At 34.3% G+C, this 118529-nt stretch overlaps 4 protein-coding genes across 10 annotated transcripts in view; 2 read left to right on the forward strand and 2 right to left on the reverse strand.

Annotated features, from left to right (window-relative positions):
• The window catches only part of LOC111061496 (transcription elongation factor B polypeptide 3), a 20462-nt gene extending 16134 nt beyond the window's left edge, over positions 1-4328 (reverse strand). Inside the window, exons 1-3 of the mRNA XM_039422235.1 lie at positions 3603-4328; positions 811-2257; positions 1-4 (exon numbers count right to left, since the gene is read on the reverse strand). The exon at positions 1-4 is cut by the window's left edge and continues 223 nt beyond it. Of these exons, the coding sequence (XP_039278169.1) occupies positions 1-4; positions 811-2257; positions 3603-3680 (1529 nt within the window). The 5' untranslated portion in view covers positions 3681-4328. The remainder of the gene's footprint in view (positions 5-810; positions 2258-3602) is intronic.
• Positions 4329-6540: 2212 nt separating this feature from the next.
• On the forward strand, positions 6541-43029 carry LOC111059422 (protein phtf). The gene is made up of 18 exons (XM_039434867.1): positions 6541-6677; positions 21688-21774; positions 22808-22947; positions 23810-24027; positions 25872-26052; positions 27129-27222; positions 28332-28445; positions 29282-29797; positions 29938-29959; positions 31895-32212; positions 33913-34081; positions 35314-35512; positions 37559-37787; positions 38416-38511; positions 39378-39521; positions 40635-40730; positions 41565-41715; positions 42827-43029. Exons 2-17 carry the CDS (start codon positions 21743-21745, stop codon positions 41712-41714), a joined length of 2718 nt encoding a protein of 905 aa, XP_039290801.1. The 5' UTR covers positions 6541-6677; positions 21688-21742; the 3' UTR covers position 41715; positions 42827-43029.
• Positions 43030-44038: 1009 nt separating this feature from the next.
• On the reverse strand, positions 44039-55751 carry LOC111059421 (J domain-containing protein). The gene is made up of 4 exons (XM_039422245.1): positions 55511-55751; positions 49111-49212; positions 48135-48251; positions 44039-46977 (listed from the first exon to the last, which is right to left on the reverse strand). Exons 1-4 carry the CDS (start codon positions 55595-55597, stop codon positions 46759-46761), a joined length of 525 nt encoding a protein of 174 aa, XP_039278179.1. The 5' UTR covers positions 55598-55751; the 3' UTR covers positions 44039-46758.
• A 3017-nt stretch (positions 55752-58768) lies between these two features.
• Positions 58769-117561, forward strand: LOC111062515 (phosphoinositide 3-kinase adapter protein 1). 7 transcript variants are annotated; one of them, XM_039422253.1, is made up of 18 exons: positions 58769-59055; positions 60911-61131; positions 63659-64147; positions 97959-98097; positions 99209-99441; positions 102151-102338; positions 103828-103972; positions 104555-104706; positions 105588-105708; positions 107494-107684; positions 109238-109301; positions 109932-110243; positions 111510-111632; positions 112134-112351; positions 112832-112952; positions 113629-113757; positions 114384-114487; positions 115623-117561. In XM_039422253.1, the coding sequence occupies exons 2-18, from the start codon at positions 61110-61112 to the stop codon at positions 116592-116594; spliced, it is 3723 nt and encodes a 1240-aa protein (XP_039278187.1). In that variant the 5' UTR covers positions 58769-59055; positions 60911-61109; the 3' UTR covers positions 116595-117561. The 7 variants fall into 7 exon arrangements, with proteins under 7 accessions (XP_039278187.1, XP_039278191.1, XP_039278198.1 ...); XM_039422257.1 differs by having other exon boundaries at positions 58774-59120; XM_039422264.1 differs by having other exon boundaries at positions 58774-59055; positions 60983-61131.
• Positions 117562-118529: the final 968 nt, after the last annotated feature.

The raw sequence follows: 118529 nt of genomic DNA on the forward strand, positions 1-118529 counted from the left end.
GCACCTGTAAGAAAAACATTATATATTTAATTTCGTTCATTCAAATCATATTTCAAAAGATGGTCAATTCCAACGTTAGTTTGTCTACTAACTTTGGGTCAATTCGATAACTTCATTATCAATAAATATTCTTAGAAGAATAATAATTTGGAACATAATATTCACAATTTTTAAGTGATTACAATACATCCAAAACTCAAGTTTAACAACATCTAGGACTTTTCCATAATGGAAAAACAACTACTATATTTTTGTAGATTTGAATAACTAATTTTTTCTGGAAATATAGTACGACCATCAAAATAGCATGACGTCAGTTTTATGAAAGTGAGTTACATTTGTGCAACACATTTTAGTACGTGATAAAATATAGTTTTCATTTTATTAAGAAACCTTTCAAAGCTAATTCATTAAAAATCTTTTGTTTAGAATGTAACGATTTTTATTTAAAAAAGAGACTTTCATATAAAATAAAAAGCAGAAACCCCATTCAATACCGAAAACAATAAGATTTTATACAAATGATATTCATGCAGATATAGCCTAATATTCTAGAAAAACATGAATTAAATTCTACGATATGCCTACTTCACTCTACAAACAATTAGAATAACTTATTTCAAATTGTAAAATGAAATAGAAAAAATTGAATTACTGAATGAAGCTTATAAAATGACCTTCATCATTTAATGAAATTAATTCTAACATAATAAACAGAGTTTTCAAGTCATCATTTGAACAACAAAATGATAGTGACTCCATAATAAGTCATGCAATATGATTGGTATCAATTCAAAAACAGTAACACACCTGATCCACTGTGGATTCCTTCCTCCTCAGACGGCTTTTCAACTTTTATTTTCACTTTGGATTCAACAATTTCCTCTTTTACTTTTACTTCATTTAATGAGTTGAAAGATTTTCTAGATGAGTCAATATGCGAGTCTTTTCGTGGAGATCGTTCACTATGATCCTCCGAAATCTTCTCTTTCTTCACCTTGACTTGGTCATCAGCTGCCTTTGAAGAACTGCTCGATCTATGATTGCTGCTTGATCTCGAACTCGAAGTTCTCTCCTTAGATGACGAATGTCGACTTTTGTTGTCTGTATCCTTGATTCCGTTTTTTTCTACTCTACCTTCGCGGCTCTTACTTCTATCGCTTGAAGAATTAGCACTGGAACTTTTATTATCAGACTTTGGTTTGGTATGGTCTTTGCCATTCTTACTACTCGTGTGACTAGAATGCGAACTACCGTTTTCTCTGCGATCCCTATCTCTAACCCTACTATCACTATGATTACTACTGCTACTTTTTTCCGAATGATGACTTCTAGATGACGAATGTTTACGATCATCACCCTTTGAATGGTGTCTACTACTATTACTATGTTTATCACCTTGAGAACTGATCTTTGATTCATCATCTGAATCATCTGACTTGGGTTCTTCCTTGATTTTGATAGTTTCTTCTTCGCTGCTTTCTTCCTCCTCAGCTCCAGATGCCTCTCTGTCACTGTTATTTGGAGATGATCCCCTCTCAGATTCCGCCGCAGCCGAACTTCTTGACCCTTGTTCATCTTCAGAGTTATTATCATCACAGTCTTCAGCTGCACTTTCTTCATCATCTGATGTCTCTGGTTCAGTTTTGACGATTGATGTGTCAAATCCAGACGAGCTTCTCTTGCTAGCTTTTGTCTCCTCCTCACTAGAGTTGGACTCCTTGTCAGATGTGGGCGAATATGACGATTTACGTCTTCTTTTCTTGGAACTTACAGCCCTATCATCATTTTCAGAGTTGGAATCTTTCCTCCTTTTACCACTAGAGGAATTTTCTCTTGATCTTTCAGATTTACTAGAGCTACGATAACCATGTTTCTCTCTTCTATCATCCTCTCGACTACTTTTATTTTGATCTTTCCTCTTTCTATCCCTGTCGATTGAGTCAGAAAGAGGCTTTCGTTCACTATTCTGCGATGATTCATCCCGACGATTTGTGTCTTCTTTTCTTGACGAATTTTCCTTTTTGTTTTTGTCTGTATGATTGGAGTTATTCTCTCCATCGGAAGCATCATCACTTTGGCCATTATTTTCTTCCGCGATGACCATTAATTTCCATTTATGAACTAGAAATTTTGCTGCTTCAGCAACCTCTCCGCCATACTTTCTCAATGCGTTGACAGACTTTCCAATGCCAGTTTCCTGTAGATGCTGAACAGTCACCGGAAGTGCATGCAGTCTTTGAATGCAGCGCTTCATCTGAAACACAATTTTGTTGTAAAATATACAATTTTTTAAATTATGCTACATTGAACTTTAATAGACGTGACACCAAATGGTCATGAACCAATGTGTCACAAATAACATAGTGCCTTTTTATTATGAATTCTATTCTAATTCCAAATTCCAAGATATAGTCCTAGGCTAAATAGACTAATAGTAGCCTAGACTATTTGAAAAATCAGTAGTATTGTCTTGGTAGTTGATTAATGAATGAGTAGGCCTACATAACATAATTGGAAGCCCCTAGCATTGCAACAATTTGTATTCTGTGTTTCAAAAATAACTCAAAACTCATTAATTGCTGGTTTATGTTTTTCCAAAAACTTTATAACGTTTACGGTAGGGTAAACATTTAATAAAAATATTGATAGGTAAATAAATACATTTTAAAATAGACCTATTACTTCTTCATCTCAATCTAAGGTAAACTTATCAACTCACAGAATGAATAACAAGGTACCGTAGGTGAATGGTTAGCCATAATTCAATAATAATAATACAAAGCGTACTCATCTGAGCATCGGATTTTAACAATATAAATAGCCTACGGATAAGGTACCATAAATTATAGCACATAAAGACCTCCAGCATCAACAATATTGAATAATGTGATAATATCGCTGCAATGTAAGAAAAATATAAAAATAGGTATATTAAAAATTTACACTACTTAATTATATAGATACAGATGAACTTACTTGAATGATTAATTTTCTAAAATATTATAAAGCCATTGAAGAAATTTAGATACCTACACAGATTTAGTATTATGTGTCACAATCAATTGTTTTTATAGTTTTAATCAACAAGGTTCTTCACAATAATTGTTTCAATATGTTTTCAAGTTAGGTAATACGTTATTCTGTTCAATGTTAATATTAAATAGGTCAAAAAAACTTATACTGGTAATTTCCAAAGATATTGATTAATAATTTAATTACATGGTAAATTGGATTAACACCTATACAATTTTAATTAGGGATATTGTAACAAGTTAATAATGACTTGCCAAAAATGGTAAGTATTACACTAGAAAAGTGACATTGATGTGCAACTGTATTGTAGGAAAGAAAAAAGTATCATCCACTAGGTAAAGTAAGTTTCTTAAATTCATAAATTAGGTAAAAATTAAATTTAATTCAACTTGCAATTACTTTCACCTAGATGAAACTGCCACCTTGGCAACGTAAGAAGTTATTTTTTAGGGTGCATCAACACTAAATTTAAGGATGCCTGTATTAAAGCTTATTTTTAAACAGAAGAAAAAGAGAATAGTTTTCTTTTGCTACGAAGAATGAGGAAATAAATTATAATTACTTACCCGTGCTGCATTTTCCGGGCATCTGTCAATGTCTCTCTGATAGTGAAGAATATTTTCTGTAATGCTTTTACTTGACATTTTGACAATTTTCTGAAAACAGAGTGATCACCAATCTTATTTTTACAGGTACAATGACACAATAACTAAATATTAATAAAATGTAAGATCCATCACACTAACTCCGAACCAACATGTTGGCATACGATATCAAGCTTGAAGTCTTGAACTGAGGATACATCGTCATATGGTGTGGTCTGTCGTGCGGTACAAGTTTCAATTCCCCATTCAAGACATCCAATTTCAGACTATTATAGGCTCTTACTCGTTCTTTGTCATTTCTCTCTCTACCATCACGATATAGCACTATACACTGTCCAGTTGTCGATATATTTATCGATATTATTTAATAAACAATAGTTTATTGTAAATAATGTATTAGTATTTATAATGTAAACATTTTTGGTTAAATGTTCTACCTTCTATCTTGTTTAGAAATTCCTATAGCCTACTTGACTGAATCTTTAGTAAATTTCTAGCTTTAGGTTGTTTTGGAGTTTAGAATGATTTTAAAAGGTTGTGCTATCGAACGAATAATATCGATATCACAAGATAACTTTAGGATTTACCCTACAACCACTATATTTATATATAATCTCAGTCTCACCAGCACACATCACATCACAGTCACAACCAACACCACCACCACCACGGATACGGTGTAGTGTATTGGTGATTGGAGTAGGGGTTACAGTACAAAAATCAAAATATCGCATCCGAGAAAACCATAAGAGATCTAACACTCGAACTATATGAGTATAAACATAACCCAAAGAACATAATAAAACCTGATGATTTGTAAAGTGAAAAGTAGGTTAGGAATTAAGTTTCTGTCTTCAAATGGAAATAATGATGGTATTAGTTGAATTATTCGATAATTTGAAAGCAGAAAGCTTGCATCTCAGGAAATTTTTGAATTACATAGTCTGATTACACGCCACCGTATAGTTTTCAGGGATGCGATATTTTGTCCACCATACTTTTCAGCTGCAGAATGCACGTAGGAGAAATCAACTGATTTACATTGTTCGCAGACAACTGGATAAGAAGCACTTTTTTCTGAAATTGGAATTGCTCGATGAAAAATGACAGTTCTTAGATTATCCGATAATTGCTCCAAACGTTACTGCAGACGGGCATATGGCTGCAGTAGAATCTGCTTGTTGAATTGAATTTACTACAAAATTGATACTATTTAATTGGAATTACTTGAACAATTGAAATTCGGATATGGAAACATCAACCTCAATAATCGCTATAAATTGGAGGACCAAAGAAGTAAAAAATTAAATCTAGTTCTCCTGGAAAAGTTTCAGCGTAATTGATTTTAGAGAAAAAAATACTTTTCAGAATTCGGTTGAAATTGAAAAATTGTAAAATATGTTTTTCTTTTGAATATCACTTAGAATCGAGGAATAAGTGATATACTAATTGAAAATAACAGGAAAACTCCTTTACATTGATTTTTTAATATCTTCAAATGTTTTTTTTTAAATTGAGTAATGCATTTAAATACTGTATTGGATACTGTACTGAAGATGATTTTGTTCATGATACAAAATTCAAAAGCCTACATGAAATTCTTTACTTACTAAAAATGTCCCTGACTCGAAATATGAGTGGTTGGAAAAAGAGAGAAAACTGTTGAAAAATGATTTAAATAATCTACAAATGACGCAAAATTCGAAAAACTGAATTTGGTCTTTTTTTAATGTTGAAATGAATGACTTTGTCTATGCAATATAATATACTGAATTATAATTATGTTGATTACTGTTGCACAAGATTATGTTATCTGGATCGAATATTTGATCTGCAAAAACCCATTGCTATAGAAGAACCAGTTTTCTACACTTTATTTGCTTCACTGAAATTTCAGTTTCTTCGGAAAAGATACAATTTTAAGCAAGTTTGTTGCTCTGGCAACATCTTAGAGTTAGAAAAGGAACGATTTCCGTCAGACAGATAAGAATAGCAAAACATTGTTAAGCAGATCCTGTCTTCATAAGGTGAATCTCACTATGATGGAGAGGTACACTTTTCACTGTATTCAATTTTTACATTTACAGGTCAGCTATAAAGGCATTCCACAGTGTCCGTACTTTGCCTACCAGGGGTGATGTGCATGATCATGGCACCAGAGGCAGGCTGAGGCTGGACCTGCCATATTGTAGATTGGGGAGGACCCAGAGCAGCCTCATCTACCAGCCAGCTAAAATTTTGAACAAGCTGCCAGTTTCAGCCAGGACTCTGCCAGAGATAGTCTTGAAGAGGAGACTGAGGGCTTACCTTCAGGAGAACCCCTTTTATTCAATGAGGGAGTTATATGACTATGATTGTGAAATACTTCTTGCATTTGTAGTCTTGCTGCTTTTTGAGTTTGATGTGTATTTTTGTTCTTGACCTGTCCTATGACAGTTTTTTATGTTCTTGACTTGTTCACTTGTGGCCATACTTATGACCACGCCATGAACAGAAACTCATTATTATTATTATTATAGTGGTGTAAGTGAAGAAAATAGACTACGCAAACACGTTGAAGAACACATTCAGATAAATGGAAGTTTGTCAACTTTCTTGACGTGAAATCGCTCAACCACATAGCAAGGCATTTAGTGTATCCGTTCATGGAATAAAAACTAAATTTTCTTCAGTACGAATAATGGAATAGTTGATACCGAATTATCAGTATCTCTGAGAAAATTCCAATTACGGTCTGAATTGAATAAAGTAAATCGGGGGTTTGTTTTGACTAATAATTATTCGCTGTTGATCAATCAAAGATACTGAAAATTTTTTCAAAATATTTTAAATATCAAATTAATATTTTTCTATGAATTTTCAGTTTGGATTTTAGTGGATTATTGGTAGAAAGTTGAAATATCCATAGAAATTACTTCGACTTGACTTGTTTTTGATTTTCATCCTTCGGAAATCAGCTGTGTGTCAGTGTGTTTCGTGTCGTCGTATTGTGTCTTTGTCCCGTCTGTTCTGTATACAACGCGAGAACTTTGCCAGGTAACCTAATATTATTTTGTTTATTTTTCCAATATATTTTATCCTTAATTATGGTAAATAGGATAAGGAAAATATGTTTTCTTGAAATATGTTTTGTTTTGTCCTAGTTTTGTGTATCAGCTGTACTAAATTGAAGAAAGTTTGCCTTGACCGTGAATCTGAACTCTTCCTGATCGATAATCAACAGATACTATTATTGTTTGGTACCGTATTTCAAAAACGTTAATGCAAACCAATTTTATTTAATCCTGTTAAAACATAAATTTTGAAAGATTGTGATATAGACTTCTTGAAAATAAAAATAACCAATTTATTCATTCTATTTTTTTACAGATTGTTTGGTTCTAGAATTGTCAACATTAATATTTTTCAAATTTGCCGACATGCAGGTTCTTGTTGTTTGAAAGTTATCGCACTTGAAGAAGATCAAGTAGTTTTTGTCACTAACATTTTTAATTTTTGCTAAAAAATAACAACCATAAAAAATCTATGTTAGCAATAGAGAAATAAGAGATACGGCAAGTAAAAAAAGAATAGATTATTCTCTTTCAATTTTTTTTATTATATTACTTAGTTGACTTCAGAACTAAGTAGATTTGCATATTATTCTATCAACTTTGAGACCAGGCATTAGACGCTGTAATCAAACTCCTAGAATCTCTTGAAAGTTTTTGTTTTTTTAGAAAAACTGATCAGGTACTCACATTGTTTTGAAGAGTTAAAATTTTAAAGTATCATGAGATCTGTTATGAAATGATAAGAACATTTCAGTTAAACTTCAAATTAAGAAAAGTTGATCTTCCAATAATTGATCCAACTCTTCCTAAAGTAATTCAATTTTCTTTAAAATACTCTAAGAAACAGGATGCAGAAAAAATTAGATGTTTATTAGGAGAAAAATGTTGTCTCAAAACGCTGGCTGATTGATGTGGAAGATTATTTTTGCCAAGCTTATAGGTGAGGATCTGGCAAGTCAAGTGTTTGACTGAAGACTGAACTCATCAGCATTTGTTCATTAACATTAATACTAAAAGCCTAGCACTGTTATGGTTTTTTTTAATGCAGTCTAAAAATATAGGCCTATTGTCACTTGTTGTCTACTTCATAGTTAAGGCCTTGCAAAGGCTAAAAATAAACTTTCTACTCGTGATATTTTTCCAAGTTTTTCGATTTGTATATCATCACGCTATCAAAATGAAAAAGTTTTCTCAGGAAAACATTTTTTTCCGATCATTACTTTTTCAGATATGAGCGACTGAAGTTTGAATTTTTGGGACAGAAAATTTCCAATTCGGTACGATATAAATCCATGATTTACAGGATGGATTCTTCATGATAATGTTGATCTGGTAAAACAAAACTTTTCTGAAAATATAAATTTTTGGAAAAGCTATTAAATTTACCAAAAATAACTCAACTAAGAGTTATATTTAGTAAATTGAATAACTATCTTAAAATTGATATTTTCAGAAAATTGTTGTTTTACTAGATCAAAAATACCATGAAGAATGAATCTATCCTCTAAATCTTATGGGTTTATCTTTTACCGAATTTGAAATGTTTTGTCCTAAAAATTTAAACTTTAGGCGCTCATATCTCAAAAAGTAATGTTTTTCTGAGAAAACTTTTTCATTTTGATAGCTTGATGATATACACATCAAAAAACGTGAAAAATATCACGAGTAAAAATTTTATTTTTAGCCTTTGCACAGCTTTAGGGAATCAGGACAGCCAGGACACTTGCACAGCCTTAGGGAATTGCAACCAGGGAATCGTCCAGTTTACTTCCCATCTTTTGGGGATTCATGTTGGCAGATTCCTATTTTGTATGTATGGTCATCTATATACTCTGCCACGGTTTAATAGGGCCTTGTTGTGAGGTAGTATTCAAGTATCCTTGTAAAAACTCCGTCGTCCTGCGTTGCTTTTAGTTCCTTAGGCAGTAGCATGAAGAGGCGGGCCACGAAAATAAGCTGGCGAGTTACTAAATATCTTGAACCTGTGTTGCTGGAGATCGATATCGTTATTGTTTCGCGTATTATGGTTGTGTTTGTCACTCCTCAGGATTGGGGTTGTCTTCCTGGCCAGGATAGTGGCTTCTTGGATATATTTATAAGGAGATCACTGTGAGTATCCTGTACTGGGTGAAGAGTGTCCTGAAGTGCTCCGTCATGTCCTTCCTAAGTATTGTCCTTAGTACTCTCTCCTAGATATGCAGAACTAAATCAAGTCTGTTATGTCATCATGCCTTGAGGAGTTATACGATTTGAGATTTCTGAATAGCTGATTAATTTGTCTTGCGAATTGATTTTAATTTTAAACTGTACACCTGTGCACCTCTTCCTTCACACATAGAATTCGGAGTGTCTTCTGATGCTGTCTCCGTGGGGGGTTGTGTCAAGGTTGCATTCAGAAGGTTGTGTACATGGTAGGGTTCGACTATCATTTTATTTCTTCTGTTGAGTTCCAGATCATTTAACTTTCCAAGCTTCTATTTCTTTCCCTGTTCACTAGCCTTCATAGTTTCTCTGCGTAATATTTGAATTGAAAATCGTATGGCTTTTGTTGGTGGGGAGTCCCTCTCGGGAAGGTCCTACCGCCTGAATATATAATTCAAGCCGTCAATGGACCTTACGACTGTCATTCTTCAGCCGTTTTACGTGCCCATCCGATAACACGGGAGTGATCTGGTTAAAAACTTTTGGTAATGAGAGGGTTCGAACCCGGGATCTCTATGCTGCCACGCAAACACTCTATCCACTAGACCACGGATCACTCTTCATAGTATCATAGCCTTCATAGTATCTCTGCGTAATAGTTGAATTAAAAAAACTTGTGACTTTGAGGGATTTGCGGAGCAGAGAAATGTAGGAACACAGTGTCCGCCATGTTGTCGTGCTAGAGCGGAAGGCTTTCTGTAGTGTTGCACACCTCATGATACGCATACCCAGGTTCCTCTCTGAAAGCACTGCCTCGACTGAGCCTGTTTTGCAAACTTGGCAACCAAGTCTCTATGACTATTTATCACTCTAATTGGCTAAACTAGTTCTCCATCTCTTAGCTCCGCTTATCCCGTATCGTTACTTCTAATAGTCTTTCAAGACTGTTAAACTATTAAGGCTGTTCAGCATACTTTTTTTTATTTAAATTGGATAATCTTTTTCAATGTAATTGTTAAGATCATTGTAAGAGTGAGAAAAAGTGGCAACTGAAATTTTTAAGTGGTCTAATAAGCCAGTTATGGGTTGTTGAAAGTGCTAACTCCGTTTTCTTTCCAGATCATAAACGGTTTCGAATTTTCCAGTGGAGTTTTTTAATACATTCAGTATATCATTGGCTTTGTTCCAATATGCGTTTTTTTCGCGGTTTATGCCAAAATAAAAAAGTTATCGAATTTACAAAAATGTTACTTTTTATTTATGAACGATATGGGGAATAAAATGTTTCAGTTTGGAAAGATACATTTTTTTGAATTTTTAAGAGAAGTTCTGTTAATTTAGTCGAAACCGTTTTTATCTGGAAAGAAAACGGAGTTGGTAGTACTTTAGTAACGACCCATAACTCGCTTATTAGACTACTTAAAAATTTCAGTTGCCACTTTTTCTCACTCTTAACAATTAACAATTATATTGAAAAAGATTATCCAATTAAAATAGAAAAAAAGTGTACCGAACAGCCCTAAACACTGATTATTATCCAACACAAAGTGCTGGTTGCACAAAAGCCGGTTAAATTTTAACCGTGATTAATTTCACGAGAACCAATCAGAGAAGGCCTTTCAGAAAAGACGGCTTCTCTGATTTGTTACCGTGAAATTAATCACGGTTAAAATTTAATTTAAAATTAAATTTTTGTGCAACCGGGCCAAAGACTTTCAAATACAACCTCTTGTCATGTAGCATCATGTTTTCCTTTGAAACATACTAAGATATTGGCTTTTTTACTTATTAATGTATTATATGACGATTGTCAAAGAGGCAGATTGAGCCACCCTTTTTATTGAAATGGAGAATGAATGTATGAATGAATGTATATTCTGAGATAAAAATTATGAGGTCCTACACAATTATAAGGCCATCGAAAAATGTTAAGACTAGTGGACACTGTCAATCATGCTCACATTAATTTAATTGTAGTAGCAATAAGTATTATGTTTAATAGAGTCTTTGATTCCTGAATTGTAAAATGAAAAAACCTCGACCATGTGCAGAAACATTTTGTCGGGATGTTATGAACGGACTGCGTTACTAACTAGAAAAAATTGGAAATGCGTCTTCCAACTTATCCCTGTTGTTTTCTGTCTGCGTCTGTAACCTTTATCTTGAAGTTTTCTACTAGCGGTTTTTGTCTGTGCAAAGTCTTACAACCGACTGGAATCTGACTGAATACGGCGAGGCGCCTCATGTGACGTAGTATGTTCTGCTTCAAATGGGGGTTACCATTAACGGCACTATAAAGGTAGTGATAAATTGCTAAACACACTGAAGCAGAAGCTGAACGACAGGCCACTCTACTCATTTGCTAAGCTTGAGGATGAGTCCCTTTTTTGAAGCAATTCTACTTCAACGACTTGCCAAAATGGCTACCAACCAACATTGTTTGTGGCACTGTCTATCTGGAATCCCTATTCTTCGACAACAACAACAACATTAAGTATCAAGTGTATATCCTTCTTCAAAAATCAGGAACCTCTCGTTGAATAATGCCCTGATACTGGGCTCGGCGTGATACAGCGTTTTGTTCAATTACGCTGCACACAAGGACAATAGTGACTCCCGTTAGCTGTTGTGGGAACGCGGCATCGGAAATATCTGGAACTCAAATGTACATGATATTTTCATAACTAGTGGATACATAGAAGCTACTTTTGTCTTGGTGTGCAACGTGCTTAAGGCTGTGCAAAGGCTAAAAATAAACTTTCTACTCGTGATTTTTCTAAAGTTTTTTGATTTGTATATCATCAAGCTATCAAAATGAAAGAGTTTTCTCAGGAAAAAGTTTTTTTCCGATCATTACTTCTTGAGATATGAGCGCCTAAAGATTAAATTTTTGGGACAGAACATTTCAAATTCTGTAAGCGATAAAACCATGAGATTAAGAGGATAGATGATTATGGTATTGTTGATCTAGTAAAACGAACATTTTTCTAGAAAAACAATTTTTCCTGAGAAAACTTTTTTATTTTGATAGCTTGATGATATACAAATCGTAAAACTTTGAAAAATATCACGAGTAAAAAGTTTATTTTTAGCCTTTGCACAGCCTTAAGACAAATCGCTGCCCCCATGCCGTGTCCAGTTTCGGAATTCTCATATGCCGATCACACTGAAATAAAGTCTAAATGATTAGTAAATTATCATCTAGTTATTTAAATGATCTAATTAGTGGCGATTCTTTGAAATCTTCAATATATACTTCATACTTTCTTCCTTCGTCATGACCTGAGATCTGGATTGACAGTGACTGACAATTATTCAGGTTTTTTAACTTATTCAAACATTTTTTTATATTTCATTCTTTAACTTTCATCAAGATGTCCTTGTCTGTAAAAGTATAACATTTATCATATTATTATCTCTCATGTATTATTCCTGAATAATAATGTCATTCCAAATTTACAATAATTGTTGAGGGTCAAGCTATAATTCAATATTATTTCAGTGCATTCTGTACTCATGGATTGATCGATATCACATAACACTGTGTCATCTGTTAGCTTTTCTAATAAATTTGAGATGTGCTTGACTTGTTAGCGTTGCCTTCTAAAGAATTGGGACGTGGGGAAACGTCACAAAATACAATAATTATTGACTTTTCTCTTCTGCTCAGCTTTCAATATGTGATGTTTGCTCATCACATCAATTTTTCCATTGATACCAACAATTGAAAATTTATGCTATGTCTTTTTTGGTTGCTTATAACCAGAAATAAAATTTTAAATAAAACTGAACAGTTATAATATTCAATTCATAATACATATTATATATTTTATAAGTACATAACTCATACGTAAACATCCTTCATTCCAAGAAAACCATCACATTCAATTTGAGAAGTCATTTCATGTCAATGCATGAACATTTGTTCTAATTAAAACAGCTTCTTTGATCGACATCAATTATATTAATTTATCAAATAATAGTTGTCTCTTGTCAGGAGCCTATAGGCACTTTTATTTATACTTAAAATTAATGCATTGAACTCAATGTTGAAAAGATGCATCGGTCTCTTGAGAATTTGATGCATTAATGTAGTTACGATAAATATTTTCTTGAACGAATTTATGTAGCGTTGACACAGGGTTTGAAAACTAGATAGAACCAGCTAAAACTCAGTTGTTAAAAAATGTTGTCATCTACATTATCATTAATGGTTGTTGAGAAGTAAAATCGTAACTCGTTTATTTCTGTTTAAGTAATTTCTGGATTGAGCCTACTCAGTAAAATAAAATATAGAACATGTCATAACAGGGAATGCTGTAGGAATCTTCAATCTACAGCAATTGTATTTATTATCGTAGTTATCTCAATCATAGAAAAGCCAGCAGTATTAAAGATCGGTGACAGTGGAATAATTATAATTGATATTGCAGGAATGTGAAGAGTTGTAGCGAAATCTCATTGCTAGGCGTGTGAACCGGGAACATTGGATTTTCAGTGATAAGAGATGGTTCAAAATAGTTTATTTCGTTTTCTCTGATAAGAACGGCATGTTGACATTCATTTTTAAAGCGTAGTTGTCAGTTGAGCGATTCAGTTTTGTCCTAGAAATTTTAACTTGTATGCAGACGCAGTCGCATAGTTTTTCAGCTAATTTTTTAGTAGGTCAACTTCAGTTGTGTAATTAGGATTCAAGTTTGGACTTAATTCTATTGTTAATTCTAATTTGTTTGGTGATTTGAAATCGAATTATCCTGCTGGAACTGGAAGATTGGACTGCTCCATTGTCGTTTATCAGGATTCAACTCCTCAGATAGCTTATGACATGAAGTAAGAAGTCGTCAACTTTGAATGAATAATGCATTATGTCTATTTTTTTCTATGTTCACTGTCGGATTTATTGATGACAATGATCTTGGACAGGTTCAATAAACCTTTGCTAGACTTCGGTCTTTGTCTTCATCATAAATTAGAATTGAATTTGAATTCTGAACGGACGAATTAGAATTCAATGCGTTATGTAGCTGTTCAGAAGTTGAAGGCTGAGATTTATTTCAAGAGGAAGGTGACTGCTTTTTGATCTGATCTCCTGTTGAATTTCAATCACGTCTTTAGATGTTATCTGGAGATTCGTACCGTATTTTTAATTGTTTCACTCTTAAGTAGCTGATGGAGACCCCTAAACGAGTAGAGATTACAGTTGATATTATTAATGTGAATACTGTCCAAAAATTTCAATTTTCAAAAAAATCTTTCTCAAAAATGCAGATCTTTGGTGGGGTTGATATTTTATAAACTCAGTCCTATCCTACCTATTAAACTTAGCCTACATCTATCTGAAGATCACCTGCATTCATTGATTATGAATTTTAATTCGCACTCCATCTCTAAATATTATTAGAAAATGATCTCATAAAATATGGTGATCGATGCAATAATCAACACAAATTTGTTATTCTTTGTGAGAGAATGAGTAATCGTGTCTTGACGTTCAAATAAAATTAGAATGAAACTACTGAACCAAATTAGAATGGAATACTTGAATTTTTACTCTTTTTGAACAATAATAATTACGACTAAAATACAGATTTTTTTGTATGATTTTCGAAAGTGCTTTAGATCAATAGTTATTTGCTATTTTTCAAGAGCTTTAAAATCGCGAATTTGGACAGCCTAACCACCATCAAGAAGGGCCATGTTATTGTCTGATAAAGTTGAAGCCTCTATTTCAACAACATCCTTGATTTATTATTGGCTTATCGGTTGAATTGCGTTGTAGTATTTTATAGTACTTGAATTGCAAGTTTTGCTTTCAACCGGGTCATTTTGGTCATAGTGTATTTGAGTTTCTAGTCATATCAATGGATTGATACATTATTGGTTTATTAGTGTGATAATGCTTCACTGAAAGTAACTCAAATAATTATGGTGACTTTTGGAAATCCTAGTTCTGACTCGAATATATTGCTTTGAATGTGAAATGATCTCTTTATTATAATCTTTAAAAAAAAATTTAGTAACTTTCTATTCCTTAATTCAATGAAACATTCTGTGTTTTTGATAAAGAATTTCATTTACTGAGTAGCCTATGAAATAATCCATATAAATTAATAATGCCATATTAAAAATAATAACACTTCATTCTTGTTAAAATCATAGGTACACATTTTATCTTGCAACGCAATGTTAGGTGATGTTAGAAATGTTAGAAACAGTAGAAACAGTTACAATGTTAGAAACAGTATTATACAACTTTCCTACAACAAAATGAAGTTATTAAAAACAATATAAAACTATTAAGTACCTTTTTATTTAAACATTTTGAACTTTGAAACATTTCAAATGTTTCATATAAAAGGGTACTTCATGTTTTTATATTGTTTTAAATAATATTTTATTAAAGTAGCCCATACAATTGAAGTGATTTTAACAAAATGAAGATATATATTTCCACATAGTCTTTATCCTCTTATCAAAATACCGTGAATCCTTCTATTACTACTGGTTTATTGTACTGGTTCTGGTCTATTAGAAATATTGAAATATCTCATCTTTTCTGGAGTTTATGTGATTTAGTACAATAATGTTCTTCTACAATTTGTGCGTTGCAGTATATGAGTTGATATGCATTTTAGAAGTTCTCCAATGCTTAAAGTATTAATTTTTAACGGATTTTTGTACTGGGTGGCGTCGTAGCTGATTATCTTTGCATTTGTATTCTACTTATTTGCAGCAGGCATCTGTTTTAGAAGATATGTTTATATTTTTGATCATTCTCGTAAGTCTTGAAAGTTTCAGTATATAATTTCAAATTGGACATTGCATAATATTTGCGTGAAATCTGGAATTATATTTCAATATATCCTTATGAAAAATTAGGTGATACATAAAGTAAATATTTTGTATTTGAGAAACAAATGTCTAAACAGTTGAAGTGATGTGTGTAGTAAACTTGTTTGATGCGTTTGGGCGTATCGTACTAGTTCTTGTTTAAGCAAGCTGTTTTTATCTGAGAATAGCCAGGCATTTCAATGCTCTCCAGGCTAAAAATAGTATCTTCCTCCAATAAGGCCTGTGCTCTGCGCCTTCTCTCCAAGTAATAAACAAGCTAATGCGGGCGCATCACATCTTACAGATAAGACGGAAGTCATTTTCTCCAGGAATGAATTGAGCTATTAACCGTTCAACCCATATAAATTTGGAGCTTATGTAATAAGTCATCTGCCTTTTGTTGATAGCACATTTCACATATTTGTTTTTATTATCTGTCTTATTAATCAAATTAATGGCAGAAATTAAATAGTGCTAACTGATAAGGTTTTCTATTATTAAAATCGCTTTTATTAACTCTATCTTGAATGAGTTTCATTCATGCGCTTGGAATAAAATTAACCGAAAACATCGAAAACATCAATGTGTGATTATGAAAATGTGGTACGCATGAGAGTAAACGAGTAAACCAACGGAATTAATCAAATTTTAAACTCAGTTGTAAGGGAGTATGGTAACTAATCTATAATCTTTTTTATCTATCTATTATCCTTTAATCTATAATCCTCATGTTTATCCTACTTTATCGATTACACAGTGGAACATGCATCTTTTATGGGTTAGAATAAATCCAGTTCCTAACGAAGATTACAGACAGAGATGTCGTATATAACAACAAAAGAATCTGTTCAAACCGAAATAGCTCTCCCTTGAGATTTGTATTGATCGATTTCACCGGCGCTCTCATTGTTGTTGGCTGTCAGTTCTTCTCATCACATTTTCTTTCAGATACTATTTCACACAAAATCCAAGTTTTTGTGCTATTGCCCTCGGTTTCGGGTTGAGACGAATTGTAAATTATGAAGATGGTCTAGTTCCAGATGCCGTTCATTGAAATTCATTTCGAAATTCGGTCAGATTGACATAATTTGATAATGTTCTCTTCTAGAAAAACTCCACAATCAGAATAACTTATTTCATCATTCCTATAATGTCTTGTCATATTCTTACAAATTAAATCAATCATGTCAGAACTAAAATTTTACAAATTATTGCCATTCATCATGAAAAATCTCAGGATTATCACTGAATAGGATCACTCACAGTTATGCAGTTGACCATCAAATGAAAATTTCATATTGCTCGCCCTTATGAGATGAATAACTGGGATAAGATCTGCTTTACAAAGAGTTCTTTGTCCCAATTGTTATCATTTCCTATGTAGGTTAATAATGTAATACAGGTATTATCCACTCATCAGATTGGATATTCGTACTTGAATCTCATTTCAATCCGGTTATAGAAGAACTACCTACCTGTACGTTCCACAATAATTAACAAGCTCAAATTTGCTTCCTCTTCTATCACCGAAATATTTCCTCCAAAATCGGCTCAACATTTTTGTGAGCTATTCAGAGGTGATTCCAACTCGCAACTTTCACCTTCCGACAAGCAGACGCCTGCCAACAAAAATTGCGGCTTGAATATTTTCTGGCAACTGCCTCACATATTTATGTCAGCTTCACAAATCGATAGGTGAAGATTGCTGTTGACGAGCGAGCTCTTTTTCATTTTCAACCTATCGCCCTTATCACCTCCGGCTTCCAAATCGATTGAACTGTGTGAGACTTTGATACAGAGTTCGTATTAAAACGCAATTCTTCCACAAAAAAGTCTTATAAATTAGATAGAGTTGTTGCAATGAAACCCTACTCTCGATTATTCAATTGGTGCTATTGTCCATTATTTTCAAAAATTAATTCATTGTTACAACGAAAATATTCAAGATTTTAAATGGATAAATATTAAATGTTTCCTCAACACCATTCGAGTTCTTCACAAAACGTTCATGCATTACATTGATAACTGATGATCTCTGTGTTTTTCAATAGACACTGAGCAAGAAACTGTTAGCTTTCTTGTGTCTTTTCTGGTATTATTGGCTGGAGCTTCACAGTATTAGTAAACATTTCTGGATATTAAAAATTCTGGAGTAATGTAAAATGTGTTCAAGACCTATTGTTTCTCACTGGTCTTGTATACTTTCTGTAAGAAACTGTTAAAAATAATAATGCATACAGCTCTAAAACTGCATACCATTCGCGAATATTACCCCACAGTAATATTCGAAAAAGTTCGTGTTTTGTATTCCTACCTACCCAAAATGCTCTAATTTGAAGGAACGGGATAATATCACACTTAATCCAATTGTTTGTGGGGTTTAACCAGTTGTTATCATATCCTTTTCAGTTTATTGATGGCTTACGTCATTAGGAAAATAGCTGCAGCAATGTGTCCCATACTTCCTTTTGGATAAAACCAGCATTTCCGTATTCAATGTGTTTCCTCTTGAATCTGGTGATTTGTAATCACATTTTGCATCATTTAGTAGAACACCAGCTTAGTAGAACATCACTCAGTTTTGCATCAGTTTAGTAGAACTCTTGGACAGTGCACATTGATTGTCACATTATACTCTTTCTCACGTAACACTCTTTCTCTTTCTCACAGTGGATTTTGTCTTGTGAGTGCAAGTAGGCTATTCTAGTAATTAGTAAATTCATAAGAAATTCGGACAACTACTCAAATGACAGTCCATTTGTTGCTTGAAGTAATTTATAGAAGCTGCCTGTTTACGTTTTAAAGGACCTATATTGTCGACTCTGTCTGTACGGATTATAATAATGCTTTCTAATCAAGGATAAATTAGAAAGGATACTAGGTTATCCACTTTGTATAGCACCAGCACCACCCCACCCCACCTCAAACTCCTGCCTTCTGTCAACGATGACGAATATCGTTCATTTTTCAACGTCATGAGAATTTCCTTTGCTCTCACCACTCCAGGGCCTTATTGATTCTCTCTAAAAACTAATCATAGATTTCGATGAATTGATTATATCGATTACCTCGAACTTTAGAGACGTTCATGTAAAGCCATTCAAGGGGCCTGCTCTTTAATACGCAAACCTTCTCTGTTGTTCTGTCTCAAAATTCTAAAACCGTGTTCATGACTTCTTGAAACAACATTAATCAGAAATTCTTTTTTCTAGTCCAGCATTGGTGCATAGACAAGTTTGATAATCTATTTAGAGTTTATTTTTTAAACTTTGACTTTGAGCGATATTTACCCACTTTGTTGATTCCAATCAATTTTTTATGCAGCACACTCAGTTCAGTATAGGCCTAATTCTTGTCCAATATAAGCTTGTCCTAGTTCTGAAGATTTAATTTTAGCCTTTATCGCACTTTCAAAACATGTTTTGTGTACTTGTGATTGTTGGCCTGTTGCTTTTTGTAAGAATTTTCGTTGCACCATTCTATTCAATAATAATAGTCGACAATTTTTTTCATTGATTTTTTCCCATTCAAAATGAAATTGAAGTAAAAAAAAAAAAATACTGACCACCTAGTAACTTATAGTAACAGTTTCCCACTTCTCTATTTCCGTGTAAAATTAATAATTTTGTTCAAGAATAATTCAGTATTTGCAAATATTCAAGTATTATTTCTTATTTCAGTAACTTATAGTAACAGTAACAAACGTAGTAGTTTACTACTTTTCTAGTTTCGTGTAAAATTAATAATTTCATTCAAGAATAATCTCAGTATTTACAAATTCTCTGCAAATATTCAAGGATTCAATGTATTTTCTTATTTCCTATCTATCTTGCTGATTTTGAAAATGAAGGAGGTAGAAATGAAGGTAGAATAAAGCAACAAGCATTTTAGTTGTTGAAAGGACTGCTCCAATTGAAAGGAAGGGGCGACTTTCACGTCACGGTCCTTCTATTCCTTTCAACCTGGACTCGTTGATTTTGAGCTGGCAGTCAGCAGCAGTTTGCTAATCGATATTAGACGGGTTCATTATTACAATTGCATTCGCATGGCAAGTGCTGGCGCACACCAAATGTACTGCTCGCTACATATTCATGTTTATCAACTGCAGGATTTATTTTCTTTGTTGCGACTCTTATAACGTTTCTATATAAAGCGTGTTTATTGAGTATATTGCTAAAAACTTGAGAAACCAAATGTCAAAGAGAATTACGTTGTATGTGTATCGAAAGAATGAAAAAGATTGTATTCACATATGCCAGAGACCAAAATAATTATATTTAACTCACCACAAGTTAAACTAATATGAAATACAAGTTCATAACCAATACTAAGAAACTCAGAATAAGGTTTCATCATAAATTATTATATTCACTTTCCCACTACATAATTTCAAATTGATATTTATTATATTACTTCATCAAATAGGTACTGAATAGTAAACAATATAGCCAAATAGCTATAATTTTCCGCCTGGTAACAGTGTCTAACGAAATGTTTTCATATTATAAATCCAAAATATCAAATAACCGCTCCTCACAGTAATTCAGTTTGGCGTTGCACTGTATGAATATTATGAATTCAGTACAACAAAACAATATTATATCTAATTTATACTAATACTTTCCAGCATCAAAGTTGTATTCACTCTGAATGAGGTTTTAGGTAATGAAGTCGGAGCACTTGAAAACCGATCAAAGTCACCAAAGGTTTTGGCTCGATTGAATTATATTATTTTAATTTGTCACTCAATAATCTCAGACATCATTCTCTTGAATTTTGAGTTCAGACTTTAATAACAATTCCTTCATTCTCTTCCCTGATCGCTTCCTTACCCTCATCACTTGAGCTGGTCTTTTGCTTCAAGTAAGCAAATACTGAGATTATACATTCCCTCTTCATTTTTGAAGTCGTTAGTAACTGAGAAGTAAATTAGCATGAAGTGGTCGACGCTCTTGTAACTGGCAGTGACCTCTGTTTGGAAGTACTTCAACAATTATCACGCTCTTGGCGAAAGCTGGGGAAGCAGCCCTCTTTCTCCATCATTTTCTGTCCTTTTTGATGTTGTGTAACCCTGCTGTTTTTCAACTTGCGTGTTTCCCATTGAACGAAATGCTTTTCATGAAATCGTCCTCACAACTTCATTATTTAAGATTGTGGATCGATAGCGTTCGAGCCCTTGGTTTTTAAAGTGAGGCCTTAACTGTCAACGTTGTGGCTGAATAGAATGATGAATTAAGTTTTACTCTCTTTGAAGATTTACTGATCAGGTTTAATCTTGCTTTTCAATTTTTCCAATATTATTCAATAAGATCAGAGACATATGATTACTCTAAGTAAAAAAATGGTATCTTTACTCTATGATAATATTTCAAATGTAATATTAAATTTTCTATTGAATAAAGGAAATATAATATAGTTTAGTATTGGAGCTTCGTTTCTTGTTTGTCATGATATTGATAATAACATGATTTAGACTTTTAGAGTAAGCATTCATGGTATGTAGCGTGATCCTGAGATACTCTAGAATTACGAATAGCTCTTTTAGTATAAAGAGTTTAGTATAAATCTGTATAGCCTCCAAATTTCAGCAACCTAATTTCAAGATCAATTTCCTCATCACTTAGAAGTAACTTCTACTTTTCCTGCTGTCTATCCTGCTAAAACAAGAGATTCCAAGAACGTTATTCTCCAATTCGGCTAAGATTGATTTTATTTCACGTTTTCGTCTCCATATCCGTTTTAATAAGTGACGAGATTCTAAGGATTGCTCATTACATCATGTTCTATCAACGTGTTATTCTTGACCGTGTTTTGAACAAGTTTTTGTTAAAGTTCATTATTAAGTTGATTTTTTCTCTTATTTGTCCAACTTTCTCGATAATTATTGCAGTTGTAGAATTATAGCTTTCACCCATATTATGCAAAAGAAGTGAGTATATGAGTTGATAACTTAATTGTATGAACTTAACTTTTTTTGATATTTGTAATAATCCTCTTCCATTTTTGGATTTGCTTTTTAGGTTGCGTGTTGGAATGTAGGCAAGAGGAGTTTTCAAGACCGAACAGAATCAGACTATGGGCGATTGCACACAAGATATCCTATCCTGGTAAGAATAAACTTTACTCTTTAATTGAGCATCGAAGTAAGAAATAAATTACGATGTATTTAATATAAGATATTTTTGTCTTTAATTTATTTTATCAAAATATTCAATCATAACAATCAAAAGTGCCACTTCTGAATGAATTCAAAGTGTAACTTGAATGAATTAATTAAGAAACACGTAGCAAATAATTATAATATTTCATTTCAAATCACATGAGTTACTGATTCATGTTTTATCCACGTCGTCTTTTTTATAAATCTCAAGACCAATTCACTTCTTCAAAACCCCCCACTTTCAATACTACCTACTATCTGCTCTCAATACTCATCAGCAGTTCCGGAAACTCTGTTCAAAGTTAATTTATTCATTGAAAAAATTTTCATCGGCAAAGTGCCAATTTTATTTTTTACTCACTATTTGTTTTCATTTATAATAATATACAGAGATATTATAGTATACCTATCATGCTTTCACGGTACATTATCGAGTGATATCAATTTTTTTTAGTTGTGTAAATTCTAGATGTTTAAAATCTACTTCATTTGCACTAGGAGCCCTTTGAACGTTGAATGTTTTGGATTATCGATTTGTGTGATGCAATTTTTACCATTTCTAGATTATTGATCTGTTGAACTCTCTCAAAACGTAAAACGCTACCAAAAGCTCTAATAGTCCTTGAACGAACAGCACTTGAATGAATTCCCATTCATAATCAACTTGACTAAAACTTTAAACTCATTCAATACATGGATACTTTATATAACTATGATAAATATTTGTAATAAACATGTTATAAATTGTAGACATTAACTGTATTAATATTGATTAATTTTTAGGGATACCTATACGTTTTTTGATTGAATAAACTTTTAGGTACAGATTTATGTTTCTTTTTTGTTTTTTGTTCAAGACACTTCTAGTTTCGGCTAATTAAGTCATTTTTAACAAATCAAGTGTATACATTATGTATGATTAATTTTGAATATTTCTTTATTATTAATCTCTGTTTTCAACTAACTTTATTTGATTGAAGGTATCAAAAGAAAATTGGAACTTATGATAAGCAGCAATGGGAGAGGACTGTGGAGCAGCGCATTCTCAGTGGATTCACACATGTTCCAAAGAAAACTGCAAAATTAAAACCAGAACTTATCGATGTAGATTTAGTAAGAGGTGAGTTTTCTATCTTCTAATATTATTATTCATTTATCTATCTATTCATGACATTCCACAATATAGAAGATTTAATGTTCATATAAAATAATCAAATGAAAAAACCGTAGAATAAAATGTATGTTATAAAACAGAGAAGTCACTAAATACTTTCTAATGTGTTTACACTGATTTTGAATCTTCCAAGATAAATATAGTACCTATTCAATTTTTGAGAAGGTGATAACGGCTTTTTTTATTTATCTGTTGATAGTATTAATTCTACGTTTAAAATAGGGAGTAAATTGTTTCAGTCTTATTCGATAAGATGATAATTACATTTAAATCTTTATAAAGATATAATCAGATTATTCCTACAGACAATTGAATTATTTACCCCATAAAATTCGATGTAGGTACCTACTGTCAGAATATTTCATTAAACTTTATGTAAGTGCCATAAAATAAACATGTGATATGATCGGCTTTGAATAATGTTTTCAAATGTGTCTTATATAAGTACTATACCTACATTTCTCGTAATTCAAAAACTTTTCCATATTCTCTAATTTTACATAACTCTCATGCTCTGATATTTTCTATTATAAATGCACCTTTCCGGAAATGTAAAAACATGAACAATTAAACTACAAATGAATTAATAATTTCTACTTGCTGGTCCTTTATTTGTAGATACATAGAAACATTTCTATGTTTTATATATGTGCTATATTAATATAAGCAATAGACGATTTTTACCACATTATTTATTTAGAATAAATAAGGACATTATTCCTGACTTCCCTCGTTGAATGTTTCTTATTTATTCCAACGTTTTACGTCTTCAACTGGATAATAATTTGGTATCTATTGTGTTTTACAGGTTCAGCTTTCACAAAGGCAAAGCCAAAACATGGCCTGGTTAAAGTTACGAGGCTAGCCATATGCAGACTTGTCTTTCTACCTCTGTACTCACGCTGGTGGGCTCAGCAAACATCTCCTAAAATATTTGGTTTCCTATTAGTTCTATACTTCCTCCAGTTATTCAACACTGGACTTTATTTATACATAACATCAGGTCATGATGAAGATACTATTGAGGTAAGCGGATAATTAATTTTCAAATTGATATTTAAATTAATGTTCAAATAACTGATTACTTTATCGCTCGAACAAAATATAATATTATATTGAGTTTATTAATATAATCATGTAATTTCATAGAGTTTGTCAATTTTATTAATCTTCAATTACGATAAACCTAATTATAATTCGCTCTTTCTCAAATAATTAATTTTTCTAAGTTGATCAACCAGGATTACATTGTATGAAGAGAGGCTTACAAAAACTAGTAGAGTTGTTGGCTTAACTGCTTATAATTGGAAAACGTCGATGAAAAATGAAAAAATATAATTGTCAGTTATCCGATAGACGTATTCAATAAGCCTGATCCAAATCTGACAAAAGCCATCGTTCAACCTACACACTTGGTCAAACAAAACATGAAAAGTTGAAAACATGTTGCTACAACATAGCTCATGATCTCATTGATAAGCTAACGTGGTATCTGCTTCATCAAGATTCTTGAGTAGAATTTACTGTTATTCATTGAAACTTTAACAAAATTGAGCTTCAAACCACTAAGATGTCCCTATAAGTGTTATTTAATTCACATTTCCATGATTAGATGCAACATGCTTCACTGGGAAAATAATTTAAATCTATAACAAGTTTTTCGAATACTATAGATCTTATTCCTGCATGGAATAATTCAAATTTAATAGGAATCGATATAAATAATCCTAATAAAATGTAGATAACTCTCTTGCTTGGATAGAGTAATAAAATATAGATACCGTAACTCTCTTAAATCGTCTGTATAGAGCTACTCAAATCACGGTGCAGTTTCACAAATTATGTATTATAAACAACTTTACTGAACACTGAGGTATCATGGAACGAAAGATTAAACCACTCACTACAAAATGATAGACTAGTCAATAAATAATAATAAAATTCAATATTGAATTTATTTATCCCATTCATACCATTTTATCCCATTTATTAAGTCACAAATCATACAATAATTTGATCGGGAGAAAATAACAGGCAAAGCTCAACTCTGTCTTTCTCCTAAATTTTGATGAATAAATGTTATCAGATAAATATTTTTATTTTAACGTCCCTTGGATAATTATATATACTAGTAGTTCTGTGAACAGTAGACCTCACGCAGTATTCTCATCCACAAGTACCTGATTGAAACTATAGACCTTATGGAAATACAGCAATAGACTGGCTTCTCCACACATTTGTGTAATCACTTGTCAGCTGATTTATGATGAATAATTTTATAGTCTGATTTTTACTCTAATATTGGCGAATGAAGGAGGCTCCTTTTTCCTTTCATATTATCCTTGAAATGCAAAATTTCCAAAAACCTTACATATACGTCGACGCGCAATTAAAAAAGGAACATACCTGTCAAATTTCATGGAAATTCATTACCGCGTTTCGCCGTAAATGCGCAACATATAAACATTTTAACATTAAGAGAAATGCCAAACCGTCAACTTGAATCTTAGACCTCACTTCGCTCGGTCAATAATAAATATAATTATATATTTAATTGGATAATTAAAAATATATTAGTAACCTTGGATAATTATACTTCTACCATCATTATTTTAACTTGACATTTCCATCACGAACCAATCCATTGAATCTATTCTCAATAGTGAATTTGAAACAATAGTATTTTGAAACAATTATTGAATCTATAGTATTCCAAAGCGTGTTTGAATGGTTCCTGCATAATCTTATACAATTGCCTTTTTCGTCATGGAAATCAAAGAAATAACAACTAAACAATTTTACATAATATGAGATTAGAAGATGATTAGTTGTGGTGAGAATGAGAATGCAATGCTATTCTTGTTTTGCAGATGATAACTGTGGCCGAAGTATTAGTTCCAGCTGCTATGATGCTGGTCCTGTGCGTGATTCACTCTCAGATAGTTTCGCCCTACAGCTCTGTCTCGTCCGGTTCAAGTCCCGGCAAGACCCGGCGCATAAGAAGAACCAAGCGCAGACATCCTACTCTTTCAAGATCTCGCAATCTAGTCGGTACGTATCCATTCTGCAACACAGCAAACCCACTTATCAACTCTATTCTTGTTGAGGACCTCATTGCAGCACCTAACAATTTACTTACTAGGTTTTTTGAAATATTAATGAATCATTGAACATTCATTCACAATTGATCTTGACAAATCAAATGAGAATCACTTTCTTTATACGTTGCTCTAATTATTAATGAATGATTAGTAAGTAAAGAAGTAGGAAGAAACATAACTTTATTTCGATATAAACATGAAGGGAATTTTGTAGGAGATGTAATAAATCCACGATTTGTATGCTAGCAACCAGAAGAACCACCAATGAAAATTCTATTTATTTTTGCAGAAGACATGTGTGTAGTGCTATATTTGATGTGGTAATAGTGTTATGCCTGAAGCTACTCACAGAATACTGATAATGTTTGATAAATTAATATAGAGTACTGTACAAACATTCTTTACAATATTTATCAAATGTACAAATGAAAAAATATTAAATTACTCCTCAACATGAGTGCAACATGTTAAATCTGTTGTATATTCGTTAAAAATTGAATTAGACTAATACTACAAATACTTGAATACTACTTATACATACTACTTGAATAATTATGAATTTTGTATTTAATTATTTTAGTTTTCTTTTCCTATATGATAGATTTGTTGTATTGAATGAAGCTCAATCTGAGATATAGGGTTTAAATAAATGTACAACCAAATTTACAACATGTTTTCTTTTCAAAGTGAACAGAATTTACATTTCAATTCAATGTTCAAATTTTACATATCATAATTAGTGGAATTAATTCAAAGTCATTCTCCATCCAGATAACTTGGATTCAAAACATTTAATTGAATTTCTCTGTTGAGAGACACACTATTGAAACTTGAAGTGAAGCATAGTTAAATTTTTACTTGAATTGTGCAGGCTATAATATTTTTAAATTTGCAACTGAAACTAAATTAATTTTTCTTTAATTATTTTTTGTAAACAATATCTGTGCTTGGTAAATTTTCTTCTTATTACGAATATTGACAATGTAAAGCGTCAGTTATACAATTATTGATTTTTGTTTTTGCCAGGTTCTGACTCGAAATCATCGCCAGACACTTGCTCTGAAGTGAACATTCGTTCAGAATCTGTAGTTAAACTTAGTAAACGTGTTAGATTACGCAAGTAAGTATAATTCTTTTTCCAAGTCTATTAGGAATAGTATTCCAATATATCTATTAGGAATAGTATTCCAATAATAAATTACTCTTTTTCGATTTTGTATAGTTCATTTCAGTACAATCATTGAAAATTTTATTCACCTTCCAACAGCTAATTACACATCGTTCTCTAGTTGATTGTTGAAAATGCATATTTTTTATTTTATTCATTCATCCTAACACTTCTCAAAATAGTTTTAAATTGTCTTTCTAGATCATACTTATTACTGACAAAATCAGCTTGGTTGTATTACAAAATCATTTGGTTTGTATCATAAGATGTATACTGATCATATCAAATTAAATTGAAAAGTAATAGTTTTCACGACTCTGATAAATAAATTTGAGAAGAAAGGTGTACATTACATTTATCGTGAAAGGAATACTGTAATTACAATTATTGTGTACATGATTTAGTCATTGTTCTTACTTACTCCTTGGCGCTACAGCTCATTCAGAGCCTTGACCTCCTTCAAAAATCCTCTCCATTCGTCTCTATCGGCAGCCTTACATCTCCATCCCCTGACACCCAGCTTCCTAATGTCGTCCTCCACATCCTCCAACTAACGCTTTCTCGGACGTCCTCTCAGCCTTCTCCCTCCTGGGTTGTTCCTGAAGACCTTTTTTACAACTCTTGAGTCACTCATCCTCTCAACGTGTCCCAGCCAATTCATTGGGTTAGTCATTATAAACAAAATGGTCATTTAGAAATAATAATCCTTATAAAGATTTCTCTTTTGAGGCCAGGCTCAAACTTAACGCAATTTTCACCTGTAACCAAAATCTAGATTGTGTATTTATATGGATGGTTGAGAAATATTCAAATTGTGATTCCTGATGTGAAAATAAAATTTAAAATCTGGAATCACTATCTTAATATCGCTCATCTCTTACTGTTTCTAAGCAATCTCATCGGTTAAACGATAAGGTTGTGCATCTGGATAGGTCCATTCCAAGCATGAATATTCGAATTTCAAGTATCCTTTCGAGTATAATCAAGGAAACGTGGAGCGTTTCTATACAAGTGCAGTATCCAATTTTCGCAGTAGTGAATAGGTTTCATCAATTTTTCAGATCATCCAAAGAAGACATCACTCAAACAGCTCATGACAGGCATCAGGGAGCTGCTCTGGCAATTGTCAAGCCTTTGGGAAGTGAGGAATTACAACCTGGCAAGTCTATTTTGAGGTGAGCAACTTTTCACAGCTCTTCTCCAGACGACATTAAAAAAGTTTTTTTTTTCAAATCAATAATTCTAGCAAATTTGCTTTGCAAATGTAAAAAATTATCATCCAACGATTTCTGCCAATTTGTCTCTTGTGGGGTTGGGCAATCAGTACTCAGTCTTATCACATGGTGATATTTTCAATAATTTAATAGGTTTTGAATTATTTCACTTTATATAACTTATGATATATTAGATCATTCTATTGTTACAAATTCATATCACATTTTTATTCAATAATTCATTCATCCTATTTGCTTGTCAGCTTTATAAATGAATTTGATTTCTAAGTAATTACTGCTCGCAATACATTTTGATGCAAGTTGCAAAACACTGATTCTATTGTCAATTCACTCTATTAATCTACTCTCAGGACTGTCATTTCGTATGGAAGCCAACGCTTCTTCAGCACGATATAAGTTGATTAACTTCAGTCCTATAAGTTGATTAATTAAGTGGAATTGACTAGAGAATCAGTATTTTTCAATTAAGGAGAAGTTCCACAGTGTCAATGTATTTTAATGCTAATATTTCAAATGTTCAACATCTTGAAATATTTCTTCTTATTTTTTTTTTGTTAGGGCTACTCTTGAATAGAAATAAAAATTAAAAATCCAAGTACCCTTTTTTAAATTGTAAAATTTTAAAACAATTTTAAAAAAGGGTACTTGGATTTTTAATTTTTATATATTATTTTTACCTTGAATCTTAATAACCAATGATATCAATATCACTAAGAACGATGGTTGTGTTTCTGTTGATGAGATCAGTCATGTTCACAAACAAATGTCTGTTTCAGGGAAGTTGCAATTCAGGAAGAGGTCCACGAAGTGATAGCTGTGGACGACGATGGGTTCGAAAGTCTCAATGGAGGAACAACGTCCAGTGATAATAACGAGGAGATGAAAATGAAGAATGCCGACGAAATGTCCAACGATGAATTGAATGAGCCGATTGAGAACGTTGATAGATTGAGTGGGCCAGATGTTGATGTTGATGTTGATGGGGATAGCCGATGTGACCACAAATGTATGTGCTTGAAGAACAATGATAGTGTAGCTTCGACATTTAGTTGTAGTATTAGCGGTCATTATAATGTTGAAATAAATACAAACAATGTGATAAACGACAAATACATTCATATTAATTGCATTAGTGATGAAAATTGCAGCCCGACACAAGCAAATGAAAACGGTTTACAGCAACGGTATACAGCTGCTGCCTTGGAACCACTGGAAGACAAGTTCCGTAATGAGTGGGTCATCAACCAAGCAGACTCCAGACTTTCTGGTCAGATTTCCTACAAATTATTATAGCTATGCCTTCTCTCTTAACATTTCCTCTATTAATATTGCTTGGCCTACTTTGTAATCGATTGTATATCTCAAGTAGATTGAATAGTAGCAGTATTTTCAATGTAAAAATTCTTCAAAAATTGTTTTGCTATTTGAGGAGTAGGGTTAAATATTTGTACGGGGTAAAAGTTGTGAGCTTTCTAGTTCTTTATCAAAAGTCACGCTAAGACTATGAAAGTCTTCTCTTCGCTTTATACCTTCACCTATACAGTTCACCTATTGGACAATTGTAATTAACTCTAGGGATGAATGCTGTGTAATTTTCTCTAGAATTGTTGTTCATCAATATTAAATTAAACTGAAGTAAAGCAAACTTGAATTTCCAGATCTTGTGGATGGCAAGGTGAATTATACACATCCTGAAACAATCCACGGGAGAACAATGTTCATGACTAGTGTTGAAACAAGTTTTCATGACATGTGAACACCGAATGCGAGCACATTTTCACAATGTCATCTTGAAAAGTAAAGAGGCAGTCTTCGACATTTGATGGTAGAATAGTATATTTCGCACCTAGGGCCGAAAATGAGACTTTTCCGGCTCGAAATCGGTTTTCAAGTCCGAGGCCGTAGGCCGAGGACTAGAAGAGATTGAGAGCCGGAAAAACATTTTTGCCCGTTGTGCGAACGCTATTTTTCGCCACACACAAAAATATACAATATATATATATGAGAATAATTATTGTTCATTAAGCACTTCCGAAAGCAAAACAGGAAGGTCATAGCTCTACCAAATCTGGTTTAATCTGAATATCAGGAAATAGTCCAAGTATTTTTATTTCTTATCATGATTTGTCTAAATAACCTAAACGATTAAGTTCAATTATGTAAGAGGTTGAGTTTATAGTTTTTATTCTTCCAGATAACAATAAGATGATATTGTTATAAATGTTTTGATTCTTGAATAATAAACACAAATAATGAAAAGTTTTTTGATCACCTGTTTTAGCATACTTGAAATTTGGTCAATCTGAATGTCAACGTCAACAATGCTTGTTGTCGTTGACTTCGAAGTTTAGGTTAGAAGCTCTATCCTACTCTGAAAATCGAATTTGAATAGTTTATAATATATATCTTATCTGTATTTTATTCATCCAAATAAAATAATAGTATCTTATTGCAGAATACTTATTCAATTCTAGAAGCATAAACTGATTCCGTTTCATAAACCATTTTGTAAACACGTTCACATCAAATCAGAATCAGCTGACTTCAAGGTTATTTTACAGCCCTAGGGCCGTAAAACCTTTACCGGCCTGGTCAGAAAACAATCATTTTCGGCCTCCATATGACGCACGAAAACCAGCTCATTACATCCAAGTGGGGCGAAAACACTAGTTTCACTACGTTTCATTAATAATTCATTAGTTTTATGAATTAATCATTATTTCAGAATTTCCTGTTTCCCTGCCCCACATTATTCACTTGATTCGGAAGTGAAAGAAGGTTTAGGTTAGCCTGCTTTCTCTCTCCCCATCACTTCATTAAGTGTTAGTACAAATTAATAAATAAATAAGTTATGATTTCAAGGCAACATCTTCACGATTTATCTTGTAATAATGCTATAAAGTTGTATTTATTAGTGGGCATTAAATTCAATTGATCACATATACCCTTATTTTTATTTTACTTTATAAAAAATAAGGACACTATAGTCCGTGCAAACATTAGTTTGCAGCACGGGGCTTTATGGTCAATATTATATGGGCTTTATGCTATTTCAATATAACAGTAGAAGCTTACAGTTATAGTTTTTATGTTGATTCTGTAAAAAAGGCATACGCTCTCTTTTTCGCTCTTTCTCTCTCACAATTAGCTGTGGATCTTGCGAAATCTGGCAGCACTGTACTCCATAAGAGCAATGCTGTAAACTAAGATTTACACAAATTACAGTAATTAAACTTTCAAGTGGCATTATTAAAATAACTTCATTTGTATTCATTAGGTTTGTATAGGAATATAATTAGTATAATATAACTAGTATAAATAATGTAATATATTAGTATAAATTACTTAGTATAACTGGGAATATAATTAGAATATGTTGTTTGTGACAGCGCTTGGTGAACCGGCGGCGGGGCTCGCAGGCGACACTGCAGGTGAACGTGGGGGTGGCTGTGGCGGGGACAGTGAGCTCGCTGCACTCGAGTGGCGACGATGAGGAGGAGAGCGAGGAGGGAGAGGGGGGTGGCGGCACTGGGGGCAGCAGCTGCTTCTGCTCGCCGCTGCTGACTGAGGGCGGAACCACCTCCGCGGCTGAGTGGATCGGCATCACCACCAACAGCGAGGAGTGCAGCTACAGCTCGGACATCGACGACCTCTCTCTCGCCGCCACCGACTCGCCCGATCATCCCTTCCCCTGGGAGTTCCAAATGGTACCTACATCCAGGCTTTTATACAGGAGTATAGTCGATTCATCGAAAGGAGAGCCTACCATAACATAGAATTTTCAAATAAAAGTTATGACCAATATACATTTTTAATATTTCTGGACTCGTTAAATCCATTTCCCATGGAAACTGAGCTTTCAAATGGAAGTGATGACTAATTACCATTTTTAAAATTGCTGAACTCTTAAGGGCCGGTTTCCGAGCTCGGGATTTGGCTAAGTTCTAGACTTAAAACAGCTGGAGTCAGAAAATTTGCTTTCCGAAACAGAGTGTAGTCGTAGTCATTGTTTTAGTCACGTTTGAATCAAATTTCGAAAAACTAGAACATTCAACACAAAATAAAATAAAGAGAAAATAGTGTAAAGTTTCAGCTATTTTGAATTATTTAGGAATGTTTAATTTCGACAAGGAAAAACGCTTCCAATTATAGAAATGAGAAAATAAAAACTGCAACTACTGTAATAAAAACTGAGACTACGCCCCGTTTTGGAAAGCCAATTTCCGACTCCAGCTGATTAAAGTCTAGAACTTGGCTAAATTCCGAGCTGGGATACCGGCCCTAAATTCCATTCTCCATAGAAACTGAGTTACGTATTGTGATTATTCAGTTCAGTCTATGACAAACATGGTAGGCACAACTATGATGAAGTTGGTAGCAGAAGGTAGCTACTGTGAATCGATCTTTCTGTTCCAAGATCCACCCTCACACGCGCATGTATGTTTACATCTAACGGCTCCCATAACAGACTATAGTTTTTTTCAATTGCCCGGTCTTTAGATTTAACCGTGGTTAAATTACGACATCAGATTGAATCAATTTCATGAGAACCATCGAACGAATAATTATGATTGAATGTGGTTAATTAAACCGTGGTCAAATAGACGAACATCTAATCGGGTCTAAGGGGTTTTCAATTTAAATAGAGTAAATTAATTATCCAACTGCTATCTTATGTTCTCTCTTACTTTTTAAAACCGAATACTACAGTGTTATTTTCTCTCTAGGCAGTAAAGGAATCTTTATTAAGTAGCTTACTTACAAATTCTATAGCACTTTAATAATATAGTACTCTTTACTATGATACTGATTTATGAGTACAGTAAACAGTACAGAGTCTACTAGAAAAATACTCTTTAGTTCTAGACAGTAAAGTGCTTTCTCTACTTTCCAGGTACTGAGAGTTGCCTATTTTTTACAATTTGGGAGTTATTTTCACCATTTTGATGGTTTGGTGGTTGCTTGTTTTAGAGCGACAATCCTAATAAAATTTAGAATTGAAGTCATCAATTAAATTGAATTGAAAAAAGACATCACATTAATCGTACATACAGTACCGAAAGACCCAAATCACAAGCAACTACGTACCTTGTCACTGCCCGATGTCCATTCTGTGGTCTAATGCTTACTCACAAAGTCTTCTCATACCTTCTCAGAGTTTAATTCAAGCAGCCCAATTTGACTCAAATTGTGTAGTAATTAACTTTATACAAATGGCTATAAAATTGAATTCTTGACTTCAAAGAATATCTCACTGTTTAATACAAGTAGCCACAGTTGACTCAAATTTTGTAATAATTCACTTTATACGAATGGCTGTAAAATTGAATTCTAATTATTTTATTTTTCCAAATTGATTTTTTTTCAAGTTTGTGGGATGATGTTTGAAGGTGTGTATTTGTTTCAGTCACCGTCAGTGATTCTGAGCCCTAGCTGCGCAGCATCGGACAAGGTGAGCTGCACAATGTGGGAAAAGAGAGATGTGAAGAAAGCTGACCTCTCTGTTCTCGACATCAGCTCGGCTATCATTGCCAGAGTAGAAGCTATGCCTGAGCAAATGGAATTTTTCTATGCTGGTATGTTCACTTATTTATTCCTTCTTACTAATCTATCACATACTTTCTCTTCATTGATTTTTTCTCGAAAAAGATACTAAATTGTAAGAGTTATTATTTTTTGCTGAGGATGATGCCAACATGAGCCTTAGGCTTGTGCATGGATAATGAGGCGGATGATGATGAGAGATGACTGGACCTACAGTTTTAAGTGGGTTCCGAACCACCTATTGGTTGTTAATAGCTTTTTCCTATAGAATAAATCATCCTGTAGCAAATTCTATCATACGTTATTTCCATACCTCTGAAGTGGAAATTGATAATTTGAAGTTTATTATGATGTTTCTGAAGTATGGCTTATACTTTGCTGTACGGCGATGTGGAACAACCTTTTGGTTGCTCTCCACCAACATAAACTATGACTTATGCTCTCCATATATGAGTATCATTTCAATATTTTTCTATTCCACCAACGACGATTGTTTATTTCTCATTCCTGACAGTTGAAGATGGGCTTTCCGTTGTCCTACTATGTATTTAATTATCATTTCAATAGAACAGTACATCATGAACATTTCATTATATTCACATAATTTATTGAATAGGTAATTTTATTGTGCGTGGTTTCAAGTCAATGAATGTGGTTTTCTTGAAAAAAAATAGTTAATTAACATTTTTGGAACTTATTTTTGTTTTTGGTTTTATTCCTTTGAGACAATTAAAACACCACAAAATTCAAAATTAATTAATTTTTTATGAGAGTGATTTGTAAATTGATGAAAGTGTAATATGAAGGAACCTTTGGATACCCAAGGCGTACCCCTCAGCTAGCACTACCTGGTCCGGGTTCGAATCCCGGCGGTAGGCATGGACGGACGGTTTGATCATCTCATCAAATCACCCTCTCACTTTCCATTACCCATGCTCAAGAAAAAAGCTCACGACGGCATGATCCGCAGTAAAAACATAATTTTGAACGTTTCTATTCTAAATACGAAAATTGTCGGATTTTGACGTTTTTCCTTTATTGTACAAATCAGATAAAACATTCAGTGGGAAAACGTGCATCATTCTACTGTTGAATCAATAAAATGTTTATGAAAGCCAATGTCAATCAAAATTTCGGAAAGGAACAGTTTTGGGCTTTAAGCCTGTTGACTGTTGCTCCTTCCTCAATTACTCATAATGAGTTAAGAATGATATTTTGTCTATGAATGTATAAATAAATAAAATATACGTTTTAATGTATGCAGGTATGTTGGTGTCAGTGCTGCTGGCAGCTATTCCCTCTCTGCACCGTTTGATCACGGATCCGTCTAGCACGCTGCCATCGACCGCTGATGTGTTGGACAGTGTGACGCCATTGCCATTCAGTACCTTCCAATTCACCCCCACCATTCTCAGCGCTTCTCTTGGTTCGATTGTTGATGCGGCATTTGGTAGCACATTATGGTTAGTAGAAAGTGGGTTAGTATTCATATGGCTTTGATGGGGAATCCCTTGCGGAAAGGTTCCACCTCGCCAGAATATATCATTCAAGCCGTCAATGGTTCATACTTCAGGCGTGACCGACAATTTAACGTGCCCATCCGATAACACGGGAGTGACCTGATCAAAAACATATAGTGGTGAGCGGGTTTGAACCCGGGATCTCTATGCTGCTATGCAAGCACTCTATCCACTAGAATGATAGTAAAATATCATACAGAAATCAATCTTCTATTTTAACTAATTACATTAATCTTCTAAATTAATCTGAAATTTATTTTCCCATTGAATTTTAATCCAACATAGTGATCGGGTTTGAACCCGGGATCTCTATGCTGCTATGCAAGCACTCTATCCACTAGAATGGATAGTAAAATATCATACAGAAATCAATCTTCTATTTTAACTAATTAAATTAATCTTCTAAATTAATCTTCCCATTGAATTTTAATCCAACATAGTGATCGGGTTTGAACCCGGGATCTCTATGCTGCTATGCAAGCACTCTATCCACTAGAATGGATAGTAAAATATCATACAGAAATCAATCTTCTCTCTCAACTAATTAAATTAATCTGAAATTGATCTTCTCATTGAATTTTAATCCAACATAGTCATTAATTTCATGTTGGTCCTATTTATTGTTTTTTGTGAGCTATTTGAGTATGTTGATGCTCTAGATTGAAGATTGAAGCAAGCGTAATGTCTGAGTGTGGGAACATGGTGGAGCGACGAAGGTAGCTTTAGGATTGAGTGTTGCAATACATGTAATTCAATGGTGGCGTATAGTGGAGCACTTTGTGCGCCACCATTCAAATGAATACATTACATTCCATATTTTCAATCTTGAAGATACCGTTCCCGCTCCATTATATTTCCATCCTTAATGAAATCAAAATACAAATAAAGTACATACTTAAATACGCAGGTACAGATAAATACAGATTAGTATAGGCTAATTATAATAGCTTGGCGTACCACGGCCTTGACTGAGCTTGAGAATCAATAATTTTTAATTAGAATTGATAATTTTTTCAACATTTGTGTCCGTATATCGGCAATAAAACGGCGAATTTTGTCTCCCAAAAGATCAAGCGTTTGTGGATTATGTGCGTAGACGAATGACTTTACTCAGCCCCACAGAAAGTGGTCTAGCGGTGTTAAATCACAAGATCTTGAAGGCCAATTCACAGGCCCAAAACGTAAAATTAGGCGGTCACCAAACGTGTCTTTTAATAAATCGATTGTGTCACGAGCTGTGTGACATGTTGCGCCATCTTGCTAGAGCCACAGCTCCTTTTAGTCATCATGGTTGTTCAATTCAGGAATGAGAAAGTTAGTAATCTTATCTGGGGATGCGAGTAATCAATAAGAGTAAGCATGGTGCGAAAACGTTCCATGGTTAATCGAATTAACTACTCTGATGGACGATTTTGTCAACAATAAAATGGATGTAGGGCGCGATACATATTCCGCATATTAACAATTATTTTCGAAATAGAATTGCACTATCTTCAAGCATTATTCAGGGGTGAGTTTATTCATGATGAATTGCCAGACTAAACTGAGAATAAATCACTTGAAAACTTTAAATCGGTTGCCATCTTGAACGGTAATGCCAACTTGAAGTTCTGTACCTCTAAAAAACACCCTTTACTTATAATATTCTATATCTCATAACATTTCTATAACAGTGATAATTGATCGATATATTTCAGTTTTATTCCATATTTTATCAATCTAAATGCAAAATTAATTATTTTTATAAATATTCTTCGATTGGAAATTGTGCGTGAAAGACCTAACCTTTTCACGGACTATGTCGTCTTAATTCGGGAGAGGAATAGCTCAAGGCTTGCCTTCTTTCTCCTTCAAATCAATTCAATGATGAAGCTTATCTGTTCAAATAAATAATAAAGAATTCATTAGTGTAGATTATTTAAATTTTTAGTGTATTCATTTCATTTTTATTTGTGGTGTATTTTATTGAAATAATGTTATTTTCTGCAGGGAAAGAGTGGTTGTGCTGATAGCAATGTTCGAGAGTTGCGTGCTTTCGGGAATGTTCTTCTTCCTCCTGGCGGTGGCTGAACGAACCTTCAAGCAGCGCTTTCTCTACGCCAAGTTCTTCTCTCATTTGACCTCTTTTCGTCGCGCCAGGAAGTCCGAGTTGCCGCACTTCAGACTCAACAAAGTGCGCAACATCAAAACTTGGCTCTCGGTCCGATCCTATCTCAAGGTACGGCATCAAAACCATATGATTGAATGAATGAATCTCAAGGTACATATTACTGCTCCACTCATATTTCTCTAAAAACTGATTCTAGATCAACTTTACTTCTTGATAGATGAATAGATCTTTCAGTGTTTAGTTTTAATATCAACATGGGACCACATAGCATTCAAAAGCTGTTTAGGATATCCACAAACGGGAAGTGGGAGTCGATGCACATTATTTCAGGCTCATTGTCTGATAATTTTGAGTGATCATCAGTTCTATGATGATCAAACCCAGTATTAGGAAGGTCGATGCATTATCCCAAACGCTCCATCCCATTCTCATAAAGTCATATACTTCACTGGTATTTTCTGATATAACAACTAACTACAGATTAGGAAGTTCAATACTGTATTTTTTTAAATATTAAATTATGATTATGAACATGACAAATTTTTGCAATGAATGAACTTGAATTCTATGGGTTAATGTCCATTCCGAAAATCATGTATTCATTATTATTACTGCTAATTTTTATCAAATTTTATATAACTTTTCGTTTTATAATAGCTTCTGCATAGTAGTTTTTGCATAAATTTTGATAATTCATGATTTTACCGGCTTTTAAGTTTGTTTTTGTATGTTACAGAAACGTGGTCCTCAGAGATCGGTTGACATGGTTGTATCTGCTGTATTCTTGATCACTCTTCTCCTTCTATCGTTCGTTAGTGTGGAATTTCTAAAGGTAATATTATTTCTTAATCATGAAAATGTATTTTACAAGTTCCCCGAAACTGTGTCTGATTTCAGAGTTATATTAATACTATTGGCATTTTGCCACATTACAATCAGTTACTTATCTGTGCTATATTTTTATTCCTCTCTTCAGGAAGGTTCTTTAATCTCTCTTCTGTTAACTTATAAGAATAAAGTATTCTATCAGAAGAATAAGACCGATTGATATTCATGTCGAAATAGCTATTTATGTATTAAGAGCGTAACGCGCGACTTTATCGCTCGCGCAAAACAATTTTTTCTACAACTGCCCAAACCTGTTAAATTACTTATATCGGCGGAGTTACAATTACCGACTTTTTAGGTTAAGATCTGGCCTTTTGGCGAGCTGCTTACCATCAGCTGATCAGCGAGCGTAAAGAAACTCTTCTGCGCATGCGCGAATGATTACCGAGCGTAAAGAAAATCTACTGCGCATGCGCGGATGGCTAGCGAGCGAAAAAGTAGATTCTCCTCAGAAATAAGCTGTTTTACGAGGAGAATTGAGTATGTAAATACTTTTTTAAGCGCAGTTGTAGAAAAAAATTCTTATTCACTGAAAAACTCAATCACAGCAGAACATTCAGTTGAAGAATAAATCTGGACAATAAATCAAGATTTTCTTCTGAATTCCTAATTTTAGTCTTGTAAATACAAGCCATTTTCAGTCATTAGGCCTACTGCAATCTTGTCGGTTATTGTGTTATTAGTTACATTAATATGATAATGTTCTTATGATTCTACCAAGTTTGCTCAAACTACCGCATTCTAATCTGCAGTACTCATACAACAGTTACATCTATTCATGGTTCTATATTATGCGTTTGTGAATTGTAGGATTCAATACGGCTGCATGTGGAATACAACGTTGAAGCTCTTGCATGGTGCATAGTGCTGGGCTTTTTCCTTTTACGCTTCATGACCCTTGGCGACAAAATCAACCGGAAATACAGAAATCTATCTGTGCTGATCACTGAGCAGGTAAGCTGCAAGTCCATGTCGGTTATCTTGAATATTATATAAGTGAAGTTAACTGTCAAATTACATGTTTGCAATTTCTAAGCTCACGGCTGTAGCATGTGGATTACGTCCTTAATTCGTGCCAATGTTTGAAATGAAATAATAATTTCATATTGGTAAAATAATCCTTGATGGATTCTTAATTCTCCTTGACATTAGAGATTTTTATTGTGGATGATACCAACATAAGCTTTTTGCCTGTGTGTGTGGGTAATGGAAAGTGTGTGGATGATTGATGAGATGGACAAATGTCCATGCCACTGGTGGGTTGAACCCATGAACTAGGCGGTGCTAGTAGACTGATAGCTGTGAAACCCCAGACAACTAGACCATCAATTTACAAGCCATGTCAATCTTGAAGCAGATTAATTTATCAATTACTGAAATATTATTATATTTTTCTTCTAATTTAAGCTTCAATATTATGTACGAATATTCTAATGAACCTCAATTCAAATGGAAATGCTGATTAAGATTTATTAATTTTTCTGATAAATGCTATCCATTTTCTTTTGAATATATAATCACAATTTCATGAATATTTTTTTTCTAATAGATAGCATATTTTGTATTACTGAAAAGAGATCGTGAAGAGCACAAATAAATTTAAGATCAACTTGGGTGATGTGCTACTTTCCATGAAGAGTTATTATCAATTCTTGTACCGTTAGCATAATTATATCTAGTTATATAAATTACGTGTAGTATGAGCAACAAGTAAAACTCCATTAATATGACGTGTCGCTCTTTACAGTGACTCGACTAAAGGAAAGTGGGTTTCAAGCATCCATTCCACCCTTTCAACTATCAGAAACGTTTACATGAGTCAAACAGCTTTAGACATTGATTTAAAAGTACTTTTGCTCTGAATACATAATTTTAGTTGGGAACACTATGTAATAGAGGAAGCTTAGTGTTTTAGTACATCTAAAAAAGTATTGATTACAATTACATTGTACTGTTTTTTCGATAAAATAAAACTGCATATTGCTCTCTCATAGAATATGCACTTACTAACTGTTGTGTCATTCAAAAACTCAGACGTCATCTGATATTATGTTTTTCTTTTTACAGATAAATTTGTACCTTCAAATTGAACAGAAACCAAATAAGAAGGATGAGCTGATGGTTGCAAATAGTGTTTTAAAATTAGCGGCAGATTTACTTAAGGTAAGATTCTTAATCTTCATTATTATTCAAGTTTCATTGAAATAATTTTAGTTATGTGACAATTATTATTGAAATTTTTCATATTCAAGGAATAAATAGAATAAATCTGACCAAACGAAGAAACCTTCAGTTGTTTACATTTTGTTCCTTGAGCTGAAGTAACATAAGGTGCAATCAGTCTCCTTAAAAAGAACATGGAGAATACATCCAGTTTCCTTTTAAGAAATTAATGAAGAATAATTAAGGGTCTTTTAATTTTCTGATCAATATTGTTACTGCAGTCCCACATTGCGTCCATAGTTTAAATGTACTCAATTTAACAAGCTTATTGAAAAATAGCAGATCAAAAACGTGTCGAATAATTGTAAATTAATTAATTGATGAATGAACCAATAAATACTACAAGCTGAATCATTCTAATGATGTTGCAAGTGTAACTGAATCGTTTTCAAGAATCCTCGAGATTATTATTCATGTTATGCTGTCTCATAACATGCAACATGGAAGATTTATTCAACATAATTATTACTCACACTGATTTTGGAACATCCTGAAGGATAGAAAAAAACAATATTGACTGATCAATAATATTTCTTCGGATACTGTTGTTGGTGAGATGTTGTGATATCTATCCATAATGAAAACACTGGGATGTTGTCACAAATATCACCAATTTATTGTAAAATTACTGAAGATGTCACCATTGAAGTTGAAACATGTATTTTATTTCACAATAAATTAGTAATATTCAACAATCCAGTGTTTTCATTACTAAAATTTCTTTATTTAGTTTTATGACTTTGTTGGGTCACTAATAAGATGATTTTTTTTTAGGAACTTGAAAGCCCATTCAAGATATCAGGTCTAAGTGCAAATCCTTACTTGTACACGATCACAAAGGTTGTGATTCTTTCGGCACTTTCAGGCGTATTATCTGAAATATTAGGCTTCAAATTGAAACTTCACAAAATTAAGATTAAATGAGGTAAGTTAGCAGCTATCAATAGTATATTCATCTTGATAATTTAAAACTGTGTAAGATACCCTTATTATCAAATAAGAGTGCCTAGCTTCATTTCGATTATGATAAAAAATGTTGGTCTTAAATGAATATTGCTCATGAATGCAGTGATATAAATTCAAATCAGTCGGCTTTAAAATCGATAATTGTTAACTGTGCTCCAAGATATGAAACTGATATCTATCTTTTATATGTTATATAATGTAAATTTGGGAGAGAAATAGTACAAGGAGTATCCTTACTTTTCCTGTCCTGATTAGTGCTTTTTTGTAAAAATAAAAATAAATAAATATAGTTTCACATGCAGGATTTTGCATGCATACAAATTATTGGTAATTTTTGTTTCGATATTTCGACGCTCATAAAAAACAATTTAAGTTTGCTCCAATCAAGTCCGAAGCGAAGATTTCCATATCTCTCCATTGCTTGAACATTGCTATAATGAGAGCTCCTTCAGAAACTTTTCCTAGCTTATCTGATATTACTAGAAAAATCAGTAACCCATAAATTTACCTACTATGACGAGTTTAAGCTCTTATTACATTAGACCACCAGTGAGACACCAAGTGTCCGAGTGAATCGCTAGGCATTAGTTCTTATTGATCTCATTACAATAGGGTCTCCTGCCAAAACACCACGGTTTGGTGACCGACTGGAGTCTGACACGGGACACCAGCCGGCCACCAATCCTAGTATTTCACTGTCTTAGCTTGCTTTACATACAGTCTCCACTGGTGGCTCTGTGATGTCCCTCTGGCGACCCAACCTCATGGCCTTCAATTTAATACAAGGATTTCCACAACAAGAATACACACGATTATCAATAAAAGAAATGTAAATTATAATGAGAACTTAAGGCATGTTGGATCAATTTTTTTTATTTCCTTCAATCATGAGAGGAAAAAATGTGAGACTGCGATGAAATTTGGCCTAATGTATTTTAAACGTAAGTGTTTCTTACACCGAATGTAATAAACGTTGTCTTCAATTTGCAAATACCCACAACCTACCAATACTCCACCTGTCCACGCAAACGCAATCAAAGTACTAAACATTGGTATTTATTGTATTGCAGGTGATTAGCGGTTACTAGTTCAAGGCTGAAATTCTCGACTGATTTCTCACAGATCATTTTGGAGATGCCAGTAGAAACTTTGTTTTCTCGATTGCCATAAGATTACTAGCATCGGTTCATAATGCATGTTGAACTTATCAACTTTATTTGTGAGTTGGTAGTATTATGATTTTATTTATTTTGATAAACGATGATTCATTCAACCAGTATTTCTTGAATTCACCTGCTAATCCTTTCTCTGTAATAAGCTTCTATTTTAAATTGTTGGCTACCTACTAGAATTATTTATCTTCAGTGGAGGATAATATTACTATAGAGAGGTACACGTTATAATGGCAGTGGAAAAAGATAGGAGAACAACGTTGCCGATCCTTTGTCTTGTCAATGCCTTCTATGATACAGCTTTATTGATGTTATATTAACTGTTCCTTCTCGTTTAAAATAATCAATTATAATTTATTAAGCAAGAAATTGTATTTTTCAATAATTTCGTAATGAATTTTCATAATTAAGATGAAATATTTGGTTAATCCTACTAAAAGACAATCTGGCAACAAAGCAAAGCGAGAAAGAGATAGCGCTGTCCGCTTTGTTGAATGATAGACAAGGATAGCAATACCATTGCTAATCAAACACTGCCATTATAACGTGAACCTCACTATAGCAAAATTGATATTACTTCTTCTTGCTTCATGGATTATGTGTTATCGCAAAATTTATGTAATAGATTCACCAATCATCACGAAGCGGATCAAGGAAATATTGTTTACTCAAAATCGTGGCCTTACAGGGTAAATAAAGAGTGTTAACTATGTTTCTTGAAAGTAGGTCTTTCTTTAGTTCAATTCCAATCTTCACAAAACTCCTTTCAAAAATGGATTATTTGTCTTGCAAATTGTTGATTTCAATCATTGTCTCATTTAAATTGAGAATACGTGAAGAGAAGCTTCATGAGCGGAAAATTAATGGTGTCATAAATTTAAATTGTCAACTGTTCGATTGCAGGAACAATATCGATTATTGTAGTATGCGAGTGAAGACACCTGTATAGATTTTCCTTCTTATTTCAATTCATTGGACGATTTTAATGCCAAAATAGAGTTTTCAGTCAGTGAATCATAATTTATAATAACCTACTCGGACTGTTTGATTGGTTGAGTTTCAACTTATGTGAAAACAAGAAAAGGTGAACACAGACAAATCACACAAACATCGTTTATTAGATATTTTATGATACAAACAGACATCATTTGAACACATAATATATTCTTATTTACATCAATATCCATAAAATTTTCATTATACTCTATATAACATGATATAGTAACATTTAAATGACGATTACACAGAAGATTCCTGGAATGAAGTTAATACTGTAATAACATTACTCACTTACAATAAGAGGACTTAGAAATAGAATCACAGGGTAGATTTCGACAATGGAAGGGTAGCATCTTAATAATGCATTTCTATATAGTTTATATTGAATGTGGTGAATTTATTATCTATTTCTTTATACATTGTGCAATTTTTTCTTCAACTTTCCACGGTTAAGCTCTTTAGTTCAAATTTTAGTTTGCAGTTTTGAAAAATTTAGGAAGTTCGTTAAAAATATAGATTAGGAAACCATAGTCGAATTCGGAAAACTTACAGTCGAATATAATATTCTCCTATAAACAAATGAGAATACAAACCATAATTGAATGTTATTTATGTAAACATTCAATCCTCAAAAAAAGCTTTTTCATTCTCGAGAGTACATTTTTTTATATAGAAACTTCAAAATCACAAAATCCTATTTCAAACAAATCGAAATTACGATTGCGTTAATATTAATGCTTATGTAATGTTTACGTAACAAATCATCTCCATTTGTAGGTTTTCCTTTTAAGAAATCACAATTCATTGAACTTAGGTATACTATCATGGAAATTAACTTACTGAGTAAGGAATTACTCAGGATTGCACCTGAAAGTTATTCTGATGAGCTTAACTCTGGGGATTGATGAAGTATCGACAGACAATATAGTAGAGTATGCTACATTCTCTGATACATTATAATAGTTAGTATATTCACATTTTTATCACCGTAATTTATTTATCACAAATGAATAAATGCTTCAGTTCTTGGAAATTTATAAAATAAAGTTGATACTCTTTGTGGATTTATATTGTTTTCAATAAATATATGCATGTAAACAGTATATGGGTATATAAATATATTTAGTATAAAAATATGATAATACACTCCAAGAAATATAGAATATGATAATTTAATACAAGATTATAGGATTGTCCGAATATTGAAACCCTGGAAGCAATAGATAATAATTTATTAGATTGAGATTGTCTAAAATATTGAAGCAACACTACCAATTCAAAAAAAATTAAAATAAAAGTCCAAGCCTAATAAAAAAATTAATTTGAAATTATGTAAAACGAGCGTTGTTATGTGAAAGATGTTTTAATCAGTACATCAGCAATACTGTCCGGTTATGATCGACAACAAATTCAGTTGAAATATTTTTCAAATTAATGATGTTGATAAAAGAAATGGATAAATCATTATTCATATTGATAAAATAATTTGTATTGAGCTTAGTTGGTTGACAATATATTACAATTTCCCACTGAAGTTCAGTAAAAAAAAAACGATAATTTTAATGAAGTCTCATGCATAATTTCAATATATTGAATGAATTTCATTGGTTCTGTAAAATTCTTATACATTTGTTAACCCTTTTTGTGCTTCTAGTGTATACAGAATTAGAAGAAACTTTTCTTCAATGTCGAGTATTCTAACCTTATCAGGAAGTAATATATTTGTATCTCCATCTTTTGAAGCAGTAACATAGGCCTGATTTGAAATTCTACTTTTCTTATTGTGAAAACAATTTTATAATGAACTGCTTCAACTGAAATTAGCTTCATAAATTAATAATTTCAATATAATAAAATATATTCTGTCAGTTCTTTTCTTAAACTTTATTGTAAGCAAAAACTTGGATTAATATTATTCTCCATTGCTTGTGAATTAGGGCTTTGTCTATAATTTTATCGCGAATGCTTGAAAGATGACAATTTTTTGACTAGCTCCAGTTTTCTGGAGAAACCATTACGGTAACTCAAATGAATTTTTAAGAAACGCTATAACAGATTGATCAAAATTATAATTAAATTTCCAATGCAATTAACGATGTGAGGTGTAAGCCGAAAAGCTTGTCAGTTTGATAACAAGGTTTATAACAAGCATAGCATGGGTTGTGAAATGTTAATTGCCAATGTCGACATAGCCAACAATAATTATAAAATCATGTAGGCTAGGCTCTATTTATACAAGCTTATTTTTGTAACATGAAGCTTTTATACAATAATTCCATGCAATACAACCGTGTTACATTAGCTACAACATTCAAGGGTGGCTATATAACTTGATTGATTTAGGCTATCTAAAAAACATCAGTTTGGAATTGACAATATTACAAGACATCCAATTTTTAAAACATTTTCTTATATTAACGTACACTGATTAAATATTTATCCAGGATTTACCTTCCTGTTCAAAATATACTAATATTTGGACCGATTGCTCAGCTGCCATTATCTAAATAGGGTACAGCGTAGACTACTAGAATAAATAGACTTTCTTAAATAGGTACATCATTGTAGAGTACATATCGTTTACACCAACAAATAGTAATACATCAATATTATTAAGCTCAGAGATTTCACTTGGAGATCATTTACTTACACAATGTCTAGCGAATAGACGTACGATTAATATAGCAAGAATAGTGGCAATGTACAATCAACATTGATCCCAAATGTGATAGAATGATTCAGATGCAAAACATGCGTAGAGATTTGTTTGTGTCGTAAACAACATCGATTTGAAGTGATCCAGTTTCGAGTCAATTGGTGGATTGATGAGATTATATTTCGTAATTGCGGAACTTGCTGACGACCTCGCTGGGCGCAGAGGTGTCCCACTGCATGCCTGAGCGCGCACCCCAGTGGATGTTGGCGCCCCCCTCGGAGGCGCGTCGACTGGCCGCCGTCGGCACTTTGGCCCCCCCACTCGACGAGCTCGATGTCTCCCCTCCCTCCGGCAACATTCTGTCCTTTGTCTTCAGTGTTGTCCAGTGCATTGACTAGACACAAAACACCAATTCAAAAATCAACGAGAGTAAATTGTTTGTGCAGTAATTATCTTCGAATAAGAGTAGTTGAACAAAGTAAGTTTACTGTTATGTAAACTGTGTGTAAGGTTTTGTGTAGGCTGTGTGTAAGGTTTTTGGGATCTTTTTACTGGGTGAATTTTTTTATTTAGATACTATCAGGCTATCAAGATTTTTTCTGGATACATTGTTTTTTTCCAGATAAAGGCGCCTGAAGTGGGAACTTTCTTAACACATATCATTTAAAGTTTGATAACTGATGAATCCATGAAATTTTGAGGATAAAATTGTTCACGAAATTGAAGAAGAAATTAAGAAGAATTTTCTATGAAAAAATTTGCTGTACTTTGTTATTGAATATTCAAAGAATGACTCAAAATAACTCAAAGTTATTTCTTAAAAATTGACTTTCTCAAAAATTGGTATTTTGAGCGAAACTTTTCTTATTCAATCAACAATGCCATATAGAATGTATCCTCAGAATTAAATGAATTTATCTGTAACCAAATTTGAACTAGACAATTTCAATTTAATTCATTCATATCTCTAAAATAATAACTGAAAGAAAAACATCTTCTAGAGAAAAGTTTTCTATTTTCTTTACTTGGTAGTATCCAAATCGAAAAACTTTGAAAAATTTCAGTAAAAGTTTTCTAAAAACCCTACGCATAGCCTTGATCAAGAGAGGTGATAGATATGGTAGAGATTTGTGAACTCTTGGGCATACACTACGGAATGACAACAGGTATGGCTTGTTGCATACAATATTGGAGGGAACAACAAAGGGAGTTTTGGTTGGTTTCGAACCTCATGGCTGCATAATATGAGAGCCTCGTTTGGTAGGTCCCTTGAAAAACTTTCCGAGTGGCAATAAACTGAACCAGAATCGCATGCAAGGTGGCCAATATCCGAAAAGGATAGGAACCACAAGAATAAGGGACAGTTCACATTAAGCGTTTTTTCAGGTGTCAACTCAATCGTACAACTTTTATTGACATTTTTAACTTAAGAACTGTACTTATATAAGTATAATTGCGTAGTAATAAATCAAGATTTCAAATCTAGTGAGAAGCCAGGCTTGATATTTAATAAATACGTGAGAAGAATAAAAGGTATATAATATTATTTACCTGATGAACATGCTCTTTCATGCCAAGCCATTGCTTGTAACTGACAGCTATGCCACTGTTTCTCCATTTGTCATAGTTGGCTCGTTTCTCAGGATCACAAAGGATTTCTTTGGCTTCCTGTAAAAAATAATTGCTAGGATTGCGTATCAAAGGACTCACTTCTGAAATCCATTTCAAATAATGAAAAATTAGTTAATTGAAAAAACTGAAAGCAACTAAATTAAATAGGTACAACATGTTGAATGTTAATTACTTTATTTTTATTAGTTTAATTTTTCTACTATAATCTTAGTCTGCGAGAAAGTTATTTGTTCAGAAAGTAACTGCTCCCTCATCCCTTAATCATTTAATGTTGTTACATTTCTGTTAGTAGTGGCCCTTGAATGATAATTATTGACTATTGAGTTTAAAGTGAGAAGAAAATGGTACCTATTTATATTTACAAAGTATTAAATGTCATACTTTAGCATATAAATAATTCAACGTATACGTTTCTAAACCACATCATACAGCATAGAGCCGGGCCTACACTGTCATGCATCGTTCCGATCCTCCTCATGCCCGATCTTTCTGTGTGGTGGAGTGTTGGTGGGACAGATCACATGACGGATATGTTTGGCATGCACCATTCTATAGTGTGGTCCACGTTATAATGGCAGTGGATAAAGTTAGAAGAATAGCGATGCCGATTCTCTGCATTAATTAATTATATTTCTACACTGTCAAAAACATAATTGTCATCGTTGTGGACCTAGAAAAGGATAGAACCACCGGCTTTGTTGAATGATAGACAAGGATAGCAAAACCAAAGTTGATCAAATACTGTCATTATAACGTGGACCTCACTATAGCTCGTTGTCATCCGTGATCAGATCGGAGTGGGATTTGAACGCTATATGACAAGTGTGCTCCCGTCTTTTCTCAGTATCAAACAAAATCACAAATAACTACACTACAGAACACAAAACTCTCTTACTTTCAACTGCTGGAATTTCGCTTCGGCCTCCTTGTTTCCTTCATTCTTGTCTGGATGGTATTGCAGAGCCCTATTCTTGTATTCAGCTGTGATCTGTTCAACCTGTAAAGACAGTTAGAATCCATTTATAGTTAATTATAATCAAGGTATGTAATATTACTCATCTATTTCACTATCCATGACGAACTGCAAGTTAATAATTCGACTGTAGTGTCGTCAAAAATAGTACAAAACGAAGTATGTAATAGAATCATTAAATATAATGAAGGTAATCATCTAATTATCATTAAGTTAATATTTTCCTATAATCTTCAATATGTATTTGCGTATATTTAATTTTCAAATATCGGGGACCGAGCTTCGCTCTGGAGTACAAAAGCATAAAAAATTTATTACCAAAGAAGAAATTATAATAATATTCATAGTTCATACAGAAATGTTCTATCTAATCACAGTGAATTGAGATTAATTCCCAGAGTAATGCAAAAGTTTTCCTCATAAAGGGCCGGTTGCACAAAATCCGGTTAAATTTTAATCCTGATTAATTTCATGTGAACCAAATAAGAGAAGAACGTTTCAAAAAGATTGTTCTACTGGAATCAATCAGGATTAAAAATAGCCTTGCTTTTTTGCAAACGGCACTAAGTACCTGATTGAATGATTACAAAAGTTCAACAGCTGAGTCATAATTTTGACACAGTCCCACACACATGAACTCGCTCATTCACTTCCATCATCAACAGACGACGTAATAATAACTATTATCAGCTGTTTTTCCAAGGATGAATAATAATTATCCTTTTAATATCCTTCAGCGAGTTTTCCCAGGGATGAGGCCTAGTGCAATCGAATTTTCATATTATGAACCTATTATGTTCTGAATTTCGTGAGAATCGTTAGAGCCGTTTTCGAGTTCCGGTGAAATACAAACATATAAACAGAAATTGCTCGTTTAATAGTATAGGATATGTATTTGCGCTTATAATCATAATCAAATAAAGAAATTAAATGAAAGAGATCTTGTTAGATTGCATTAACCGATCCCTGTCTTTCTCTCATCCCTCTCTTTATTCTCTTCCCTCTCACTTTCTATTCACTTGTCACTGTTGATGTATGTAGAAAGTAATGACCGAGAGACTAGAAATCCATTAATCGTAGAAACAAATGATATTACTGGGAAATATTGGCTCTATCAGTTTTAGTGCCCATTATGTTGAATCTAGACAGCCTGCTACATTCAAGAGGCAAATTTTGGGATCTTATCAAGAGCGTTATTTTTCATTAGATCAAAAAAGATCTGAATACTCTTTGATTGGACGGATTTATGAGGAATCCTACAAAATGTTGGCAACTAAACTTTTCCCATATCTTTTCATGTAAAATGAACGTTAATGATAATGCTTATTTCCGGGTCAAAAGTATATTTTAAAGCCTAAGATTTCTGAACTTTCCTAGTGAGCAGCAAATAAGACATACCGAATAGACCTATACTTATTCTATGAGGCTATAAGGTGCAAATATTATTTTATTCTTACTTGATTTACCAATTTTCTCGCCAAACTTCTTTCTACATTGTCGTATTATTTCGTAGGCCCAATCACATTTACCTTTATCTCTTATCCTTAACCTCTGGTAAGATAAAAATCGCCAAGCCTCATAGCTGTTTACCTTGGATTCCAACCGTAGAATGCTTCATATCAATATTTAAAAACATTTGAATGCGCAATAATAATAGAACTCATAGGTTTTGAATAGGAAATAACACTTGAAACAATTATTTTCAGAGCTTTTCTAACCCTCTATAGGTAATCTTAGGAAAGATCCTTTCCTACTTTGCCGGATTATAGTAATGATGGTCATATCAAAAAGTATCCAACACATCCTCTCTTTATAGTAGTTACAAAGTGACCCACAAAAATGGATCCTAGTACTGCACCACCAAGGTACAGGTACACCTTGTAGTATAGGCTTATACTACAAGGATTTTCCTCAGAAAAAACCCAATCCCTTAGTTTTTCCGTGATTCTATTTTCAATAGAAGTTATATGTCTCTTTATTTGACATAACAATTTATAATCATTACTTATATAAATAATAATTGTAATGAATGATTAATCATGTATTCTATCATTTTGCAGGATAGCCTGCGTTATTTCACCTGCACGTAACCAGGCGGTATAAAAATTGCACTCTTTGTGTCTCCCATTCATGAGATTAGTCCTACTTCAGTTCTTGTTTTTCATAATGTAGGTCACTTATGGAATTGGGTAAGCCTATTAATTATAAAATAGTCGGCTTAACTTCCATCGGCCAATAGGTTAGCAGCCATCACATTCAGCTACTGATACTACTACTTCGAGGGTTCCAGATGAATTTCTAATCTAGTCTAAGCATCTTGTGTATTATCATTATCATAATTGATTATGCAGAGGTAGACTATTACTGAACTCGATTTCTTGCAACTACCCTCATCTCACAAAATTCAATAGAGAGTGATGACTAGGACAGATAACTGAGCACTCATCCTAAAGAGTTTATTTAATAGGTATTGAAATACGGATACGTAGTGCACAGTATTATTTGATCAAACCTCCTCTTAAATGATAAGACTAATTTAATGAGTTTTGTTGATGTTTGGAGGAAGGGTGAACGGTGAACGTGCGTTATCATCAATGAAAGTCTCTCAAAGTAGACGTCAGCAACAGTAGCACGTCATCAGAATATAATCAGTCATCCTCTATCTTGACTATTCTCACTCTCTCGCCCACTGGGGAACGGAGCTGGATAATGACGATGCTTTCAATATTTGTGAAGTCCGGTGTTTCGAAGGTGTGAGTGGGGGTAGATCCACCTACATAGTTAATTAGCTCTTTGTGTGAATTGAATAGAGCAGGGCTTTGTCACTATTTATTGAGGTGAATCGTTAATCAGGCTCATAGTAGATCTCCTGTATATTTATGTATGGTCGATACCTCTTGCCCTTTGATTAGAGAGCCATCGTAATGTAGCGATGATACAGGTCGAAGCAATTATTCAGTCATAAATATGGAGTTCAAATGGTTGAATCGTTTCATTTGAAGTTGAAACTAATAGATATTCAGAGATGAATAGATGATAGTATTAGTTGGGGAGGGACATTTAGATGATAGTATCAAGTTATGGGCAATGAAGACTAGATTAATAAGACGAGAAAATCTGCAAATTTTTACAACAATATTTACCTATTAATTTATTGATGCATCTATTGATTATTGGCCAATTTATTGATTATTGACCAATTTATTGATTATTGACCAATTTATTGATGCACACTGAATCCGGAATGAGTTTAATCATTGGATGAAATTTCATTTTCAACTGGATTAAAAATCGAGGTCCTGAATCATATCAAGTTTGTTGTAGTTTTGAGCCACCAGCTGATACAATTAAGTTTAAGCTATCACTGTGCAAACGGCCCTTAATCTACCATTAGTTTCTTCATATAGAATAAGTATGTTCAAACGGACATGGAATTGAATATGTCATAGACTCGCCAATTCTTTATGCTTACAACAAAAATCACACAAAAGAAGGATGTTGCTCCTAAAAGACGCTGTACTTGGGAGCATAGTTGTAGCGAAATATGTAGTAGCGATATTAGTAGCATAATAGTAGCTTAGCTTAGCTACTATTAGTAGGCTAGCTACTACGAGAACGGGAATTGTAAATTTCCGAAACTCAAATGTACATGGCATTTCCAATTCCGCTTTCCCGTAGTAGCTAGTGGACGCTACTATCTCACTGTGTGTAGCGTGAAGGGGATCAGTGGATTTAGAGTAACGGTACTAAAACAAAATAAATTTTCTGATCTTGCTCCCTCAACTTCTCACTCTTCAAATTCGTATAACCTATTGAACCCTATAAACCTCATGAAATCTCAGATATATTCAGATTTGTTCAATGGACCCGAATAATAATTATCCGATATCCAATACTATATTGTATAGTTTGGTATATATAGTAATAAAAAAGATAATTTGTTGTATATATGAACGTGAAGGTATGGTAATTGCTTAACAGCCCTTCCAACTTTTTCAGTGGGTGAGAAAAAACGCGACTCAAGCTTTTCAGAAGAAATTTTCGTTTGGCAGTTTCCAGTAAACTGATAAGTTTACTATAAAACCTATCTTGCTGAAGAAGAAATTGAAAGTTTCTCAACTACTGTAAACAGAAATCATTAGACACCTAGGCCTACTATGTAGAAGGATAAATACGAGTATGAACCACAAATTTGTCTTGATTATTGTTTCACATGAACTGAAGACAACTTCATTAGGTTTAATCAAGCATGAAGTGGATGCATCCAGCAGATGATTAAATATTCAACAATTAATTAATTTGAACTCTTGAATTATTCATGCAATTTAGCGTGCAAAGCGCTGTTGGGAAGTTTCAATCTTCATAATAATTCATGTTTAGCCAGTAGCTTCTACAGATAAGTAGCCCATTTTACATAGGTACCTACTTGAAAACTACATACTACTTGAAAACTATTGGTAGTCCATTTCCATAATTCATATGGGATTGTTGTTTGTTAATGATCACTACTGTCAGCTCAACTCAAGGTTATAATCTAATTATCACATTTGACACTCCGACGTAATAATCCATCACTGTGAGTCTGTGACTGAAAGATATGCAGCATTTTTTAGTAAAAAGAATAAATTAGTTTTAGAAAAAGAATAAAACTGCCTGTCAATTTTGTGATAAAGAATAGCATAAAACAACATTGTCTACAACTTTTTAGTGAGTTCAACTTCTAAACAAATTATACATAATGCAGAAAAAATATCTGCATCAACACATAAAACCTGAGAATGATAGATCCTCTCATGGGAATGAAGGTCTTTTGGAGACTTGTTTGACATTGTATGAGTAATCCGTAAAGTGTTGCCTTATTTATAATTTAATACCTAGTTTGTCAATACTCTTTCTGATCTAGCTGATCCATTCAACAGTCATTGATAACATTATCAAGTAATCATTCAATAATCAAGTTCAAACAGTATCATCAAAAAGTCGCAATATGGCATCACTATTCATTTTTTACATTCACAATAAATATTACCATAGAGGGAAGAAAAAAGTTATGCATTGGGGGATAGCATAAGTTATACTAGCTTTTCCCTATGATATTACTAAGATAAGATAAGTTATTAAACTTTTTATGTCATTGGCCCAATCAACGTAATTAATCTCGAAATAAGAGCTTACACCAGCAATGTACTGTATCAGGATTCCTACAAACCTTTCACTCGAAGTATTATTCAATCTGTTATTCAATAATGTCTAAAATATTGAATTATTATTAGAATTCATGCAAAATGGAGGCCGTGAGATACACTCTTCTTCAGTTCCAGAACATAGGCTAATCTGGTCAGTTCATTCCCAGAAAGGGGGAATTCAGTTAGAGAGTGTTCATAAGAGTAAACCAAGTCATGAAAAATCATTGGAATTCTTACGTTCAATTTGGGAAAACACCAGGAAAGGAAAGATAATAGAGCCTGGGGGATTTCCAAGGATATGTGTGAGATGAACAGAGAATAAGGAAAATGTTGTCTACTCATGAAGGTTTCACTTCAATAAGAATGAGAGGCTAGATTTTCTATTAAATAGAAAATTGAAATTAATAATTAATGGATAATTCAATCATACAATCACACTTAAATTCTTCAATAAGTAGGAACCAAAATATAGAGGAGAAAGAAACGAATTTTTACACAAATTCGTGAACGCTTCGGTTATCACATCTCATATCTTCTAGAAAAACAAACGAAAAGGACCAAGCTGCTACTTTTAGAAACTCGAAAAACTGGGTTAAAACAAGACAGAGTACAATATGCACAATATGTACAAGCAGAGAAGTAGGGAACACAAGGAATCCTCATCATAATGATCGGAAAGAGAAGTTTTCCCACAAGTGTGAGAAAGCGGAAGACTAGAGCAGATGCTCCAGAACTTCAGACAAGAGTTCATGACATTAAAATGTCTATACAGGGAGAGATAATAGTTTTGTGATGCCTTAATAGTTTTGTGACAATCAATGTCAATGTTTGTATTTACAATCACCAAAGTTTGAGTAAAGTTTTCTCCAATAACGTTATCAGTATTTTGAGCTCTCACTTCTCGAATACGGGTTCTACAGCACGCAGTATCGTACTTGGAATAGCAATAACACCTTTCTGTTATCAGTCACAGTAGAATGAGCTGGTGAGTTTTGAAAGTAGAACAAGCGTCTAGCTTCCAGCGACGTATCTTCAAGGCGAGCAACAAACCGTGTACAAGGCCGCTGGCCGCTCACCTAAACCTAATCACTCTGGCAACATCAACATGGCAAATATTGTTGATTAGCTCTACTTACGGTTGCAGATTCATCACAGCCGAGGATGGCGTAGAGGTCTTCGTCGGGCGTTTTCTTGTGGCTGAGGATCTCGCCGACACTGGACATGTTGGCGATAAGTTGTTTCTAGCACAGACACTCACTTGCTCTCTAGCTAGGTCGGTGCACCGGTACAACTGGTGACTGGTGTTGTGTGTTGTCGTTCCACTGCAAATGCAATGCAATTGCCCGGCGCCGGCTGCTAACAGGTGGCGGTTCCTGGCGGCGTCCCACCCCAACTAAAACAACGATCTGATCCGGCTCCGCGCAGCCTCCCTGCCATCAATCCCATCCATCGCCTCCTTGCCATTGGTCTTCTCGCATATTCCTTTCCGATAATTACCAGGTAAACTGGATAGCTACCGAAACAGAGCGAGTAGCGGCTAGCGGCGTCGGCGTCCCCACTTGTCATCACCTAATGGTACCGTCCACTCTCATCGCTTTCTTATCGTGCACTGCTAACTGATAAGAGATTAGGAAATAAGAATACCGGTACCAATATAGTCGGGAAAAAAGAATAAATAGGGAGGAGATATTGAAAAGAGTTGATGATAATATTTCATTACTAGCCTTAAATTTGAGGTTTTTCAGTTCCTCTGATGCGACTCACACCAAATACGTGACTGAAAATTCATGCACGGAAAATAGAAAAGGCACATCAGGGCCGAATGGGATTGCGGCCACTTTTATTTCTGGGATAGCCAGCTAGGCTTGAAACTTCACTCCAAATTCTACTTGCAACAACAAATGTGAGGAATTCTATTAAATGATCTATGAATTAATTATTTCTTCTTATAATTGTTTCTGATTAATTATTTGTTATTACCTATTCTTATTTTGGTTTTATTGGTACCAAATAATTATCTCTTCAATGTCGTCATGATGGTTCAGAATAAGAACGTTAGGAATTAGAGTGAATGAAAGTCATGCACGTTTTGCACCCCAGACCAACCGGCTCCCAAAATATTTGTGGAATACTAAGTAAGAGGAGGGGACGGGGTGACGAGTCCCGAAACGTGGTTCATGACAATCCAAGAATTACATCCTCAAATCTAATATTTTATCATATTATTTGCTCACACATACAACATGAATACAAATTAACAAAATCAATACATGCAAATCAAACAACAACAGACAATCACAATAAAACAACATAAAAGAATAGTGGTGCAGAAAAAGGGGGGGGTTTGATTATGAATGAAGATTCAGTACTACAAAGATACATTCAACTGAGCTTAATAATATATTGTAGTGAAAGGCTTTACTCAGTTTAATGAAGACAATACTCCAGCCTCGAGAGCCTTATCACTATAATTTAGGTGAGAAGAGGCTCCCCCAAATTTATAGTGAGGCCTCGTTATAAAGTCAGTGGAAAAAATAGGACAAAAGTGTGATCCTCTGCGTTACCACTGCCTTCTAGCCTTACCAGTAGATCGATAGAATTCCAGGAACAATCTAGCAACGTTGCGGAGCTAGATAAGGATAGACAAGGTCAACGTTTCGTGAAACTCAAGGACTTTATAACGTGGATCTCACTAAATTGAGAAAATCCTTTAAACCCCAATTTTATCCAAATTAGGATTCGAAAATCATATAGCTCTTAAAAAGAAATAATAAAACAGAAAACGGAATTACAATGTATACTATTATATACAATACGTATTGTATAATATAATACACTTATTGTTGAATGGAAGAGCTTGGGCAGGAGATCTGGACCCGTCTTTACTCATCTCCGAAATCCTGAATCTTTACCTACAACCACTTTGCCTGAAATTAATTGATTCATCTCATCATACCTCACCTTATCGAATAAATTTCTCACAAAGGGAAGTGAGTACTAATAAAATACTCCAAAAATTATGTCAGTCAAATTCATACTTGGATTGGAATAACATTTGAAATACTTAGGGGACTTCAACCTACAGTTACCTTATAGACAACCACAACACAGATATAGGACATATGGTTGTCTGCACTTATATATTATAGTTTTGTCATGGAATCAGCATAGCTTCTCTTAGTGCAGCTCCCAGAAATTTTCGAGAGGTAGGAGAAAACAAATTTTCTGCGAATTTTCATCATACTTGAATGAATGCTATATGGATGTTCTCCTTCTCAATCATCCTAGTGTAGGCAGACATACTCCTTTCTACAGTCTCAGCATATTAATGAAAGTTCTCCTGTGGGCCACAAAGGCACAAAAAGCCTGCCTTCAAATGAGAAAAATTTCACAAGAGAAATATTCCAACAATCTTCATCATGGATGCTCTTCAAGGAATTCTTTAAAAAATTAAACATTTTTCTTCAAAATATTCCTCCGTGAGCCCATATAAAAACATTATTATATACTCACACAAAAGTCTGAAGCACGCTTGAGTGCCTTCCTTGGCCAATAAAACTCCTGCATCCCTTTATCTATAACATTATCATCTTCGAGGGTTGGAATATAGATTCATTGAGAAACTTACTTTTAGAAATTCACCTGTAAAATTAGAATACATGAAATGATCCTGTCAGATTCAGAGTTTCAGCTAATTTTCCCAGCTCCCAAAAAAGCTTAAATTACTGTCATGTGCTCTAGGAAAGTCATAGAAATATCTTAATACTGCACCCCCACGTTAAATAGTGCTCAATAATTTATCATTGTTTTATTTTGCCAATGAAAATTTGAAATTTGTGTTAAGAGTATAACGTGTACAGATTTACGCGCCGCGAACACGAGCAATTTACTTTTAATCAGTTAATGCCAAGCTTTTTATTACTGTATCTTACCGTTTCTGTACAAATACAGATATAATCAGGTAATGAAAAGTGAAATTCGCGTGTTCGCGGCGCGTATATCTGTACGCACCTTAACAGAAAGTTGAGTTGAGAAAAAATGTATCAGGTTTATCCAAATAATATGGAATATGACAGAATAATGCATCACAAATAGACCTAATATCAACAAATTTATTGTGGGATCTCTTATAATACAGTAGTGAGAATTTGCACATTGCACCCACTCAATCAAATCGAACACATTCTCTTCGTAGTACAGTGTTATCTAGAATGCGATTGAAATAGTACTGTAAGAATAGAAGAAAGAAAGAGAGCAGCGAAAAATAGTGGTGTTGTCTGCGTCACCCTTGAGTAGAGCAGAGGAGGCTGTAGCGTTGATCTTTGGGTTTCAGTGCCAGATATTCGTTGGCTCCACCTCACTCTATCGCTCACTCTCTTGTCTATTGCTGCGGCAGTCTTGGCAGTTGGCTGGCCATCGGCTGAGCTGAGTCGCTAGTCGGTAGTGGAGTGTAGAGTTGTCTCGTAGCTCGTAGTGTCAGCCAGCTTGTGTGTGTCAAGTGCGAGCGCGCGTGTTTCCGCTCTAACATCCCCCTGTACTTCTGTCTTCAAGCGCCTGGTGACTTTGTGACATCCGCTCTGTGCTAATGCTGATTTGAAGAATTTTAGGGGATGCAGTTCCAATTTTTAGCCATCACTTTCACGAAATTGAAATAGTGAATTTGAAGGTTTCATTCAGAGTGGTTTGTAACTTCATTCTTCCAACGACATTTTTCTGAAGCCACCTTATTTCTAACTATTTTTAAGAGTAGGTGGTTGAAATTCAACAGCTTTAAAAACAAAAGTTTGTTTTGTCAATGTGTACTAAATTTCTGCTAAACATGACCATGCCTCCATTCACAACTATTTGCAAAGAGGGTGGAATTTATATCAATTCGAGGGAAAATAGAGTTTCCATGAATTCTTTTGAGTACCGTAATACATTTTCTGGATACATATTTCAGGAATAGTAATGCACTTCTTTTGTATACAATAAAATAATAAAATATTGCATTTTCACAATGGCATTGCTATTCATTTTCACAATATTATAAACATTATAATAGAATAGATATTTCGACTTCTAATTAATAAAAACAATATAAAACTTGTAGTACCCTTTTATTTAAACATTTTAACATGTTGAAATGTAAGTGTTTATATTGCTTTTGTTAATTTGAATAAAGTAGCCCATATAAGTGAAGTGATTTTTCCACTTCTAAATACAAGTATTTGATGTTATCTGTTAGGGCACCTCCACATAAGTTTCATATTATTGTGAACTCCAGGGGGATATCCAGTGGGACGAGTGGATTTTCACCAAGCAATCTGTATTCTGTTGGAGGGCTTTTATTCTATTGAATTGAGTACTCTCGTCCAATTAATATACCAAAGAGTATTCACTGAATCTTATTCATTCAAAGTACTTTCTATTCAAATATTCTCTCTCATTCAGCGTATAGTGTGTACAGTGTATGACGCATGCTTGGTTATGATGGAAACTCAAGGGTTGATGAAAATAATCTGCAGTATAGAAGTTGGAATCATCTACCTTCTGACTCTTGCTCTCCACTCCACCAATAATGAAAGGGAATCGCGGAATTGGAATAGCAAGCATCAAATTAAACCGTAAACCAATTGTATTCAGGAATGATTAGGACTATGAATGGAAGATTATGTTATTATATCTTTCAATACTTGAATTAACCAACATCAATTAACAATTATAGAGGAAATAATATTTTCCACTGAACGTGTGGAGCTGTTCAGTTGACTACCAAAACAGATATTATTTCAAATGCTGATTCTCAGTATCATAGTCTGAAGTAATACAATAATTACTTCTCTGAAATTTACTGATCCAACGTACATGTATGTGTACATTGTGTTCACTCCTAATATTAGCATTAAATAAATCGATTATTTCTGAATGCGAAGATATTGGACTCACTCCAAATGAGAATGGACTTTCTATGTGAACAAATAGCTACTAATTGATTGTCTGTGTAGGAAAAATATTAAGTTCCGACATTAAACTATAGGGATTCCTCCATTCTCCATTCAATGTTTGCCAATAACATTCTAATAAGTGAACCATTTCAGTTCCAGAATAACACAATCAAACATTGTCCCTTTCTACTATTTATTCGGGCACTGACAATAATTGACATTAGATAACAATGTGATAAAGCAAACAGGCTGAACTCTACTCGCAAGTAAAGCTGAAGTTCAATTCTGATATTGTGGTTGGGAAGGGGGTCCGGGCTGATGCCATGGAATCTAATTGTGTAAGAAATTACTCAATTCATGTGCCTCTTTTGGTGATGAGTATTACAATTTCGCTTTAAAGAAAACTCTTTCAAAGGAAATTGCGCTTGGAATTATTCAAAGTATTTTCATTCCTTTATTAATCTAAATCCATCCATTCATCATTAATTTATGGAATTCAATGATGAACCGTTTATGACAGTATATATACTTTAACAAGTAGTTGTAGCTACTTTAGTCATATTTCAAAAATATTTTCAATTGAATTAGAACTGCATCTTCTTTTCACAGTTGAATCAAGCATAAGCTGAAGAACTTGTTAGTCTTTTTCGTTAACAATGATCCGTTGTAATGACTCGATAGTGGAAAGTATGAGAAATCGTTTGGACTGATTGATGGTGGCAGAACATTCATTGAGTGAAAGAAGTGGTAGAGACACAGCAAAAAGGACACCCATTACACCAGAGTTGCAGCCTTCCTCCAGTCCTAGATGAAGACAATGGAAGCTTTGGGTAAGTCACTCTTTTTCTGTTTTTCATTTAAAATTCAGAATTATAGACGACACTCACGAACATATTGTTTGTTTACGTGACTGGAAAACAATCCAGTGTGTGAGTATGTGTGTGTGTGTGTGCGTTGGGTTGGGCTTGGGTTGGTTCGGATGGGTCGTTTCATCATTTTCCCCATATAACATGGATTAAGATTACAGTGGTGTCCTGTTCATCCTGTCGGAGTCCTTTTCAGTTTTCGGAGTTCCCATCGTCCCAAAAACTGAAAGACACTCCTTGTAGGGCGTCGAATAATTCCATTATGGGATAGAAGGGAAGGAGTGAATCCGTTGCCTGTCCTCCAATATTCGGTGGAAGTGCGTTGTCTTTGAACACTTCATTCAGCCGTGTTCAACATCTGCGAGTAGTGCGACCCGTTCCGAGTAAATACGAAACCACACGTGTGATGTGTGATGCGAGTAGAGCCGGGTTTCATTCAATAAAAGCGCAGCCGGGCCTCAACCATGAACCTGTTCCAAATAGAAACTAGACACTGGTGAAATTCACTTGTTGCAGCACTATGAATCACTCGAACACGTCTAAAAATGGTAACCTCACAATTTTTCTTCCAGGAGGAATCGTTTATGTTATGCGTAGTATGTCATTTTTGAACGTTTTCACTCACTTTTATAAATTTCATTCTAATCAAATGAAAATCTCGGCATGTTATTTTGAAAGTGTTTTCCGAATATTTAAGTGTCAATACAAATTATATATCAAGCACAATTAATCCACACAATTCAATCATATTTTTACATACTGGCTTCTTCAAATTCATGTCATTAGATATACTAGTATATAAATAGTCATTCAATGGTTTGGAATGTAGCATACTCTCCTTTTTGTTTTTGGTCAGCACTGAGTAAAAATAAGCATTGTATCAAACTATGTTTTCTTCTTGTAAGTTCCCAGCAAGTTTTGTTTATGTTATATTCACTTGAAAAATTCCATTCTCGAAACCATTTTCGTGTTATCTTCAATGCTCGATTTTCTGATAATTTATTTTTTCGTAATGAAAGCCATCCAGTTTGAAACTCGACATAATTTAAGAAATAGTTATTGTATGATTTAATATAAAATAATTTTATCAACAAAGAAACTTTATTGAAGAATGAATTAGCTACCTATATCAATCGACGTTTCGCAGCGCATCAATAAAATTATCGATGATGTCGGAAGTGGTTGTAGAATAGTAGAGAAAAGATTGAAAAATCCTAGCCCCTGATTCAACCAACATTCATTGTAGTTCAGTAATAAAAATGAAACCTGTACCGCAGTGACGACTATAATGATCATCACACACCACTTTATGGTCTATAAACAGTTAACAACCAGCCCACATCGATCCAATCTATCCGAATTTTGAAAACGCCTCCGCTACAACAATAGCGGCCCCCATAATAGTCGATTTTGTACATAAAATGACGGAAGCTGGCTCTATTTTGGTTCCAGTTTTCAAAAGTCAATATGCTTTTGTGATTTTGAAGGAAGTTTCTCGAAAGCGAATACTCGCTGAATTGCTGTTCCTCCTCCTAGGAATGAGAAGGCTACAGCTGGGTTTTCGTTTGTGCGTAAATGCCGTCGTCGACCACGACAGAGTGAGGATCTCAGATTTCAATTTGTCTAAATAACCTAAAGGATTATGCTCAATTTTGTTTTAATGGGGGAGGTTGTAATTATTGTTGAGTCTATAATTTTTATACTTTTAAATCGCAATATGTTGATATTATTAGAAATGTTTCCATTCTTGAATAATAAACCACTAATAATGAAAAGTTATTTGATCAGAGGTTTTAGCACACCTGAAATTTGACAATATGAATGTCAACCTTAGACAACCTGTCGACCTTAGAGCTATATAGTTCTATAACTGATCTAAGATGTCAACAATGCTTGTCGTCGTCGACTGCAGAAGTTTACGCTCAAACGAAAACGCACCTTTACTCGTGTTCTCTAACCAAAGATGGGTTTAACATTATCACCAAGTATCGCAGTATGAAGAGATTGTAAATAAATGTATGTTATCGAGGTGAAAAGAAGTAATTAGCAATAAATATTATGTATTTTTGCTGTATGATATATATTCAATACTTTACTTGAAATCAATCATGATTTGTGTCACCCTTCACTAGATTTAATTCTAATTTCATTATCACACACAACACCAATAATCTCAAAACTCAAAACTGTACCTTAGTTATGTTTACAGTGCCTTATTATTCGAATATCATACATGCACACAGAATCCCATGAAGATTTTGTTACATTGATACAATTCTATCAATTCTTAGTTTCTTACTATAGTAAAAACTCAAAATATGAAAAAAACTATGGACGAATAAAATTCTCGAATCGAATTGTATGGAATTATTGACTTGATTATCAGTTTTTGTAAATGAATACTTTAATAATACTCTGAATTGAACTGGTTTTCCTCAAATCTGTAAACAACTGCAACTATGGCTACCATATATTAATTGCTTGTTTACAGATAATCCATCGTACTTTACGCTAGCGGGTTCATCAGCGGCAGCGGCACCACCTCACGAGAGCAAGTTCTCGCTGTTGAGGAGACGCGGCCTGGGCGGAAGTGGCGGAGGCGGCTACTACAATGGCGACGCCGCCTCCCTGACGCTGCCTTCGGCCGGCCGCCGCAGCAGTCTGCGAACTCTGCTGTTGGGCAATCCGCGGCCTCGTGACCTGGCGCCCGAACAGAGGCCGGGCCACCGCCGCCGGGCCAGCTCGTCCGCCTCCGACCTGATGCCACCCCCAACCCCGCCCCCGCCACCAATCGTCGATGACGAGGGTGATGTGTTTGTAGAGTCGGCCACCTACTACAATCTGACAGCACCGACTGCCGCTAGCAGACGACGTCACTCGATCGGCACCTTCCTGAGGACATCCGCCGCCTCCACCGCCTCTGCAATCGCCCACGCCGAACCGGCACACTCCCTCCGCAAACGATGTGACAAGTGCACTGGTAAGTCATACTAGACTACTCATTCATTTTTGTAATTTGGTCAAAGTTTTCATATAATGTAAATGTAACTTGTATATACTCATACTTGCAATATTGTTTCTATCATAGGGAAATTGTGATATTTTACACACTCAATTACTACACATTGAAAACAGTAAATAGAATTGAAGATAAAATTATGATACTAGTGATGGAACCACTGGCATTTGTGTGAAAGTGGGATTAGAAGGAGATAGCTGATATGCCAAGACACTTTCCACTGCAATAATAGTCCTGACAAGAGTAATTTGAAACGAATCCTCAATATGAAATTTTTACACAAAAGGAGATTTAGAGTAGCGGCAGAGGATTCAGAGAAATATGGAACAATCAGTTAACGTGAGGCAAAATACATTCAGACGATAATACCTCTATTGTACTTGGATATTGAATTTACTTCTAGTTCACATTGCTTGGAATACCTCTGTTCATGTTTGATGATTTACCTCAACGATGATCAAAGATTAGAGTTTGGTTTATTAGAGAAGACTAACAAAATTGGAGATTTTATCGATCATTCATATCGCTCCAACATTTCCCAATTTTTGTCACTACTATCTCTTCCACAATTCTGATTTCGGGAACACAGGATTTGATGAATTTGCCAATGCGGTTGCTCGCTCTACGTTGAGTAACGTGAGTAATCCCTCTTGTCACATGAGGCCATCAAAATGTAGCTACTAGCTACTCGTACAATGCAAGCTGCAATCACAGCTGTGTACTCTGGTGTGTGTATGTGTGTAGCTGGGTTGAGAGCATGAATTATTGTCTACTTACATGAGTGTCACAGCACGCAGCTGCATATGAGCTATGTAAAGCCGTCTGCTATTTCCTACTCTGCTTTATTTATGTGCTTCCATCAACCTGTGTACGCTTTTGCTTATTGATTTCACGAACGCAAGTGATAGGGAAAACCATGTTTGTGTTTTTTGAGTAATTGGAACTGTAGATAGAGAATTTACAATTATCACAAATACAGTCAACATATTATGGTTGAACCATCAAGCTCTCTAGGATCTTCCCCAAGAATTCAACTTGAAGCGCTCGTACATACCTCAAAAAGTGAATTGATAAAGTTTTATCCTGGAAATTTGTTCCATTTTGGTAAGTTTATAGTATCCGAATCGAAATACTTGAAAAACAAGGTGCACTACCTCAACATTCAGCTCAAATTATTCAGGCACATACGAAAATAATTATTAATTTCATGGCTATCACCGTTCCTGACATTAATATGAATAATTAGCGAAAGTCCCTTCACAACGTCTGTATAGATTCCAAAACTAGATGTTGATGTTGTTCTTGATGTTGATTCAATTGATATCTCTTGAGCTTAAAAATTCCCTCATATATTAAAAGTATCCATATAGAATTTAAAGTTCCATAAATATATAGGTGACTAGCCGTCAGGCTCGCTTCGCTCGCCATATCCGTCTAGCCAGGGGGCTCCGCCCCCTGGACCCCTCGACTGGATCGACCAAGAATGAGATCAGCAGGCTCGCTTCGCTCGCCTGCATTTTTCATTTGAGCATTTTTATCATATGTTAGAACAATCCAGTCGGGGGTCCAGACTAAACGTCTGGCTAAACGGATATGGCGAGCGAACCGAGCCTGACGGCTAGTAATATAATATTCCCAGGATTGAAGTAGCAGTGCCCAATCAATCTTTCCGCGATAAATGCATTGAAATCTTCAACTTGGTGCCAACCTAACAAAGTCAACTCAACTTAATGCCAACCTGATAAAATTATGATACTAGTGATGGAACCACTGGCATTTGTGTGAAAGTGGGATTAGAAGGAGATAGCTGATATGCCAAGACACTTTCCACTGCAATAATAGTCCTGACAAGAGTAATTTGAAACGAATCCTCAATATGAAATTTTTACACAAAAGGAGATTTAGAGTAGCGGCAGAGGATTCAGAGAAATATGGAACAATCAGTTAACGTGAGGCAAAATACATTCAGATGATAATACCTCTATTGTACTTGGATATTGAATTTACTTCTAGTTCACATTGCTTGGAATACCTCTGTTCATGTTTGATGATTTACCTCAACGATGATCAAAGATTAGAGTTTGGTTTATTAGAGAAGACTAACAAAATTGGAGATTTTATCGATCATTCATATCGCTCCAACATTTCCCAATTTTTGTCACTACTATCTCTTCCACAATTCTGATTTCGGGAACACAGGATTTAATGAATTTGCCAATGCGGTTGCTCGCTCTACGTTGAGTAACGTGAGTAATCCCTCTTGTCACATGAGGCCATCAAAATATAGCTACTAGCTACTCGTACAATGCAAGCTGCAATCACAGTTGTGTACTCTGGTGTGTGTATGTGTGTGTGGCTGGGTTGAGAGCATGAATTATTGTCTACTTACATGAGTGTCACAGCACGCAGCTGCATATGAGCTATGTAAAGCCGTCTGCTATTTCCTACTCTGCTTTATTTATGTGCTTCCATCAACCTGTGTACGCTTTTGCTTATTGATTTCACGAACGCAAGTGATAGGGAAAACCATGTTTGTGTTTTTTGAGTAATTGGAACTGTAGATAGAGAATTTACAATTATCACAAATACAGTCAACATATTATGGTTGAACCATCAAGCTCTCTAGGATCTTCCCCAAGATTTCAACTTGAAGCGCTCGTACATACCTCAAAAAGTGAATTGATAAAGTTTTATCCTGGAAATTTGTTACATTTTGGTAAGTTTATAGTATCCGAATCGAAATACTTAAAAAAATGTTACCAGTAAAAGTTTCCAAAAACAAGGTGCACTACCCCAACATTCAGCTCAAATTATTCAGGCACATACGAAAATAATTATTAATTTCATGGTTATCACCGTTCCTGACATTAATATGAATAATTAGCGAAAGTCCCTTCACAACGTCTGTATAGATTCCAAAACTAGATGTTGATGTTGTTCTTGATGTTGATTCAATTGATATCTCTTGAGCTTAAAAATTCCCTCATATATTAAAAGTATCCATATAGAATTTAAAGTTCCATAAATATATAGGTGATAGGTGACTTCTTCTCATTCTTATGGCTAGACCAGAAAGATTATGATAGCTTATCGTCTTATCTGATGATTTGGAATTCCAATAATCTCTGAGTCAATGCGACGCGCACTTATAATCTCAGATTTTTTAATTATGCAGGAAGTGTTTCAAAAATGCAGTGACACATTAATAATCAGGAAGCGTATAAAAAATACAGTTGCTGCGGAATGTCGATTGAGTACGCTGGGGAACGTCTGTCTACATTGAGAGGAATGTGAAGCGTGCTTGGTATTCGAAGCGTTGGCTTAGTCTGTAACTCTGGTAGGGAAAATCAGTTAATCCAATAAGTCTGGATACCATAAGGATCCCTAAGCTTACAACATAACCATGTTCCATTCTGTAAACATCGTTGGATTTGAAAGGCTTAATTCAATCGATCTGTTTTTGAACCAGGCAAGGATATAACAAGAGTTGAAGGTATAGGAAAGACTGAGCAACGATTTAATCTGAATGGAATAACCCAACTTGTTGAATTGCGCGGACAAGAAATTGCATTAGATTAAACAAAAACCGTGAAAATGCCTTACTATATTACGATAAATCTCCGCTTTCAAATTCTCGAATTTGAGATTTTAAAAGATTTAAAGACAATATTGAGTTTTCTCTGCACCTCTGATAGAAAATATTGTCTACAGCAGCAATACTCCACATTTTTTCTATTCCGATTTGCGAATGATGTCTACATAAGGTTGATGCATGTGCGTGAGTGATGTGATTGTATGAGGTTAATTGATAAGATGGTCATCTCAGCGAAGCGGGTTTCAGGCAGATCGTAACAGGCTGAATCTGTAAATCCCAGATCACTACAACACTGATCGGTTTTTACTAATTCTCTCATATAATGTTTTCCTTTATTGTTCACGTTGGACCACAGAATAAAACGTTAATATAACTCATTCTTTGAACATCGAGACTGAAAAATCATAGTTTTATTACATGGGGATTCAAGTTTCTATTGAGGAATGCAACAGAAGAACAGAGTAATCTGTTCAAGGAAACAGATAAGGGAATTCCTAATCTGCATTCAGGAATCATATAGATGGTGGAATGTTGTGAACGTAAGTAATTTTCCTTTGTGCTCTGAAACCTCTCAACTTGAACTTTGCGTCGATATTACTCTGAGCCAATTTTGAGATACTCAAGAATACCAGAGCCCCTGCTTCGCTTTTGTGTACTGATTACAGTTTGTATAAACTTATTCTGTGCAGTCTCATTGTCTTGAATTTAATAGAGTTTGCAAAATATTTTACAAAGATGTTATGCTGAACAATGAACAATAGGAACTCGCCATTTCATGTTGCTTAGGAATTAATACAATAGTGGGCGGAGAAAATGTGACAAAATGAATAAATTATAAATGTTTCAAGCACACATAGTTTTCCTTTTCATATCCTCTTCCATATCCTATATCCAATTAATCCTATCCTAATAATGGGAAAACTAAACAGTCAGAACTGTAATAGAAACTAATACAACAAATATACAACAATATTCTCCAAAAACTCCTTCCTATACTCATATAACCACATAAGATACTATAACATACAACGTACACAAAAAAGGCTCAATCACAATCAACCCATGGATGGAAACTATATCAATTCCATTTCAGAGAATTTGAACTGTGCTCGATTGAATATTGTAATCATACCAACTCTCCTGTTCTCAATAATCATGGAAATCAAAGTTCAGTGGTGAGTTTCCATGAATGAATAAAAACTCTGTATTTGTACTTCAAAATTGCAATATTCAACATTTCCATTGATGACTTGATGTGATAGATTATCGGAATATTATTACTCTTGCTGGAATAAAAAATGATTGAATACTCATGCTTTAATAAATTATGACCTTCGTTATTACACTCCACCTATTTTCTCATAAAGTTCAATTTTCAAAATAACAGATGTAATTGTGTTCGATAATATCATTATTCATCCTCCGAAATTTGAAGAACGAATACACCACCCAAGTGAACTCTCCACCCTAATGAAGGCGTAGAAATCGGGTACGGTACTGTGGCGCAGACAGCCCTTATCATCTTATCAGCTGCCTGTCTAGGTTGAGAAGCCTCTTGAAGTTGACAGACAAGCACACACGCTCGTAGCTCTTGTGTTATCCAGCCAATAACGTAGAGCTGATAATAAGTCAATAAAGGCCAGGAGAAATTTACCCTCGAGTGTTCTGAGTAGAGCAACCTCAACAGTGGGAAATGCACTGATATCATGATAGGAGGGGCATTCAAATAATCTAGATAGGGTCTGTGATAGGCGTTTCCTGCAAGCCTTAATACATCAGAATGTAAAGTTTCTACAGCACCATACACATTCAATCACACGTTTTCATCAACAGCAATCATTCATATTTTCAAATTCATTTAGACGAGCCAAGATAATCACAATTTAAGGGAGAAAATCTTCCAAGGTCACATTCTTATGAAGAAAGAATAATCTCGTTGATCCCATTTGTGTTTTGTAATTTGATGGAAACCAATTCCAAGAACACTCCCTTATTATTCTGTTTCAACAATAATAAATTATCTTTGAAGATAAAGGCAGCCCATATTTCTATCCAGAAATTTCTTGAAAATGCACGTGTCCCTCTCTTATCATCACATGAGGTTACAAGCCTTCTAGGCTCTGACAATAACAGTTAAATTTTCTGGCGTTGATACAAAAATGTAGATAGGATGAATTTAGTATAATTATTATTTTGCTGTGGTATAAATATTTTTATTAGAAATGTGGTTGAGTCCACTTCCTACTGCTCCTCTGACTGGGCTTTGATTGAACCGATCTGAATTGAAGCGTCAAGTTGACGAAATCACAGTCAAAGTGAAAAGTGAAGAGTTTATTTGTGTGACGACATCGACTTGGAATTCTCTAGAGCCAACAAATGTCACAAGCAAATCTGCCGCACAGCGGTTAGTTTGATTTAATCGTCAAATCACTGGCGTTGAACTCGAATGAAAGACGATTGTCCAAGTTGAAGCTTATCAGAGCGTAATCGCGGCGGCCGGGGACTGTGTTGGGGGGGGGGTGAACTGGGGGACTGCGACCCAGCTGTGAGAGACCGTTGATAGTGATGGTGAGGGCTGGGGAGGGATTTTGGTGAGGGGGAGGGAGGGGTTAGGGTCGAGCCGTACACAATGGTGAGAATCGTCGGATGCTTGTTTATCAGCTCATCTGATTATCGAGATCCCCCGCTGCAGTAGTATAGTAGTTGAAGCGGAGATTTGATTTAATCAAGTCGAGTAAGTTGGTGAGTGAGGAGGGGTCACTTGGATGCTGTCTCTCTCACCCTCAGTGCACCCTTCCCCAAATACAATCCCAACCACCAGAAAGCATATAACCACAGAAAGTGGTGCACCGAATGACACCGGCTATAACTGCAACTCAGTTGCTGGCGATGTCACTTAAAAGTTTCTCTCTGGGACTATGGAATCTCTTTTTCATGAGGTATGAATATCATGTCACAATGGAAACTTCACCTAGTTACTTCTCTATTATGCTACCTTCAGTTAAACGGGACTCCAGTGAAGTATCAAGGAATATCTTCATATCTATTATGGGATGATATTCACACAGTTACTTCTCTATTACTTCTTAGACGAAGTAAACTCCAGTGACAATGAATCAGATTTTTGAAGCAGACTATTTGAAAATTATAATCACACTGAAGTCACGCCATTCTTATTTAGAAATTATCACATAGAATCATTGTTTGATATTTGATTATATTTATGGAGAATCGACAAATTTTAAATATTTATCGAGCATTGGAATTTTTAAGAGTTATTCTGTTCTATCTCTGTTGTAATCATCACAACATTTTTTCCAAATAAATATTCAATTTATCTTACTCCTTGATTGAGTCTTTTGGAGTGCATTGAGGAGAAGTCAGTCACTTACCAGTGAAATCTATTTCAATTCAATTCAATTCAATTCAGTTTATTTCCAAAAACATAATACACGAATAAGAAATACAATATACAACATATTTTGGAATCCCCCTACTAGACTATCCATCTGTGTGTAGGGGGGGAGTTCCACTTTATACATAATAAGCTTAATCTGCTCATAGAAGTAAATAATAGAGAATACACTTATATTATGGATGTATTATTAATATTCTGATTATAAAATAGATAATATATGTGCTGATGTATATTTAAGAATGAGTATGTAGGAATATGTATGTAGGAATAAGTATACTTAATACCTTGATTGATAAAAGAATAAATAAAGAAGAAATAACAATATTTTTTTGAAGACCGCAGTGGCAGGGATTCCAGAAATTCTCAGAAGAGAGAATGAAAAAAAAGCATAAACCAGAAAGGCAAAACAGTCAAATCGGTTATATCAATGATAAAATAAATACCAATCAATTGTCTGGAAACCTTGAAGTCGTGTTGGTCACCAAGCATAACGAGATTGGAGTAGTTCTTCTGAAGCTTCCCAACCAATCTGGTACAGCCACCTGTCCACCCTCTTCCTAAACACTACCAAACTAAATGCCTCTGCTTCCCTAATCACCCCTGGCACATTTCTGTACAAGACATGGGCCAGGTATGAAGGATTTGTCAATTCAGAGCCGTGAGTCAGCTGAGGTATCTCAAAGCTGTAATTGGATCTGTGGCGAGTTGAGTAGCTATGGTTAACTGTTTCTCCCAGAAGTTCAGTTTTGTATTTTTTTATGTGGATCAACAAGGATTTAATAAAAAGTTGTCTAACATTCAGTACGGGAAATTCGATAAACAATTGTCTTGTTGGGTATCTAAAGTCTCTCTTTAAAATTGTTTTTATAATTGATCTTTGGGTGACTGCGAGAGGCTCAATGACTGATGAGGAAGCCCCTCCCCAAGCTAGAATTCCATATAGTATTATAGATTGGACATAGGCAAAGTAAATTACTTTGCACTGATCCACACTCAGAACATTACTAAGCTCTGAAAATGCGTGAAGCAGCTTTCTGAGCCTATTCTTAGCACACTGGACATGTTGTACCCAACTCATCTTGGAATCCAAGACAACGCCCAGGTATTTGTAATGATCAACGCGCTCAATCATACTACAATTACATCCAGCAGACCTGGGATTATTACAAGAATGCATCGTTAGTATTAGAGAGCCTGGATCAGCTTGATTTCTTGTAACTATTGGCATAAACTTCGTTTTTTCCACATTTACTGTAAGGCTATTGTGATCAAACCAGTTCTTTATTTTTGACAAATCAATTGAAGCACTCATGCAGGCCTCCTCCCAAGTGCTCCCAGTAGACACTAGTGCTGTGTCATCAGCAAACAGATACAACTCACCTTCAACTACTAATTTTGACAGATTGTTGATATAGATTAGAAATAGCAGTGGCCCAAGGGTGCTTCCCTGGACTACCCCATACTCAACATTCTCTTATCACTATTTTCACCATTTATGCAAACTGATTGCTGTCGATTGTGAAAGTAACTCTTAAACCATCGGAGAGAGATATTTTTTATCCCCAATGATTCAAGTTTTTTTATAAAAATTCTCCTGTCAACTGTATCAAAGGCTTTTGCCAAGTCCAAAAAGGTTATCAGTACTTTTCTTCTTGATTTAATACTACTTGAGATAGCCCTAGACATATTGAAAAGAGTATCAGATGTATTTTTGGACTTTTGAAAACCATACTGTGAGTTGGAGATGAGATTGTACTCGTTTAAATACTTAGTCAGTTGTATTTTTATACACTTTTCGATTATTTTAGATAAAATAATTATAATTATTAGATAAAATAATATTTTAGATTCATATCACTCAATCAAAAAGTAATCTAATAAATTAAACAAATGATAACAGATTCAAGAGTTTCGTGATGAAAACAACAATTATTTTGTTTTACTGGAATGCTATAAATAACTATTTTTGATGTCCTCAAAGCAAGGAGACATTCCTGTATCCCTCTGGTTTTTACTCAAGAGTATCTTGTCTTATTGAATAGTTTCCAGGTTTAAAGTTCCTATTCCTCTCCTTATAAAATAGATGATGAGACAGTTCAAAGTGTTTGAAAAATACTCTAGATGCTATTGTAATCAATGAAATAATATAGAATATTTCAAATTTAACTTCAAATGATGAAATACTCCAAATACTTCAAATTCAACTTTAAATGATGAAATACAAGATCAATGCGATTCCTCCCACATATCTTTTGCAGTCAATTACTTTGTTGTGATGTGAAACTCGTGTGCGCTGTGGGATTTAATTGTCCCTATAAACTACTAATTTATGCAACGGAGATTAGTGGAGATTTAGTGGGCATCGATTGATGTACACTACATACCACATACATACTACATGCAACATATCTTACTACTACATTCTCATGAGCCATCGTGGAGATGAAGATTTGCCTAGCAATTATATCTTGAAAACTTCAGTGCTAACAACCATGTTACGCTTTGAAGATTTGTGAAGTTCAAAATTTTGCTGTAAGCTTTGTCAAAGTTAGACAATCATTTTATTTAGACGTGGTTGCTGGTTGTGAGTTGTGAGAAGAGAATTAATATTGGCCTTACTAACGGCTTATGCGCAGCGCCTCCACCTCCAACTTCACAAAGCTTGTTAATAATTTATCGAGCGCTCTGTGAGCGTGAAATTCGCTCACCTGTAACTTGGCGCCGAAATTGGCTTATGCAAAATGCAACAGCGATCGCACCTATCTGACGGTACACACCAATATAGGTATACTTTCAGTGTAAATAGCCTCGTCATCTTCTCAGATTGCACAACATGATTCCCATCACACTGAAATTAATTTCAACCGTCTCTTCAAATAAAATTAATTAGGCTCTCGATCGATAAGAGAGATTTGAATTCAACTTGAATGAACCTTGTTGATTGCGTCAACTCATAACAGCTTTGAAGCTGCTGAAGCCATGAAATTTCACAGAAATTGACAAACGAGTCTTTGAATGTTTTGAATTGATGGAACTCTTACAGCTATCATTAAAACACGATGTAGCTGGTGATAGTACTTCATATTTGTTACATACATGTTATGGAACCTTTGTGAAAACTCTACATGGAAAACCAATCACATTAATGAAAAGCAGAGGGTCGTTTTAAACAATCCATGAGTGACATTTAATAAAAGATCAAAGGTTGATATCTCTGTGTGTTGTAGTGAAGGTTTTAGTTGTGCGGAGATGTAGGAGGTGGTGGAAATGTAGGTGGCTGTGTTGTAGTAGAAATCCGGTCATTTTATTCAAAGGTTGATGTACCGTTTCATTATTTTGTACATGATAACATGATTCGAGGGTAAATGTAAATGGAAGTACGAAGCGATCGGCCCTGAAGAGAGTATAACCAGTTGTTCAAAAATGAATGAACTACTGTTTGAAATAACCATTTTTTCATGTTATGGCCGATGTTTCAACAGCAGGCGGATGAAGTTCTTTACCCCAACAGTACATTTTCAAGACATAAAAACTTAAAATTTTTACTTTACCACGACTAACTTAACATCAAAACTTCTATAACTTGACATCAGTGAAACATAGAAGATGAAATTGTATTTTTCAATACTGAATCATTAAAACATGACAGATGAAGCTGTATGTGGGGCATTGAGAGAAAAAAATAATTCCATAATTCAAGAGAAGGAGATGTTATATATTATTAGTTTGGGGAAGTTGAACGTAAATATTATCGTGTGATGATTAGCAGATGGAATTAAAGATCCTTTCCACAAATATCAAGTTTCAAACCAAATATATCCATTTCTCAGTAGTTTTATCAAGGACTTACGGTAACCTAGCAATCATCAAATTTGAAGAGTGAGTTGATTCTCATTGATGTGATAGAGGTCTCAGGCTCATGCTACCAATTGACGTCAATCGGAAAGGGTGATCGAATGTTGCAATTTCCGGAGGTGAAGAGAGAGGAGTTCCCCAATTTTGTAAATGGAAATTAGTGTGACAAATTTTACAACTCGTTCCCCATCAGAAATCCTTTGAGCTTAAATTTGAGAATTATCTTCATGATAATAATTTAATAATTATTCAATTCTACTCCTCGTACAAGAATGCATTTTTCAATAACATTGTTTAAAAGAGATATACGTAAATAGGACCACAAATCAACAAATTGTGATCGCTGACGATTTATATTTGATAATTATTACTTATATAAACAATTTGATATTTTTGATTATGCTTGAAGATTTGCTTGAAGACTATTCAACAGATATATTGATTCATATATCAGAGTCTTGATCTGTTTCACTCGATCAGTTTTGCTTATCACTTGATCGGTTTTCCAAAGATGATGGAAACTGTTCACAGTACACTTTTGTAATGATATCAATCTACTGTACTGTTCATTTCTGCCATTAAAACCGGGCAGAGATAGAATTGTTCTATTTTGTTTAATTTCTACTATCAAGACTTTCAACTTGAAACAAACTTCATTTTCGGAAGAATTCGAACAAGCCTTGAAAGATAAAAATATGAACTTTTATCTTTATCTGAATAACCTTTGACTTGGATATAGCGTATATTTTATCTTATTTTCAAGTTCGAAGAAAACAAGCTCCTTCTATGCTTCTTTGGAAAAGTAGAATATTGTTTATAACTTTATTGGAGAAAGAATTACAAAATTATTCATAATCTTGGAAATACATCTTCTATCGTGTTATGCATGATACATGTTCAAGATTTTGGCGATTTTCTGACACGTGTATCGCCGATAAAACCAATGCAGTTTTGCACTTACAACTTTGAATATGGCCACACCACGTGCTTTAAACCCACTTCACTTCTTTCAATCTAATTGTTTTCTATTTAGAAATTGTAAATTGAACTCCGTTCGAGGAGAGTGTTCTAAGAAAAGTTTTGTGAATTTCTGCTTAAATGTCAAAAATGTTTCCAAACACACCGATTGAAGGTTTCGACTTCGTGATGAGAACAGGATGTTGGGGATATTATAATCCCTGTAAGTCGTAAAAATAATAAGGAGAAACATCCATGAGGAGGAAAGAATAAAGGAAGGTCAGTCGCCACCCTGCGGGCCTTCTTTGTGAGAGAGCATCTGGGGACGGCGAAGTCTTCCAGATGTGTCCGGCTCTCTATTCGTTTGGAAGGTCTCTCATAAAAGACAAAACTACTCAGCCTATTATTTCTCAGCTTATTGGAAGAACCTTACAATCATGGACTCTAATACTAAATCTCTATACAATAAGTACAGTTTATACAGTATGAGTTTAAACTAAAATATCCGAGCTTCGCTCTGGAGTACAAAAGCATAAAAAATGTATTACAAAAGATGAAATTTTAATAACATTCATACAGAAATGTTCTATCTAACCACAGTAAATTCCCAGAGGAATGCAAAAAGTTTCCCTCACGAAAGCCCAGTTGCACAAAAGCCGGTTAAATTCTAATACTGATTAATTTCACGTGAACCGAATCAGAGAAGACCATTTAAAAAAGATGGCTCGTTTAGGATACCCTTAGGGCCGTTCGCACAGTCAAAGCTCAAACTGAATTTTATCAGCTGTTGGCTTAAAATAGAAAATGAACCACATTACAGGTGACATAACGAACTAGACTTGATATTGATTTAATCCAGTTTAAAATGAAATCCTATACTATTAAACGAGCAACTTCTGTTTATATGTTTGGATGTTTGAATTTTTATATGTTTGTATTTCACCGGATCTCGGAAACGGCTCTAACGATTCTCACGAAATTCAGAACATAGTAGGTTTATAATATAAAGATTCGATTGCACTAAGTCTCATCCCTCGGAAAACTCGCTGGAGGACATTAAAAGGATAATTATTATTCATCCTTGGAAAAACATCTGATAATAATTATTTCGTCGTCTGTTGGTGATGGAATTTAGTGAGCGAGTTCATGTGTATGGGACTGTGTCAAAATTTGGACTCAGCTGTTGAATTTTTGTAATCATTCAATCAGGTGCTTAGTGCCGGTTGCAAAAAAGCCGGGTTATTTTCAATCCGGATTAATTCCAGTATATCCATCTTTTTTAAATGGTCTTCTCTGATTCGGTTCACGTGAAATTAATCAGGATTAGAATTTAACCGGCTTTTGTGCAACTGGGCTTTCGTGAGGGAAATTTTTGCATTCCTCTGGGAATTTACTGAGGTTAGATAGAACATTTCTATGTGAATGTTATTAAAATTTCATCTTTCGCAATAAATGTTTTATGCTTTTGTACTCCAGAGCGAAGCTCGGTCCCCGATATTTATTTTTAAAAAGCGCAATATTGCAATGGAATGCAAAAGAAGAATGAAGCAGATCAAACTTCATAAAATCTAAATTCAAAACAAAATATGAAAAATCAATCATGTATATGTAGAGCAATCATTGGTCCTTTAGATTCAGAGCAATCATAGTGTGACACTGGAATAGTTGTTTTATCGAACAGTTCCTGAGTTTCTGTATTCTAGATCATTTTCAATAATTATACATAATACAGATAAAAGAAACAGTTACATTATATTAATACGTCAATATAATCAAAATTACTTATTTTGTCTGTGATATAATCTACCACTTGTACTCTTGTACCACAATGATTACAAATGAGCAGGTTTTATGAATAACGAATTTAGATGACAAAAACCTAAATTTCATACAGAAGTTCAAATCTTGATCCGAATGATGATTATAATAGATTAAGAATAGTCGTAATGCTTTTGTATCAATATATCACAAGTTCTTATTCTTCTGGAAACAGTTGAAATAAATCAAGGCACAAGATTCTGGGCAACGAATAATAATTATTGCAAGTGTCGTTCTGTAGAGACTAATCAAAATTAATAGGGAATGAAATGAGTACAGGAAAAAAGATTCCTAGTACTTTCCCTGTCAGTTGTAAGTCATTGCCTGCTTCCGGTGTGTGGAGGAGACTTTTTTCAACATCTTTTTAACCCTCTTTTTTATTTTTCTATGAACTGGAGAGTGAGTAGAGTCTATAACGTGGCAAACAATAAAGTTAAATTTAATTTTAAAATGAGAGATAGCCAGATTTTTTAATCACTTGGGATATATAAGAATACTTTCACTTATAAATCTATTTAGAAAGTAGGGGGTATAGTATAGTAAGGACTCACCATCTAACCAAATAAGATACACTAGCAGAGTATTTTTCACAAGCAGAAATTCAGTTCTTATGAAAATTACATTTAAGACGAATTCAAAGATGATTCTCATTTGAAAATGAACCATCACATCAATAATTGATAGTCTACAATAGTTAATTGTGCCAAATAATTTTAGTGCTGTATTCCAGTAATTCCTTCAGGTCCTTATGTTTACTGTTTGCTATAAGTATCATATAAAGCTCTCATGAAAAATTACCGTTTTATAAGTATAATTTGAGAAACTTTTGAAGTTTGAAGTTAAAATAATAGAAATAACAGTGAAAAATAATAATTCAAATGGATCCTTGGACAATAAGAATTTCAAAATTAGTTTGAAGGATAGGAGACTGGAGAGATATCTCAATACATGCATCTGCATCAGAGTATCATACAAATTTCCATCTCGACCTTCCGTTATCATATGAACCGCAACCCTTGAGGGGCCGAGTTGTAGATTATGAATATGATACGCTTCCTCCCCTTTCAAACTACAAAGTTTTAATGCTGTTGAATTATTGGTCTAGCCTAGATAATGGAGTGTGGTAGATAATATTATTTGCCAGTCGTATCGCATTTCAAGTGTAATGGAACACAAAAGTAGAAGCCTTGCGGGAAATTAGAAATTTCCACTACTTCGACAACTTAGGAATTACATTAGTGTTCAAGAACAATTCAGAGAGTTCAGAAACTTGATTTTCCAAAATACAGACACAAATGATATTTTCTTACGTGATATACTCAACAGTTAATTTTTAATAGGTACAGTATTGCTCGTGTGTGGAATGGAGAACAATATTATTCTACATGTCATACTCACTACATGTATCACTAATGTAAATATTTGTGATGTTAATATAATATCCTGTCAGGATCAGGTCTCCGGTCACGAAGAAAACACCTTCTACCTATTTCTGAATACAACCTACATATTATGTTGTATATATCAGTTTCTAACAATAGATCACCACTTATACATATTTTGGCAATATTATTCCCATTAGTGAGTTAGTTTTAGATGTATCAGACTGTATTGAAGAATTAATATAGAGCGCATCTTGAATCTGATGACATAGACTATAGTCTATTTGATAGCTTCCGATAACGTCCTACTTCTTCGATAACTTCCGAATTTGTGTAACACGTAGAAGGTAGGGAATACAAAATAATGTATTATTTGTATATTGAGGGAATTGAGGGTCACAAGCACCCCACCACCAAGTTCATACCTAGCAAGCTTCTTAAGGAGGATTCCATGATATACACAATTCAGGATGTAACAACCATTCAACCATCTCATTCACCTCCTACATCTACCAGCCAACGGAGCCCTATATTTCGAGGTGAGAGTTAGCAATCAGTAAAAATAGTGTATATAGAGTGTAATAGTGTGTAATAGTGTGTACAAGGAGTTGAGACAATTAGAGTACTGTATAATAGAATTGACTAATATAATCTGTACACACCATGAGTGCAGTGTGGTAAATAGCGTCCACACCAACCACTAGAGAAATGAGTGGTAATAAACATTTACCACAGAAATTGCTCATATTAAATACGATTCTTTATTCATTTATACAATAAGTACATTATCAAAATGATTGGGAGTGGAAAAATGAGGTAACCTTGTGCTATTCGTTTCCCAAATTTAGATAACACATAGTCCGAAATAGGTTAAGTCTTGTAGTTCTTTAACTCACAAAATTTTCAGTCCTCAAGTATTTTCACAAAGTAGATTTTCAAACCTAGATGCTTCAAAACTAAACATAGAAGAAATATTTCACATAAGTATAATTAAGGATTAAAATGATCGTAAGGGCTATTTTTCAGTGCTAGTTTTCACCAGAATTAATTTTTTACACTAAAATAAAATCTGGATAGAAATTGTTGGCGCTCTGGATTTGTCTGTTGTAATATAAGTATGTCGGGTTGTTGATGAGTGTATAGTGGAATGAGGCTGGTGGATGGATGAGTGGTGTATTTCTGTGCTCAGGAGCTTCCTGCTTGTTTCCTGTAGTGAATCGGTGTCTGCTACTTCCGTCGTGAGTCGTGAGCCACGTGCGCGTGTCTTCATTATCTTCTCGCGTCTCAAACTTCCGGCTCCACTGAATAACCTCCCAGTCTACAACAGTGGTGACTGTGTTTGCCTCCCTGTTCAACTACCCACCAACACTGATTACAATGCACAAGTCGCATATACACCTGTCCACTCTGTGACCTGTGATAGCACTGGTTGCTTATGAGATGTCACACTTCACACCTGGACTGAGAATTATTGCAGCAGCGCACTCCTAGTAAAGTAGTGAATCAAACATAATCCATTTATTTATGATTTGAGAACGGGAGGGAAGAAGGTGATTGAGAGGAATTTTGTTTGATGTGAAGAAGGTTCTGAAAGCAACAAGGAAAAGATCACAAATGAATGTGAAGGAGTTCAAGTGAAGAAGATTTAGATTAAATACACTATGGATAATTTTAGATGAGCACTGTGACTAAAATAATATAAGAACTTTAAAAGAAGAAGAAGAAGAAGAAGAAAAAGAAGAAAGAGGAGAAGGAGGAGGAGGAGGAGGAAGAGGAGGAGGAGGAGAAGGAGGAGGAGGATAAAACGGATAGATTTTCAAGAGAAGCAAATAAATAGCTAAATGGAATTCAAATACTGAAATGGTTCACAATAGTGGAACATCTCGAAGAAAATAAAATTATAAAAATAGCAGAGCTTGATCAAAAACTGTAAAGTAGTGGAAATAACAATACAGCAAAAGTATTGAAAAATATGAAAAATGATCAATTATGACTGTAACAGTAATAGACTGTGTGAAGAGCTTGTGTATGAAAGAGGTGTATATGATTTTGCTAAAAGTTGAAATCATAATTTACTGAGTTTACAATTTTTGTTGAGTTCATTCTATTAGAATTATTAAGGTGAGATTAACTATATAGGTCATTATTAGGACTCATACTATTCATGACACGGCACCGTAATTATTCCATTCATCAATAACTCACAGCTCACAGAGCTATCTGTGAGATAGCTCACAGATGGGAGATAATGACTTATTAGGACAAAATAAGACAAGAGGAGAGGGTTTGAGTGAGATTAAGTATTTTTGGAGGACAATGTTTTTATAAACATTGTCGATCAACTTTCAAAAAGAAGAACATTGGGAAAAGGCATGCATTATGAATTTAGTGGGAGCTACAATTAGTTTAGCAGCAGTATCACAAAAAATAGCTGACATCAATTTTGATTGAACTAAGAGATTTTTAGAAGGAGATCGAGCATGTTGGCGTTGAAGATAATTATTTGGTTGCTGAGAGTGACTGGATTTTTCCCAGTTATACTGAAAACAGATACAGTACGAGTATCTAGATAGAATATTTAAACTATGGAATGTCAACAAAACAGTCGACTGCAAATTTTCGAGTGGAGTGTTGCAGCGTTTTTGAGAGAATTTCAGAAAATAAATAAACGCGTACTTAGCTGCTATGACAACACACCACGGTAAATATCACTTGTATTTGAGTGCAGGAGAAATAAACCGGGAGAAAGAAGAAGAATTCGCATCACTTCTCAGAATAAATTCCAACCTCATAACTTATTTATTTACATTGCGGTCATCGTAGCCAACATCAATCAGAGAGGCAATATCATTCACGCAGAGACTACCGCGCAAAATTTGTGAGATGTCATGAATCATATTTTTTGCCCAGATGTTTGAAGGAAGCAGATTAATGGCGTACAGTAGGATATTTCGCAGAATTCGAGCCAAACTACGTTTCAACACACACGCTTTCCTCTGCTTGCTACTCTTAATAGAAATCATTTTGGTATTCATGATGACGATGATGATAATAATGGTGGTGGTGGAGGTGGTGGGTATGGATGAATAAAGCAAAATAGACAGATTACTGCAACTGTTTACTATAAGCCAGATGCTCTGTGCTGAACATGGAGTAGTAATCTGAAGTGTTTTTTGGCTCCACTCTCATCAGCTCTGACTGTCGAGGATTCCGCTCCCGCCCTTGACATATTGAGTGCTTGAGCACGGCTAATTTAGTCTCCTTAGCTGCCTTGCATTACTTTTTTGCCAAATTCCTAGTTTCACAGTGATATCCCATTCTCACTGTTACTTTCATTATTCATTGCAAGCATATAATGCATTGAATTCCAAATCTAAATTGAGGTAATTACAATTCTTTAATTTCTTTCCACTTTCCATTCCTCACTAATAAAATACGAATCCATATTTCAACATAATTAGACACAATGCTATTTGTTAACTATCAACTTACCAAATGAATTTACACAGAAGCGAATTTGAAATTTTCAATATTTTGCGAATGTTGTGTAACAACATTCTTGATTTCGACCTTCTATTTTCATGCAAAATTCTGGCTTATTGACTGTTGGTTGAACTATTGGGATCATAAAGAACTTTTTAACTCTTATCTTCCTTTTAAAAATGAAAATGGGTAGTAATATAAGTAAAGATTCACTCCTTAAATATAATTATAGGACGGGCGTTCAACCTCGTTCAGCATTCCATGAGGCGTTCATGTTCATTACAATAATTATTATAATAGCATTAAGTGTAACAACTACCCCACATTTATACCAATAATGTCATCCATCTGCCTTTCTAAATATCTTCTGCCTGAATGAGAGAGTTGTATCTTATCGTCAGCAATGGAAAGAGCATGTGAACGAATGCCAGCTGATAGGCTTCCACTGAGAATTTTCAAGTATAAACCGGTAGGAAAAAGAGACATAGGCAGGCCACGAAATATATGGCAATGATAATTATTTACTATAAAATAAAAACAGTAGATTATAGTGATGCTTATGATGATAGTGATGTTATTAGATTAGATTATATTGATGTTATTAATTTATACATTTATTTATTATTTTTTATTTATTTTTATTCTAATTACAAGCTGAATGTGAGTCGGAACAGGCAATAGCCTAATCTATGTTTGAAAGAAAAAGAAGATGTCATTCATGGGATTAAAAAAATACATGCTGTTATAGTTATCAAGTATTTTAATAGAACTAATTGGATGTTCAATTATTATTTATTAAAAAATTACCAATTTATAAAAATGTACTGGTAATAATTCTCTCTAATAATAATATGAATTAGTATATATTTCTGTGCACTATTTTCAGTAACATGACCAAAGTTATTGAAGAGTTCTGTTCAAAACTGTGAACGTTAATGCACCATTTCATAATTCATCAGGCATTAAAACTTCATTACAAACTGTTTGGAAACTTCGTTCATAAAACTGGATGAAGCATTCGTGGTAAGAGCATTGAACAAACTTTTGTCGATTGATCAAAACGTGACGTCATTTTCCATTAAAGAAGGAGTCTGTGCAGTGCAAGCACAAAGTTACTTTGGAGTTTTGTCAAATTGTCCCTGCATTATATCTCCTTCGTTCTTTCTTCTACCTCCACTCTCCCCAAGCAAACCCATCCTAGGCATCTCTCTCTCTCTCTCTCTCTCTCTCTCTCTCTCTCTCTCTCTCTCTCTCATATCCTTTCAACTTCTGGCAATAGCTTATGGATATTGTCATACTGCTTCTTGTTCATCAATTCATCAGCTGGAATGAGTTATGCGTCCTCAAAGTTTTGAATAAGATTTTTCGTTTAGCTCGTTCCTTTGTTTTCCCCAATTTTGAATGCCCTCCCTTTCAAAAACTCTCCATTTCTTCATTTTAAATATTCATCCTTCAAATTCCACCAAATTATTATGTTATAAATTATATTACATCAGACTAGACAATCCACATATTACATCCACTTGTATTCTTTGCCATCGACTTGGAAAATTTTCAATAACGATACTTTCTTCATAGGTAGTTTATTTAAGTGGATTGAGATAACAGCAATAATCAAAAATTCTTCTCTATTATTTCAAATTTATGAAAATAATTATTCAAGTCAAACAGATAAATCACTTCCCATCCCATTCTCCTAAACAGATTAGTTTCACACTTGGGGCCGTATCAATAAATTGAGACACGGTTTTTCTACGAGCTAACAAATGATTCGATTTACTTTCTGGGGAGAGAAAGAATGTTCCGGAGGCTATTTCGATGAGACGGCAGACGCAGTCAAGAGAAGTGTGACAGTCACTTGACTGGCATCACATGTGACAGTCACTTGACTGGCATCACAACATCATGTTATAAACGATTCGATAAACTTGCGACTCGAAACATGGAAAGGGTGAACGTCTATAAATATACTGGAGGTGAGCATTGATGTTCGGCCGGCTCCAGCCATATACAAATATTATATACATACATTTCCGTAAATATATACAATAAACTGGAGTTTGAGTCAGCCTCCGCCTCCGCCTCAGCAGCCTCCAGTCGATTTATATTTATCACACGGTGTGCTTTGCGAGCTGCTAAAATAGTACAGAAAAGGGTGAAGCTTTTCGGCAGCCGGCACACCGATAAAGGGCCGAGCAGACTGATTGTAAAAAATGAATAGAAAAAGGGTTTGAATATTATTCATGTGAATTTTTGGAACCTTCAATTCTCGAATTAAACCTAGATAAAATATCGCAATTTGCCATACAACGCAGAAATAGCACAACGTAGAAATAGAATATTTTGAAAAAAAAACAGTAGGCTACAAAATAATAGTTCAGCTAATATTTCAATCAAGGATCAAAAAATCAATGTACCATGTACATTGTATAAATAGAATAAATTAATTATGCTAGAATACATTCCTTGGTTAAAATAGTGATTGAAGTTAATTTCCGTTTAAATTAATTTATCAACTCAGATTTCAATGAACCGGCATTCTTATGGTTGCCTAATTATGTGGCATCATGTAAGTGTTTTTGAAGAGTTGAGACTGACTTGGAAAGCTCTCATCAATAATATTGAGATTGGATGGCTCAATGGGGTATTGAGCGCTTTTGAGACAATATCTTATGAAATCACTTTGCTGGTCTCTTACCCACTCTCCAACAACCTGAATCATAGTATGACTGCATTGCTGAGTGGAGACGTGAACGAAAATTGATGATTCTACTAACACTATAAATGTAAATTACTATCCTATACTATTAAACGAGCAATTTCTGTTCATATGTTCAAGGGTTTAGATGTTTATATGTTTGTATTTCACCGGATCTCGAAAACGGGTCTAACGATTTTGATGAAATTTGCAATATAGTAGGTTTATGATGTAAAAATTCGATTGCACTAGGTCTCATCCCTAGGAAAACTCGCTGAACGACATTAAAATGATAATTCATCCTTGGAAAAACAGCTGAGACTTCCATCGTCTGTGGATAATGGAAGTGAGTGAGCGAGTGCGTCTGCGGAAAATCAAAATATCTCATCCCCGAAATTCATATAAGCTGACGTATAGCCAGCTGTAATTATAAACACGACCTAGAAGATGAAGAAACCTTAAGGGTTTGAAAGGTCAAATTATTCATAATTAATGAAAAATAATAATCATTCAAAATAAAAACATATTTTCGCGATGTTCTCAAATTCATCATAATTTTCAAAGTTAATCATTATTTTACAGTTTTAAGTGATTAGTGAGTGTTATTTTGTTATTCAATTTGGTCTGTAAACAATCTAATGTTGTTCAAATGTTTGGACTGAAAATTGGACCTGAATTCAAGTGTATGGAACATAACCTACTTTTTGACTATTGATAGTGTATAAATCAAAATTCGGGGAAGAAACAGTTTTGGGCTGTGTCTGTTAGTCCTTCCCCAATAATTTTAAAGAATTGTGTTCTGTTTATCAGTGAATAAATAACGAACGAAGCTCGGTGTTGCATTATTTTGTCAGTTCTATTGTTTTTTTTCTAAAGTACCTGATTTTCCTGAATTGGAATGGAGAGGTAAAATTTCAAATTTAAACTACAATAATACAAACTTGAAGAAAATTCTATACTTATTGATTGGTATGCGATTGATCGCTTGGTGAGGGCGGTTGCCGCGAGATCGTCGTAATAAGTTAAGAGACTCGGGACTGCTATTGGAAGCAAATAATTACAAAGAAATAATTATTATCTTCATCAGTTTTATAAACCTGGTGGTTAAGAACCCTCTTGGAATTTATTTATTCTTCATCATTATCATCCTTACCATGCTTAATCATGGACATCATCTGGAAAAGAATAGTAGCGAATGTTTTAATTGCTGCAAACTTCTTAAAAGCGCATATTATAATTTTTCTTAATTCATAATTCTAAAATGCCCTGATTTTAACGGGCTTTTCTAAAAATACATATCTTTGCTCAAATGGAACAGAACCTAATATTGTCAGGTACGATTAAAAATATGGAATAAGTATGGCTTTTTCTTCATGAGATAATTCATCTAATATATGCTCAACAATTTACCAATAAACCGCGTTTTAATGAAGGAGTTCAGTTCAAAAATCTCGATCTTACAATCTTTTTCATTGTTCACGCCGCTTGGCGGATATTGTTCTTTAATCTTTTCTTTTCGCTGTCATGTTTGGTAGCTGCCAGAAACAAATCAACGGGTTGCAGGCTCTAGAGAGGTTTTTTTTGGAATGAGCTGAACTGATTCGTAAACATTATCGCGGATGTTTACACGGCTTTAGAAGCCACGTGTGTGGAAGTTGCTTACTGGTCTGTTGATTGTGGAGCGAAACGAAGCAGAAGAAGGGTAGCGCAACGCTTTCACATCAGTCGGCAACGAATGCCCCATTGTTAGCTTTTTTAAATAGAACTTGCAGACATAAAATAGGCGTTAGCAGACGCACAGGCGCGGCTTCTGGTCCCAGCAAGATACCAGCTCCAAAATAGAGTAACTGTTTTCAGTTTCAGTTGCCACATAACAAAAGTATTTAATACGCTAGCGTGTTAACGAAATTCTTCAAATGTTAGGATTTCAGCACTGATGAAAACTTAATAGCCCATTGGACTATTATCTTCTTTTTTCAACTAAGTAGCTTTGAAATAGGCAAACTTATCAACATATGTATTCTCTATGATAATGAGTTGCGAATTATATCAAGATAAGCAACACATTGAGATGAGTTGAGCTGAAACTAAAATATGCAGTTCGAGGACGAATATTTAGTTGTGATAGGAAATTTTATTTATTTATAGACAATAATGACGAAAAAATAATGTCAGTGATCAATAATATGTAATTTACCCTGCTGGTACGTTCACTTATACAGAAGTTTTTTGTTTATGATAGAAGTGTTGAGTTCATCCACAAGCACAGATTTATCGGAACAACAGAAAATTTAGTTGTTGCATTATGTTGGAAAAATGGAATACACTTTGTGCTTTGGATGCTGTTTCAACTGAAAACACTATTTAAATTTGGTAAAGTGGAAGTATCTCGCTATGTTCAGTAATGGGATAGTGAAAAGATTTAAGGTTGAGGTATGACGAAGACGAAAGACAACAGAGGTGAAACAATAAAAATTTCTCTCAAAGAGTTCGAGAAATGAAGAGAGAGGTTCGCAAAGAATGCTCTCAGTTGAAGTCATAATGAAGCAACCCTTGGGGAAAAGATTCCAGCTTATCCTGAAAAGAGATGTTTCAACTCACATCCACTTTCAAACGTCAGTTCAAAAGTGGATTACTCGATTTTCTTCCTCTCTTAGTCAAGCTTTTCAATTCTTCTTTCAATTATAACATTGGAAAATTTATGTAGTTCCAAGTTTTGTTTTAGAGGTGACAAAATCATGAACTCCTCGAACTTCAATCAACAACGTTTATACTCAAATTAGTTTCTCACCTTCCATGAAATAATAGATCCAACACAAGTGTTGGACAAAATGTCTCTTGAATAATATCTACAACATTGTATTCATCCAGTTGTCCAACATTTTGTTATCATTTGTGTATGAAATAGTGAGCAAAAGGCAGCCTAAAAAGAGCGGGCTGGAAACAGTTTGGACAAGCAGAATGGAAAGCGGCATGATGAAGGTCCGGGGCAAGAGGGTGAATGGGGGAATAGGATAGTGTTATCAGAAGGGAACAAACCGTTTGCGAACAACAGGCCAGGCCAGGGCAGGCAGGCTCCGATGCCGCCGCTTTGACCCCTAACCCCATTTGGATCGCGCCCGTCTCCCAGTTTCCCTGTTTTTGAAACCAGCCATCCTATTCCACCGATCCGCCCTTCACCTGTTCCCATCCAGGCCCAATAATCATGTGCCGTACCCTGTGCGCCTCACCCCTCCACCCACCCTTAGCACTCGTGACCTTTCGAAGACCTGCGGACTTTCAAAGGGGGCACAATAGCGTGTCTATTCTGCTGTAATCCTATGCTTGTGACGAAACTCGTGTTACAGAAAATTGTCTAGTGCAAACAGAAAACTCCCATTTAGAAAAAACAGGTGGATCTCGAGTACAATATTTCATCCCTTTGCGGTTTTTGTAAGTCTTGGGTACACCACTATGAATCACATGATGACAACGGGAGCAGGAGAATTTTGAGCCTTGGATGAATGGTCGAATTCGTCGCCGTCATCGGCAAGCGATTCGCAGTGGAGTGCATAAGGACTATTTACTACAGTAATTATGTGACAGTCAGTTAATAACTGCGAAACCACACTTCGAAATGGTCACCAGCTGTGCATATATACCAAATTATGTGGTAAAAAAGTAATTATGTGACGAGTAAAATATCAATTATGTGACAAATGACATTTTGCGAGCATGATAGGCGATAGCAAGAGGTGAACTCCATGAAAATCTGTTTGGAAGAAAGAGAATGTGGATGGACTGCCATAAGAAATACTGTAAAAGAGTTTGATGATGCATTTGTACGGAACGACGGAGGCAGGTAAATCTTTCTAATAGCTAAGAGGCATATATGGACAAAGTAAATGATAGTTTTGTTATTGAAATTTTTATGAATTCAAATCAAGGGCGCTGTTGCAATGGCAACTTTCATTATAACCCTCCGTTGCCCCCTCCAATGTATCAAGTGCATTGTAATGTCAAACTCAAACTCAAGAATTTATATTTTGCTGAACCAAATGAGCTCTAGGCTTGTGAGTGTGTGTAATGAGACTTAATATTGAACGACTCAATATTAATCGACTAAGTTTACATTGATCAAGTTTTCATGTGAAAAATCTATTGTTATTATTATAAACATGATATTAGGCTGTATATGTACTGATAGTTGTTTATGCTATGTGATAATAATATAATTAGAATATTATTGGTTAATGAACTTTCATTAAATTTTTTAACTAACATTGGTTATCTGACAACCAATGTTATTTGGAAAAGCAGCTATATAGTTTAGTAGCTGTTCGTAATAGTTTGCAGACCAATTGCAAGTTGCAAGCCATTATTTGGCGACACTTTGAATGTATTGGTTGTTTATGGGATGAAGGTCGTCCGTCCCGCTGAACGTGCAGCATGCCAACTGACGCGTGTTGAATGCTGATCAGAACCCGACAGCGATTGAGAAGCGCTTCGAATAATTCGACAGCTACAGCAGCAGCACACTGGAAATCAGTAATGCGGACAGACTTCCACACCAATAACTGATGAAGCTCAGCGAAGAGAGGATTATTTCAAGCATCATTCACTATTGAAAAATTTTGATTTAACGAATGTCGAGTACTGTATTTCATTACTGAACAAACATTTTGTTTTCAATCACTTGTAGTTTAAGGTTCATTCGATTTCAAGGGCTGGAGGCTTCTTATAACGCAGTGGCTGGTTCAATGAATGACAATGTGATTGTCATGAAATATCAAACGAAACAAATATGAAATTTCAGTCTACTTAAACATTCAATTTTTACTAATTTCTTTCTCTCTTTTTATCTTCATTGTTTGAGAATATTGAACCTCTAACCATCCCATCTCCCTTTATATCCGTAAACGCTGCGGCTTACTCGGCCCTTGATTAAACCCTCACTGAACATTTGGATGCTTTGGTGGTAATCGCGAATATTCGTTGTTGGTTTAAACCAAGCGTGATCCACGGTCAACCCTTTGCTAAATTGGTATGATCAGCTAATTAATCAGGATGAAGCTGATTTAGGGCGATGATAGTTCAAATCAATAAATGTGTCACATCAATCTAGATTCATAGGAGTTCATACTTTTTCTGTTGTAATGACCCTTCTACGTAATACATGAAACCTAATTATTGAACAGATCATACTGACCTTTGAAGTCTAATGAATTATAAACGCAATAAAATATTCAATTTTGCATTGTTTTGCTCTTATAACTAACTGATTATTATAATCCCCCTTTCAATGGGACACCATATCACAGGTAATAAATCATGCATGAAGGAAATCATCAAATACGTATCATGCTTTCCATAATTAAATGGTTTGATTCTTGAGAATAATTAATTAATGCGATTACTAGCACACTGTTTGTAGCTTACCTAAACGTAATGTATGCTAAAATTGGGCCATAGTTCTAGATAGATCAAGGACTAATAAATTTTCTCCAATTAGAAAAACTTTTTTTATTTCAAAAAAATGTATCCAAAAGAATTATGTAGAAAATGGAAAACTTATAGAGGAATTTTTATGAGTTTGAATGTTCTTGTTTCCAACATTTTTTATGATTCAACAGTTAAAAAATAATTATTCTCTTTCATAAAAGGTCATCTCTCTCGTATAAAAGGACAATTTAATTTGAAAAATTTGATAATTTATTTTCCCTGACTACGTTTCACTGAATTTACAAGTCAGTTCGTTGACATAATGTGAACATCAAATTCTAGGAACATGTTCCATGACCAAAATACTGTAGATATAATAAAATTTTTTCATTATTGAAGTGTAGGCTAAACTTACTAGGAGTATTAACAATATAACATGTGCCAAATCGAATTTGATTATTCATGTCATGTGAGAAAACTTTTGAATATCTATTTGAAGGCTATTTTTATTCATTCCTCATATTCCATCATATTTATCATAGTATTCTTTTGGCACAAGGAGTAGTCAATGGATATGGATTGGCCTTGTAGCACAAGTTGAAAAATCTCATAAACTGTATATTACAACAATAGAAACAAAAGAGATCAAAATTTGAAAATTGTTTTTCCAGAATACCTCCTCTATTCTGATCGCAGGAAAAATTCAATTCTTCGACTGTTCAGTAATACGTCTTGATTAAAAGTGCCTATATTATAAATATTAATATACTAATTATACTATTATTATATTAATTATAATGTTATAAATATAAATTCTGGATTATTGGAATTGATGGTTAATGTATTATTATACTACCTTGTGAAACAAATTAATTTGGGAAGTGGTTTTGTCGTAGGCAGAACCGTCATATAGCTCTACTATTGGTCCAGATTGAGATGGAATTTATTGTATTGTATAATTTGTCTTGGTTAATTTGTCTTCTTATAATTTGTCCTTGTTAATCAGATGACTCGATTGAGAATAGCTGATCAATCCTTTTGGTGATATGTTGTTCAAAAAAGGATAGGTTGTGGCACAATGTATTGGAGAAATCTAATGTAATAACAAGAGCTTGAGCTCACGCCGTCACGCTATAATACTATTAAATTACGAAACTCAGAAGGATATTGATTGTGTCTGATGCGTGGCAATTTGTGGAAGAGAGCTTTCAGAAATATGTGTAGCAACAGCCGTATTTGAAGGTGAATCCAGATCGATATTCTATTTGCATCTAAAACGACTGCACTCTGAACAGTAGGGACTCACGTGGTCTCATTTTAACGCGAAGGTGCTCTTCTCTTTGGGTCTGGCTGGAGCTCAGGCTTTCAACTAGTCTTGGCAATTTCATTTTGTTTTTCTACTGAGGATCAAAGAGTCCCTTCTATCGTGGAAACTGCTGCAAAGAGCACAGGAGAAGGTAGGAGACTGTACATTGGGCTCACCATATACGACACAAAAACTTTCCTAGATCTTTTCTCTGCACGAATAAACTTCGATGGAAACGAATAGGACTTGGTGGAAATATTTTTGAGCACAATACTGGCTGTTATCATTCTATTATTGCATTACAAATTAATGAATAGTATGTTAATAGTAAATGCAGACGTTTTTAAAATACTCCAAAATCCATTTTACCTGTTGAATTGAGAATAGCAGTCAGACGTAGTTGAGCAGTGCTTGTGTTCGGTGCTATGGTTTCCTCTACTCTCATTTAAAAATTTGTCAATTCAAGGATTATTCCACCTTTTTTTTTTGAAAGTGGAGTAGTAGGTTTCAGTTGGGATACATCAAACAATCAAAAGTGTATTAATTTTCCCCACAGTTATTTTTTATAGACGAGGAAAAGAATCGGTTTGAAAACTAATTTTCAATTTACACTAATCCAATAGATCTACAAACTCTTACATTGGATAACACTTGACACTGAGTACGGATGAGATGCTAATTCCTGCATTGCTCGCCAGCATAGCAAGCAAACACTAGAATCAAAGTTGATAAGTAGTTCAAATGTATATTGTATTCTAAATTTTCTATGCTGGAATCGTTTTGATTGGTTCCTGTTGTTTTGCTCGACAATCAATAGTTCTTGCCTCAAATTCATTCTTAACAATGTTTTTTTATGTGCCCTTGAAACTTTAAAAATGGCTTGCAAATAATATAATTTGCCAGGGAAAGGAGAATTATAAAAGGTAATATTGTTGTTTTTAACAGAGTAAGCAGCGTGTAAAAAACGTTTAAATCGGAGTGCAAGAGTCACTCGGTCTGGCAAAACGTTCAGCTGTGAACAAGAATGCATTTTAGGACACTTGACTAACGAGTCATCTCATTTGGAACAGGTCCAATTCCATCATTTTTGTATCATTATAACTGTTGCCAATGCCAGAACACAGTACCTGAACAGGTTCCAATCCGTGAACCTAGGAAAAAATTGACTAGTGAATCTAGAGAAATCTTTGTAGGTGAAACCAATAAACTTAAACTTGATGAGAGAAACATAATATGAACATCAAAATCATAAACCCTGAATAATGGAATATACAAAACTGTACTGCGCAAGCTCGATTGAATGATTACCTCCCATAAAAATGATAGAGTTATATTATTATCACATGAACATTGATAGATTGAAAAACTATATACTGATACTGATGAAAGTGAAAATTTGAAAGCCCTTTCCTAAATTAACCACCCAGTACTAGAGATTGAATGAATCTAAGCTGTATTTTGTACTAATTTCTTCACTACTTATTGAAGCATCACAATCACATTGTTGGTAGAGCATTTCTCAATAAACTGTGCATTGTTGCATCAATAAGAACACTATATTTCAAGCCGACTGTTCGATCTTGATATATCTCAGTTTGAAAAGTATAGGTTTCTTTGGAGGGGTTAAACTTGCTCATATACAGGCTATTCCGCTATTCCGAACTCTGACAAATCTTGTGAAAAGCAGTTTCCCCTGAAGAAATTTTCTCGGTGGCCGGAGAAGTTTGATTCAACACGAAGTATTGTTATGAGTTTCCATCCAATTATTCTTGAAAATACAATACGAATGGGGGCTGCGAAGCCAGAGCCCACGACCGCTGCCGTTGGATAATGGAAATTTTCTTGCTAGAATAGCAGCTATTGTTCAGGCTGCTTTCTGAAATCGAAGTTTCCACAGCGAACTTTTCTAAAATCAAGATCGAATTCATCAATATCAAAATTACAGATTTCCAACACCTACGCCTTTCCAAGAGAAGAAGTTTATAACTTATTTTCTTTATAGCCAACTGCTACTGACACCACTGGAAGATCGCAATAAATTAATTCTCTGAAAAGTTCTCGAATATCTTTCAGTCCCAAGACAATCAGATATTAGATATTATAATATACCTCAAGACTTTATAGGACTTTCAATTTTTTTCCATTATAGAGATCAGCAAGAATGCAGTTCAAAGTTATCGATAAAATTATCATCTCAAAGGTTTTTAAATTATTTGTTTAGTCCATCATCTTTGATGTAATATTCTTCTTTCAAAAACGCTGGGTTTTTTTTAACCAATGGAGATATAAGAGAAACCGATTGGAAATTGTTATATGATACAGGATTAGAAATTCATTACTAAAATAAATAATTAACTAGTTTAATCAAATAGTTTTCGGGACTTGTGAACATAAAAACTGAATGAAAGTTACCCCAAAAATATAAAATCAGTATGGAAACTAAACTTATTATTGCAAACTAAAAATATTACTGCTAATGCAGACTCTAATCTACAATTGAACAAAAATAATAATCTACTGTTGAACAAAGTGGCTCCACGTGTACTGGGATTACAACAATGAGTGAGATGCGGATGTGAGAGGCTGCTTATCTCTGAAAAAACGTTTTGTAATTAGTAAATTATCTACTCGGTTAATTGACTTCACCACTCAATAGTGTAGGCTACTACATGAATAACGCCAATTATTCATTCATCAGCCCTCTTCTCAATCAATTAATTAATGAATTAATTGATGAGAGCGCTTCCTTTCTATTTGATTAGTACATTTGTGACATTACAAATAGCGATGTCAAGGTCATCTATTGTTTTTGACAGTTATCATCAATGAAGTTGGAGTGTACTATTATTTTGTGGCCCTTACAATAACTATTGTATGTGATTTATATATAGAAACTCAACACTACAAAAAACTCTACTTCCTGTCTTCTCTCCCCGCCCAAACTCACATTTTTATTCAGTTGTAAAACATTATCATCAATTTGTTCTAAGAAACTGAATCGACAATGTAATCTAGTAGAATATAAAAACCTCCTATTACAACCCCATATTATACCAATGTAGTTACATTCTATACTCTATTCAACTGTTACAACTGATTACAACTATAACACAAACCGGCTGATAAAAGTTATCGTTTTTAACATCCTCATAATATCATTGAAGTAAAGCTAGTGAAGAACTTTAATTTACATATTGAACTCAATTTGAACTCAATTCTCATACGTCAACTTTGAAACTTCAATAGATACTGTCAGAGAAAACCTTTACATTGTTTTATGATACTGTGAAGAGAATTTTATTTTAATATTAAATTCATCGTACTTCTCATTTTTTACCATAGTATTCTTCTTCAATTTTATGATAATAATTATGGTTATTACACAAGTCTCTTCACTGATGATATTTTTATAATTTCTGAAATTTGGAAAATAATATGGTCTTTATAACAAATTTTATTTTAGAATAAGGTAATCAAAGACAAATCCCACGACAATAAAATAGATTCTACTACGTTACATAGTGTATTCCTCCTTGGATTGAGTGCGTTATTGTGCACTGTGAATTTTAAAACAACTAACTTCAAATGTGCGAACATTTTCACACATTTACTTTTATGTGTATGAACTCGATACACCACATTTTCTCCCCTCTCGTCACCCACGCACAAGCCTGGTGGGACAACTCATGTGCGCATCATCCCCACCAAAAATCATGTAATACTAGTCACAACGCCAGAATTGAAATACAGTATTTTCGAGTAGCATCTATTAATAATTCGCAAAGCAAGATAATGGATGTTGAATTGGCGTCACAATGGCGAGTGTTGGACGTATTTGGTGGCGATCGGCGTCCCTAGAAGGGATCCGCGCTCCGTCCGCCCCTGGCGACGTGCCTCGCATGCAGACGAGCTTCCGGTGCTCATCCGGCAGCCAATCACGTGCCGCGGGTTCCGGCCAATGGCACAAGGCACCTAGGCAAGCTACCTGCCTGACTAACTAAACTGCTGCCAGTTAAACACAGTTGCCAGGTGCTGTTGGTTCATCCACCAAACACTCATTATCAATATTTTCCTTCCAAGAATCGGCCGGCGGTTATCGCACTTACATAATATTTCCACGGACGGAAACTGTGAAACTGTGTGTTGTATGTTACTTATTGTTTGAAAGCATCTCATTAACTTTCGAAAAGTGATAACGATATGCACCAGTTTTGTAACGACGTTATTAACGCGCCCAGGTTTATTTTAACTCAAGTGTTATAGTTGCTGAAGTTTAAAACGAAATACAAGTATATAATAATAATGGAAACAAGCAATTAATCTGAAGGTCAATATTGGTTCAGTTATAATATTATTACGTTCACTATATCGCAAGTTTTATTCGCACTATGCATAGCTTCCTTGTTCTTGTCTACATTACCGAACAAAGAGAGATTTCCCGTGAAATGTGTGATATTTTCGCTAGTGAGATGAGTGATTAGAGGGAATAGACGTTATTGAGAAATCTATTGTGTGGAGAAATAGCCAAGAAGGCATTTATTTGTGGTAGTTAGTTGGTGAAGTGCTTCCAAAATGTTGGTTGAATACCAGAGGTGTTGCTCGTTGGAGTGCGATGGTGAGTTTTTTGTTGAATAAAAAAAGTTTTTCAATCATGTACTACAACCGTGTTTTTCTTATACTTATCTATTAATGTTTTTCTATGTGAAGTAGGCTATTGATGGTGATATATATTGTGGTAAATACACTTTGAAAGCGTGAAGATGTACCCCCTTTCATTTTCCATTGAAGGGGAAAATTCCAATTCCATAGATTCATTTCATCATTTATATGCATTTTGGTTGAGAATGTTGTATTGGTTAAAAGGTTGAACAGTACGATCAACTTGCATCGTGATGATATTGCTTTCAAGGAGCAATCGAGCAATGAGTTGCATTGTCTCTGGTCTCTGGTTCAGCAAGTTTGAACTAAACTATAATGACTAATATCTTCCGTTCATCTATATCCAGACATCACTGGACTAGTTTAACACGCCTGAACTTCAGGTTTTCTCTGATTTCTAGATTTAAAATATTCTATGGATATGGAACTTTAATGTTTCAATTAGAAAGATAAAATTACATTTTATAACTTGAGAGGTTATAGCTAGGTCATCATTAATCCTAATAATAATCCCAGAAACAGAAACAAAGAACAACATTCATGGAATCAGTAAAACAATTCATGTCAAATCTCTCATAGATGATCTAGTGATTGGAAAGAAGTACCGTAAGCTATTTCATTGTATATTGGAACCAAATTGATATCAATAGGCTACGAATCGATATAAATAATACATCCATTATATTATTTACTCCATTGAATAATTTTTCAATGGTAACACATTTTTGCAACTGACTTCTTATTAGAAACGAAAACATTATTGGAATAATGAGTGAGAAAACAATAATTTTATATAGAATACTGCCCTATACTGCCAATCGTTATTTTATTCATTTATTTATCACATAGAGTACAAATACTTGACATGAGGAGAGGCACAACAGGCTTATGCCCAAAGCTTCTCATTTCCAATTTATACTAATACTGAAGCGGGGATTCGGGAGGATGTAGAGCATTTCACTGAGTAGCCCTGACTGCCCGACACCCGAGTCCGAGCTGTGGATGTGGAAGCCCCCCTTCGGCCCAGCTTCTTGAGGACATAATATAATAATTAAAACAATATATAATAATTTATTCATATGGCAAATTTTATTTTGTTGACCAACAACAGCACAGCAGAGATTTCTTTCTCATTTTCAAAATATATCAGCATTCCATTTATAGTATTTCTAAATTTCAGGAGGAGTGAAGACCAATGGGGAGCTCTTGGACATAGTGATAATTTCAAGTGGCCTGAGTGAAACTGCCTCACTATGGGTAACCTACCTGACAACTTGCTTCCAACAAATCTCCACTGAACAGTCACAACCTCCATTCAAGTGAGTAAATCAACTCTTCCTATAATCGTGCCGGTTTTTTGAATTTGTTCTATATCGTTCCACTTTCAATAGTATATAGAAGTGAATTACATTGTTTTAAAGCTACTCACAATTACTAACTAGGGAGATGTTTTAGAAGGGGAGTCAATTAAGTATCTGGGAGCTACTTATCATCCAAGGGGAAGTTAGTTACCTCACCTCAAGACTGCTTGTCCTCACAACTCACCGACGTGCTAAAACTTTAATTATTTTATACGTGAAACAGTTGAATTTTTTGTTCATAAAAAATCATTAACTGTTGTTGTAAACATCTGCTTGCTGTATTCGCATCTGCTACGAATACCAGTACGGTATAATCATTCAATAAATGAGTGACAAGATTTCAAGAGATGTGCCACTCTCCGGAGCAAATGCTCTACATCAGTCATTATGTGGTTTTAGTCATGTATGTGGTTTTGTTGCTGGTCATGAAGCGGGGAAAGCTCACTGCTCCATTCAATGGACCCCATCATCCAGGAACACTAATAAGCCTTGACAATTGAATTATGAAAACATAATGACAACTGCTTCAAGTGAAGGTCAGCATTCCTGGATTAACAGGATCATTCAAATGTGTTTCTAATTCAAATTTATTAACTAAATTATTGTTTCATTTTATTCTATCAGGAAATTTTAGAAGAATGGAAAAATAGTCGCGTGAGTTCAAATTGACATCTGAGTAGCGAAAACTACACAAACTCAAGATACAAAATGAACTTGATAATGTTATACCGTGTTGATAGTTTATTACATCTTGTGATTTATTGCAATATAATCAGGAGGGAATTTGTTTGAATAGGTTGCTTCCTGCGTCATTAAAATTCATGGGGAGTGGGGGATTTTTTTTCTAGATTTAGAGGGATGCGTCCTTGAGTCTGAGGGGGGGGGGTTTAATAGTCACACCTAATATGATATTGGCGGTGTAATTTATGTATTTTATGATGTTGTTTATCAAAGATAAATATCTGAGACAGGCAATAATAAAAATGCTCATGAAAATATGTTTCTGCTCTGTAATTTCTGTTCATTCAAGTACCATATTTCATTTTAATTTTGGAATATACTTTTGTAGGCTGGTATGTGTTCGACTGGAAGATGTTTTGGTTGGCATGACAGCCCTGGCTCAGAACGAGAAGCTGAGCAAAGCGCGCCTGCAGATTGTAATCCTTTGCCCGAGTTTCCTGGATCAGATCAAGAAGAGTCCGGGACCAGCGACGGCACTCAGCACCCTGCTGCAGCCCAGTCGAGTCTTCGCCATGCTCCTGGGAGTCAACGATGAGTCTGTCACCATACAACATAGAGCTGGTCAGATATTACTTTTGTCCATAGTATTTTTTTATTCGATCATGTACAGATAATACTAAACGGAAGGTTCAAATGCCTTTTCATAGACTCAACTTTTCATAGACTTAGAAGTCTATCGAAATATCCTTATTAGTTTACCATTCAATTAAATATTCTTTTAGAACCTTGGTTTATGTAGTTCCAACATATTTCACCACGAATTTGATACCTGAATTTTTTCAGTTGTAAAATAGTTCATATAGATGATTAGGACAAGAAATAATAGATTCCATTATCAAAAACATTATTTTTCGCCACACTGCACAGGAAGCAGCTGTTTTCCAGTCCCTACGTAGATCTGAAAGACCTTGTTTGCAGACGACTCTCATCTGACGTGAGGAACAGGTTTCTTTCCGGTCTAGGCCGGAAAGAGTACTCTTTCCAGCCGCTAACATGGAAGTCCGTAGTTAATAAGTCATCGGGCGAGTGTCAACTTTCTTCATCTGAAGTTGCCATTATTTCAGTTCGAATTTCGAATCAAACTAATTCAGCATTCCCTTCGCAACCATTTTTATTCAATTATTTATTGTTGATTAGCGCATTCCGAATTTTCAAAAATGCTTGAAGATGACGACGCCTGTGATATTCCAAGTGAAATTTTAAAAGAATCTGAAATCCTGACTACCACTCTGCAAATCTTCTACCACTAAAATCAAGAGATAGGTATGATAATGAGTATTCTTTATTTATTTTGTCAGCAATACCTGTAGTGTGGCGAAAAATATCGTTCGCACCATGAGCAAAAATGTTTTTTCGCCCCATTTGGATGTAATGAGCTGGTTTTCGTGCGTCATATGGAGGCCGAAAATGATTGTTTTCTGACCAGGCCGGTAAAAGTTTTACGGCCCTAGGGCTGTAAAATAACCTTGAAGTCAGCTGATTCTGATTTGATGTGAACGTGTTTCAAAATGGTTTCTAAAACGGAATCAGTTTATGCTTCTAGAATTGAATAAGTATTCTGCAATAAGATACTACCATTTTATTTGGATGAATAAAATACAGATAAGATATACTATAAACTATTCAAATTCGATTTTCAGAGTAGGATAGAACTTCTAACCTAAATTTCCGAAGTCGACAACAAGCATTGTTGACGTTGACATTCAGATTGGCCAAATTTCAAGTGTGCTAAAACAGCTGATCAAAAAACTTTTCATTATTTGTGTTTATTATTCAAGAATCAAAACATTTATAATAATATCATCTTATTGTCATTTGGAAGAATAAAATGTATAAACTCAACCTCTTACATAATTGAACATAATCTTTCAGGTTATTCAGACAAAATTTGTCAGATAAAAATACTTGGACAATTTCCTGATATTCAGATTACCTCAGATTTGCTAGAGCTATGACCTTCCACTTTTGCTTTCAGAAGTGCCTAATAAACAATTATTCTCATATTTATATTGTTTATTTTTCTGTGTGGCGAAAAATAACGTTCTCACCATGGGCAAAAATGTTTTTCCGGCTCTCAATCTTTTCTAGTCCTCGGCCCTACGGCCTCGGACTTGAAAACCGATTTTGAGCCGGAAAAGTCTCATTTTCGGCCCTAGGTGCAAAATATACTAGTTCACTCTGCACTCTGCTGTCAAGACTGCTTCTACTGACTCAGTTCTATATCCAGAAAAACAAATTGGCATTTATTAGAGAATGATCTTCATGTTGATTCACTGGTGACTTTAGAATATTTTTATCATTACAAAAAGAATAATCCAAGATTTAATAACTTAGCTTGATCAGTGAATCTCTAATAATAAGGCCTCCCATTTTTAGAGCGATTTGTCAATGATGAATTCTTGAGTACTTGAGTTTCATGGATTACAAGTAGTGTTCTGCTGCAAATAAGATAATATGATAATTCCTTTTAGCTTTTCTCTTAGAATAAACTTCACCCTAAAAAACAATTAATTTTCTCATTGTTGCATTCCACTCCTTAGTTTAAACTTCCTTATAAAACAAAAAACCTTTAAGGTACTATCAATGTACCTAGAACACAAATAATTCTATTCTAGGTACCTTTATTCTTGTTTATACTAGGATGAAAGATCTCAATGATCTTTTCTTTGAGTGAATTTTTGAAGAAAAGTATTTCATAATAATAATAATGCCGAGTTACCCTTGCTCAGGTCTGGTGTTGGAGTTTTCATGTCATTTTCACGGCCTCTGACTTGACTCAACAACTGCTTCTAGGCAGCCGGGGGACCAACGGTTTAACGTGTCCATCTGAAACACGGGAGTGGTCCGAGAACATTATCTTGCCCGAAACGGGATTTTAACCCGGACCTCTGGTTTACAAAGCCAGCGTCTGAATCACTCGTCTACGCCCACTCCTATTTCATAATGGAAAGCAATCAGTTTATTTATTTTAGTTTTTAAAGCTCCTTTGGTATTATAAAATTCCAATTATGAATTCCAATATATTGTTATAAATAAAAATATTAATCTGGGTACCCTTTCAAATTATTTAGTCACGACATGTCACAATAATTGAAAATTAAATTTTTGAAATTTTAACAATAATTTAAAAGAGTACTCAGTTTAATATTTTTATTTATATTAAAAGTAGACCTAAAGAAAAAAGTCAATATATTTTCATTTTCTCCTATTTTAGTTCCAAGGAACTTGGTTTAGATACCGGCCTTCACTATTTCGCTAATATTTTTGTAGCGTTGCTGTGCTTTGATGAATGGCGCAAAGTGGTAGTGAAAGACCAGGATCCAACTTTTGTTGGCGACTTCCTGGGTGTCGCCATGGACATCCTCAGCCGTTCCTGGCAGATCCAGCACGCCATCAATCAGCTGCGAACCGACGAGAAGAAAGCCCAATTCTCAATCATACCAAAGAAAGTGAAAGTGGTACGTAGTAATCCTATTTCCATCTTTATCTCCTAATCCTTTTGGGGTAAGTAAAGCAGCAAGTGACTTCAACATTATTGCCAAGGAAACAATATTCATGTTATCATATTATTCTTTATTCATCATCCATACGATAAGTACATTATCAAAATGATAGGGAGAGAAAAAATAAGGTAACCTTGTGCTATTCCTCTCCCAAATTTAGATAAGGTTACACATAGTCCGAAATAGGTTAAGTCTTGTAGTTGTTCACTTTACACAATTTTCAGTCCTTAAATATGTTCACAAAGTAGATTTCCAAATTAAGAATCTTTGAACCAAAAAAAAAACAGATATTCCACATATGTGAATCATATTATGATTTAGAGGTTTGTAGTTTTAATAGTTCTAAGTTTCTAACATCAAACAAACTAGCATAGAAAAACTCTCGCAAAATCGGACAAATAATGGCAACCAATGGCGGCACCACAGTAGACCTAATATTTAAATTACAGCCTAGATTTCAATCGAACATTTCCTAAGAAATGAGAAATTTATAACAGTAAGGCGGGATGCACACCGGAGAAACGCGTTTCCTGAAAAAAGTTTCAGGAAACGTGAAACGAAAGTTGCTCGCAATCGACTGATAACATTAAGCAGGGAACGTTTCTTTTGTATACATGCGCGAGTGAAACGGATTGCATGAAACAAGTTTCATGAAAGAGGGCTTCACGAAATGCGTTTCTCCTGTGTGCATCCCGCCTTACATTATTTAATCAGTACTGCATAACTGATTCAGTTTCTAATAAAACCTCTCAATCTTAACCTCTTCAGTTATCATTTATTCACATTTTCTCCTTTCTCTTGATGTTGCAAGGAATCAGTCATGATGAGGAGCAATACAAAATTATTTTATATTGATTGAAGAGAAAATCCCTGTTCGAATAAACTGTGTTTCTCATTATGACTGATTCATTGCAACGTCATGAGTGAGAGGAAAAGCTTTATGATAATCAATATAGAACCATTTCAAATTGATTGAAGAGAATATTATATTGAATAGCAATCCTCATTATGGCTGATTCCTTGCATCATCATCCTATGAGAGAGAGCAAACGTGAATAAATTATAATTGAAGAGGTAAATGAGAAAAGGATACTCTTCAGAAGTAATGAATATGAATGCCTAATCCAGGAAAATACACGTTTGAATAAAAGATGCCAGAGAGAACTTGAACTCTCATAAATTGGCCGGGTTCCGTACATTCGAGTACGTGGAGCATAAAAATCCACCTTATTACTGGAAGTATAGTCGATGTCTATATTTCATGAGAGCTTCCATGTCACAAGAATTTCTGCATATTAAAACAGGGAAAATGAATCTATTTGAAAAGTCATGTTGATACACGGTTGGGAAAACATCATTCAAGTATATTCCATACTGAATTTTATAGTTGTGTTCATCATTCACTTCAAATCATCTCATATTTTCAATGTTTGCTTTGTTGCAGGGACAAAATAAGCTTATAATTCTATTGAATGACCCGCTTGATGAGCATGATGAAATACATGTCTCAGTGGACAAGAATGGAACCAGGTTGGAGCCAACATCAGTGAAGAGACGAAATCCTTACACTATTCAATTTGCTATGCCAGGTAATGATTAAAATGTGACGCTTTTACTTCAACCATATTGATTTATTGATGGAGTAGAAATGGGAACACATTCTGTATCCATAGAGCAGGAAAGAGTTTCCTTTCAACAAACAACTTCACCAATTATAAGTTCCAACATCCAAGCAAATTTTTATTTGAGTTCATTGAGTTATAATAAACTCAAGAAATGGTATAAACTCAAGAAAACAAAACTGCTCGAACGTTGATTTCTCATTAGGCCTATGTCCTTTTAAATAAATACGGAATTCTTCGAATTCAATCTTCGTTAGATGTAGAATAAATAGAAGGATTATAAGAAACTCTTGATAGTTCAGGGAATATTATTTATGTACGGATAGTCTTGATTTTGAAATCAGAGTTTGTTTGAGCATTGCAGTGTGGTGCTCTTTTCTCAATGTTCTTAAAGTATTTTAGGAATTGCTATTAAACCCATGATTCAATACTCAGTAGACAATAAAACACTGTAATAATCATGACAGCATGTTAACAAAACTGTATTTTATTCTGATGTTTATCGAAATTTTGAGATAATCAACTTTAGAACAATATTTTTTCTCACAGTTGCATGTCTACAAGTCTCAATGATCGCGAGTGTTTTCGTAGAGAAGAACGGGAAGCCTCTTGGTCACAGGCTGGTGAAATGTGAATGCAGGATGCAGGAGCTCGATCAACTGCTTAGAACCACTGATAATCCCATGCAGTTCATGTGCCAGGTAATTGATGGAACACAATTATTTAACAGTGTGTTATGCTCATTGTTCACTTTTATTCACCCAGATTTCATCAATTGGGCAAAAAGTATTTGCAGATTCCAAAATTATCATATAATCATTCATGATTGGTGATTCTGATCTAGGTACTTTACATCAAAATGTGAATCAAGTTTTCAGAGATTTCAGAAATATTATTAAAATATTCATGATCGGTGAACTGATAATCCGACACATGGGATTATTAAATTCACAATAACTCATTTTCTCATAAATTATATGTGTGTGCATTTTAATGAAAGTTAAATACACCACAATGAGCTGTATAATTTTATATGTAATGTTTTCAGACTGAACTATATAAATTATATAGTTCAGTCGGATGAAGCGCTCCAACCTTTCGGAACCCAACTAATAAATATTTTGGTAGATTCTCAGCTCTCATAATTATCCGTCTCATTACTCACGCACAAACCTGGAGCTCATTTGAGCATCTTCCTCAGCAAAAACAGAACTAGTGAACTGCAGAGTCGGAAAAGTCGTGGATTCAAATCCCACAAAGCGCATCAAGTATTCATGCTGATTAGTTAATTTATCATATTATCTATACCTATATTATATCAGTTTCATTTCATCACTGGGGCTACTTACAAAGTTCATCTCGGCATTTTCCACCAAAAAATTGACATACCGTACTCCACTTATTTGGTTATTTTTCCAGTTGATGAGAACTCGCAGCTTAGAAATGTGATCAATTTTATACAGTTATTTTTCAACTTATAGTGAATGAAATGTGTGCGAAAAATAATAATTGAAATAATTAATCTCCAATTATTATCTACTTCTACAGAATTGTTTCATGATTATTTCGACAATTTTTGCAGGCTCTTGGTTTGAATCCTGGAGAAAAAGACCAACTAGATGTATTTCTGGTGGCTTCTCTACAGAGAAATCTGCCACCGCATTTCAATCTACTCCAGCCAGCTGGTCATCGTTACCATTCAGGTTGGTTCTGTGAAATGAATTCAATATAAATCATAGATTGGATAGCTTTGTTTGAATATATCTTAAAACATCAATTTTTCATCAATAAATCTTATAAAAATGTTTATTATCATACAAAGATGCCAAAATTCAATTTAAGTCACCTTTTTGTACTTTCCTCAAGGTCATATAATTCAGAAAAATAAAAGCTTGATGTATTAAATTGTTAAGCCTACTGTCTCCATACAGTGAGGCTTCTTATCTTCTTTATGAAGATTACTCAGCGCATCTTAAGCTGCGTACAGATATACGCGCCTCCAACCCGCTCCGCGCACGCTCCGCCCTCGTTCCGCAATCGCTCCGCCCCCGCTCAGCACTAGCACCGATCATGAACGTTACGGGAGATGTTAGCTCTTCTCGCGTTCCACTCTTGCTCCCCTAGTCGATTATCAATCGCTCTGCTCGAGTGACGTTTGGTTGCGGAGCAGAGCGAAAGTCTGTACGCACCTTTACATAATACACAACCAAGGTTCACATGACAAAATACTAGAAGAAAGAAGACAAGCATTGTATTTCTCATTAGGTACTCACTACCGGTGTCTCTCTGTTATGGGTCATTTCTTCATTATATTGATCCGAAAGACGATGAAGTTTCTCCCCAGGAGAAAAATGTATTCCAATAAATCTACATACAAAGTTTATGATGCTCTTTTCTTCAGGAGTAAATTTGGAGTGAATTTTTAAAAGCTGACCTTTGTCATCTATCTCGATAGAGGCGAACGCACCCAGCAGTAGGCAGAAGTATGCAGACAGACGGAGATAAAAACCAAACGTCTGAATGCAGACGTGAGAAGACTTTTTCAGACAGACTGACATCTGTGTTATACCATTCAAACACCTGTGGAGGGATTTTCCTTCATCTGTCTGCATACGTGTGCTCATTGCTGTGTGCGTTTGCCTTTAGGGGAGCATCTCCGAATCTTTAATAGGAACTATAATGTTGATGTGAATATTGTCTTTTCACTGTCTTGATGCTCACAGCCAAAGAAATTCCTTGGTCATTTGACACAAGTTCTTAAGTCCTCTTTTTAAAGAAATGAGATAATTTCACATCCGGATGTAGAATTTCGAGATCTACACTTTGATAAAACTACTAGTCCTACTTCCGTTATCAAGACCATTATAACATCGTAAGTCAGGTATTGCTGATGAATTTTGGGAATCTATGCTTGGGTATAAACACTCTACTGTAGTTAGTTTGAAAATGTGAATAGCTTGCTGTTTGGATGGCGTAAAAGTATAATTTGGTAAAATGACTTAGTCCACTTATGTCATCTTTTTTCACGGATCAAACAACTCAAGTTATAATTAAATCAGTAGTTTTTTTTTATTTTTTCATTACTTTGGAATAAAGAATCATGAATAAGTGTATTTTGAGCCTACTTTGTAAGTTTCATTGTGATAGGATCAAAAATATTCTTGAAAATTATGTTGGAACATACAAGAAAAGTTTGGACTCCATTTTCTCAAGACTGCAGTTTTGGACTGAAGTGCTTATGACATATGACCAAGGATAATATTGGTGACAATTAGAATCACTCTTTGCGGAACACTCAATTTAAATAACTGCCAAAATGTATGGAGGTGTTTAGGTAATAGAGGGCTGGCTGCACCGGAGTTTAGCCCTCCTAGGATTAAAATTAAGGCATCAATGGAAGTGGTATAACAGAGGAAGGAGATATATTAAAAAGAGGAGAGCTCTTCCTTTGTCTGTGGTGATCTGACTCATGGTAACGATGGTTGCAGCGAACAGCGAGTACCCGACACTGCTGCACTTTGCGGCGCGCTTCGGCCTGGAGAAGCTGTCCTGGCAGCTGCTGGAGTGTCCGGGTGGCGAGCAGGCCTGCTCCATACGCAACGCCTGTCAACTCACTCCGGCTGACATCGCTGAGCGAGCCGGCCATCACAAGCTCGCCAACGCGCTCAAGGGATACTTGGTAATTATATTCCACAATCAAACCAAATAACCTTATTCACTACATTCTTCATTCTACAATTCTTACAAACAACAACAAAATGAAAAGTATAAGATATAGAGTATAAGATATTAGTATAAGATATATTCGAGTATAAGATATAGAGGCATATTTAGTAATAAATTCGACAATCAAATCGAATCAATTTGAGAACCACGGGTGTAAAAACAGTTACGAAGTCACCAACCATGTGTGCAAGCTAATCTATTCACTATCTACTTTCATCACTCTCATGAGTCAGATTTCTATTTTATTGTAAAATTCTTACAAAACAATAACAAAATAAAAATAATCAAGTGCATTCCTCATTAGGCTCTTATTGATAACGGAAACTCAAATTTTCTTTAAACTGACAGCATTTTTAGTTGAATCGAAAGCGAAGATGTGGAAGCTTTGAGGAAAAGATTGAAGAGTTTGAAGAGATTCTCTTTAGCTAAATCAATTCTCTAAAGTCAACAGATTCTCTATACCAGTCAATAAATTCTCGTATGATGAATCCTTGCGGAAATCATTACTTTTTTTGGAAGTTCTACAATTATAGAAGAAGACATTGATTGTTGATATTGATGATGTATGATGTACCTACCTCTCCATAATTCATAAATATTGGTTATATTGTCAACTTCTACTATATTTAACTCAATTTTTTAAATAGGCCTATGTATTTCTTTATGTCAAAGCAAAATAATAAGTCACAAAATAAAATAGATTTAATCAACTTGAAATTGAAATTCTAATAGACTTTTTTTTTAATCAATCAACTCAAAAATTGCAACATTTGTCTACTGAAATTGATAAAATACTTGATCGTTCTGAAGTACAAAAGCCGCTGTCATCTGATTGATAAAACCAGAATTTGAAGATTCGTTTGCTGGTTGATGAGCAGAACTACTGTACTACTGTTTATGAAAGGGCACAGATTGAGAATGGCTACCCGGAAAAACGTTACAAGCGCCAAAATTTAGTACTCGATTTTTATGGAAAAACGGTCCTTCTGCTCTTACCTGTCATGTAGTGACATCTATTAATCAATTTTATAATAGGTCACAGGACCCATAATATACATTCTGTGAAAAAATACTTTTAAAACATCCAAATAATTAACATTGAAACGTTTTTTTTAGTTCTTGTAAAATTTGAGGAATGGCGCTTGTAACGTTTTTCCTGGGAGCCATTCGATTGTAGTTGATTATTCATTTTAATGATTACCCAGTCATTAATGACTGGGAGCCTACGTACTGTTTACTGTATTTCAATTTGTTTGTTTTCTTATTATTATTTTCATTCAATTTGGAATTTGATTTTCAATGCTTTGTCCTCACTGAATTTTTATTAAAATTTAAACTGAATTCAAGAATTTTAGACAAATGATTTTTATAAAGAAGGCGGCTGTACACTGTAAATCTGTAATTTAAAAATTTCAACTGTCTTAAAATGTATCTACCGATTCGATATTTATCATTCCTGATGAAGAAAACTTGTATTTGTTTCATGTTGTTGGCGTATGTTGTTAGCAAATGACAGAGCTTTCAAGTATGTACAGCTATCTCAAGGGAATTTCGGACAAACACACACCTGGTGAGTTAGAACTTCAATATTATACACTTTATATAAATAATTGTAGGCTAACTATAGTCACTTTTATGGATATTTTGATAATCATATCAAATATATTTCAAGTTTGTTTGTTTGACAGCATCTCTGACTCTGTGCATATTTACTTGCAATGATGCTTTTCACTTCTTTAAAACACAATTCATCATTCCCTAGAATGAGTTTTGGTTACCTTTTTTCAGTCATGAAAGTCTCTGAAATATGATTATAATTACTAGAAACACAATTATTACATCATTAGTAGAATCGAAATCTGTACCTGTAGTCAAATGAATGAGAATAAAATTTTTATGATTCTCAAATCTACGAATTATTCTACTGCAGTCCTACCAACGTTTATTTATCATACAATTTGGAGCCCATGGAGCTTCAACACATTTCATTTGTTTTGAATATTTATAGTTGATACATAATTACATAATTATTCCTGAATGTTTTATCAACGTTAAAAGTAAGGTCAACTTCCAATTGATTCATGATTGTTTAAGTAGCTTTAGTCACAGGTGCCGATTTTCTTTCAATTTTTCATAGAACTGTTTGTTGTCTTTAAATTGCTAGAAACTTGATCGCAAATGTGTGTCTGTGTGTGGTCAGGTTTTAGTGAAGCCAACTACCTACTGCCACGACCGCTGAACGACACCTACCTAGTGCCACCGGCGGCACGACCTGTCACCTCGGCCTCCACCCCGACCAGTCCTCCACCCTTCTACTGCGAACAGGAGTTCTACAAGATACCCCCCTCGCCCATCCTGCTCGTGGAGTCACCCAACTACAACATCCCTCCCGCCCCCCTGCCGCTCGAACACAACAAGCTTCCACACTTTGCCACCTCTCCCACCTCACCGTCACCCACATCCCCATCAAAACATATGTTCCCCTTTGGAGGCTACATTGAAATGCATGCAGGTAATTAGACTATATTTCCATTATTACATAATGTTATTACATTAGTGTCATTTGCATTGTAAATAAATAAATAAATTATTACTATTTAATCATCTATATACTATAATAAAGTAAAGAACTGGTTTATCAAGTACGGGATAGGAAAATTATGATTGACGCATCATTACGTCTGAACTACTGGACTGATTAACTTGAAATTTTGCATATAGATTCTTAATTAACCGAGGATGGTTATAAGTCTATTTTCAACTCTTCAAAATTTCATTACGTCAAGTTTTTAGTTTGTCAAGTTTTAAAAAAGACCCTTGCGGAGCACGTGTTACCTGCTAGTTTGTAATAAAATTATTTCCAAATAGGAGAAAGAAATAGCTCAAGCTTTTTCTTTTTCTCTCACAACCATTTCAAAATTATGTGGAACAATTTGTAAAAATAAAAGATAAATGAATAAATGAATAGTTTGTTTCAAACCAGGGATATATCCATTTATCCAATGAGAAAATAAGTGAAATAAAAGATAAATTATATTTCTCATAGACTATTATAGGGAAATTAGGGTACCTATATAAGGAAGAAGAAACTACAAAGTTGAGAAATTATTAGTTACAAATGATAAAAATACTAAGATCTTGGATAGCTGCGTTGTTGGAGTAAGAATAAAAGAATAATGTTGATTGACAGTAGTCTTAAAGGCAGTATTTATTTATCAACAAGGTCAAACATACATATTTTTCAAACAAAACTTTCATAATAGTCAGTAGGATTGCCATGGAATTCACTTGAGTGTTTTATTATGACACAATCCACTATATTATGATAACTAATTTGTTGCATATCCAAACTTTTTCACTAATAAAATTGAACTTGAATTTTATAAACACTTCTAATTCTAAAGTGAAAATGCACATACTATTGGTAGTGACGATCGACACCTGGTGTGGGTCATCATTAGACTGTCATCATCAGTCTGATGATGACCCTTACCAGGTTGAAACGATTGTCACTACCTATAGTAAGTGCATTTTCACTTCAGAAGTGTTTTCGAAATTCAAGTTTAACTTGTTGATATAAATTGAAAAATGAAAATGATTCAGTTATATTATAACAAATAAAAGTTTAATCATTTTGATCTCAACCATCAATTGTTTTAATCTTACGCATCGTACAATGTACAGACATTAAAAGTGTTTTTTGATAAATTGAATTTTTATTTAGTCTAGTAAGTAATATTTTTGGATAAGTGATTCAGTTTCTTTGTTTATTTTTCAGAGAAAAATCAAGATCATTCTCCAAAAGTAAAAGAAAAGTCATCACACTGCCATTATTATGAAAATAGACGACACGATGATCAACTACCAACAAATTTACCATCACCTCTTGCTACTGTTCAAGGTACAAAATATAATACATTTTTGTAGTGACCATAATCTTATTAAATAGATGTTTATGCAATTCACTTTTTCAGGTACAACATTATGGAATGATAATATAACATAAAAGGAATGAAATAATGTGTCACATTATTGCAAACTCTAAAATTCCTTTTATTCATTTATTCATTCAAAATGAGTGAATTTATAAAAAGAAAATTGGTTTAATCGGCAGCATATGAATTTATAAGCATAGACTAAATAAATACGACTTAACCCAAAACACACACAGGACAACAACACAAGTGTGTCTTGAATCTGTGGTATAAGCTACGATAATAATCGACTGATGAATTAGTAACCCAGAGTTTTGTCACCTTCTGTCTATTTCACCTCATGAATATAGATCTTGCTAGTTCCTATTCCATATGTATTCATAATTTTGAGGTGTTGTTTCTACAGATTCAAAAATAATTCATAAAAAGTAATTTTTGAAATTTGAAAATGTTTGTAATTTGCGCAGATTGTTCGAATGCGGTTGCACCCTCCGAACACTGCAGGAAGAACAGTGCTAGCAGTAGCAGCAGTAGCACCAAGCTCTCACTTCATGGCACCCAAGACGAGCTGGCTGAAATCATCAATGACTTCAAGAATCATGTCATCACAATCGCAGAAGTTGAAAAGCTAGTGGCAAGTTGGCAGAACAGACATGACGTTCAACAGTCTTTCAAGGAAAAACAGGTAAAGCTCCGGTTCTCATAAGAAACTGAAATAATTTGTAATGGCAACCATTACTTTATACTTCCATGGGAATGAAAGGGAGAAAAAAGGATACTTTGTGCGATTTCACTCCCAAATTAAACATTTTCACTGGTAGAGCAACCTTTACTATATAACTCTTTTCCGTTCTACCACTGATGGTTCACTGGTTTTAACGTTTTTTCAGATCACGCAGCTTATCAATATTGAAACTAAATATTTATAGAGAACTAATGTTCTAAGAGTTTTATTTATTTTTCTAAGACTTTATATATCCTACAATAATTAACAAACGTGATTTTTATATAACTTGGCAATCTGTTCCTTATGTTTCATGAAAGTAGGAATGAATTGAGTATTTGTGGTTCTTAAATATAAATTAAGAAAGATTACATAGTTTTACATCTATTACTGTATTTGTTATTCATTTGATGACAAAATAATCAATTACTGGTGTTGTAGGAGCAACTGAATGCAATGAGAGAAGAATACGAAAGGATACAGCACAAAATGAAAACTCATCTGAAACGGCCGACTCCATTCGAAAGGATAAAGAAATTCTTCAGTCGAGGGAAATCAAAACGTAGGTTTCGCTTAATTTTTCAATTAGTCATCAATTTTCTAATTTTCAAATATATATGATGAATATATGTGATAGAATTAAAACTTGAGAATTCATTATTCAAAGGAAGTAAAGTTTGTGACAGTTATTAACTAATTGAATGTAATACTAATACACTCATCCGTCATTCATAATTTGAATAGGCTGAAACATAAATTATAATATTATTATATTCAATTATCATGTAATTGAATTGATTATTATATTATAATTGAATTCACAAATAGTAAGTATCATCTAGGTATAGCACAGTATTAGCAATCTGCACTTTTGTCCTTCAAAGTATAATAATCCATTATAGATAATAATACGACAATAATTGATACTGGATCAGAATCACCTTGATTTCAAACAAGTCAATCGTAACATTAGTGCTATGAACATTATATAAAATGAATGCTAGGAGCTGTCTTCACATTAAAGGTAAAAAATAGAAGAAACATGACATGTGCAATGTTATAGACATACAAATAACAAATATGACCAATTGCACAGCCTGGCAATTCAACAAAAATATGTCTGCTTGATGTCGGAAAAATGTTTCAGAATGGCTATTTCATACTGATTATAAAATCACATCAATATTAGTGATGGAGTTTTTCGTCAAATGTAATTTAACATTTTTATTATGTTGAAGATGGTACATGTAGTGCCGAATGCCAGCGACAGCAGGCCAAGACCCACGGCGACAGTATTATCAACAACATGAGCTCAGTGAGTGTCTGCCACCGGCCAACCAGTAGTCTCAGCCTACACAGCTCCTGCAGTAAGTCATATATAATAGATTTGAAATAATTGGAAAAAGGAAATTATACAGATTTCTTAAATGAATGTAGCCTACATAACTATTGCAAATTACTTATTCATATTTTTGATGTGCAGTCGTTGTTAAATTAATATTCAGACTACCTGAACGACTAAAATGTTCTATTCTTTTCAAGAAAATTGAAATTTATTCAGTTGAGAATACTTTTTCAAATTCGATTTATTTTGAGGAAATAATGGTTTTATAACCATTTATCCGATCACCAACTTCTTATTTTTATTCTTTTCATGATTTATTACTTCTTTTCTGTAAGTAGCTAGCCTACAGTATTACTATTTTTGGATAAAGTTGTTAGTTTCTTCTAAACAAACGTTCAGTAGTGTTTGGAACTGGTGCCTACAACCCCTGATTTAGTAAACCATGAATTTGTAAGTGAATATTACATAATATCATCGGAAAAAAGGTATCTATGTTTCAATAGGAAGTGTGAATGTGTATTTAAATTATCTGCAACTTGATAGATAGATCCAACCCAACTGATTATTTTACAAAGCATAAAATCAAGCTTCAAGAATATTGTTTAATCAGAAGAGAAATTAATTGATTCATTGATGGTTGATTTGCAGGTTCCGGTTCGTCGGGAAGGATGAGTATAGCTAGTGGCACAAGCCTTGGAGACAGTGGAACACACTCTGATCATGACGATAAGAAACATTCTGTGCAAAATGATGTGAGTAAAATTATTATGATATTGATCTTTTGCAATGATTAATTTTTCCCAACAGAGATTAGAACTATATTATTATAATAACAACTAGTGTTTGAATACAATGTGCAAAAATCTAAGTTTTGTTCTTCAGACAAAATTTTGAAGAATTAGAAATATTAAAAATTCGAATGTCAAGTAGGTCGAATGAATTATTTTAATATGTTCTAAACGGAAAATTCACAAGGACATTTCGCATGATGAGCCCAATACTACTAAAACAAACCATAAGATTACTGTAACAATCGTAGAACATCTAGAGTAGTTATTTCAGTGAAGATTTGTACACTACTTTCAAGTCCCAGAGCCGCACATGAAGAAAATGAGCTCTGTGAGGTGTGCGGAGCGTGCTGGTAACTCGATTGGTCCAATCAAATAATGCTAGCAGCAAGTTAATCACGGAACGGCTATGGCGCTGCAATAAGTCACATATCTTAACATTACTGGAATCTGATCTAAAGAATAGAATGGAATAGAATAGAATGACTGCCTTTATTTTTGACCTAGGAGGGCGAAGTTAGGGCGTTGTCTGCCCTCTCTTACACTTAATCCTCAAAAGTAGATTCAAAGAGAATTTGCAAGTTTCCTACTAACTCTGAATTCATCATGGAAGAAGAAAATGAGATTATGAGTATACACAATAATATCAGGCCTATAGTTTCAAATGTGTATACATTTTTCCAGCGCCTGGTACCTATTTAAAACTATTTATTAATATGATGAAAGTTTCCAACACTGGAAATGAGAAATTCAGCTCCAAAATATTTTTGTTATTAAAATGACAGAGTAGAGCCAATTTTTTGCAGGCAAAAGATAAGAAAAGAAGCATATATATGGTTATATACTTACTTATATGCTATTACATGCTTACTATTTCTCTTATCTGATATTCTCTTGTTATACTCTATGTGACGTTTACAAAGTGGAAGCTTGAACAAAATTGAATCTGTAGGTGGTTTAATTTCAATATGAATTAAAGCAAACGAAACTCAACATTGATTTAATCAAGTTTGAGCTGGGATAGATTTCGTTTAAGCTGGCAATCTGCAAACGTTCCTAAATGAAATAAACTCATTCTCACTTATTACTACTGTTCTAGGTGCTGAGTCATGGTATAAGAAGCCGGCTGAATGGAGAAGCTCATCAGAACAGTTCCTCAGTTTGTTCGATTCCACTCGACTCGCACAGCTGTTCCAAGGCAGGCCACATGCAAACTGCAGACTATGTCAACACCGATCAACATGCAGTGTGCATGACAGGCACTCTGAAACGATTGACTTCATTGACATTCGAGGACACCATCATTGAAGACCAGGAGACTGTGACAGTCGAGAGTGAGGAGGGCGCCACAGAGGAAAAAGCGCTGGAAACCGAGGAAGAGATACGGGAAGTGACAGATGAAGGAGATAGAGGTAGTGACAAACAGGATACAGAAGAAAAGGGAATGGCTGTGGTGGAGATACATAATCCACCTAAATCTGATGTAGAGGAAAAAGGGGAGTCGGAAATCGACGGCGATAATCTAGCGGAAGACTCTAAACCTGCTAAAGAAACGGAGGTAGAAACTTCTATAAACATCGAAGACCCCCACGAGGAGAAAGGTGAGCTCGTGAGTTCGTCAATGACCGATACAACAGAAGAGAATGCGATTGATGATGTAAAATTGAAAACCGTGCAAACAACCACAATCACAACAACAGCACCAGCTAGGACGACAACAACAAATACATCAACAAACACAACATGTTCAACAGTGACAGTGGTGACAGCCAAAGCAGACTCACAGGAACACACTCACATCAGTTTCAGCGAGCTGAGAAGCAAGTTCGCTGCACTTGAGGTTGATGAGCAGAGTGCCACCAACACAAAACAACATCCGGAGAATGGTGTCGTCCCGAGTCTGGTTGAGAACTGTACTGAGGAAATAAACAGCGATGAAGAAATAATGAATAGAACAGACGACCTACTTGAAAATCTACAACTGCATGATTACATGAATGTGCCAATTGCAGATGTATTCCCCCCTCCACCTGTTCCTCCCAGGGGAGGTTACAATCACATTTCTCTATAGTGTCAAAGTTTATCATTGTTTTGGCACTCAGCTCAATTTGAGGCAACATTCTAGCAAGTGGCTCAATTTGAGGAATCAAGAAGGTAAATAATAATACGCAGTATCTTAGATTGCATTGATTTTACATTGGAGATAAAACTATAAAAGTGATAATGGAGTGAATCACAATTTATACAGGTATAATTTTATTGTTAATTTAATTTGTCATCAAGACTTCCCTTCAACAAGCCTATCATGTTTAATAAAACTCCTATCCAATCATATTATGAACAATAATTACTAATATATTTTAACATTTATTGCTATTGAGAACTCATTAATAATAATATCGAGTGACCTGGCTGGCTCAGGTCTGGTGTCGGAGTTTTCAGATCGCACCTGATCAATTTCAGAGCCTCTGACATGACCTAACGACTGTTTTTAGGCAGCCGGAACCGACTACCTAACGTGTCCATCCGAAATACGAAAATTTTAACGAGAACTCATTGAACATTCGTCATGATTGTAAATAATTGTGTTTATATGTTTTGTAAATCGCATGAAACTAGTATTTATTCTTCCAGTTCTAACTCTACATAGTTAGTTGAAAGAAGGAGTTTTCATATTTAACATCCTTATTTAACGAGCAAAATTAAATAACTATACGGATAGAGAATAATTTAGAATGTAGCTAGATATTTTATGTACCGTTTTTTGTATTACCATAATATTAAGCTGCAAGATTAATTAGATTTTCATAAATCTCAATATCAATATTAAAATACAAATTCGAGACAACAGAATATTGATATTATAGCCTCAACAGTTGACTGTATTATATTATGAACTGTATGGCTTATCTAAATAAAAATACTAGTAATATAATGCTGTATAAATGCTACATGTAAACAGTACTCAAAAAATATTGTAACGTGTTTTACATTTTTGTATTCGAATAAAATTGTCATGATTATTAGAGATTTAAAAATTCTTTCAATATCTGTTCCTAATAAGCGAAGTAACGGTTATGATCAAGTATTCGAATTCATACATTTATTATTCTTAGTTTAAATATAATAGAATTATCGAAGTTTCAATTTACTAACCAGTGTGCGATCAGATTTCTACTATCACCAAGTTTTTCATTTAATTGACTACTTACAGACTACAAATTTATGCATATCATTCATGGATCGCTTGGGATCCATAGTCATAGTTGACCGAGCGAAGTGAGGTCTAAGATTCAAGTCGACGGTTTTGCATTTCTCTTTATGTTTATATTTATGTTTTTATGTTCCGCATTTACAGCGAAACGCAGCAATAGATTTTCATGAAATTTGACAGGTATGTTCCTTTTTGAATTTCACGTTGACGTATACATACGGTTTTTTTTAAATTTTGCATTTTAAGGATAATACAAAAGGGAAAGGAGTCTCCTTTTAACGCCAATATTACCGTAAAAATCAGACTTTAGAATTATTCATCATAAATCAGCTGTCTAGTCTAGTGGACTATAACACGGTATTTAGATGAAAAATGATATTTTTCTATATACCGTGGACTATAATACTACCCGTTCAAAAACATCGAAAATATTGAAAATGAGGATTGTATCTTTCCATCAACGTTAGTACACAGTTGACTATAATACTACCCGTTCAAAAACATCTAACATGTATCTTTCCATCAACGTTGTAGACAGTTGCAGCCAGACCTGATAACAGCGCTCACACTCACATTCCGGGACGACACGTCACGGTACGATAGGACAGAAAGCTCTATATTTATTTAGGATTTTTTTTAGACATTTTAAATTGATAAATTATTTATTAATTTTTGAGAAAACATAGTAACAGGTCAATGTAACTTACTGAGCGAGAGGTCTACTGTTCACAGAACTACTAGTACTAACAGTAATAATATGTTCCCATTAAGTATATTTTGCAACCTGGAACC

The sequence above is a fragment of the Nilaparvata lugens genome, chromosome 1 (assembly GCF_014356525.2).
Source record: "Nilaparvata lugens isolate BPH chromosome 1, ASM1435652v1, whole genome shotgun sequence".
Classification (NCBI taxonomy): Eukaryota; Metazoa; Arthropoda; class Insecta; order Hemiptera; family Delphacidae; genus Nilaparvata; species Nilaparvata lugens.

Coding starts and splice junctions, on each gene's coding strand:
- LOC111059421 (XM_039422245.1), bottom strand. CDS start 55,597: ATGTCCAGTGTCGGCGAGATCCTCAGCCACAAGAAAACGCCCGACGAA. Junction 49,213..55,510: donor GCTGTGATGAATCTGCAACC/GTAAGTAGAGCT, acceptor CTGTCTTTACAG/GTTGAACAGATCACAGCTGA. Junction 46,978..48,134: donor TGAAAGAGCATGTTCATCAG/GTAAATAATATT, acceptor TTTTGTGTCTAG/TCAATGCACTGGACAACACT.
- LOC111059422 (XM_039434867.1), top strand. CDS start 21,743: ATGGGCGATTGCACACAAGATATCCTATCCTG. Junction 26,053..27,128: donor AAGATCTCGCAATCTAGTCG/GTACGTATCCAT, acceptor TGTTTTTGCCAG/GTTCTGACTCGAAATCATCG. Junction 27,223..28,331: donor AAACGTGTTAGATTACGCAA/GTAAGTATAATT, acceptor TCAATTTTTCAG/ATCATCCAAAGAAGACATCA.
- LOC111062515 (XM_039422253.1), top strand. CDS start 61,110: ATGAAGACAATGGAAGCTTTGG. Junction 110,244..111,509: donor CTACATTGAAATGCATGCAG/GTAATTAGACTA, acceptor TTTATTTTTCAG/AGAAAAATCAAGATCATTCT. Junction 112,352..112,831: donor AGTCTTTCAAGGAAAAACAG/GTAAAGCTCCGG, acceptor CTGGTGTTGTAG/GAGCAACTGAATGCAATGAG.